General features: G+C 41.5%; 5 protein-coding genes and 1 long non-coding RNA gene across 13 annotated transcripts; 3 read left to right on the forward strand and 3 right to left on the reverse strand.

The window, feature by feature from the left end:
* Positions 1–1,801: 1,801 nt before the first annotated feature.
* ANKRD22 (ankyrin repeat domain 22) lies at positions 1,802–40,497 on the reverse strand. Of its 4 annotated transcripts, none has more exons than XM_067300035.1 (7): positions 40,285–40,497; positions 30,556–30,650; positions 6,642–6,833; positions 4,788–4,895; positions 4,394–4,471; positions 3,074–3,172; positions 1,802–2,279 (listed from the first exon to the last, which is right to left on the reverse strand). In XM_067300035.1, exons 2-7 carry the CDS (start codon positions 30,559–30,561, stop codon positions 2,202–2,204), a joined length of 561 nt encoding a protein of 186 aa, XP_067156136.1. In that variant the 5' UTR covers positions 30,562–30,650; positions 40,285–40,497; the 3' UTR covers positions 1,802–2,201. The 4 variants fall into 4 exon arrangements, with proteins under 4 accessions (XP_067156136.1, XP_067156135.1, XP_067156137.1 ...); XM_067300034.1 differs by having other exon boundaries at positions 40,230–40,497; XM_067300036.1 differs by lacking the exon at positions 40,285–40,497 and adding an exon at positions 37,317–37,396.
* LOC106487831 (lysosomal acid lipase/cholesteryl ester hydrolase-like) lies at positions 25,578–36,539 on the forward strand. Its single transcript, XM_067300037.1, has 9 exons — positions 25,578–25,715; positions 27,820–27,934; positions 28,802–29,000; positions 29,748–29,857; positions 31,379–31,515; positions 32,515–32,655; positions 33,643–33,714; positions 35,173–35,241; positions 36,306–36,539. Exons 1-9 carry the CDS (start codon positions 25,590–25,592, stop codon positions 36,537–36,539), a joined length of 1,203 nt encoding a protein of 400 aa, XP_067156138.1. The 5' UTR covers positions 25,578–25,589.
* A 416-nt stretch (positions 40,498–40,913) lies between the features above and the next one.
* On the forward strand, positions 40,914–64,173 carry STAMBPL1 (STAM binding protein like 1). Of its 3 annotated transcripts, none has more exons than XM_067300032.1 (11): positions 40,914–41,067; positions 51,895–52,103; positions 52,997–53,214; positions 54,645–54,720; positions 55,860–55,955; positions 57,325–57,679; positions 58,303–58,427; positions 59,114–59,251; positions 59,933–60,045; positions 62,108–62,207; positions 63,869–64,173. In XM_067300032.1, the coding sequence occupies exons 2-11, from the start codon at positions 52,020–52,022 to the stop codon at positions 63,923–63,925; spliced, it is 1,362 nt and encodes a 453-aa protein (XP_067156133.1). In that variant the 5' UTR covers positions 40,914–41,067; positions 51,895–52,019; the 3' UTR covers positions 63,926–64,173. The 3 variants fall into 3 exon arrangements, with proteins under 3 accessions (XP_067156133.1, XP_013802094.1, XP_013802092.1); XM_013946640.2 differs by lacking the exon at positions 40,914–41,067 and adding an exon at positions 49,152–49,287; XM_013946638.2 differs by lacking the exon at positions 40,914–41,067 and adding an exon at positions 49,399–49,952.
* A 948-nt stretch (positions 64,174–65,121) lies between these two features.
* On the reverse strand, positions 65,122–75,680 carry ACTA2 (actin alpha 2, smooth muscle). Its single transcript, XM_013946634.2, has 9 exons — positions 75,581–75,680; positions 72,834–72,989; positions 70,959–71,087; positions 69,271–69,381; positions 68,716–68,800; positions 68,466–68,627; positions 68,015–68,206; positions 66,882–67,063; positions 65,122–66,090 (listed from the first exon to the last, which is right to left on the reverse strand). Exons 2-9 carry the CDS (start codon positions 72,960–72,962, stop codon positions 65,947–65,949), a joined length of 1,134 nt encoding a protein of 377 aa, XP_013802088.1. The 5' UTR covers positions 72,963–72,989; positions 75,581–75,680; the 3' UTR covers positions 65,122–65,946.
* A 5,724-nt stretch (positions 75,681–81,404) lies between these two features.
* LOC106487838 (uncharacterized) lies at positions 81,405–91,416 on the reverse strand. 2 transcript variants are annotated; one of them, XR_010884650.1, is made up of 3 exons: positions 91,338–91,416; positions 82,751–83,105; positions 81,405–81,579 (listed from the first exon to the last, which is right to left on the reverse strand). It is a non-coding gene; the product is annotated as an uncharacterized lncRNA (long non-coding RNA). The 2 variants fall into 2 exon arrangements; XR_001293128.2 differs by lacking the exon at positions 91,338–91,416 and adding an exon at positions 85,561–85,624.
* A 223-nt stretch (positions 91,417–91,639) lies between these two features.
* Positions 91,640–106,152, forward strand: FAS (Fas cell surface death receptor). Of its 2 annotated transcripts, XM_067300038.1 has the most exons (10): positions 91,640–91,807; positions 99,310–99,475; positions 100,079–100,210; positions 100,388–100,534; positions 102,806–102,917; positions 103,285–103,349; positions 103,671–103,748; positions 103,896–103,969; positions 104,487–104,511; positions 105,353–106,152. In XM_067300038.1, the coding sequence occupies exons 1-10, from the start codon at positions 91,778–91,780 to the stop codon at positions 105,766–105,768; spliced, it is 1,245 nt and encodes a 414-aa protein (XP_067156139.1). In that variant the 5' UTR covers positions 91,640–91,777; the 3' UTR covers positions 105,769–106,152. The 2 variants fall into 2 exon arrangements, with proteins under 2 accessions (XP_067156139.1, XP_067156141.1); XM_067300040.1 differs by lacking the exon at positions 100,388–100,534 and having other exon boundaries at positions 91,643–91,807.
* Positions 106,153–143,882: the final 37,730 nt, after the last annotated feature.

Consider the following 143,882-nt stretch of genomic DNA (forward strand, 5'->3'; position numbering starts at 1 on the left):
CAGCACACACTTCAGGGATCACTTAATTTGGACAGTTTTTACCTCTACAAGACTGATTTTCCTAAGCCTAATCTCTGTTGTTCTCTTGTATATCTTATGTACCTCATAGAAGTATTATCCCCTGAAAACACAAAAATGGGATTTTCTCATTTCTCTACTGAAGTACTGATGACCTTTTTTTAAATTGAATCATTTATCAACTTGACAGAGAGCGCAGCCTATTTTTTTCTCTTCACATTTACCAACACTGTCAAGACAACCAAGAGACCTTTAGTCACAAGAATCTGAGTATACAATAGGTGGCTTCCAAAGACAAGGAATCCAACCTTAAAAAACAATGTCAACCTTCCTGTTGGACACATCCAAATATTCTCCTGTCTTTTACACCCAAACATCTACCAAAGGTTTTTTCATGCACTCTACACCCCCAGATAAAGAAACCACAGGTGTTTTGTGCTCATGACTTGGCAGCTGGGGAATGAGGAGATGCAGATCCATCAGGCAAGCTGCACTCCGAGCACCACAGCACCTACCTAAGGAAGTATTCTTGATACTGGCCGTGAAATTGTTGCAAGCTCCCCGAGATACTGGCTTTGACATTTACATAGTCCTGTTTTGACCATTCTTTCTTCAAGGAATTTCTGCAGCATGGGAAAGTAGTCAGTTATTTTCCCCTTTCAGGTCCCTAGCCCAAAGAGATAGCTTCTTCATTACCTATGTGAATGCCTCACATTACTCACCTACAAGGTGATCTGGTAGGTAAAAGAGTGCCTGTTCCCATGTTACACCCAAAGTGTTCATTATTACAGGTCCAGACAGGTTAGGTTTGTTATCTGGGGTTTTCTGGGTGGGGCCTCAAGCTCATATTAAGGAATCAAGACCCCTTCCAGTTGAAGTCAGTATCCAACACCATGGTGACACTCACAAAACGTATGTCTTACACAATATAGGAAATGTACTAACTTGTCCATGCACCTGGTCTAGCAGCCTTTTGCAGTGCTGATCATGACATCTAGCCTCTGAACCTATCTCAACTTAAACAAAATGGCCAAAACTGTCAACAAAAATAAAGATTCATTAGAGCAAGGAAGCGAGCTGAACAGAGATTTGAAAGCATCTGAAAGGAGAATCCCCTTTAATGTCACATTACTAAAATTAGAAGGTGCCAGGCCACCTTAATACATTGCCTACCACTGCAGGTTTTCTTCTTCCTTTATTCTATTCAAGGAAAGGCACCCGAAAAATTTTATTATTTTGGCATATGCACCACCTGCTGTATACACTGCTCTGAAAAGAATACTATAGTGTCCAGTCCCCTGGGGATGATGCATCTGGCTCCCATCAATAGCATTTCATACATTGATTTTTTTTCTCCTTTAGCATCTTATTTACATTGGAAAGCTATTCAAGAGACTGACTTCTCTTCTGAGCCAAAAACATGTTTCAATTATTATTTCTTAATGCACTAAAGGGACCTGGGAACTGGCTTTCTTTGTGATCTCCAACAACTCATTCAATCTCTTCTTACTGTTTCTTATATTTAAAAAAATAAAAAATAAAAAATCCTTCCCTGACTTCCCTGGCAGCAATGTAGTGAGGATTAGTTAAGGTGTGTGAAACTTGTAGCAGAAGGAGGAAGTGCTAAGAAGCCATAACTCCCACTGACAGAACTATTTTCACAGTCACTCCCACTGTAGGAGGAAAAATACTAAGAGGAAAGGTGCCAGACCCTGCATAAGTTGTTGTGGCACAGTGTTCAGTTGTCAAGTGTATCTCCTATAGAACAAGTAAAACACTCACTCTAAATGATATTTTATTTTTGCATTGGCTGCCAGTCATGATGTACAATTTGTTAGGTTTCCAGAAATAATACAGCTAGCTTTCAAAATCCACAGCCTGTGCAAGTCAAGCAATAAAACTGGGTGAGGAGATGGGAGGGGCAATATCTTGAATACTGTTGTAAACATTCAAGGCTTAGTAAAAGCAAATGAACTCCTTCCAGCCACATTGCCTTGGGAATACTTGACAGCTCTCCAACACACAAAACAGTCTTGGACTGCAGCAAAGAACGGATGGATTTGGACAAGGCCTCTGATAAATACCAGCCTCCAGCAGCTGTCCTGCTGCTGCTGTGCAAGACAGATTGCCAGATTGAGTAATTTTCTCATGTTCCAGAGCCCTTGATACCATCTCATCAAGCACTAGGAAGTTTTCTTTAGCATGCTTTCAATGTTGCTGAACTGTAATCTTCTTGCTATATCCAAGGGAGTCTCCCCCTCCTGAAAGAAACAGATGAAATATATTGCAACGTGACAGATATGGATCAAGTACAAAGAGCTTCCCTGAACTTGTCACCCAAATGCAAGACTCTCCTGCATGAGTTTTATTGTCACATTGTTGCTCTGAAACAAAGGTTTCAGAACGTGCTAGGTCTAATACTATTCTCACTGAAGTCAGCAGGCAGAGTCCTTTTGTCGCAGTAGCAACAGTAGTGACAGCCATTCCTCTGTTTCCTGGGGCTAATGTCCAAAGACAGTGCAGAGCTAAAAGCTGACTTCAAGAGCAACGTGAACAAAACATGACTCATCTCAATTGAGCAATGCAGATACTCCCGGGTCAATATTTCTTTGGACAGCATTTAACAGATGAGCTTTTCCAAGGACAGAAGCAGCTTGACTCAGCCCATTTCAGAGGACTAGTATCTAGTATCACCCCCCTGCTGCCAGCCTCTCAGGAAAAGCTGTAGAGAGAGCAGCTCTGAGTTAAGAGGCACTGTCAAGACAGCTAAGAGATCTGCCAATAAAGTGGACATCTAAAAGCCTTTACAGGTAGAAGTCCAGTAGTGAAGGACTCAGACTTTAAAGGTGCTGCTGCCAAGGAGGACAGTGGGGCTGCTGCTTTATACCCCATAGCAAACAAGTCTGCTGCCAGGAAGCAGTGGACCCTTGTGGGTTTTTTTGTTTGTTCATTTGTTTGTTTGTTTAAAAACAATGGGTCACACCAACTAAGGCCTGTAACATATTGGTTTACCATCTTCATAGTGGAAATACAGTTATCAACTTCACCTTCTTACCTGATTCTTAACAGAAGGGTCTGCATGAGCTTCAAGCAGTAGAGAAATGACTGCCTGGTTTTTCATTTCACAAGCATAGTGAAGGGCTGTGCTACCAGACTGAAGGGAAACAGAAGCAGATGGACTTTATTTCTATTACATCTTAAGCAGACCGTAGGCAAGTATGACTTTCTGTAGCCTAATCGGTCTCCCCCTGCAACAGCTAGATGCAAAAAAACAAACTCCTGTTCCAGTACACTGCACAAAGCAAAACAAATGCATTCTCACAAGAGCACCAGGAACAAAGAACCATTCCCACCCCAGGACACAGCTGCTAAAGAGGCCTGATCCCTTTAGCAGTAAGCCAATAGCTCTTTACTAATTTCAGGGGATTTCATAATTTTTATCTCAACAACTGCGCGTTACACAATACTGTTTGCTCACACTTAAGTGCTTTAGAATTTGGTTGCTGCTAGAATCAAGGTTTCTCCTTTTCTGCCTTAGGGGAAAGGAGTTCTCTATCACATCCAGGTATGCTAGTGGATACAGACACCATATGTGGCAGATCAGTGCACTCTGAAGACCAAGTGAAGACACAGTGTAACACTGGGCATGACCTTTGTCCACAAATCTGCTCCGGTCCAAGAATTCATAAATGGTGATAAATTCAGACATTTTTAGGAGCAGAACCTTTACAGAATCAGGTTTTTAATACATAAGTGTTTCAACTGAACTGGCTTGAATTATTTTAAGAGGACATTGGTCAGAAAGAAACTGACAAAGTTAATGTAGACCCAGAGAATCGCTTCCCTCCAGAGGAAGGCAGCTGGGAACAGTCCACCCAAATTTGTTAAGTTTGCAAATGTCTCACCTCAGTCACAAACACAGAGCTAGAAGGCGTTTCAACATACTATCCATCCTGCCTCCTTCCTCTGAAGGAAGATCTCACAGGTTGAAAAGGCCATCACAGCAATCAAAAAGTTGACAGTAAAATATAATATTCTAAGGTAAAAGTGCACATCCAGCACTGTCATGCTGGTTTTCACTTGCTGTGTTTGGAACTGTTGTTCAGACTCCAGAGCTAAGAAAAATGCTAAGCTTGAACAAAAAACTGCACTGAGCTATCAGGGGAGAACTGGTTCTGTGTATGTTGCAAAACTATATCCTAAATGTCAGGGGAAAACACCGAACCCTCCTGCTAGACAACCTGCTACATCAAAATCAATTCAGTGCCTGATACTACCCTGAAAGCAGGAATATATTGCTAGCAGATTGCAATGTCTGTTTTTAGTAATGCTGCATGCACAGGAGCCACATGTGCATTTGCACAAAACCACTTACGAAGTCTGCAGCATTAACATCAGCACCAGCTCTCAGCAACATCTTGATTAGGTTTTCATTCTGTTTAGTTTTTGAGACCTGTTTGGTGCAAGGGGAAGAGAATAATACAGTGAGCCAGTTAATTTGCATCCAGTACAAAGTAGATTTTTTTTTCCTTGATATTGTTTTTCCAAATGGAAGTGTCTGGCTTCTGCATCACCCAATTCTATCCCTCCACCAGTTACATTCAGAGCAAAATCTCTGCTTCTTCTGCTGTTCTCCATCAATCCTTGTTTTAAAAAGAATAATCTATCTACTCCAGGGGTTCCTGCCCTGAAATACTGCCATAAGACAGGTGATAAAGGACAAGTGAAAAGTATGGGGTGAGAGAGGTTCTGATTTCATTCAGACTCACCATGAGAAGATATCCAATGAGCATAACCGGCATGAGGATGATGATGAGCACGTAGTCAAGGAAATTAAACCGTTTTCTCACAGCATAATGCAGACAAGTGCGCTCCTTCTAAATACAGAAGGACTCTTTGATTAGTATCAGATTCAGTGAATTGATTATATTTGAATAGTATTGACAATACTAGATCCTTCTGTATTTCACAAGCTTTCTTTCAAGTTATCTGCTAGAAACATTCTCTGATCTGCAACAGAAACAGATACATCCATTTTGCTTCCTTCAAATAGAAGCATGTTTAACACACACAGGCTCATGGAAACTAGGCTCCACATGAAAGAAGTATGTGGGATCCAAAGGATTCCAAATGTATGTCTCCAAACTTGGACTTGGCTGCAGACAGAAAGAGAGCAGAGTGGCTATTACTCCTGCCCAGCAAGTTAAATCAGCAGGAAGAATCCCACAGGTACTCCTGTTATAGAAGTACTGGCTACTGAAGTAAAGATGTGAGTTTATGGCATCTTCTGTTAAATCTCCTGCAGGTGCTACTCACTGAAGTGTAACAAACCAGGTTACTGTGTTACACTATGGCCCAAAACAAACACAAAAGCCTTCCTGTGCAGTTCACAGCTCTGCACTCTCAGTCCTGCTACTGACCTCCATACCGCAGGACCAATTCCATCTGCAAAGGTGAAGAACAGACGAGTTTCAGATGACCAGGTAAAGTTGGAAGATGGTTGCCAATGCTAAGAATGATCTTACTGCACAACACAGAACCTTTTCTAAAGGAATTTGAGGTAGGAGGGAGAGTCTTTCTGCATTAAGAGCAGTCGGGATAGAATATGCCACTCATCTTACAAAAACATTTGTAGTTTATCTATGAAATAAACACACAGGAAACCAGAGCTACAAAATAGCACACAAGTGCATAGGAATATGCTGAACATTGCCTTGGAGTACAAGATGATACTTTAGAATAATAGCCAGAAAAAAAACAACACTGCCCATTTATCACCCATCACATTATTCCAACTCCTCCAAGCATAAGTTAGGAATGAAGCCAGAACATGAATCTTCATGCTACTTTTTATTTGCAACCTACGAGCAACCCTCCCACACAAACATGCTTCCTCATCACCTTAGGGAAAATAGCCAGTCACAGCTATTGTGGAAGGCAGGTAGGGTTTTTTTTTGGTTTTGTTTTAAATAGGTAACAGGGGAAAAAACAGACAGGAAACCAGCCCTGTTCCCCACCTCACCCCACTCCCCACATACACACACACACTATTATGTGCTCAGGTGACATCTGCTCCTGAAACAGGCTGAGCTACTGTTCTGTAACATGACAAAAGTGGGTCTGCAGAAGGAGTGGGGTTTTCATAGGGTCAGTCACTCCTCAGGGATACTTTCTTGAGAGAGGAACAAGCTCTCCTTCAGACCTTCCTCTTAACCAGGGTGAGGAAAAAGACTGCGGGAAAAGAAAGTCTTCAGAAGGAACAGATACAAGCTGGAGAGCAAGATGAATGCTGAGCACTCCATAGGTGAGTGGGCAGAACCTACAGGGGACTGGGGAAAGGCAAGAGCCTGGCTGGCATACAATATTACCTAAAATGGGAACACGAACACAGAGAGAAATTCAGGTTGGCAATGCTTATTACCTTGCATTCATTGGCAAGTTAGAAACACAAATGAGGAGATAAATGAAAACATAAAGGTTTACTGAGGTATGATTTGGGGGTTAGACTCATGCCTCAGTTGGAGGCAAAACTAAGGTTTGGCAGTGCTGCCAATGTCCCCATATGCACACTCCAAAAGTCGCAAAGAATAGTCACTGCAAAGGATAAATCTGTGGCCACTTACCTTGTTTCTGAGGTTGACATCAGCATTTCTTTGTAGAAGATAGCTAACTATTCTGTTGTTTCCCTGTTTGCATGCACAAATTAAGGGCGTGTCTCCACCAAAGCTGTCCTGGATGTTCAGATAGTTGCTGTTGTTCTCCAAAAGGAGCTGAACTTCTTTGAAATCATTATTATAAGCCGCCTGGCAAATGGGCTGAAGACAGAAGAAAATATTCAATCAAAACAATCACTACACTAGTAAGTCAGAATAGATGGTATAGACTTCTTAGTTGCACATCCCAAGAAACTGCCAAGCACTTCTGACAGAGGTTGTAATTCTAGGTGACTTCCAGAAGATGGTGGTAACAGACACTCCTGTAGCTGCCACACAGCATCTCTCAACATAGAGTGCAGAAATCTGACACTGCTTTTACACAGCAGAAATTAACTTTCTATTTGTTTTGGACAATGTTTCTACAATCCAAGAAATAAATCCGGCCATAATCAGCCATAAAAAAAAAAGAAAAGAAAAAGAAAATCAGCTCTTGATCTCATAGGAGTTGGTCACTACATTAAGCAGCAGGCACTGAGAACTGAGATCTTGATTGCTCAAAGGCATACAAGCCCACATTTATCTGAGTTTACAGCAAGCCTTCCCTATTGCTGAACAAGAAGCACCACTCCTCATCAGTTCTCAGAACAGAACTACATTTCAAGTGAAAATTGAGCTAGAAGTTAAAAACCAAAAAAAAATCCAGTATTTCTTTCCCAAGGAGCCTAGTGAGAATACTTATGCATAACAGGCACCATTTCTTACAAGGATAAATCAGAAAATGCTAATTTTGAATCCAAAAGTTAAGCTTCTTACCTAAAAAAATATTTGCATTTATGCTCACAGCTCAGACTCTGTTTGGCTTCTGCGACCAGCTTGCTGCTCGCGGATTTGCTCAGCATTTCCAGGCATCCCTGATCTAATCTGTAATTCCTTTTCTCTCCAGCAGCAGGAGCTCAGGCTAAGCAGAGGCTGAGAATGATATGGGCACTATCAGTTTCCAGCAGCCTAATGGATGCAGAAAACAATAGTGGAAGGAGTCAGGCAGGCCAATAGCATTTCAAGTTTTCCAATCAAAAACAAAAGAGGCTTTTTCTTTTCCTCCATCTTTGCTACTGAGGTTTTTCTTCACCATTTTCCAAGATAGCCATTTTCTTTAAATAACTGTATTACCTGCAGTTTTTTCCTTCCCCTCCTCCCTTTATCACATCCTCAATATGCTAAGTGAGCAAAATATAGCCTGGAACTCTGAGCCCTTTCCTTGCTCCCTCCTCCTTTTAGCTTTTTAATGAGACATTAATTTTTTTTTAATTTGCACCATAGGGAACTAACTTTGCATTTATAACAAAAGTTCGCGTCCAACATCTTTCATTGCTGTTTAGCCTTCTGGACAACTGCATGAGAAAAATGATTTTCCTTTCTAGAAAGTATTTATTTACACATTAGCCAGACCTTGCACCACTTTCTGCTTTATTATTTCAGGCAAAATCTACAAAGAATACATGTAACAATGTAAATTTGCATCGTCTGTCTGTATTCTTTTAAGACCCTACATATGTTCTTTGCTATTATACACTCCTCTAGAACCAGAGCTCTTTTAATGATTTTGAGAATGGTTCATACATAAACTCCTCTTGGTTTAAGCGACATGGGCACCTGTGCCACCTAAATGATTAGTTTACTCTAGAGCCTCTTTCACTCTGTCATTTTGGTGTCTAGTACTGTATCTTCATTTCCAGGAAAGAGAAGATCAAGTGGAATGTATTTGCTCTGCAGAATCTATTTGTGCCTCTGATTTCCCTATTATTCTTGCTCTTGCTTATTGGTTTGCTGTATTTAAAGATGCAGGAGGTTTGCTGTTTGACTGAACACCCGTTCAAATCCCAACAGTTTACCACACCACTTTACTCTTTTCCAGTCTGGTTCTTGCTAGTTCAGCAGCTTGTGTCACCAAATGATATGCTATTGTGCTTTTCTTACTGTACTGCCTCTGAGACTTTTACTTGCTCGGCCATTATGTCCAAGGCATCCCTGACTGATCCTCACATTGACCTGTACTATCTTTTTCCAAATCTTACATCATTGTTGTATCTAATTCTACAGTCATGAATAATGATAGAGCAATTACCATTCCATAACTCAGTGCACATTATTTGGGCCTGAAGACATGTGTAAAGGCAGGCACACAAGAGTCATGCATGCTCTTTTGTGCTCTGAAACTGGCCATTCTAAGAAAATATCCCAGGCACAAAGAATGCAAGGAAGCAGTTCTCACTCATTTGACCAGCTACTACACAGGTTAATTGAAGCTTCTTGCTACAGAGAACAATAAAGAAAATTCAAGAATAAGGTGTAACTTCAGTAGGGACCAAAAAACAAGCACATAACAAGCTCTTAGAAACCAGCTCCAGTTTTGCAGTGCTGCTGAATAAAGTGCTTCATGCATAAATAAGGATCTCTTCTGCAGTTTGCCTCAGCTTCTTGAGTACAAGCTACGGTGCATCCAAGTGAAAAGGGTAGAAGTAACTTCCCTTTAGGAGCTAGATTGCACAGAAGTGGCTCATCCCATGACCTGCTTTGCTTGCAATTTAAAAGCTGTCTAAAAGAAAAAGGCACAAGTATCAAGCTTAAAGATGAACTGCACAAAAAAATTATTTCACTACTGATTGGAAGAGACTGGATTTTTAGATGAAACAGGTGAGGGAAATTTTTAGCTACTACCACCAAGGTAAAGAGCAGTGCTGTTCATTCTCAACTTCAGTGACACTGCATTAGTGCAATGACTCAGAAGAGTCACACTGAGTCAAATGCAGCCTTTGAGTAGACCCAATAACTTAAGGAGAGCTAACATGGCTTTTTTTGCTTAAAGAGTATGTCAGGGACATGTTACATAACTCAGTAGTGGTGCTATTCTCTCAAAAGAGAACAAATTCTTTCTGGAGAAATTCTTTCTCTCATTTGGAATGTGGTGCTACAAAACATGCACTACCTGAAACTAGAGTTTGTAATCTGCACTGGCCTCTCACAGTTGTAGCTTATAGACCTGCTCCTCTTTCAACTTTTTTTCCCCTTATTGAAAAGGGAAAGTGGATGTTTTATACTTTGATTCTGTATTTTTCAAAGAAGATACAAAAGTATGCATACTTTCTCATTCTTTTTCAGTTGTTACTTGGAAAAAATAAAAATAAATCTGTGAATGCATGCTTTCCACGCACTCCCCCAGAACCTCCCCTCCACCTTCACTTTGTTTATCTTTGCAGCCCTGAAGAAAGAAGGGTCCTTAGTTATCTTCTTCTGAAAAATAAAACTATTTAAGCACCACTGCTTCCCCAGTTCTGGAAAACACTCATCTTAGTTTTTACACACACACACACACACACACACACACACACACACACACACCCCTTGTCTCTAAAGTGCTTGCAGGTTTCTAAGATTTCTCATCTGCAAATTTCACTTGTGCCTGAAATATTTTCACCGGCACTTTCATTCCAGTAAACACAAACACAACACAGAAATACTTTAGTGTCTACTCTGTCCCTTGCTCAACTTAGCAGAAACAAGGTTTGGGGGCTTCTCCCCCCATCAAGGGCCAATTATCCAGGAGGCAAACAGGAATTATCAATCTCCTCCAAATCAGGACCTCTTCTTACCAGCCACTTCTTGACTTCTTACTAATGTACTGATATAGAATGTAAGATCTATTTATATGATCTCCAAGTCTAGACTACAAGACAGTTTTCTTTGGCCTGCCTCTTTTACCCCAAAAAGCAAAATTTCTTGGACAATACAGGACTCGTATTAGCTGTAAGTTGATTTTCTTTCTTAAACCACACAAGATTCTTTTATCCTCTGCATCAGGGGCTCTCTCTACTCCCCTTCTGCATGACAGCATGCTTCCTCTTCCAAGAGGAATTTACCATTTTTGCAGATTACATGTCCCACTTTCCATCATTCTTCTCTTAGGAGAATCCTTTTAAGTTTTTTTTATTATTATTACAGTAAGGTGGGATTCTTTGTAAAATTGATTCTTTCACACATTAAGATGTTACATTCATCTAAAAAAAAAAAAAAACCCAACAAAAAAACCTCACAACCAAAAAAAAAAACCCTTTTCTTTTCTTTTCTCCTGGTTTCACAGGATTGTCTTGAGGCCTGCTTTCACTCTGCTGGTTTGCATTCTAGAAAAACATCTCTTTTAGCCAAAAGGACATATAATTAAGATGAAAACATCCATAGCTGAGACTTTCGATACATCTACCACACTGATGAACAGGACACCATGACTGGAGGAGCAAACATAGCAGCTGTGTCGTTAAGAAAGGGAACGAAACAATCCAAACAACTATAAGCATATTAGTCTGATCCCAATAATATTCAGGACTTCAGAGAAAACGTGCTAGGAAAGGATAATTTAAGAAATTAAAAATTACAAATAGGTGACGATCAGTCACCTGTGTAAAGCAGACATCAGAAACAGCAACCAGTAGCAGAGAATATATCCGGCAGTCTTTCTCACAGAAAGAGAAGAAAGCTGTCATGAAGGGTATTCAACTGGAATAGTGGATGCAGTTCTTGTTACCCATGTTCAGCAAAGATGAGCTCAGATTGTGGCAGTAGCACAAAAACTCTACACAAAAGAGGAGTGTAAAGAGCCCAGAGAAAGACTGATTTGCTTAGCTTGGCCTAGAAAAGAAAGAAAAAAGAGGGTTCCAAAATAAATTGAAGGGAAGTATTAGGGAAGAAGAAGAGCCTATTAACTTCAAGGAACAAAGTAAAAAAAGTTGATGCATCTGGCCAAGAATAAACTTAGCATGAAAATTAGAAAGAGATTTCTATTCATGTGCAGAATAAAGCTCCAAAAGAGGCCTCCAGTAGCAGCAGAATGGACACAAAACTTGACAGGTTTCAGGTTGGAACTTGAAAATTTGAAAGGATTTTTGTGATTGCAAAACTTCTGCCAGAAGCTGCTCTTCTATCTTTTACTTTCTGGGGTTGCCACTTTGGCAGATCTATTTAAATTAAGACTAATGGTGTTTAAGACTTTCTGGTTTAAACATATTCTCCAAATCTTGCTCAGAAGGTAATGAACAGTTTCTTACATATACACAGTAACACAGCAGTGCCAGTGGTATCTGGAATATAAGCTGTGAGGCCAATTATACTGCCTCCACCTAGAGTTCAGACAGTGTTTTCTAGAGACAAAGGATTCCAAACAAAACCCTAGAAAACACATTTCCTATATGCCAACTGAAAAGCATGGAGCCTAATAAAATCCGAAAGCCCTCCTTCAGTTTTCTACAGTGTTAGAAGGCTTCCTCAGCAGTGGTGTAACTTAACAACCAGATTCCAATTTATATTATTTTATTAGTTATCCATCATACATCACAGGGAAATAAACTTACCTCATATATACTTATGGTAACTAGGCTTTACATGCATGAGGAATGCAGGATCAGAAGAATCCAAAGTTCACACCTCAAAATTGGTCTCAGCTGCAGAGAGATGCAGGACTGACCACAAAGTGCAGAAATCTCACATTGCTGTTACCACTGCCTGGCAGCTTAGAAAAACAAGGAGAATCTGCACAGCTCTGCTTGTTACAGACGCACTGGCAACACAGGCCAATGCTCGTGTAACAAAACCCCTGAAGAAAGCGTCAGTGGGATTTGATCTCACAACCGCTGGAGATGTCAGCAGTCTCAGACACACAGACTGGAAAGTGGCTGCTCTCGCCTACACCACATTACTCGTGACCTCCCAGTGGCCTGACCACCCCAAAGAACTCAGAACAGACCTAGCCCTTCTCCTCAGCATAGCAGGGGAGATGTTGCATAGGCACATAAAACGATACCTGCAATACAAACGAGAGCTTTAGGTCTGAAGGGAGGGGAAGCTAAAGAAAGAATTCTAGCTCAGGCAAAGAGGAAGCAAGTGCCTCCTTGAACTGTCTAGCAGTAAAGCCCTCCACCTCTGCTCTCACACTTCTGCAGCACCACCTAACATTCAGGCAAGCTGCACGCTATGAACCTAACAGCATGACACTGCACAAAACATATGAAGGAAGGGATGGAAAACAAAAGATCACAACACCAAACTCCTTCCACCCTCACCAGCGGTGCCTTTTCCCTACCACAGAATCAGCGATAACCATGAACTAATCAAGGTTCTCAGGCCACACTGCTCTGCCAGGCTGAAGCAAGCAAAGGGCAGACCCTGGAGACTGGTTCTGGGAGATGAAAGAAGGGGAATCTAGGAGTTCCTCGAAACACAGTTGTGTGCATACATGTCTAAGAACGAGCTCACTCAGCTCAGCTCGGAAGCAGCCACCATGGGGCACTCAAGCACATCAACTTCAAACTATTCCAGAGAACCTTCCTGTCCGTTACAGGAAGAACTAGCCACAGACACAATGCCATGTAAGAGCCTATAAGGTCATCATGAAATTAGGGACTGAGGTTTAGATATGCTGATGACTAAGTGGTGCTCAACCAAGTCAGGTTTTAGAAGAAAAACTGAATATTGAATTTTAAAGCACAAGCTCTATGCTTTAGGATTTCTCTTTCTACAAATACTACTTCTACAAGCCCTTCAGGAGAGGATTTCATTGTTCAGTATCTTAGTTTTCAATAAAGGTGAGAAGTGGTCATAGGACAGGCAAGGATTTTCATGGCTAAAGTCACTCAGTACAAGATCACCAGATGAGGGGATACAAGTAGAAAAACACTAGCTCTCAGGAAGTATGACAATACTTCTACACAGTTGATTTTCTTTATGAACTATGGGCAATGTGATTCAAATCAAGATCTAGTAGTTTACTTGGATCCAGACGAATTGCTGCATCTGGATTTCTCTATCTGTTTTCAGAGTTTCTTGCATCTCCTTCTGCTTGGCTTGGTTGAGGTAGTGGTCAAGTACCAGAGATTCACTAAGTTCTACCCTACTTGAGATAAAAGTTCAAAGTATGACACTAGAGACAAAGCATTTAGCCCCCAGAGAAGAGACTGAGTTAAAGCTGGTCTTGGAACCATGACAGCCATTTCAGATACCTCTTCCTTTGAGAACTGCAAGGGACTGCTAAAGTTATGTAAGAGTTTTGCAGTTGTTTAGACAAAACAGAATCACTTCATAAAGCCCAGATATTCTGAACCACTCCGATCTCTTCCTATGCAGTAAAATTCATTCAGAGGCGTTCTACAAATTAGACAGGAAAGTCTAAATCATGTCTGGAAAGTTGAGAAATGCACCAGTATCCATACCATTCAGTAAACAGAACTCATCGCTTTGTCATTTATGATACTGTAGATTTCTATCACATATAAATGAACCCTACTCTACCCAGAAAATTACACCTCATTCAAAAACTACAGGAAGAGAACTAATGAATATGAGATTATTAACTAATAAGCATCACAGATATGGACAGCATTTAAACCTTCTCTAATTAAACACCTTCTTTAATTAAACTAAATGACACTAGTTGAATGTAGAATAACAACTCAGAGCAGTAGATCTGGGGAGAAGAAACAATTCTTTTTAGAATGAAATGCAGTCTAACCAGTCCATCAGCTTATGAATACAGAGATTCAAGCTCCCTATAATACTGAAAGAGGATAAGATACTTGATTTCATTGAATACTCTTTTAAAAATAGAAGGGTGGCTTTCAGTTTAGAAATGCAACCTTTTAAAAAACCAGCTACCGAATGCTATCTTTGGAAAGAGAAAAAGCAGTGCTATCCACTATATTCACAATCTAAAAGGTCTAAAATCCTAATTTGTTCTCAATTGTACTATTGGAAAGTTAATAAAATAATAAGTATGCCTTGGGTAGCATTTATGCTAAAATGCAGGGGCATGTTAAATGGACCAGCGTCTGCGGACAAACTCATAAAGACAAGAGGAAAAAAAAAAAATCATGTTCCTGAAACAAACATTGCAGGGGCACTTGTTTTCTTAGGCACTAGCTTTATTATCTGTATTCAATGTAAACCAGGGAGTTCGTTTGTAGTTCTTAATTACACATGCACAGAGCTCAGAACCACTCTGATCTCAACAGAGAACAACAGAAAATGCTTATCTAACACATACCTTTTTCTGTGAAGTCAAAATAATTACACCAGTTACCATCTTTTTTTTAAACTGCTACAAACAGTATTTTTGTCAATTTGTAATAGCCGAAGTACAGCATTTCTAGAGAAAAAGAATTTTCTAATTTTTATAAGCCTGTATATGGGAGGCTGGAAAGGGAATAAACCAAAGCAAGTGTATTTCCATATCTTTAATAGCTTCAGATACTATGCAGAAAATGGTCACATACCTCTGAATAGAGTATCCCCATGCCTATTCTTCGATGCTTGAGTTCCTTCTTGTTTATCAGCCCAACAAGTTAGCCTTACTTTGAAATGCTCTTGAGCTTGTTTAAATCTGGTTAATATTTAACTTCAAACATAAGTATCAACCTTTCTTAAGCTACATTTGCTTTAAGTGCTTTCTACTTGGTAGTATGAAAGAACTGTCTTCAGAAGCCCAACCCAGTGAGGTAAACTTGAGAGCAGCAGCTTACAGGAGACTGACAGAACAAGTTACAACAGACAGAAGCATTTTCCTTTGTCATTTTTGCAACAACCTCCGGTTGCCTAAAAGCAAAGTAGCCAAACAGCAAGAGCGAAACAAATTTCACAAGTGAAAAAAAAGGGGGGGGGGTATAAAGACTAAAATTGAAAATAAGCAACTAAGAATAATAGCTAGTTTGTCACCCAAGCTGTAAGAACAGAGTTTCATCTATGCCTGACTTAGATATACCCTAACTCCTCTGCAAGACACCTCAGACGCCTACAGGGAAAAGGAAAGGAATCAGATCCCACACCTTTAATGAGAGTTCTCAGTGTAATTAGCTTCAGTCTCTTATTAAATAGGCCGGCCCCTTTCATTATCTTTTGCTCACTCTCCTCTTCCTAGCCCTGCCCAAATAATGAACGTGATTCTCCTTAGCCTGCTAATTTTACACACTTGTCAACTACAGTGCAGCTTCCTTAGGAAGAGAACGATTCTTGATGACTCTGCTCCATTCAAGTGTTTATGTCTCTGAGGATAAGATGCTGTACCATGTTCAGTCAGTCCTTTTGTGTAGGACACGCATATTCCGAGGATCTGCGGACACTGCAAAATCTCTTTTCCATTTACAGATGAAACCCACTGACATCCCCTTTACGTCTAGCATCTTTTTAAACAAATATATGTAACTGCTCATCTCAAATCCAAGCCTTCCACCTTATATAACTTTTATTTCCCTGTAATTTGTATTTATTCTCGTGGGGGGGCGGGGGATGTGAAATTACTCACAACAGTTCTATCCTTCTCTGGTTAAAGTAGTATAGCTCACCTGACTCTAGTGCTGGGCTGCTGGCACCAGTTCTAACCCTTTCAACGGCTGTTTACCAGAAGATAAGTAGGTGGGCCTCTAACAGAAACCTACACTATACTTACCTGTGACAAACCTCACTAGGATCCTCACAACAGACCAATCCTTCAGCATGTGTTGAATATTTCATTGGCCTGAAGACAGGGAGGAGTGAATAACATCTTAAAGGTGAAAAGATACTCCTTGCTTGCATTTCTTCACACTTGGATGCTAAGAAACAGCTATCCTCCTATGCCCATTAGTAAATCCCTCAGCTATTCCTGGCTAGGTTGTTTGCTTGAATTTATAAACTATAACCCATTGAAAGAAGCCTCAAATTACTCATCTGTTCCCTATAATAACTTAGCAGGTTACTTAATCCTTTCCTAACACATATAGAAATGCATGCTAGCAAGGAAATGAATTAAAAAAAAAAAAAAAAACCTCAAAAAGCAAAAACTCTTCCACAGAGCACAGAGATGGCTTCAGGTATCACCTGTCCCAAGATACTCTGAATTAACATTTAATCTAGCATCACATCTCTGGCCTTCTTGAAAAATCACTTAACTGAAGTGACTATTGTGGTCAGAGATTTAGCTGGAGAAGAGATAAGCAACCCAGCTAAGATGAGATAAGACGATATGCAAATTTATGTAGTGACGGGTTCACTTCTGCTTCATATATTTCTTTAGGGTTCTTTATCCTGCTTATAGAATGAGGATTTAGATCTTTTTTGCTGAATTAGCCTTTTTTCTCCAAAAAGTGACAAAACTCGCTGCATGGGCAAACTGGAAGCCATTCAGTCTATGTGAGCCGTGTACTTCTTACTTCCTGCAAGAATTTAAGAATGCTTACAAAACTTCAGGTGAGCCAGAAATGAACTAAGAGTTACCACAGGGGTCTTCACCAGGATGAAAAAAAAAAAAGGCAACTTGCTTTTCAAAATAAATATCAATTACACTTTATAACAGCACCTTTAGAATATGGCAAAGAAGATAATTTGCCTCTTTAATTTCTAAGCAATATAGATGACACTGCTCTAAATGGCCTAACTTGGATACACTACTCTCAGGAAAGAAAACTATGCCCCGCTGGAGTAGTGTGTGTAGAATGCTTCTTTGAAACCAGTATTCCCAAGGAATGCAAACTCAGAATGATCAGTGTCTGGACAAGTACAAAATCCCCCACCCCTTATGCTTCCCCCTGGAAGACTGCTGGCTATCCAAACTACATCCTTGTAGACTGCAAGACTCCCTCACACCTCTGCTTCTTCTCTGAGATTAACTGAACACACCTGAACAGCACCACTGAGCACAAAGAAACTCTCCACCACAACACAGACTGGAGCCTCTATTTTATAACACTTTACACCAAACTCAGAGAGCCACAGGCGTCACACGAAAAATGCAAGCAAACAAGTTGAGTGCTGGAACAAAATATTATTTTGGTTGCTTGCCCAAATTAGACCCTCCTGTTCTTAAAGCCAGGAATGAGACTAGCCACCAGGACCAGGAGTAGTATTCCAGGACAGGGATGGCAAACAACCAGGAAGAGCCAGAAATACAAAAAAAGGAAGGAAAGGAAATGCCCTTACCATGCCCAGGATGACAGGACAAGCTAAATACAAGCATCTATGCATAAATGCACTAGATAGGGATACAAGAATAGGAAAAAACAAGAGTGATGGTGTTCCTTGTCCAAGAGAGAGTTTGACTGGTCTGACATGGTTCAGTTTTGACAAATCCATGCTGACTCCTATCACCTCACTATCCTGTAGCACTCACAAATCAATTGTTGTACATGAAGACCATTATTTAGGTCTAATGGGCTACATTCTCCTTGACCTTCCCTCTGTCACTTGGTAATGGCCAGCAAAGCTCCTTTCTCCTACCCTCAGATATTTCTTTCAGCTTTGTAAATTCTTAAGACAATCCCTCCAAGTTCACAGACTGTTTTCATGAGTTGCTGAAAAACTGTAGGATAGAGGTCAATTTACCTGAACCTATTTAAGGCACCTAGAGAGTCCTATTGCACTTTCTGTTCCTGCCTACTTGTTCCTAAATTCATTATTAAACTAAGCAGGTCCAAAGAATCTTTGGTAATGAAGAGCAAAGCTAAAACAGAGGGCACTGAGTTTCAGGCCACTGAGTGCACTCATGGGCCTTAACAGCCCTTACCAGACTCACCTGTGGCCCACACCCACACCCACAGTGATGTTTCCCTGCACAGAAGAGAAGCAAGATTCACCACAGCTCAAGAGAAGGAATAAAACAAGCTTCCCTAATAGATGTCTGGATACTAAAGACAGTAACGTCAAGGTATTAATATTTCAAGAAGATGGACTCACACTTCAGGACCTTCATCAAAAAACTTCAGTCAAAGGAACTTTCTAGTATGCAGAAAGGGCATACTAGAATGCACTAAGGCACTGAAGTCACACTAGCTTGGTCCCCTGTAACACTGCACCCCTGGACACCTGACGGATGAGCCAGGCCATCCACGCCTCCAACACTGTGGCCGCTGGAAGAAGACCTTATTATCCCCATCGTGCTGGGAGGTAAGCAGAAAGAAAGTAACACTTAGGCCTGCCAAGGGAGTTAGGCACACAAACGCTTCTGTGGACCTGACTTGTCTTGATTCCCAGCAGAGATCTGGGGCAGCAACCTGGGAAAACCCTAGGCTGCAACCCCCGACTCTGCTGCCTTGGGAGGAGAAGACAACCTTTGGGAAGGAGGATATGTGGACAGTCTCTGTTCCCTACCTAATACAACCAATCATAGTTATTTACCACCATCATCGCCATCATCATTCTGCTCTCATGTTTCCTGCCTCTCCCAGTCCTTCATCTGGCTCTTGCCTGTGCAGATCCCAGAGCGGAAACTGACTCCACACAGCAGGCAACATGGCAAGGTTATTCATGTTCACAGACTGAAACATTCTAAGTGGAGGCATCAGACTTACTGATCTCCCTGTCTCCTGACATGCTGATAAAGCCTCTGTCTAGAGCACCAGGCGCAGCCCACTCTTTTGCCTCACCACATATTAGTAGCCTTGTTCCAGCATCAGCTCTGCAACCCTGCAGACCTTTCCAGCAATATCGGCATCCTGGCAGATGCCTCGGGTGCAAACCAGGAGAGGCCAAAGAGAACTGCATCGGGGCTCAGCAGCACAGCATGCAACGCCTGCACTTTATTTCTCCCCCCCCCCCCCCCCCGTCTCCCCACCCACCCTGTGTCCCATCCAGACACCTCCCATGTACTAGTCAGGGGGGAAAGTCCCTTCCTCTCCAGTGAGCCTTCTTGTCACCTACCACAGTCACAGACTGACCACTGCACCTTCACTTAAACCTTCCTCTTCTATGGCCCCTTATCCACAGACACCTTCTTTAGCAGCAGTTTTCCTTAATTCATGTTTCTCCTTACTTAACTCCTTCCAAGATTTGGATGAGCTAGATAAGGTACACAGCCAGCAAATACTCAAGCATGTACAGACTTAATAGTGTTTGCCAAATTAACTAATAAGGAATTAGGTTGGAGAGAGCAATAAGGGCAAAACTGTGACTTTGAGGGAGCCTCAGGCTGCTCCAGGGGTGGTCTATCCCTCCCTTCCTCTTGCTGAAGACCACCTGTGTTTCCTCAGAGGGAATTAAAAATAGCTTGAAGTTGGGAGCCACCACATCATGAGATGTGTTGTGCACATGTGCTTGTCTATGGCTGAGGTTTACTGGGTTTCATGGAGAGGGTGAGAGGTTGCCTGGCTGATCCTAGGTGCAATGCTCTAGATGATCAGTAAATTCCCTTCATTTTCCACCTGATGCTACTATGGTTGCTCCTGGGGCACTTCTGTAACAGCACATGCTGTGGCTAAGCCACTGGCTCCAGCTGCTTGGCTGCTCTTGTGAACATCCCCAGTGCATGACCAAGCCACTGATCCATCTTCACCCTAGTTTTCATGTGTCATGCCTTGATCCCAAAAGGTTGTTGGCAATTACCACTATCTAGAGAAGATATCACCGGGGCAGAAAGCAAATGGAGAAGGTGAAAGGCAGAAATTGTTTTACCTGGACATACAGTAACCAAAGAGCCTTAGGCTCCTTAGGCTCTTTCTGCTCTCTTCTGTGCTACACACTTATCTCTGCATGTTGAAGGTGCACTGAGCAACACCGCAAACACCTCTCACATGCTGGTGTACCCTCTTTCCTGAAGAAAAGGATGACTTGGTATGGAATTTATTTACTACCCACCTGGCTCTAAATATGTGCTGGAGACATCAAGGGCAGAAAAACACGCTTTGTGCTGATAATGAAAATTGGTGAGACTGATATAAGGACTTGGATAGTTGGTAGTTTCCAGGAAATCCATTCGTTCAGACTCAGGATAGTTTTGAGAAAGTTCTTCCACAAAGGGGAGCTTTATCGTCACTGGAGGCAGTTGTAGGGCTAAAGCTGTTTACTGACTACATCTGCAGAGTTCAATGCATTTGATAACCTCCCCAATGCCTGTAAGCACTATAAAATAGGACACAGATGTGTGCCCCCTTCACAGTGTATGCTAACGAGAGAACACAGAAGGAAGTGCTGCTTAATGTCTTTCTCTTTTGTGCCACTCTTTTAGGATTCCTCATTCATAAAGGCTGATCCTGGCCTGCTCAAGATAATATTCCCTAGAATGAGTTCTCTGGCAGTTCTGCACGATTGGGAATACAGCAGTCCTGTACAAGTAAGTGGGCCTGTATATCTGCGCAGAGTTGCTGACATCCATAAGCATCTGCAGGATCAGTGTTATCTTATTGATATCTCTCCATTTAAAAGTAACCCAGCAGCATATTGACTGAGCAATGCCTCAGCAGACTGATGCAACTGATAAACAACTAGCTTCTTTCCCACACAACAGCAGATAACTATCTGGCAAATGTAGGCAGAAAATTTATGAGGACCACTGAAAGTGCTGAGGAATAGGAATATGCTTCAAAAACAAAAGGAACAGCATGCACAGTGCAGCTTCTAAAATGAATGCTACCTTTGAATTTTACAGGATTTGTTTGGTCTTTCCCTGATGAACGAGCATCTGAGAAAGCTAAGAATCCCCTCCTTTGCCAGGCATTGTAGAAACGTCTTCTTCAGTCTGAGCAGCTATAACATGAAAAACATTGACATAGTATGTGTAACTCTCATCAGTTCTACTGAGCATTTAAGCTTCTGCTCCCAAATTTTTTTCCTGGGAAACTCACTGAGGTGTGAACCCTGAAATCCAATTTGTCAGTGTCACATTGCAGGGAACAGTCCCCAGTAAGGGACTGTGATATCCTCGAGCTGTCCCACCACTATCAGGGAATCACTGCCTCACTCCTCACAAGAGGGGTTTACCAATCTTTTGCTCTTCTCTCCATTCCCAATAACCAACAATATCAGAAATGATATAACATTATATATCCCACATGCTGGAACTAGGTAAAATGTTGCAGATCATTCCAGACTGACAACTCTATAATACAAAAAAATGTAGTATGGTGTTAGCTGGGAACATAGCAGAGAAAAGCCTGCTGCATCTCACACTGAGCAGGGATATCAAGAGTTGCTGAGCTGTAGTGTTTTTCATTGAGAAATCACTTTTTTGGCCATCTCACAGAATATTCTCTACTTTGTAAATCAGAATTGTTACTGTGGTTACTCTCATGTTCTGCACTAATAAAGACTTGCTTCACTCCTTTGCCCCACACAAGACAGTAGATTAATAGAACCCACATGTCAGAGAACTTGCTGAACAAGTGTCACTTTCAGCTGGTGTTCTTCTAAATGCTTTCAGACTGCTCACCAGGCCATGCAGAAAAGTAAGTTCTTCAGAAGACATCCCCAACTTAATCGGCAGAAGGAACTGGTGCTCACAAAGGAGGATTCTACTTTGTGTCCTTAGGCAGCAAAGCTACAAACAGAATGAGTCCTTCTGGCTATGGTCACCTGGCTAATTTCAATGAGGACTGTGCCCCTGGGCTGATTACAACTAATTCAGCGATGGGACAGATGTCTCCAAAGATACTATGTTTTCATAGGGTTCATGAAAATGGCTTGGAAGAAGCAAGAAGCATCTTGTTAGTGTTCTCTCTGAGAGAAAGTTTACATGATGTTTTCAAACTTTATTCGATATTTGAGAATCCTGACAGGAGGCAGGCTAATCCAGAGCAAACTGGTTTTAGCGTGTCGTGCTGCAACTCGACAACAGATTTAGGAATGTGTGTGTAATGTTACATATACACCTTTTAAATTACTTGCATTTTTATTCTAATATTACAAAATGAATCATCTCAGAGCAATCTGCAAACATTACAGAAAAACAGTGACAGGTGTAGTCTGTTTGGCATCTTAGAGAAAATCTAACACACAAGTTTCCGTACAAACCACAGCAGCAGAAACCACTTCTTGGGGAGAATGTGTCAACAGAAGCTGGACTCGTCCTCCTCTTCATCCTAGAATAATATAGTGAAGCAGTCCCCAGGACAGGTGACAGCACAGATCAAGATCTGTCACAGCCTCAGGGGACTGGAACCCCCAGGTCCCTGCTAAATATCCTAACCACAGGTTGGCAGGCACTTCTTAATATCTCCTTTCAGAATGTCAGGGCAAGGTGCTGTTTATCACTTCTTAAGTACTGCCCAATCATCACATAAACAAGCCCTCCTATACAAGCAGACAACACACAACACCCTCTACCGCTGCTCTTAAGTGATTGCTTACTGTGTTTTGATTTCCTTTTATTGGCACAGTTTCTGCTAGCGATCAGTCAGCTAGCGAGGGCAGCCTAGGAACTGCCAGCAGGAGATACAAGTAAGGCAGTCAAAGCAGAGGTAAGTTTCTTTTATATATGTGTTCATGGTCTCTTCTCTCTTGCCTGTCTCCACAAAGATGCAGTCTTGATTTTGTGTAGTTGCTTGTGAAAGTAGACAGCTTGTTTCCTTTCTGATCGGTAAGCCTGTTGCTATGCAATGAAGTGCATGTTTGCTAAAGCTGATAAGAGGAAGAAGTCTTTGACCTGCACAAATGGGAAAAAGAAGTAACTGATGGTTCTTGTTCTACTTGTTTTTTTCTGAGGAGGTCCAGGTGGATGAGTGAATGTCTCAGTATTGTAAGGCTGTGCATAAATTGGCCATTTTGCTCTCACAGTTTCAAATGCATTTAAATTTTTTCTCATGAGTTAACCAGGAGATTCTGATATGTGCTAGTTACATTAACAGCCCTGGTGGTTTTGTGTCCCACAAATGTTATGACTCTCTAATGGGTACATTGATGAATTTCTAGAAGTTGTTTAAAGCTTATTTTCATTAAATTTCAGAAGTCTTCAGAACTGGCCTTTTGAATGTGAACTGTCTTCCTCTATTTTTTTTTTAGTACTTCTCTTAGTTCCTATTTATCATGGCAAATGCTTCCCTTTGACTTTGTTTCATTAGATAAAGAGTAGATGGCTCTTCAAGGCTCCTACAGTCAAATCTTTGCTTCTGAAATTAATGAGACAGTTCCTGCCAAGCTTTGGAGTTAATTGGCCCACTCTATCTGATTTAGAGAGCATTCATCTGGAAGTGCTTTAAGGCAAGCCAGCTACCACAAGTGATAAACACATTATAAAGAATAAAAGGTTACCCTAAAAAGGGCAACAGTTTAGCTTCCTCATTGCCTCATCTATTAATAGAAAAACAAACTGTGACTTAAGCTGAATTTAAGAGTTTTCTTCCCAAATGACATTCCACATGCAGAGACAGAGGACATGTTTACTCCTGTTAGAATAGCACAAAACTGCAGAAAGCAAGGAAGATTATCTACTATACAACTGTGCTACCAGAGCACGCAGGTGGAAGGATTTCTATTCTGTTGACAGAGAATAGGAAGTATTCACTTACAAAGGGAATGAACAGGAGTGATTTCGGATGCCAAGATTAAAGTTGTGAGTATTTCCCAGTTCTGGTTTAAACCACTGTCTAGTGATTCAAGATGTATGACTGATTTACCTGAAGATGAGAAGAACTGGGAACTCATTCCCTCATGAGAAAGTTCAGAGCTAACAAATCACTTGCTCATCTCCCTAGAACAACCCCCCCACCCCCCCAACTTTACACATCTTCCCCATGATGTGCCAGACTCCTTTTTATGTCTTGGCTGTTTCCTCTCTGCTGATTACAAAGGTAGCTATATCCAAAAACATCTGCCTTCCACCTGTTTTCCACTCAAGAGGGCACTACCCCCAGCGGACACTGCTTCCCCAACACACACTCCCTAGGAGCTCCTGGGAACCCCATTACCTTACAGGCTTGTGTCTCACTGTTGAGCTTGCTAGAAATTTACCAGTGACATCAAGAAGTTAATTACAGGATGGACAGAAAGGTGAACTAACATAAACACACCATGGTCATATAAACACGCCTTTTCCTTCTGAGGAAAACAAGCCTACAAGAGCAGTAATGTCCCCATGATGGTGAGGCAGTCTTACAAGCAGCCTTCGCGAGCTGAAACCTTACATCACGTTACGCATCCCTTTTGTCCCACAGATCCTGTTGATGCACATTTTTAGGTGGCCTGCCTGATCTTGAAGGTCCTTCTCCATCTGCAGAATGACTGTGACTTTTCTCCTCATAGCCCCCATTCTCTCCTCACTCGTGCAGACACAGTGTACAAGAACTGCTAGATGCAAAAGGGCTTTTCCAGTTACGCACGGGTCTGAGCTTCAGGATGAATCCTCTTTGTACAGTTCTTCACACTGGAAGGAAAAATCCTATCCCACCTACCTGTAGCTGTCTTGGAGGCAAGGAAGGTCGTCTTGCACTGAGTGTTGAACATGGCAACACTTCTCTTCCCCTCCAAACAGCTTTAGCTGGGAGCCCCACACCCAGCACCTCTCTACGACGCGCAACCTGCCCTTCCCTTTTCTAGGAAGCCTCTTGCACAAAATTTGCACGTTGACAAAAATGCCGGGGAGGCACACAGAGAGCAATGTTTCTGCTCTGATCCACTAGGTTCTAGGAAAGAAAAAAAAAGAAAAGAAAAAAGACTAAAGCCTTGAAGGAAATCTACCATAGGCAGAGTCATCGTAAGCTGGTGCTAGGCAGACGCTGCTCTGCAATTTCTGGTCAGAAAAGCTTCCCTGTGGCCAGCAGTCAGCCCAAGAAACCCAGGAAAGGGCACAGTCTTGCCTCCACCTGCCCACGACACAGATTTATAATGGGGAGAGCCATTTCTGAGACAGAGCAGATATAGTCCCGTGCCACAAACTGGCACTGATCTCACACAAGCACATTCCCCAAGCCCGTTCCACATCCTCCTGGAGCCCCTGACTCACTCACGACCCCCGTTACCTGGCCTGAGCTGCACACCATCCCTCCTCACACAGGTACTTGTTTCTGTCAGACCCTGGGGGAACACACCCTGGCTGGCCTTCAGGAGACTCCCCACTTAGTGCTCTTGCATTGCACAGAAAGACCCCTTTTCTAAAGCAAGGAAAACACACGTGCATGTGCTCTTTCACACAGCCCCAAGATGCGGTGCCTCCTTACGCTGCTGTGCTTCCAAGGAATTGCCTTTTCGGCAGGATTCCCCTACACTCTGAACTCAGAGGAAATCCAGAAAAGGAAGCTTCGCAACCCCGAATGCTTCATGAATGTTGTAAGTTGTGTTGCTGTCTCTGCCTTTCTTTTTAAAGCGTCGGTTGCACTAGCAGTACCCCTGTGCCATCACTAACAGTCTGCGTTAAGACACCGAAACCATTTCTAACTTTCCCCAACCTCCCTTTGCCAAAGCAACTGCATTAGAGTCATGACTGCAACAAGGGCCAGCTCTGAACGTGCAGGGGACAGATGTCACCCTTGCACATTGCACGAGGACAGGCACAAAGCACTGGAACAGAGAGGGCCTGCTGCTACTTTTCACTCAAAGGACAAACAATTCCCCAGGACCTGCTGAAGGGCTCTTGGGATCTGGGCTACTGAATTTTGACCCCCAGCAATGTCACTCAGTCCAGGACTGTGGCCAGAGCACATGCTACCCAGCCCAGGCCAGCCCAAACTGAACACCAGCCTTTCCCTGCCTACATTTCGGGTGAACCCCAACAGATACACGAGGAACAGAAGCCTGGGCTATGCTTGCAACCCCGAGTCTTCGTCGCACAGTCACCCTTCCCAACGCGCCTTCACATTGTCACGCCTGCTACTGCAGGAAGAGTGGGAGAGTGCGATCACGGCAAGAGGACAGAGTTCCTCCAGCAACGTGATAGGCAGCACCAGCCTAGGGGAAACCATGGCTTTTTACCTGAACAGTCTGAGCTGCCAGAGAGAACATCACCTTAGCCGTGGAGGCAGCAGCTGGTTTCTTGTCTAAAGAGAAGCTAACAACCTGTTTGCTCAATACAAGTGGCAAGGGACGCTGAACCCCTTCTTCTAACAGTAGATTCTCTCAACACAAAGTAACACAAGACCCCATGCTCTGACTTACCAAAGCTCTCCCCACGGCACAGGCAAAACTACATGTAGGTGGTCTCAGGAGTTCCTTCAACTAACTCGCCTCGCCTTGCCTATGTATGCCTTGCCTAATCATGCTTTGGTAAGAAAGCACTCCTTATGGATCAAGACCACATCGTTTGGCATTAATCCAACACAGATCCTGCCACATGTTTACTCTCCAGAAAGGCACAACTTGCATCAGCCTTGCACAACACAACAAACTATTGCACTTGCATTTGCTGAAGGAGATAAGACTGCCTCCTCTTAGGAGGCTGCACCTGTACTCAGTGAACCTCGACTTTTCTCATTCCTTTCCCAAGTCACCACACTTCCCAGCAAGCAATGGATCCATTCATTCCATTTTCAGAGGGGCAGTTCTGGTGAGAATGAGCCACGGTTTCAAGCTCTGTAATGCACTGAAGGCTGAGCCTAGTCTAGTGCTAGCTCCCTGCCTTCCTGCATATACACACCTGCTTCACACAGTACAGCTTAGGAAGAAGATGGTGCTGAAAGGCAATTCTGACATTTCTGCTCTGCGGCAGACACAATCAAGGAGTCAATGCAGCTGAGGACTGCACTCAGGCAAGCAGGTTAGTCACCCAGCGCAGTTCCTATTTGGCACATATGGAGTCCAACTACCAGCCAACTACCACCTAAACAGGTCTGGCTACCCAGCTACCCCCCAAAACAGAAGGCGGTCAACAAGACCTTTGATGAATCTTTCACAAGACCGGTAATGTTTAACTCTCAGCCACAGTCCCCATGGCCAGCAGCCTTGCACTACTGTCCCCAAACAGCCCACAGCCACACTGGCCAGCTTGTTGACCTTCCAAAATAGGACAATGCAGTTCTTGGTATTTCTATCTGAGAGACACAGCATTAAAGACCACGCACAAATCACATCACCCAAGCAAAGCTACCCTGCTCTCACTGCCTTTTGCATCCTCCAGCCTTCCCTTCATGGCTACGTTAGAGGACGCACCCGCTCTTCCCCAGGAGGGAGGGGCATGGGCAAAGCTGTGCTGTGCTGTGCTGTCCTGCAGGAATCTTTTTAGGGACCCTTCCCACCAGCACAAGGTGCAGCAGAAGACAGTAAGCTCCGTGGTATCACATTCGCCTTCCTGGCCCTTCCTCAGCTCCTCCATAGCCGAGTACCTTCTTGGCTAGCTTCGCATTCTGGCACAGAAGCAGCCTCCAAACAGACACCTCCTTCTCCACCCACCTCTACACTGTCAAAGTTTGTTAACAAGCTCTCCTTTGGCTTCCTACAGAGTGAAATTATCAGATACCACGGGTACCCCAGTGAGGAGTATGAAGTTACTACTGAGGACGGATACATGCTTCGTGTTTTCAGAATTCCTGGCGGGAGGAACAGTCAGAATACAGGTGTGTCAGTTACAGCACATAACGAAGGTCTGGGAGCCAGCTCTTACATGAGTCACCCATCTTTCACCTTTGCACATACAACAGCATGTTCCACATGCTTCAGCTGCAGCAAAAGCACCTAGTCAGGAATTTGGGCTGAATTCTGAATCCATCTCAAGTCTGCACCTTCAGCATCTCTGTTCAGATTTCAAATTCCTATGACTGTTTTTCACAATTCCATTTCTTTCCTTTCCGCTAAGGTATGATTGCTGGCAGTCTGGAAAACGTTCTTGTCATTAGCCTCCTAAATAATTCAGATTTAAAAAAAAATAATTTTTTTTTTGTTATGCTGAATGAGAGAGTTCTGGCAAAAAAGCTCTCTGATTTGACGTTAAAATAGAGATTCCTTGCCTTATGAGGGACAGAAAACATACCATCAAGGAATCTGAGTATTCTGAATCACCCCATTGGTGAGAAATCCTTGATATAATGAAAATTTGTACCTGGAATTCAAGGCTATAAATCCTGGATACTGATACTTTGTTTGCTGCTCTTCCTTTGTTGTCTTGATATGTTTGTTCTATCTTCAGTCTTTCACCTCTACTGATTGGTGGTAGAAACCAAGCAATTTGTAGGTTGGTTTCTCAGTGCAGAAGGATGTGGGGACTGGCCAGTTCAAAACATTCATTTGGTAGTACTCACATGAAACAATGAGACTGCTTGCATGGAACCCAATCTTTCAGGCATCTTAGCCCAAAAACCCATGGTCAACATCCATAGGCTTACTGAAGGAAAGGTTAAAAAATCCTCTCAAACCAAACTCTGCACCCCAGTTTTAACAAAAAATAACCTATTTCTACAGTATAAGAGCACCCTTCTCTTTTTCAGGGAAAAAGCCTGTAGTCTTTCTACAGCATGGTATTGCAGGAGATTCTATTCACTGGATTTCTAACCTGCCCAACAACAGCCTGGGATTCATCCTAGCAGATGCTGGCTATGACGTCTGGATTGGAAACAGCCGAGGGAACACCTGGTCTTTAAAACACAAAACCCTTAGGCCATGCCAGAAAGAGTTCTGGCAGTTCAGGTATTCTGTGGAGTTACTGACTTCTGTGGAATTACTGAAGAAAGCAACTTTCAGGGGACTAGCAAACTTGGGGAATTAATATTGGGGTGTAGAACCTTTCCCATTCAGGCTACAGGTTTTCATATTACCTGATTTCAAGTGGAACATACAACATTCAAAGGGACTAAAGCAAATCATCTCCCTGGATGCAGCCACTTATGGCCATATCATAAGGGTCAGAGGGAAGGGCTTGGCTGGGTTATCTGGACAGGCCCTTCTGGAGTCAGCACACACAGAAGCAAAGCTGGAAACACCCAAGTCATCCACCACCTTTGTCCATATGCAGTGCTGGATTCTTTGGGGGAAACACCTCCAAAATTGGGAGGCATCTGTAACCTTTAAGTCTCCCACTGAAAACCATGACCCCAGAGCAGACAGGAGAGCAGGCTGCTCAGCTCGGTCTCACAGATGAACTCAACTAAGAGAGAAATAACTAAACTGAGAAATAAATGACTAAATTCACTTCCCCAAGGGCCACAGCTAACAGACAAAACTGGTACTTCCTCAGCAGAGAGCCTCAGGAAGCCTGGTAGCACAGCTGCATGCCTCCATCCCTTTCCCCACTCACAACAAAGAATCCAGATGAAGTGTGTAATCTCATCTTTGAACGGGTTCTGCTCGGTGCTATAAAGAAAACCAGCATTCAAAAACTCATGCTGTGATAGCCAACCTTTCCATTTGTCAGCTTTTTGTGTTTCTCCCCTGTAGCTTTGACGAGATAAGTAAATACGATCTTCCAGCAGAGCTGTACTTCGCCATGAATAAAACTGGACAGAAGCAAGTATATTACGTTGGCCACTCAGAGGCTTCAACCGCAGGTAATGTTAGAACTGCCTGAGTACAAAACAATCAATGTCACAACCTGACTGGAATGTATCTCTCTCTGTTAGCTATCTTTCGCTCTCATAAAAGTTATTAAAGGGAGAAGTACTTTCTGACCTGACATTTGCAAAATACGGGAAACTTTTCTAAAACTGTTCTCTTTATCTGAAACACGGAAATAAATACAGGATCCAGAAATGCTTCTAACTTCTGTAAGTAAGGATTACTAACACACAAAAGCTATTATTTACCAGGTACCCTGTACTATAGTTTGCTAAGTATCCTTATTACAGTCTAGCCATTTACTGTTATTTAATCACAGTTTTGCAGCATTGGATATTTTTCTTAAAGTTTCAGCAACAGTAAGCTTTTATTAAACTCAGTTTTTAAGATGGATATATCTAATCCACATAGGTTAGATGTAAATACTAAAAACAACAGTCCATAAAACAGTTCAAAAACAGTCATAAATACTGTCAGAAAACAAAAAAAAAAACCTAATTGTTAATAAGTCTCATGAATTAATCTCAATTAAAGCATAACTTGTGAATGACTATAACTCACCACATTACTGTATAAAAAAAATTACCAGACAGTGGAAAAGAGAAAATAAAAATCAATACTAAAAACTTCCTTGCTATCAGCACCTATGTACCAGCATCAACTCACTTAATGGCTTTTGAATGCAACTTACTTCCATTCAGCATCAGTTGACAGTTCCTGATGTTTGTGGTTTACGCATAAGATCCTTGAATGGATACTGGGTTTTATCCAGTGGACCATGGTGTGCTAAAATCAGAAACAGAGAAGAAAATGGGAGGAAGTAACATGGGGCCATATGCTTAGACCATTATTTTCCTTTCCTCTCATAAGCATCTTCTGGCAAAACAAACAATTTAGGCAAAACCATCATCTTCTTTGTCTTTAAGTACCTATGTTTCAGGCAATTAGTTAAAATTGTCATCAAATCCATCAGTGGAGAAATTTGGATGTGTTCAGAAAACAGGATGAAACACATCCTTTCTGGTCTCTCTTCCCTTCCCCCAAATTCTTCCTTTATTTGTGTGTTCACTCACCCTTCCAAGTTTGCGCTTATTAACCTCTCAGCATTCAGATAATTATTGTACTACTGCATGCCAGCATGAACATATACGGTCTTTTAGAGACTACAAGCTGAAAAACTCTATTTCATTAGAGTTTGGGGAACTTTGGAGGGAATTTGAAGTAAGAAAATTTAATTAATATATCTTTTCCTGAAAAATGGCCTTAACACAAAATTGTCAGTTCTGAGAAAGTCAAAGTCTGGACATACTCTAATGAAGCTGTATCTTTAGAATGAACTCTACTTCCCAAGTGTCAAGCATCAAACACTTTCCTTAGGTAAATATGCAGCAGAAACAACAGACAATGAACTGCTAATCTAGTCTCACTTCTTATTTGCTGCCTACTGTTTTTTCAATTATTTTGTCTGTGGAAGATCTCTTCACTAACTCAGGTTCTCTCTTCTGTGTTTGCAGGCTTCATAGCATTTTCTACTTATCCTGAGTTGGCTCAAAGGGTCAAAGTGTTCTTTGCTTTGGGACCAGTAGCCACAATCACATATGCTTCCAGTCCTGCAGTAAGACTTACGCATCTTCCTCAACCACTTCTCAGGGTATGTTATTCTTCCTTCTAAAAGACCTAACTGTCTGTTTTGTCTCTACTGGGTTCACTCAACTTGAGCTGATTTTTAAGGAGGTGATGAGTTAAGACTGAGTTTAGTGTATCAGAGTGCTAACAGTGCTGGCAGACTTTAGATTCCACAGAGCTAAATTGCACGGGTTGACACAATCTCTCTTTTGGAATTTCTTTAAGATAATGGAAATACTTTTGCCATCATTTATTTACATCAGGTATTTCTGGAGGAAACTCACAAATAACTGGATAATTGAGTCTACATACTCTACTAAACCTAGCCTTAAGCACTAGTAGAAAACTGCAAATAAGACATTTAACATTCTAAATTCATTAGACAGATCATGTCATCCTTGCAGTTCCTTTATGCTTGTGAAATAATTACTCATTACTAAACAAAGAAACTCTTAAAGGGAGGTACCTTGTTCACACCAGTACTAACCAATTTAATACATTTTTCTGGGAATGGTAGAAATCCTGCATTCTGTACTTTTATGTCAAATTGCAGGAGTGTGTACTCTTTCTGCCCCCATATCCACTGTATCCCTGTATCTTTTTGTACCCACTATGTGGCTATAGAGTGTCTGACTCTACACCCTTCTCATTTGCCTGCTCCCTCTTTGCTTAGTCTCAATATTCAGAGTACAGCTTTGTGCACCCACCTGGAAGACTTATTAGGGCAAAGAGGGACTCCTTGCATTTTGCAGTCATGACTGCAGTCAACTGCCCTCTCTCACTGAGGTCACTGCAGTAGAAACAGAAGGATACCTTCCTCCAGGACTCATGTCCAATAATATATGGCAGGAAGAACACATGGTGTGCTCTTGGGAAGAATACACTTTAAAGGGTACTGGGAGGGCAAGTGGTTTCAGCAATCTGAGTTAAGAGACTAGGCTATTAGGGAAGAGGGAGTGACAGTTTCCTGCATGATATGCTCCTGTAACAAGAAAAAAAAAGTTTTGCACTTTTCCCTCCTCAGTTAATGTTTGGCCACAAAGGAGTCTTTCACCAGAATGAACTGCTGAAAAGGCCTCTGACATTGATCTGTAGATCTTGCGGAAAGGCCTGTGGAAGTATCCTCTCTTACATAGCGGGGGGCAGGACACAAAATCTGAACATGGTAAGCATGTCCAAGACCATCTTAATACAAATAAAGCTAAAGTAACTTTGACAGAAAATAATGTTTCTGCCCTACATCTATATACAGTTGCAGAGGCATACAGAAATGTGTTGGGGTTTTCAGATAATTCCAGCTAGGAATTCAGCTAATGATGAGATTAACCACATGACATATTCAAATCACACGAGGAAGAAACCTGAATTCAGTCTGGTTTCATCTTGCACTGATGACCCTTGGTGTCCTCTTTTCTGAGGGCTAAACCAAAGAATTGTTAGACAAATACCAAATCATTTTTAAAAGGACAAATAGATGATAGAGAAATATCTCTTTTCTTTTGTATAATTCATATTTTCCTTCCTAATAAGACACCCACATCCTCAGAATGTAAGAGATTGTTTCCTTCTCCTTCCAACATGTCAAAACTTTTCAAGTCAAAACCGAGTGACAAGAGCTATTCCTCCACACTTCTCTCAACAGCAAGATATCATCATTTTGCTCTGGCTGCTATCTTTTTTCCCTCCGTTGAGTTCTTCCACATCTCTGTTCTCTGCTGCCTTTTGCTCTCTCACACTCAGATTATATAACAAGTCTTCTCATAAAACCCTCTCAACACACATGGTCTCATTATACCCATCAGACAGTCTATTAACAATCCTCTTGTACTGATTAAGCACAGCACTGCTTAGAGGCACCAGACAAACTGTAAAAACTGGGAAAAGCCTTCCTACATATTCCCCAAATGCTGTTTTCCATATGAGTAAGCATTAATGTGGGAGAGACTCTTTCAAAAGCATAAAACACTACCTATTAATTCCTACTGTAAAATCACGTATTTGTGAATCTCTCCTCAGCTTACTGTTTGCTATTTCAAGAATATCCTGTTAAAGTGGGGTTTTTACACAGACGTACATTACTCAGGTCCTTCACAGTTTTATTCTGTCATAACATTGGATCCCTGCATTTGTAGCATTTCTGCTTTCTCTTCAGAGTCGAATAGATGCATACGCAGCACATTACCCAGCTGGAACATCGGTTCAGAACATCATTCATTGGCATCAGGTATAATTGCGCACTGACATATAAACTGACTCTGACTATTGCTTTCTACTCAGCTGGCAGCCTACAGGGAAGTCCAGAGGCGGTGGTTCTGGGAACCTGCCCAACACATCTTCTCACATACTGTCGTGAGCACCTGCCACAGAGGGAGTGCTGTTTACCTCTGGCCAGGGCAGGACTGAACTGAACCTTCAGTATCAGGCACTGAGATTTCCCTGTGGCACATCGGGCCTCTCCATAGCCTCTAGCGGCTTCCAGCCTTCATCTTTATTGCTGAAGACATTTGCCTTGAAAAGCTGCAAATGAACTCGAGTACAGTCTAGGCACTTGGCAGGCACTAGGAGGATAGCGGAAACTTGGGCAGCCAGGGGATAAGCCAGAACAGGGAAGTGATCCAGGTTAAAGCTTTCCCCCAGAGAACTAATTGCAGCCTGGATCAGCTCCCAGAGCCAGTTAAACACACAAATGCTTCCACTGGCATAATGAGAAAGTGGGGAACGCCTCTTCTGCTGTCACTTTACATCACTCTCAGACCTGAGCTTGTTCTGCCTATGCTCTGAAAAAGACCAGGGCAATAACTGGCCACTTCTGCCAACACTTAATATGGTCCTAAATTTAGGTGGGTGCCTGGGCACACCCCTGACAAAACTTCCCTGCACTCACACCCTCAGAACCCAAAGCCAGCAAACGGAGAAAAACTAGCAGATTTCTAACATATCCTCAATATTCAAAGCCTTGAAGTCAATCCACATAATCCAAGCCAGACACTGTAGGGATAACTCAGGAACAGTTCCATGATGTTCTCTTATCCTAAGTTATAGACAACTACCCACAAATCAAACTACTTATCAAGTTTGGATAAAAACAACAACAACAACAACAACAGCACTTACCTGTTCATCAGGACAGATTCCAATTTTTTTAGACAATACAGATTCAAGAAGACTACTGTTTAGTGACAGGTTAACCACACCCTACCTCCAACAGCCAAACTCCTGCAAGAATTATGGAATCTCTGGAAATGTTACCACTACTGTGAGCACACCAGACACAACTGACAGCCAAAAGACAAGATGTATGAAGACAGAACACACAGTACGCTAGACTAGTAATAGCCCCAACAGCTTCTAGACATCCAGGTCCTCTTTCCAACAGGAAACTTGTACCTAGCCACAGGTCAGGATGGCAAGCCCAAGTTTACTCAACTAAGTCAAATAACATTTTAATAACAAAATGTGCCAAGGGTGGTGTCTGAGGATCAGCAGGGAATGTTAGCAAGGGGAAAGGCAATAAAGCCATTCACCCTATGATCCGTACACATTACTTGTGGAAACCTCTGACCACAGTGAGGAAGAGGTAGGAGTCACTCACAGTCCAGTGTCTGGGCACAGTGGTCCCTGAACTTGGTTTCTCAGTCTCTTAACACTTTCATCGTATCTGTTTTTATTACAACATTAACAGCTACTACATGCAGATCGACTTCAAGCTTATGACTATGGCGCTAAGGAAAACATGAAGAAATACAACCAGGTAAGACAATATGGTTTTCTTGAGAACTCATCCTTGGGTTCTGGCTAAGAATAGAAACTAAGAATAGAAAACTTCAGATTTTAGGACCCGTGACCTCACCTGCTACTGAGAGGAGAAGAAAGTGGTCTGAGATAGATAATCTTTCACTTGAACCTAATACGCATGAGCATAAAAGCCTATTCATAGGCAAAGCATAGGGAGTTCCTAGTAGACAGCAAACAAAAGCTGATTTGGGTTGATTCTGTCTTCCTTACTGATGCGGGGATGTGTCCCATGACAGGTCAATTTACATGCCATTCCCAAAAGACAAGACCCACACTCAAGTCCTGGGACTGGATGAGGATGGAGCAATAACTCTTCCCCAAAAGTCCTCAAGGTCTGCCTTTCAGTTAAGGGAGGAAATGGATCTCTTACCTAAGCTATGATGAGCTCTCCAATCAGCTGACAATTGTTTGATTTTTAATCAGCACATTTGACTTACTTACAGCACCCTGTTCTGAATCAGGGCAGGTGGCTTTTCATGGGCAGAAAGGCTCCAAAGATATATCTGACAGTTTCACACATGCCCATGATCCCTGAAACCGTCTAATGTCAGATTATAAATGGCCAAAGTATTTCTTGCTTCTTGCTACTTAAGTCCCAAGCAGAACAGCTAAGCCCTTCAGTTTCACTCCATGCCCCCAGCAAAACCTGAAGAGCATCCCAGGCTAGGTGGGGATGGGACACATACGAACAACAGCTCTGCAGTCCTTGCTTGATGAACACAAATACTGCTCTCTCCATAGCCCCACCTCTCAAGGGCACGAGCAGGACTCATACTGCAGCACGACGTGTATCCATGCACTATGGAGAGGCCGAGGAATAGGACAGATCATTGTTCTTCACAGTAGACAAGGAATGGAGTAGGGGGAAATAAACGCTGGGAGGGCGGGCTTGGTCCTGACTGTTTTCCTGTAGTGAGGGAGGGAGGGAGGGAAGCAAAGAGATGCTTGCACAGAATCTTTTCTCTAAGAACAACTTCTGGCATGACAGCATCCACTTCAAGTCTCCTCCCTTCCTTCCAGTCTACTCCTCCTGTATACGAGATAGAGAAGATGAACACAGCAGTTGCTGTTTGGAGCGGTGGACGCGACAAGTTTGCAGATACAAAAGACACGGCAAAGCTACTTCCTCGGATCACTAAGCTCATTTACCATGAGGATTTTCCTGATTGGGGACACCTAGATTTCATCTGGGGCCTTGATGCAACTAAGAGAATGTATTTGAAAATCACTGAACTAATGAGAAAAAACCCTTAAAGCTTCACAGAAGGAACTCATCCATCCAGTAAAAGCCCTCAAAGACTTCTGTTTAGCAGTAAGGGTGATTCCTGGGGAAGGGGTAAACACACAGTTACACACAATGGATATTGGTATAGGGGGTTACAAACCAGTGTAGACTGGTTTGTATTTTCTTGCATTTCTAATAGTTTTAGGTTTTCCACAGTGCTACAGTATTTAGATGACTGGAGTCTTCCTGAGGAAGTTGAAGTCTATGGGGATGACTACTGAAAATACAAGCATGTTAGAAGGCACACTTCATGCATCACTTACTTTGGGATATATTAACTGCTATAACCGATTTTGCTATAACTGAACTTTCTCTTCCCTTGTATATCAATACCACATATTCTGTCTGAGAGAGAGGTGTTATCCCATGAAAATACACAATGGGATTTGCTCATTTCTCTGTTGAAGTACTACTGATCTTTGTTTAGATTAAATCATCCATCCTTCTGAGAGAGCGCTTGGCCTGTTTTTCTCTCCCCACATTTACCAACAGTGGCAAGACAGGCTCAAGAGACCTTCAGTCAGAAGATGACTCCAGCATGTAAGCAGACACTAGTTGGCTTCAATGCCTCAAATGCCAAGGAATATGACCTAATAAAACTTATGTCATAGAGGAATCACCAGATTGATGGACAGATGCAGATATTCTATTGCCCCTTATACCCACACAGCTACTAATGGTTTGTTTCTGCATTCTCACTTAAATCCCTTGACTAGAAAGATTACAAATATCTTCATACTTATAACCTGGCAACTGAGGATTGAGGAGATGCAGACCCATCAGGCAGCCAGTGCACCAAGCAATACATCCATCTCAACAAATATTCTTGGCACTGGCAGTTGTTGCAAGTTCTTCCAGCTTCTCAATTCACCACATTAGTGCATCCTCTCTGCTCACCAACAAGATGATCTGGGAGGTGAAAGATCACATTAAAGTACTTGTCATCACAGGCAAAGACAGGGTAGCTCAGGTACTGTGGGTACTTCTGGGTGGGAGTGTAAAGCTAGATACTTCAATCAAGACTCCTGTCAAATGGAACCCATTCAGTCATCATCTGGCAGAAGGATATCAATATCTAAGCAATATAGAAAGCATACGCTAAGAAGATCACAAACCTTGTCTAACAACCTGTGATATCAGTGGGATTTGATCTCACAACCGCTGGAGATGTCAGCAGTCTCAGACACACAGACTGGAAAGTGGCTGCTCTCGCCTACACCACATTACTCGTGACCTCCCAGTGGCCTGACCACCCCAAAGAACTCAGAACAGACCTAGCCCTTCTCCTCAGCATAGCAGGGGAGATGTTGCATAGGCACATAAAATGATACCTGCAATACAAACGAGAGCTTTAGGTCTGAAGGGAGGGGAAGCTAAAGAAAGAATTCTAGCTCAGGCAAAGAGGAAGCAAGTGCCTCCTTGAACTGTCTAGCAGTAAAGCCCTCCACCTCTGCTCTCACACTTCTGCAGCACCACCTAACATTCAGGCAAGCTGCACGCTATGAACCTAACAGCATGACACTGCACAAAACATATGAAGGAAGGGATGGAAAACAAAAGATCACAACACCAAACTCCTTCCACCCTCACCAGCGGTGCCTTTTCCCTACCACAGAATCAGCGATAACCATGAACTAATCAAGGTTCTCAGGCCACACTGCTCTGCCAGGCTGAAGCAAGCAAAGGGCAGACCCTGGAGACTGGTTCTGGGAGATGAAAGAAGGGGAATCTAGGAGTTCCTCGAAACACAGTTGTGTGCATACATGTCTAAGAATGAGCTCACTCAGCTCAGTTCGGAAGCAGCCACCATGGGGCACTCAAGCACATCAACTTCAAACTATTCCAGGGAATTCTGCTGTGCCTTGCAGGAAAAAAAAGCTGCAGACACAACATCCTGCAAGAGCCATAGAGAAGCATTCAGATCAGTGAACAATATCGCTCAGAAAAGAAAGAAGCATGCAGCATCTTCCATGCTGAACACCAAAAGATGCCATGATTACAGAGAATTGATATTTCAGGCTAATGTCACCTCTGACACAACTGAGATTTTCAAAGGGTTACCATATTCTCTCACACAAGACAAAACCTATTTCCAAATGCCCATCAGACAGGCTTCCTACTTACCAATACAGTTCCCTACAACCAAATGTCTTCTTATTAACATCCATCAGGAATGCAATCCTGGAATGAAAAGTGCCTGGACAAATACAGCATCCCCCACCCCTTATGCTTCCCCCTGGAAGACTGCTGGCTATCCGAACTACATCCTTGTAGCGCTGCAAGGCTCCCTCACACCTCTGCTTCTTCTCTGAGATTAACTGAACACACCTGAACAGCACCACTGAGCACAAAGAAACTCTCCACCACAAAATAGACGAGAGCCTTTATTTTCAAGAAGAACTCACACTTCAGGACCTTCATCAAAAAACTTCAGTCAAAGGAACTTTCTAGTATGCAGAAAGGGCATACTAGAATGCACTAAGGCACTGAAGTCACACTAGCTTGGTCCCCTGTAACACTGCACCCCTGGACACCTGACGGATGAGCCAGGCCATCCACGCCTCCAACACTGTGGCCGCTGGAAGAAGACCTTATTATCCCCATCGTGCTGGGAGGTAAGCAGAAAGAAAGTAACACTTAGGCCTGCCAAGGGAGTTAGGCACACAAACGCTTCTGTGGACCTGACTTGTCTTGATTCCCAGCAGAGATCTGGGGCAGCAACCTGGGAAAACCCTAGGCTGCAACCCCCGACTCTGCTGCCTTGGGAGGAGAAGACAACCTTTGGGAAGGAGGATATGTGGACAGTCTCTGTTCCCTACCTAATACAACCAATCATAGTTATTTACCACCATCATCGCCATCATCATTCTGCTCTCATGTTTCCTGCCTCTCCCAGTCCTTCATCTGGCTCTTGCCTGTGCAGATCCCAGAGCGGAAACTGACTCCACACAGCAGGCAACATGGCAAGGTTATTCATGTTCACAGACTGAAACATTCTAAGTGGAGGCATCAGACTTACTGATCTCCCTGTCTCCTGACATGCTGATAAAGCCTCTGTCTAGAGCACCAGGCGCAGCCCACTCTTTTGCCTCACCACATATTAGTAGCCTTGTTCCAGCATCAGCTCTGCAACCCTGCAGACCTTTCCAGCAATATCGGCATCCTGGCAGATGCCTCGGGTGCAAACCAGGAGAGGCCAAAGAGAACTGCATCGGGGCTCAGCAGCACAGCATGCAACGCCTGCACTTTATTTCTCCCCCCCCCCCAGTCTCCCCACCCACCCTGTGTCCCATCCAGACACCTCCCATGTACTAGTCAGGGGGGAAAGTCCCTTCCTCTCCAGTGAGCCTTCTTGTCACCTACCACAGTCACAGACTGACCACTGCACCTTCACTTAAACCTTCCTCTTCTATGGCCCCTTATCCACAGACACCTACTTTAGCAGCAGTTTTCCTTAATTCATGTTTCTCCTTACTTAACTCCCTCCAAGATTTAGATTAGCCAAGATAAAGTACGTATGCCCATTAATACTCAAGCACATGTGAACTTATTTAAATGATGACTGAACATGAGGAACTTAAAAATGCAGAAGAGGGAAACATGCAACATAAGAACTACTACAAATACTGGGCATGCTGCATTAATGCTGCCTTACAAACCTGCCTCGTGGGTCCAGAAACTGCACACAACGGACTTGTTTCCCCATGTCTCTACCTAATTTTGCAGGCCTGTGCCCTCGCTGCTCTCCTCCCACGCTTCTGCACGCTCAGGCAGGGAGCCGCTCGCTCTCGCTGGCGCCGTTCCGGCTCTCCCGCGTGGCAAAGCCACAGCACCCGGCAGCCCGCCTCTGAGCGCAGCCGCTGGGCGGTAACGGCCGGCGGCGGGCCACAGGCGCGCGGCGGCCGCGCCGCCCTCGGCCGTTGGGCAGTAACGGCCGCGGCGGGCCACAGGCGCGCGGCGGCCGCGGCCGTTGGGCAGCAGCGTTGGGGCGGCGGGCCGGGCCGGGCCGGGCCGCGCTCCCCGCGGGGCAGAGCTGGACGCGGCCATGCCGCCCAGGCTCCTCCCTCCGCACCGTGACCTGGGCCGGCTGCGGCAGAGCGCGCACTGCCGGGGGCTCCTCTCTGCGGCACCGGGCGCGGGCAGCAGCTGCCTCCCTGCCCCTTACGCCGCTTGCCCCTCCTCAGGCGGCCGCGAGGCGAGGGCAGCGGCGCCCTCCTCCGCGCCCGGCGGCGGAGCGAGGGGCAAGGCAGGGCGGCGGCGGCCCAGGCGGGCCCCGCGCTTGCCGCCTTCCCCCAGCGGCGCCCCAGCGGCGGGGGCGGGCGCCGGCGCCGCGTGCGTGTCAGGCGCTCCGCGCTTTGCCTCCCGCCGCGCCGCGCCGCGGCGGCCGCTCGCAGCCGCTTCCAGCAGGGGCCGCGGCGGCCGCTGGGCCGGTCACACGGATGCGAGACTCGGCACCCCGCGGCATCGCCCGCCGGCCGGGAGCAGCCCGGCTCCGCGGTAAGCAACCGTCGCCTTCCCCGGGTTTCCAGCGCGGGAGCGCTGCGGAGAGCGCCCGGGCGCCCCCCCGCCTCGCTGCTGGTATTTGGCGCATATGGTTTCTCAGGCGGGAGGGGGCGAGAGAAGTAGCGGGGTGCGAGGGGGGAGCCGCCCCTTCGGGGGGCTGGGATGTGGCGGGGGTCGTAGCCGGTGGCCTGGCTAGGCTGCTGCAGGCTGCGCGGCTCCTGGTGATCGGTGGCATCCCGGCCCTCTGCCCCCCTGATGCTCATATGGTCACTGCTGGGGCACTTCTGTAACGGCCCGTGCTGTGGCGAAGCCAGTGGCGCCAGCAGCTCGGCTGCTCTCGTGAACGTCCCCTGATCCATCGCCATCGAGTTGTCAAGTCATTCCTTGAACCCAAAAGGCCTGTTGGAAATCACCATCAGCAAGAGGAGGCCTAATATAGGCAAGGCGTAACTATTGAAAGCCTCAGGCAGGGTATGCTTTGGAGCAAGATTATCTCTTGGAGCAGAGCTGGATCCTAGACAGCATGGTGTCATTGACAGCTTCTGTCTTCTCATTTTGCAGGGAGGTGGGGGAGCAGTGAGCTTGTGTTTGTGTAAAGCTGCTGCTTACACTGAATCCATAAAAATAGGTGATTATAGTATGGTGATGAGCAGAGTTCAGAAAAGCTTTATCATATTTCAGAGAAACCTCAAAACCTATAACAGTACTCCATTTTTAATAATTATTCCTGTCTCTAGCCATATGCAAATGAAAGAATATCCTCAGGGCAGAAAGAGAAAGAAGAATATATAAAGAAGAAACAGAGCATCTGTAACTTTCATAAGCTATTTCTGCTCCCTTTGTGCCTCATACTCATCTCTGTAGGATCTAAGTTTCTCTCCAGACTGCACCGAGCAGTTAACTAATCTCTCGCACACATGGGTGCACTTTCCTTTTTAGAAGGGGGACAAAAAAAATCACCCTTTTGTTTTGGAATGTATTTAATATGCACATGGTTCTGAATATATGTTGAAGAAGTCATGGGCAGAAAAAGCACAACTTGTGCTGACAAAGAAAAGTGGTGAGATTATGAGGTCTGGGATGGTCTGTGGTTCCCAGGGAATTCATTCCTTAGGCTCAGACTGGCTTTCAGAAAGTTCTGTCTTCCACAGAAGTGGGTTTTATCCTCATTGTAGACTGAAGTGGTTGACTGTCTAAAGCTGTAGTCTGCCATATATTTGATAAATTCCCTTAGATCAACAGGTCCTAGAAAATGGAATACAGAGCTATAAATTCATGAGATATTCCTAGGAGAAAGCAGGACAGTTTAGTGGTTGTTGGTGTTGCTGAGGCAGTATTCTGTTATTCTGTAACAGCTGGATTTTCGCAAGTACTAAAGGCATTTTTATCTGGTAAATTGCATTTCTATAGTTCAACTGAAAGGTGCTAAAGGTATGAATAACTAAAGGTCACTGTTGACAAATCCAGAGTTTTGGGAACATTGCTTCCAAATGCTATATAATTCCGCAGGTGCAAATTTCATGGTTATGTTTTTATATAGTATTTTAAATAGCTGTAAGTACAAGGTTTTTATATTGCAATATTATGTTTAAAAATAGGGTTCAGTGTCTTGATCTGTCCTGCAAACGTGTATTACTGATATTGCTATGGGAGTATTGCGAAGGCATCTCTCATGTGGTTTTCTTTATGTGCAAGTATGTGTAAGATCAGGCCGTAAGGCATTTCCTGAAAGTTAATCACCAAGCTGAGAAAGTATATAGCTCAAGGTGAGAGGTGTCATGAAATCTTCAACTGCTGAAGGAGCGACAAGGTGACCTATGCATGAAGACACTGAGCAAATGCTTTGTAAAAATAAATGTTTGGTCTCTGTTTGCCTGGCATATATGCACGGAGGTTTTTTCTGTTCTTATCTGACTCCTGAGATTTCATTTTTGTATCGAAGGTTACATTTCCAGTTGGGCTTCTGACAAATTAGTTTGCTGCTTGTAATAAAAGTCTTTGTCTATATCTTTTTAACAAATATTTAACATTTAGATTGCCATGACAGAAAATGTATTTTCTGGTCATAGTTTCTATTATTAATGGAAGTATTGGTCCATTATATGAAAACACTTGTCTTGCCAATACAGTTCCTGAATGATCAAGCTTTATTTCCTGTTGCCTTCATGATTCACCACTTTTTTTGGCTTGATGATGTTTTAAAGTTACAGATTTTTTTCACATGTGTTAATTCTTGGCTTCTAGGAATTATTTTTTCCTTGGAGAAAATGAGAAGAGAATAATGGTGTGACACCTTGAATTTCTGACTTGACATTGAAGGTGTTGTTCAGATGCAGACAGGTACATTCTTTCAAGTCCAGCTGGCATATCTCAAAGTTACAAGTCACTGCACCGCACAGCTGAGATGCGGTAACTGCTTGTGTGATTATTCTATATTAAGCCAATAGGTTTTATTTAGCATTAAGACACCCAAGTGAAGCTAACTCGATAGTTAAGCTACTATGTAGTGGGTTAGCACTGTTGTTGCGTAGGCATCCCTCTTGTAAAAATTCAGCATTTTAAATTTTACATGGATGAGGATACATCACAGTGATGCCATGAGTCAGGCACCTGCACAGACGCAACCATTTACCTTAGTGCTTCCTCTTGGCAGCTCTAGCTGGCTCACAGTTCAGCACACAACATGCTGAATTGCATTACAGAGGCTCTAGCCTCTCTGTATAATCAATGTAGAAAGTATTCCTGTTTCAGGTCCTCTAAATCACTGTTGAAAGGCCTTCAGAAATGTCTAGCTCTCTCCATTGATGAGGAAACAGAAATTAAATATTGCAACTGGTAACTCACCCTATTAACAAGTGTCCTTATTATAATCTGAAAATGCTATAAAACTAAGTAGCAAATGTTGTCAGAAAAATCGTTACCATTTATAGAAAGAAGAGGAAGGCTCAAAAACCTTCCATCTCAGTGGGGCTTTGCCTCTGAGAGAAGTAGGACTACAGACAGGAAATCTGTGAAACCTGAGAATTTGCAAGGAATCATGCTTTGTTTCTTGGAAATCTATGAAGTGTTGCAGACCTCTGTGCTGATCTTAGCCTCCTACTTGTTTCCCTTAGCAACACTGCTTCTTGTCTCTGTAGTGGAAATTAGTTTTATCAGCTATGTTGTAATTTTGCCAGTATTGCAGGTATCATTTCTTTCAGTATTTTAACAGAATCATCAAAGAATGAATCATATTATAACAGCTGTTTCTTTTATTTCTGTCCACTTCTGGCTTGATGTGCCATGGTACAATGTAATTTTTTGGTGGGGGTTGTTGTGCATTTCTTAAAGGAAGGAAATGGTACTCTTTCTCAGACCCATGTCTAAAATATCCTTTTAATAGTTCATTGCTGTACTGTGTAACATAAGTCTATTTCAGTCACCGCCTAAGGATGCTGCTGTTCTTTAATCCAAGACATTCTAGCATTGGTGATTTTCTGTTATGTTAAAAATGCTTTTCTGCATCTCTGCTGAAACTGAATGGTGTGACCATAAAGGGGGACAGAGGGTTTGGGTTTTTGTTTGACACAAGAAGCCATGAAAGAAAGAATTGTCTCAGTTGCAAGTCAGCAGTTCACAGATGCATGTTTGAATATTGAATATTTCCAGTTTGTTTTTCAGGACAATTTCTTAGGACTGACTAATAGCCTTGTAGACAGAGTATATTAATAAATCTGTTAGTAAGCCACCATCTATGCTTACAGCTCAAATGCATAGGGTTATGTTGTAGTAACCCAGACATACTAGATCTTACTTCCAAACAGTCTGCAAGTGAAGATCGGAGTTCTCCTTTGTACTCTGAAGCTATGGGGAAAGCTTTTAGGTTCTACATTCACAGTGCATTTTCTTCCCTCTTTGTAGTGGTGAGGTTTTTCCTCTAAGCAGGAGTTCAGGTTCCTTATGAACTTATTGATATCCTGAATTCTAAACATATATCAGCAGGCACCGCCATCTTAGTTGCTAACCTTTAACAGTTAACATCAATGGGCTGGACCAGTGTTCTGTTTGTTGAACATGTAGATGCCACATGTTAAGGGAAGAACTGAAAGGATATGATCCTAAATCAAGATCATGCTGAACTAGAAGAGGATTGAGTAGTGGAGTAAACTATCAGTTATGTATTGTTTCTCAAGATAGCAAATGAGGTCTTCTTTTTGTGTGCTTCTTTTTGTGAAAGGGGAAATAATGAGACACATTTTACTTCCTGTGCATGAAGGTAAGAGAATTCATATATGGCTATGTGTTGAAAACTTTTTCTTCCCTACCAGGAGCATAAAACATAGAAGTGATGCTCTTGCACATGTCATATTGCATGTTATTTCCATGTTGTAGTTGTTTATCAGATTCTTAGGAGACCCAGTAACAATCTAATTTTATTGAAGTGCCTTATTAATGCAACAACATTTTTACCTTTTCCAAGAGGAAGACTGTCATTAGAAAACAGACAAAGTCGATGATACTATATCTAAGTAGTTACATTCAGTGACTGTGGTCATCCAGATAATTGCAGAATAACTTTAAAGGTCTTCAGAGAATTGTTCTAACTTTAACTGTAGGAAAACAGGTCCTTTTATCACCCATATTTTCTTTATGTGAAAATAAAGCTGAATTATGTGATGTAAGATAGAATACTGAGAGGTGTAACCACACAGAGAGTGGCACTAGATTTGTGTTTTGCAGATCTGTGCATGGAGGATCTCCTCTGCACATGATTTGGCACCCAAGGGGTGAAGATGCTGCTCTCTGTATGCTACTGACACAGCTTATAAAGAGACCTCAAGACTGTGCTGGTGAGGTGGTTGGGACTGTCCCTTCACAGTAGGCAAAAAGAGAGTATAGCCCTGACCAACGTCTGGGAAAGACGACTGTATAGCTCACCAACTGCTTCTGGGAGCTTTTGGAGCCTGGAAGGAGATCCTGGCAATGCAGTGCAGGGGGGCCAAGGGGCAGTGCTAGATTACGAACCAGTGCTGATACGGTTTTCTGGAGCCAAGCTACTACTATGAAGAGCAGCTTCTCCATTGGAAGATGCGGGACTTTCAGCAAGTGGTTCCTTCTGGAGCTTCTCTCTATTGAAAGCCCCTTCTGTTGTTTTTGGTTGTTCACTTTTTTTCTCTGCACAGGAGGGTGCTCTTGCCATGACATTCAGTGCTTTGTTGTTTTTTTTCCAGAAGCAACTACTTACTGTACTAGCTGAATCATTTGCTGTAATGGTGAACTGTTGTTTCAAAAAACGTGTTGACAGATGAACATGCTGCTGCTTTTTGGAGAGAACCAACAGAAGGCAGTTTGCTATTTAGGTTATTTTTAGAATATTTTGTACCAAATCCACGTACTTGTATAAATGATTATGTGCTGTACCAATATATGGCCTGGGCATTTCAAAAGGAGCTGAATGAGTTAGGTGCTTGTATTTGTAACCTGTCTTTCACCAAATTCACTTGAACATCCAGCTCAGAGTACAGAAGTTTAGGTATCTACACCATAGGTGACTAGTTGGTGTGAAACAGTCCTTTGTGATCTAGCAATCACTGGATGTGCCCTTTTACGAGTTTGTTGAAATAATTTAGTTTTGTTATGAGTAAGTAAAAGGTGGTTTTTATACTTGCTAATTTGATGATTTTAGTGAGGACTAACCTCATTATGGTTTTAGACACATCTTTATCCTGGTGATCTGTAGTTGTCACACTTCGTAGTATAGTGACACTGAGTGTTACTGTTTTAGCTTCTATTATTACACTGTTTAAGTAAGCTTTTTACCATAGGATGAATGCAGAGCAGTGATCCCAAGAGTAGTTCATAAAAACTGTGACATGTTTTAACTCTTACATTAGCAAATATGTTTAGATATACTCTAAGGATCCGGATCACAGTGAAATCCAGTGCATGATTTTGATGGGAACCACTTCTGGGCTTTACAATCCACCAAAATACCAAACAAAGGATGAGTATTTCTCCAATAATCTATTATTAAAAATGTGCAAGGGGTAGATCATTGCTAATGCTATTTTTAATGGAAGCTAAGTTTATACATCAAGAAAGTGCATTTGAAATTTTTACCGATGATCTCTTTAAGGCAGCTTTTTAATAAGACCAATACTCAAAATATTGACAAATGTTGCTGGCAGTATTGAAGTCAGAGTGTTATGATTTTAAAAGTCCTTTGGAATTTAGAAAGTATATTATAAAGGGGGAAGTGGAAACTAATGTATTAATTAATATTTATTTATGTTAAGCTGCTACCTGTTTAAATGTAAAAAACTCATTTAAAATTTAAAATCCTCTTCTGAAGAACTGCAGAAGGCAGCCTCAAGCTGAATTTTAGTCCTTGTGTTTCTTCATTCAGCTAGTTTCTCGGGAGTGCTGGTACTCTGAACTGCCTTGTCTTCAGTAGAAAGTTTGAGCAGCGCCAGTCCAGCTGGGCTGCTGGCAGTCACTGGTGTGCCTCATCTGGCAGAACACATCCCTCCTTGGCTTCGTTGTCTTTGCTGGAGCACCATGGTCTCAGGTAATCAGGTTGTACCAGCAAAGGACAGCACAGTAAATACGTATTTCAGAGCATGTCACAGAAATGCGTGTAGACTGATCCAAGCTCATTCTGTCCAGTCTCTGAGCTGGCTCCACACAAGGTATTGCAAATGCAAACTATGTAACTTGATTAGTTCAGTACTGCGCTTGAGCTAATAAGCCTCACTACGCAGCCACGTGCACCACCTTATTCTATTGCAGAGCACAGTTACATAGCTTGCAAGCTTAGCTCGTTCATACCCATCTGGCTCTGAGCACTAGCAAAGGAGCTCGTTTGTCCACATCCATCTATGCCAACAACTGTTAGAAACATGCCAGTGTGTGGTGTACTGTGAGGGCACCGGAGAGTTTGTGATGTATTGTCAAGCACTACTAGACTTTTCAAAAAACCCTGAGAGTTTGTGTTTGCATTCTCCAGGTCTTCTCATACCATCTCTATCTCATCAGCCTACTCTGCTTGCATATAACTTATGCTTAAATTGCTATTTCATCAGCTATCTCATTAAATTATTATTATTTTATTGTTATTTATTATTATTATTAAATTGCTATCTCATCAGCCTACTCTGCTTGCATATAACTTACGCTTAAATTGCTACCTATGCTTTTCACTCCTTCCCTGGTACTTGGTATCATGCTAGTTAGCCTGAATAAAAAGAATGACTTTTAATGCCATTTAAACCACTGCCCCCCTTGCTGAGACCTTTTCTGTTAATACAGCTGGATTTTACAAGGGATTAATATATAGTATAATGTGCTGTGACATGTAGGAAAACAAGTATTTTTTAAGGAGGAAATGGGATATGGTGAAAAGTGAGTGTAGCTACCAATGAAATCAGGAAAAATTGCTTAACTGTTGAATAGATGTTAAATTCTTGTATTTTGATAATGACACTCAGCAAATTAATTATTAGAGAAAGTTTGATTTGCATGCTAAATATACAGACTCAAACATTACCTTAGTCAATCTAAGTTGGTTGGAGTGCTTGAAAGTGGACAGCAGAAAAATGCATGTTCACTCCTAGAATTTAGAGCACTTTACATTCTACTCTGATTAACTAAAACAGGTCCAAGCTCGTGTAATTACTTATTCCCTGTGCTTGGGGTTGGAATATAGTTCACTGTATTAGCATAACTATTTTGTATGTTTGAATATACTTAGTTTCAGTTACACAGAAAGGTTTGATATTTGCATTTCTCTTTGCTCTTATAGAGTAAAATATGAATTTATTTCAATAAGACAAGAAGTCATTCATCAGGACTGGGCAATTTTTCTTCGGCACTGTACAAGTTCTTAGGGTGTGTTTTCAAAGCCAGTTCACACCAATCTGAAACAGCACCGCCTCTGAAAAGCGCAATGTGCTTATCACTAGGTGTATGTTTCTGCCCCCCCCCCCCGCATTGTGAAATCGAGAAATTACAAAAGCAAGTAATTAATTAAAATAAGTCTATTCAATTTTAATTTGGATCAGATCTGACTTGTCTTGAAGTCACTGTAGCCAACAAAGTGGAAGTGCAAAAATATGTTGAGGGCAAGAGGAGCCCCTGGCAGTATCATGGTCTTGGACTAGCTGAAGGCAAGTGTGAAACTGCGCAAACCGAGGCATACCAGAGAACTGACAAGCCATGTTTGTGGTGGTGTTTTTGGTAAAGCTTAATCTTCTGCATTTTAATGATTTGTAATTCTGGCCAGTATGTCTACATGTTAAGGATAATACATAGCAGTGCAGTCATAAAACAGCACATGTTCTTTTTAATTTTTTTTTAATTATGCTGCCTTCTGTAACAGCTAATATGTTTGAGACTTGTTTGATATTTTTGTAAATGTAATGCAAAGTTGTCCTAGTATTTCTAGTATTCCTTCTCTATTTACAATGTCCATTTGTGAATGTGCTTCTCAAACTAAGTTAAAAAGTAAGTTTCCTTTTTTATTTGTAGTGATTCTTCTGCTGACCTCTTTCACTTGTGCTCAGTGGCTTGCAGAGCTGCAGAGCGTCTTTATTCTTTCACAGCGCCGACACAATTTTGAGGAAGTCTGAGTTTCTGCTAATACCAGATGGCTCCTCTTTAATACACCTGGTGCTCTAATTGATCTTCTTCTTTATTAATGCTTCTTTAGGTTAAAGATCACTTAATCACTCTTATCTTTTTAATCTTCATATTCTTAGAGGCAACCAAGATGAGAAATGTCTGCAAGTAAAGGGTTCCATGATGTCTCCCTGTGCCAGTTCAAAAGAGATTTTTGCTGGGGGATACCGTAGGCTTCTTTAACTACGACCTCTTTGGGAATACTGGCATGAAACACAATACCGGTGGCTTTTGTGTTTCCCACTTGCTGCATTAACATTTTTCTATTTGCCTGTCAGCTAGGCTGAAAAGTCTTAGAGCTGTGATAGCAGTTGAAACTACCATACAGTCAGTACCCTATGACATGCATATGGAAAGGTGTCAAGAGCATTATCGTAGACATTCATTTCCTCACTAGACTTTGAAGGAATTCTGTAAGGGAGAAAGTGCATGAAATATAACTTTCTCTTTCAAAAGAATCGAAATAGGGAATCGAGTAGAAATACATTTCTGCACCCCTTGCTTTTGAACAATATTTTCTAGAATAACTTGAATATTTTGCAATTTAGAAACTACTTGTCAGAGTTTTACTTTATACCATAAGCAGCCTCCCAATCAAACTAGCCACAAGGCAGTATGGCTCTTGAGGTAGGCTAAAGCAAAAATACTTGGTTACTGTGGTCCCATGAGGCCTTTCTGCAAACCATGAATAGGCAATGAATAGGACTCTCCTGCCAGGCTGACAATTTGCACCAGAGCTCTATTTATATAAAATTAAATTGTTTAGAGAACTGTTTTCATCAGTGCTACCGCCGCAGATAATGTTGATGTCATGGGCATACAAGCTAAGCTTCATTTTTTTTATTTCCAAAAGAGTGTTACAAATTGTGCAAGCATTTTGCATACCTTAACTTGAAAATATAAACCATGAAATTGAATTCACAGACCTGTGGCATAGCTGATGATGAAAATAAAAATCTTGAAAATGGAAAACATGGGTGTAAAGTCAAGCATGAATATGTTCATTTAGATTGATAGGTCACATATATTTTATCAAAGCAGGGTAAGACTGATTTAATAAAATGGAATGAGTATACCAGTATGGGCTTTTACAAGTAAAAGAGGAGGAATCTGAATATTATAATGGAAGCATATTACTTATATGAATTTAATGTCTCCTACAAAAACTTGAGCTAATGGTGAAAATTAAAGGCTGATATAATAAATATTGTTAGTTTTGGGAAAAATGAGGAAGACTCAAATACAGGAATTAACTTTTGAGAAATATAGCCAGTTAAAAACACACAGTTCCTTAGGACTGTTTTCCTCTAACCCAGAGTCCTCTGGCTTCTAGAGAGAGATGCACTGAGAAAACATCTTTGCTGAACCTTCTCTGGGTGCAGGATTTCTGCTCTGCACCCACTTTTTGTTTTTTGCAGTACATAAAGTGGCTTTGACACTCAGCATCAAATCTGTTTAGACTGAGAGCACAGAAGTGAAAAACCACATTAGTAGCTTCATTTTCATATTTCCAGCATAATTTAAATAATTCATTTCCTTTTCAAATTTTTTCTTGTGATGACCACAAACATGTCTGTCTATTTATTTTTACTTGTTCAGAGCTGTGCAGGGAGCAATTACTATCAGTTGACTCATCGTATTTCATTATATTTTGCATGTTGTTGAAACCAGTCAGTTGGGCAGGTGGAACAAATGGTGTTTGAAACATTTCCTGTACTTTATGTTACTGCTATTAGTTCATATGCTAAGCTGGGTTTTATTTTTAATTATAAGTTTAGCAGGAAAACAGATGCCAGATTCACACTGTTTATATTTGTCAAAACATATGTTGAAGGTATCAGATTTGTGATTAGTTTCTTTGAACTTTTAATTTTTACTTAATGCTTGAAAGTATTTTTTGAAGTTGCTGTGAAAATTTGTAAAAATAATGTATTTTGTTCAAATCCACTGTAATAATGTTAGAACAAATCAACTAGTCAACAAGTGTCCTGAAAACCCCTCATAGATTCCTGTTTTAAATTACAGATACTGGCTAGGTTCTAGATTATTAAAAAATATATAAGTACTGTATACTGAAGTAATGAGTGAGAGGGGCACAGCATGCAAACCTATGTAGCATATGAATGTATTTCTCATCTGAGTGACTTCTTGTCCTGTTTCATCCAGCACATGACCACAATCAATATATCTGTACTGAAGTTTCCCTTGGACTAATAGACTCTGAGACAGCTTGCTGCAAATACTGAGCACTGGATTGATACTCTTCGGTCCATCTTGTCTTTTGTAGTCAGATGGAGAGTTTGGAAAAAAAGTGTGATTTTCTTGATTTGCAGACAGAGGGCAACATGGAGCAGCCATTCACTGTTAGTTCATTGGTATGTATTGCAAAGAAATGCTGATGGCTCAGCCCCCTCTTTCAAATAAGCAACAATTTAAGAAAACTGTTTAGCAGTGTTGTCTATCAACTGCAGGGCTTTTTCCCTGAATTCTGCCAGTTCCTCACACGTTCCGCCTGATGATTCCTTCGTAATTTAAATATTTTATTTCTATAAATGTGGTTTATGGGGTTTTAGCTTGTTCCAGTGATCAGGTTTTTAAGAAACTGAAGTGAACATTTTGAATAGAAAGAGTAAAACTTTTCAACAAAGTAAGAGGAAGCAATTTGCAGTAGCCACTTATTAAGCCACTTAGAAGGTAATGATTATAATAAGCAGCTATGCTGCTTCTTAGTAGAATTAGTTCCAGCTTCTTAATCTTCAGCTGCCTCTTTTAAATCTATAAAATGAACATCTGAAGTGAACTGTTGACCTGACTAGGGAAACTTATTCCTCTTTGTCAGTTGATCTATATGCAGCAGAGTAAGCACATCATATAATAGGAGTTTGAGTATACAGGCCCTCCACCAAAATGTTTCAGTATCTTAAAACAGACCTTACAAAATTTCATGTTTGGGGGACTCTAAAGATGACACACTCTGTGTTGCCTTTGATCATTTCTACAGAGGTTAACTTAATTTTATCTTTTTTTTTCCTCAGGGTTTCTTGTAGTTTGAGGATTTGGGGAGGGGGATAGGATCATTTTTATTTGTTACACAATTGAAGAAACGTGTTAGAATGTTTTAACTGTTGCTAGCAGTGAGGAAGGGGTTAGCTGTTTCAAAAAGAAAGCTGAAGGTTTTCCTTGAGTTTCTTGGATGAGATGACTTGCTGAAGGTCTAATGAAGGCATAATGTCTTGTTCTCTTTTCTAATCTCTCTTCTCTTTTTCAGAAAAAGCTAGTAGCTATTCCAGACCATACAGACATCTCTGTGACCCCAGAGGAGAGAGTACGTGCCTTAAGCAAACTTGGCAGCAATATCACAATCAATGAAGATATCACTCCACGCCGTTACTTTAGATCTGGAGTAGAGATGGAGCGAATGGCATCCATATATCTGGAGGAAGGAAACCTGGAAAATGCTTTTGTCTTTTATAATAAGTTCATAACGTAAGAAACAGTTTGTTGTCATTACAGCTTTTGATTCTGAGTAGACTGAAGGTGTCACACTGAAAACAGGGCATCCCTTTAAATTAGGAGAAAAATGTTTATAATTGTTTTCTTACTGAGTAGCTTTGTTCTTTTGAGATCTTTACTCTAACCACAGTCTTTGTTATAATTTCTTCTCAACTATTAGTATGGTAGTCATATCTGTCTATTAACTGCCAGGCATGAATTAACCTAATATACTGACCTTTCAGTTTACTGAACCAGGCTGTACTATGAGCACTGTTGGCTGCAGGTTATTCTGTTTGTATCAGCCTGTTTGTAAAACACAGTGCATGGTTTAAAAAGCAATTTTTACAGAACAATTCTGAGACTTTAACAGGTGAACACTATGAGCTTCTGCAGATCTCTAAGATTGTAGTATCACATAGCACTTAGATAACATGAAAGGGCTTTTTACCTGTCTTTTTACTCTCCGTCCCATAAGGATTAAGCATAATTTTTTGTTTTGGAGAGGAATAAATGCAAAATCCACAATACACGTTCATTATATGATTATTCTCCCACCCCCCAAAAAATCCAGACAATTTTCATTACAACTCTCAAAATAGCCATCTGAAAAATATATACATGGCAGATTTAAGTGTTTTAACTAGCCCAATTTGCTGTAGAACTGAATGGTTTGTTTCACTACTTCTGAAAGGTTTTTTATATACTTGTAAAAAAATGTTTTTAATAGGAAACCTCCTTCCCTCCCCTTACTTCCCTCATGATCTGAAAACTAAAACTGAATCTTGCTTATTCAACTTCATTTTAAATGCATATATCTTTGTAAAAAGAATCTGGAGGTGAACATTGCACAAAATGCTGAAAGACCAGGAAGAATGGTAGAGCTGCGTATCCCAGCAATTTTTTGCAGCTGAGAGTGTTTCCATAATTTATATGGCTAGATGGGTTAATACTACAGTTAGCTGTGCAGGTTGGTCTGGTAAAAATAACTGCTTTAATGACGTGGAAGTGCTGCATGCTAGACTTCCCATCTAAGATTCTGCATTTTACCTAAGGACAGCAGAAATAATAAGATTTTTTTAACACTGGCTAGGTTGGAGAGTGCTTTAGAGGGCTATTTTCAGGTGCTGAGTGCTGGTTGTTCCTTTCTTAACCCAACCCATAACCCAAATGGAAAAAAACAAAATATATTCAGACATATGAAAATGACCTCCTGTCATTACACCACGTGTCCAATACCAGTCCGTACAAGAACTTAAGTGATGATAGTTTAAACTAATGAATATGTATACACCTGCTCGACTCATCTGGGATGCAATGTTTAACATTTGTAACATGTGAAACTTATTTCCTTGCCAACATAAAAGCTATAATGAATCTTCCTCAGACTACTAAGGCAAACACGTGCATATTTAATTTTCTAGCTTGTTTGTAGAAAAGCTGCCCAGTCACCGAGACTATCACCAATGTGCAGTACCGGAAAAACAAGATATTATTAAGGTAGGGTTATTGTTTCCTGGCCTTTAAGAAACTTTCCTAGCATTCGTTTTCTCCCAGTGCAAGCAGAAGCCCAAGGTAGCCACCACAGCTTGAAGTTCTGATAACTTTCTCTATTTCTCATTCATGTTTTATTTCAGTTTAGTCACTTGATCATTACTGGAAATTAAATTATCATTCTAAAGGGTGAGCAAAAACTATCTCTGAATTAAGTCTGCAGATTGTTGGAAACCCAAGTATATCTATTTCTAAAAATATATGTGTTTAAAATACACTAACTTAACAGTAGAGTTTGATTCTGGTCCCAGTTACATGAACAGCTAATGGTCCAACCTCTGACTGTTGCAAACAGACATAAAGAGAGATGTATGGAATTACTGGTGTCTGTACATTATTTGCTTACCCTGCTAAATAATCAAACTATATTTAAAGTTTAATAATGTCATCTGCAAGGACAAAAGGCTTCATGCCAAATTTTATTTGAGTTTGGACCACAATCTAGGAAAACATCCCTATTGAGAAAGGGCATCTAACATATGCTCCCCTCCAATAAAAGTCAGTAGGATTAAGCGCATGTTCACATTCTCACCCTAACCAACAGCCTCTAAATTATTTTGCAGTTGCCTTTGCATCAGTAGAAAACATTGATGGGCATTTTTTTTGTTTAAGTTAAGAATCTTCCTGAGAGGTCCCAGGAAGCTACCCTTGTGGATATCTCTGCAAATAGCTCTCCCCATACCCTACCAGGGAATGGGCATATGCAGCTGTATTTCTCTCCAGGGAGTCCTAGAGAGAAGTGTGGCAATCCTACCTGAAATAATGAAAGCTGGAGTTAGCTTTAGGTATAAAATACAGCAAAATCAAAAATGTTATAACAAATGGTTAGAAAAATGGACCATCTTCCCTTAACAAGCAGTCATACCTTTCACTGATGTAAATTAATATAGCTTCATTGAAACCAGCATACTATATAAGTTCATGCCAGCTGATGATGTAGTGTTTATTTCTTCCATTCTTTACTGGGAGAAGAGTAGCTGGGTTTTTTTATTTTGAATTTTTTGAAATCTGTATTACAGCTGAATTTGTTTACCAGGTGGTTCTTTTGAAAAGTAAATTTTATCTATCTTTTTTTCCCCCCAAAGAAATTGAAAGAAGTTGCATTTCCAAGGACAGATGAATTGAAGAGGGATCTTTTAAAAAAATATAACTTAGAATATCAAGAATATATGCAAAACAAAGTAAGTTTTATATGGATATTGAATCATTGTATGAATATTTCTTCCATCATATAAAACTTCTTTAAAATTTTAAGCAGGAAAATGATAGTTCTAGAAGCAGCTAATCATTTAAAGAACTACTTTAGAATGATTTTTCTTTTCTCAGAATTTAATCTGTTTATCATCTGAAAATAAGTAATGCAAGTTGTGCTTGGAAGCACATGTTCTGTGATGATATTAACATAATAGAAACCTACAAATATCTGAATAGATCTTTGGTTCACTCTGGTTTTGTTTTTATAAAGCAGAAGCTGTTCAGACACTTACATGAGTGTGTGCAAAAGGCCCATTGACTCCTAACACGTTTGATTTTAATTGATCCTCTTGGAGTCTTTAGGCAACTGTTAAGAGCTGTGTCTTTTGTAATAAAGTCACTGAAAACAGGATCTGTAATTTTAAAAACTTGTCTTGGAAAGAGTGTCTAAGAAAAAGTGTCTTTTCTATCCTCCCCTTGAAATGGACCTAGGGAAGTATGCAACAAAAATCTGTATCCTGTCACTGATTGGTTTGAGGCTTCCTTTTCTGCTATAAATTGTTCATGATATTTAAAAAACTACTCTGTTTTTTTTTTCATTTTCTTTCTGATGATGTTTGATGCAGTCCTTTTAACAGGGAGCAAGAAGGACTGTTGAAACCTGAGGCTTCCCTGCAGTCTGTGGAACAGCAGTTTGTTTGGGGGCAGGCAACACAGACCAGAGCAGAGAAGGCACCTAATGTGTGGGAGGCTGGGGGGGCTACGTGCACAAAGCCAGGTTAAGCCTCTTTCAGTACAGGGAGCAACACAAGGAAAGTTAAACTGTCCTAAAGGAAGAAAGGTGGCAGGAGAAAGTCAACCAACCAACCAACCAAAACAGCAGCAACAGGTAGCAAAACCAAGCAGCACATAACAAAACGGGTTATGAAATCTATCCAGAAAACCAATATGCTCATGGATCTCTTGTTACATTGAAAATTGTAAGGACTTACTTACACTTCTGTCTCATCTCTTTACCACTACTATTCTGAAAACACTTTTTTTTGTAACACTTTATTATAAAAGATAAATGAGTCAAGTGCTATCACTACTGAAGTAAAAACACAAAGCATCACGGGTATGCGTACTGAAAGCTTTGTGTTAGGAATTCCATACCTACAGTATTTCCTTCCATGTCAGACTACTTTTGTGGATATAGCCGTGTTTGGCAGTTCAGCTCACAGGTCCAAAAGCTTTTAAAGTTTAATAACAGGATTTGGTGGTCTTATTAGCAATTAGATTGCTTGCTTTCCCCTTTTTTTTGTACTTTTTTCTTGTTGCTGTTCTGAGAATCTAATTAATTTGCATATGTTTCAGAACAAATGTAAAGCTGAATTTCTGAAGAAATTAGAGCAGCAAAGACTAATAGAGGCAGAGAAGAAACGAATTGCACATATGCGGCAACAACAGCTTGAATCAGAACAGTTTCAGTTCTTTGAGGATCAACTTAAGAAGCAAGAACTAGCTCGAGATCAGAAGATTAAAGAGAACATGGTTATGTCTGAACAGATAGATGGAAGTATGCTATCTTGTATTTCTGCACCTGAGAACAGTTCTTTATCTAACACATTGCTTGAGAAAAAAGAGAAGAGTGACACATCAGGCTGTACTGGACATTCACCTCCAGTAAACCGGGCCCTAAAGCCAGCAGCTGCTTTAAGTGCTGTTCAGAGTAAGTGCATAGATCTGTTATTTTTTATCTGCTTCTTTGCTGCTTATAGCAGCCCACACATTGCATACACGTATGTACATATGTGAGGGTGTCCATAGTGAAATAAGAATGAACAGGTTAATGTACGCACAACAGTTCCATATAGTTTCCTCATTTTAGGTGAGCAGATTAATTGTAGAGTTTCACATTTCCAGTTGAATGCCAATAGATGGATCTGGAGATTAAGCCTCACTCTTCCTATGGAGTCTGAATCAGACTTCCTATGGAAGCCTGAATCTTACCATGAACTTCAAGGGAACAGAAGCAGAATCTGCAGGGGTTCATTTGGAGAGCTCTTTCGGAAAACCTTGGCCTGGAAAATGGTGTCAGTTCACTGTCACCTCAAAGGCAAGCTAGCTAGTGACTTTCATAGGCTGGTGACCCCCATTTAACACAGAGTGCTTACACTCTGAAAAATTATTTTTAGCCTCATTAGAAATTTGTGATGGGATAATTCTCTCCTTTTTAATAATTGCATGTAACTGTGTACATTTGAGAAATTCACTGTGTAAATTACAAATCTTTTTTTCTCTCTCTCCCTTTTTTTTTGTGTGTGTGTGTGTGTGTGTGTGTGTGTGTGTTAGCTCAATTGGCTGAAGCACTCAGAGGTGTAATTTTACCCAGGGATCTCTGTCACAAATTTCTGCTGCTAGCAGAGACAAATACAGTAAGAGGAATAGAGACATGTGGAATTCTCTGTGGAAAACTGGTACAGTTCAACCTTCACATTTTTATGGGGAAGACATTTTTAAGAGCAGTATATTTTCTGGTAATGCACTGATTTTACAGCAAAAGCAGAGCTAAACTATGAGTGTTTAATATAATTAACTTCATTACATTCACTTCAGATATAGAACTGGCCTGCTGCTTGCCTACTGGGGTCATCGAATTCATAACAACAAAAACAACAACAACAAAAAGGAGAAGAAAATCCTGCTGTCAAGCTGTAACATTGATTTACAGGCTTTTTTTTCCTTTGACCTAGATAATGGTTAGTGTCTTTTCAGAACAGGGAAAGATGTTGTGCTGATGCCAGCATACAAAGAATTTTAAAGATAATACCCAAGTGCAGTTGGGTCATATAAAGGCAAAGAATAGCCAGAGTAGTAATGTTCCAAGTTTCACAGAAATAATTATAGTATTCTCAAACATCTGTGTTTTAAATTTTTAAAGTACATGTTTTTAACAGTAGTCTCTGCAAACATTTCAAATACAACAACCTTCTGTTGTTAACTAATACTGCCCGATACATTTTCACAATAAAACACTAAGGTGTACATTCAGGTGTCATAAGTGAATATAGCTGAGGCTGACATGTTTCAGATTCCCATTCAGCATTTATTTGTTAGTTTATTTGTTCCACCCTAAGTCATCATCTCAATGTTTATTTTACAGACACATAATCAATTTACTATTACCCATGTAATAGTGCCAAAGCAGTCGGCAGGACCAGACTACTGCGACATGGAGAATGTGGAAGAATTATTTGGTGTCCAGGATCAGTACGATCTCCTTACTTTGGGGTGGATCCATGTACGTATGCCTTGTAGGTTCTGGCTTTTCTGTTTTGGCTCTGCATGCTCTATGAAACCAACGCTGGTTTGCTGGTTAGCAAACTAAAGGAATAACTTGTATGATCCAAATGAATTTGCTCACAATTCTAATCATTGTGCTGTAACTAGGCATTAATGATGTTCTTCACAGATAATAAGTATTTCTTAATCAGTGAAGATGTGAGGCATCTGGTTGACACAATGGGCCTGGTGTTGCTAGTACAACTTCTGTTTATGTCCATTTAAGGGTATTTTTATTACTTTCTAATGTCATTTATTTTCTTCTATGTTCAAAATTTAATTTGGGGGAGGTATTGTGTTGTATAAACTTTATGTTAATTACATGGAATGTGATTTCACTCTTAGAGATTTTGGCCAATCAGTTCATTTCCCTCTGTCCTGTGCTGCTTCATTCCACTTTCTTTTTCCCCATGATCAGAAAATTGCTTGTACATCTGATTGTGAATGTGCCTCCATGAACCTCATATTGAAAAGCTACCCTGACAATGTAGAATCTGGGATAACAGCAAGTTAAGAACTCAGTCTGGGGGAATTACTGATACTTTCAGTTGTTACAAATTATTGTTTCTTCTGGAATGTATGTTGACCGTGATTTGTTAGAAATATTTCATGATGTAGAGATTTCCCTTTCTTTTTGTAGACGCATCCAACACAAACTGCATTCTTATCCAGTGTTGATCTTCATACTCATTGTTCTTATCAGCTAATGTTACCAGAGGCCATTGCAATTGTTTGTTCACCAAAACATAATGAGTGAGTTCTGATTTTTCTAAGTAATGTTTAGATATTTTTCTCTGCTCCTTATCTTAAAACTTGATCAAATACAAACTGGGATGAAGGATAGGAATGGGTCTATTGTGAGTTTGTTTTCTTTACGTTGTTTAGACTTAAATTTCAGTGAGTCTGTATGCACAGTATCATTTCTGGCGTCTCTCTCCTCCTCCCCTCCCAGCCCCAGGTTTTAAATTGTATGTGTTTTTATACTATGCTCAATCCAGTAGTAATGATAGAGGATGCTTTCCTGTAGGCCTTATTGTCAATGGCCTGCCAGAGACCTATCTTTATTCTCTCTGATGAAGGAAGTGGAAGGGTTTAGAGGTATTTGTCTAGGATAATATGAAAATTGCAAATGGGTAGTGAAGGGACAAAGCTTACACTTAAGGTCCTATTTTTATATTTCATAAAATACAAGCAGTAAGTGTCTGTTTAAAACCTGGAACTGCACAACAATTACTGTGAAGGTGTATAGCCTTTGCTGTGCTTAGCATTTCAAACCCCTAGGGTCATTATTTAGTACTGTGCATTTCTTCAGCCTTTCTTATTGACCATCTGCTCCTATAGATGACTCCCATGGCTCCAGTTCTAACTTCTTCTATGGGTCATTCAGGTAGCAGAGCTGTAAATACAGCTTGAGTGGCTGGTGCACAAATGCTAGGGTGTATAACCCTGAGCAGCAATGTCCACCTACATTTTAAAAACTCTAGAAGTCTTGTAAACGTCTCAATAGCTTCTGCTGATATCCTCTAACCAGCTGTAACCTATTACTCCTGTCTAACATTTATTAATCATGTTTTGCTCTGTAGTTATTAGGTATTAACTTTTTTTTTTTGCAAAAATAAGCATAATTTAATGTGACCAAGGTAAATGAAATAGATGTGTGATCAACATTAGTATCATTTTAGAAGCAGACTTGCTTAGAAGTTGCATTTACCCAGACAAAAGCAACAGGGCACATCCATTTCTTGGAAATATAAGAAAACTGTCAGGCTGCTTCTGTTCATTCAGAAATGTTCTGATGAACAGAAATCTGCAGCAATGCAGCAGCAGTATTGCTAATGGGACTACAGAGTCTGATCAGATTGTGCTGCCAGCAGTGACTGTGCTACAAATTACCAACTGTGGAGTCTATTTGTTGCACAACAGAGGCGCAACACATTTGTTGGCAGGATGGAGGTGGAACTCTGTTCCTCCACCTGTAGTATGTGCAGCAATACTGTGTGCCAAAGCAGCCTTCACAGACGGCTGAAGAGCTCCTTGCTTCTGTTATAGCTGGCCTCAGCAAGATCCCAAGCATATGTAAATACGAAAGAACATAACATAAGCTTCATGCTCTGTCTTCTCGGTTTCCTACCCCACTTCACCTGAGCAATGACGTTGATTTCATGGAGAATCTTTATCTGAGTATAGACTAAATGTCTACAGCCCGGCCCTTCAGTAGTATTTCTGATAGTCTGTTTCCTACCTCATGTTAATCACAGTGAGTCAATGTTCTTTACAAAAGAAGAGAGGTTTTTTTAACTTCTTATTAAATACTCCAAGTGTTAATGATGCATATGCAGCAGTGTATTTTCTTCTGCTTTGAGTTATTTTATTATCTAGGTTCAGTACCTAAAAAGTTGTGGAGAAGTGTATTCTCAAGTAGTCATTTATACAGCTAAGCTTAAAGACTGTTCTCTTTAAGTTGTCCCTGTATAGAGTTCAGTGAGGGAAATGCAATCCAGAACAGCTAAGTTCCTGCTCTGAATCTGTTCCTGTATGAACTGGCCTCTTCCCTTAGTGGGGCTGCCCTGCCTAACAGGAATAGCACCAGTACTATGTTCTCACTCCCCTTTCCCCTCGCCACCCCTCCTTTTACAGGACTAAAACTCGACTTGATTTCAAATATCGTAAGAATCTGACCCAGCCTTATCTCCTGTGAATCAAAGGTTATTGAGTATCATCTTGTCCTTCTGTTGAGCCAAGCAATTTGTATGTGAAACACTGGACTTCTGTTACAAGGGCAGTGCTTAACAGTAGTTTCATCTTTTACTTCCAGCACTGGTATCTTCAGACTTACTAACACTGGCATGCTTGAAGTTTCTGCTTGTAAAAAGAAGGGATTCCATCCACATACAAAGGAGCCTAGGTTATTTAATGTAAGTATATAATCCAACATGTTTTTTACTATTCAAATTCTTGCCCATGGCTCTGCTTCAAACAGAAATTATACCTGCTTCAGACTAGGTTTCTTTATACTTTTTGCCCATCTTAGAATAATGTAATTCATTACCTTTTCTTCACTGAAAGGTAGACCTATCAATCAGACGTCTACTTAAAAGTCAATAGCTGCCATGAAATTACTTAAATTAGTAACTGCCTCTGGTTAGGCACCATCTGAATGGCTGTTTTATCAGTCACCACTTCTGCTTGCTTCCAACAGAAGCAAAAGCCATAGATTCAAACAGGAGTTGTTCTTGAGCTCTTCAGTTTTTAAACAAAGAATTCAGTTTATCTCCCCAGCTGTGGTGTCCCAACAGAACAGGCCAGATGCTGCAAAGTGCAGTTATGAATAGATTAAGCCCCATTTCCTTCATTACCTGTAATTTTCCCCCAGCTTCTCGGAAGCTTTTCTCAAGAACTACAAAATTCTTTGGTGTTTTAAGAGCCTAGTATGCTATTTGTATGGCTGAACAATAGTCATTCATAATTATTTTATATGTCATTGTTTTCTGAAAGAGAACAATCTTTTTACCTTTGAATAATTAAGATTTTTTTAAATGGGGCTCAGTTCACATACAGACCAGCTTATACCTACAGCTCAAAATCAAATAATCAAATGCAGAGAAATAATACTGAAAGAAGATATTAGAAATTACTTCTCCGTGGTGCAACTCTCAGAATGTCACTATTAATCCTCAAAAAGGAGGAGAGTTTAGGGGGTTTTGTTTGTTCTGTTCTTTTATCATTGACTCAATGGATACGGAGAAGGTAGTTCAGGTCTGAAAAATTTTAAGGCTTTTGTTCCAGGTTAGCTCTTCTCAGTGGCCCTTTACCAACTGGAGTTCAGAAGTGAAGTCACTGGCCACTTGAACTCATTTACAAACATTATGTATACTGCTGGTATAGCATACCAAACACAAATTTCCTTTCAAGTGCAGTCCCCAAAACACATTGATCTTCCAACAAGAACAGTAAGATCATAGCCTTATTTCCTGGAGGAAAAATATCAGGTGTGATAATACAAGAAAATTCCTGAAAACTGACCAGCAGAACAACCCTAATTTGCATCCATCTGATTTACAGTAAAAGTTCTTTTCCACAGACCCAACACATGCATTTAGGACTAGTTAAGTGTCTTCAGACACAGTCACGACTAAGTAATAACTTAAAAATTCATCATTTGAGCAGAAACATCTGAAGCTACTGCAGGAAGTGAACAGACTTCAAGCTTGGCTTGCTGCTGTCATCCATGCACCTGTTCTGCTGCAGCACACAACCCTTTCTCCCTCCATTTCAAGTATACCATGCCGTGATTTATAAAGAACAACACAGAACTATAATCTGTTTTACAGGCCAAGCACTAAGCAATAGCCTTTTTAGAAATCTATGATTGCATGTTGTAGTCCTGGCCCTGTTTAGCAATCTACACCTGTGAAGATACGTTTGCCTATTAACAGGCACAGTGATAGGTACAATCAAAGTTGGATATATAGGCATAATATTAAGTAGGCTCAGAAAATTAGAAGGAAACAGTTGCCCACATATGCTCTTTTATTCAAACTGATTTCTGTGAGTAATGGGTTGACTTTTTCTACAGCCATGTACCCACGTGGTCGGGAAAGACATAAAGATAATTGTGCTGGATCTGAGGTGATACAGATGGACAATAGCGATGCTACTAAGCAAATGGACAAAATAGAAAAATGGCTTCCAGTTTTCCTACGTTTTCAGAAATGACTTTTATATTTATACCTTTTAGATTGAATGGTTTGATATTTATTGGTCTTGACCATTTTGGAGTTACTTTGTTGCTCTGTCAAGATGGAGTTCAGTGAAATTAATCCTGAAACTGTAAATGTATCTCAATAATACAACACAACAATAAAATGAACTTCAAACAACTGTAATGCTGTTGAAGTAATGCTTCTTTTGTCACTGTTCGCATTAATTGTCTTCTGAGAATTACAGGTTTTTAACAGCATTTGGTTTTTCCTGACTTCCAGCTATATACATCTCTTTAACTGCTTCAGTGGATTCACATTATATGTAGTAGCAGCAAATAAGTCAGCTTGGGTGATTTGTCCTCCTCCTCCCCCCACCCCCCGTTCCATCTTTGTATAGTTCTGGTTTCTACTATGTCATTAAACAGAAATCACTTAGGAAAACACAAGTCCTTTACCTGAGAGCTGACCCCCCGTCACATCCTGGAATAACAGAGATGCATCAGGCTCCCTTGGAGGAATGTGTCTTCTGCAGCAACCCTCTAGCAGAAACTCCTGCTTGAAATCAAGTTCTGGTCCTGAAAGGGACTCCCCAGATCTATCTAGAGTTAGATTAAAAGATCTCTCTAGAGTTAGAAGAAGGAAGGATACAAAGTAATTTTCTCTTACGAGAGTTTATTCAGAATCTGCCCTGAGAACCTAAATGACCTGTACTTGAAAGAATAAGGTTAGTATGAAGTTTGGAACATATACTAACCCTCAGAAGTTGGACAAGATCTGGAACCTAGCAGTTAGGCAGACATGGTAAATAAGAGGTGCTGTTGCAAAGACCTTACATTCTGAAAGATAAGGAGGAACAGGCAAGTGAGGTAAACTGTTGGGTTTGAGGAAAGGAAACAGGGTACCAAAAATAAATAGCAGCCTGGATCCTGAATTCTAATAAATATAGATTACAGCAATTTCCTTAGAACTGACTTTTTCCAGGCCTCTCTCAGTGAATTCTTTATTTATATATACTTTTAAGACAGTAATACTGGCTTCAGCTTCTATACATGTATTTCTAGTTTAGCATCAGTTTCAATGTGTTTAAGACAATAACTGGAATCAGAAAAATCACAGAAAAAGAAAATAGTCTAAAATCATTTTATCTGCTTTGTTTACATTACCCCCAAAAAACAGTTCAAAAGAGAAAATATATTAAGCCAGCTTAATTATGCTTTAGGCCTTGCCAGGAATCACAACATAAAAATAATAGGTCTGCACTCACCCTGAGGGCATATAATAACAAAGTCATGTGTTCAGTCTAATGGCAGAGCTTGGTCATGCCCCCAAGGAGCAGGTTTAGTTTCTTTAAAGAGGAAGTACTGAATTGCTGTAGTATGTATCATACACCTCTGGGCCACACTTACACTAAAATAATTGGCATTTCCAGCGTGACAGCTGTGAATTAAGAAATGATGTAGATAGATAATTATTTCTGGATAGACCAGGTGCAAAGCAGGGTACATTGGCTCATCTTGATATCAGTCAGCTGTTCTGTGCCTTTGATGCTGCCCAGAACTTTGGAAGAATCAAGACTGGGTCTGCTTTCAGACAAGAATGTTTACTGAAGCTAGACACTGGCAATGTGCAGCCTGATAGCTGAGTGCTTTCTAACATTCATGACATTGAACAAAATGTACCACTTTTTCTATTAAGCCCAGCATAGTGTAGTAACAAATTCATGCCACGAGATGGAGCTTTAAACCAGTTGTAATGGTGTCTCCACAAATGCATGTCTCTTTCATAAAATAGGAGCAGCAATTTTGTAGCATATTTAAAATTTATTCCAAAAAAATACATAGTATCCAATTAACCAGAGTCATTATGATGAAGGATTTATGGAATGAAGTTATAAGAATGTATTTTCCTGAATACATTCACAGTAATACACTAAAGAGACATATAAAGCAATTTAAAAGCATTTGCGGTGAACAATGGATGGGCCTGCTTCATCATATTCCTGTTTGCTGATCCACATCTGCTGGAAAGTGGACAGGGAGGCAAGAATAGAACCTCCAATCCAGACGGAGTACTTACGTTCAGGAGGAGCAATAATCTGTTTAAGAAACAAAGGAATCAAATACAACCTTCCACTGTGAATAAAATACATTTGTTAAACAAAATTACTAAAGCAGTTATATTTGATGTTAATGAAAACACTGTATCTATATGCTAGTGTCATCCCTTCTATTACAGTTAGCCATTGCTGCAACCAATAAGGTTAGAAAGTTTATATTTAAGTCTGGGACTTAAATTCTCAATTTCTGACTGACTCAGCCTACCCAGCAAGAGTAGTGCATTTGCATATTCATGACTGGAAATTAGAAAAGGGAAGATTACTAGTTTGGAAACATGTAATGATAGCCAGGAGATCTTGAAAAAATAAGTGGCCTATGGAATGCTCTTGTTGGTACAGCCAATAAAATATTTGCAAAGCAAGGAAGGGGAGTTTGAGGCAGCAGAAAGAAGACCAGCTTGTCAGAGGCTTGCTCTTTTCTGATCCTGTAGACCAAGGAGAAAACCAGCATCTCCTCCCTCTCATCTCCATACTTCAGCCTAAAAGGGCTGAAGAAGCTAACTGAAGCCCCAGAGGAAAATTTATGCTTCTATTCCACAATATCCTTAGTCCTTGCTAGGGCAGTTTTGCAGGATTCAGCATGAATAAGAAAATGAGAGAAGCCTGTCTTTTACTAGCAACAAAGTTACTCAGGGTGATTAGTTGCAAGAACATATACTGACCATTAAAAATACCTACAAAGCAATTTGATAAGTGTTGCCATTTTTCATTAGATTTTTGACAACTTTGTACATGCCAACTCAAATAGTCTACAAATAATTGCACTGTACCTTGATCTTCATAGTGCTGGGAGCAAGAGCAGTTATTTCCTTCTGCATCCGGTCAGCAATGCCTGGGTACATTGTAGTGCCTCCAGACAGCACATTGTTGGCATAAAGATCCTTTCTGATATCTATGTCGCACTTCATGATGCTGTTGTAAGTAGTTTCATGAATGCCAGCAGACTCCATGCCTGGGGAAGTTAGAGCAGAACACTTAGGAAGCAACTCCATACAGTGACTTAAAATTGTTAACATAGAACCACCAACATGAAGTAAAGTGTCCCTCTGGGAGATGGGATGTCAGTCTTCAGTTGCTGTGGAAATCTGGAAAGTCATTCTGCAACTGCCTAAGTTATTTACTTAGGAGTTCCCTGGGGTACAGTCCTCCTCCACTCCTTACTTAAACATAACTCCTCCATAAAAAGAAAGCTGGGGTGGTGGAATAGTAGAGTTTCCAGTAAGCTCTTACAGACACCTCAAATGGCCTAAGAATTCCTTATATGGTTCTGGAATCATTTGTTTATTTATTTTTTTTTAATTGAGCCAGCTCAGAGACAGAACAGTCAATATGTCCTAATACCTCTAAGTATGCAACTACTTTATCTATTTCTGAGCTGAAATTCTGCCCATTGGCAGAACCTACACTGGATTCCTATGTGACCTCATTGCAAGCCTGCCTTCAACACTGTTGATTAGCATGGCATTAAGTTGGCTTTGCTCTGCAAATGTGAAGCACCATGGATTCAGGATTCCGAGCAGTCTTTTGGAAGAATAAAAGTAGTGTTCCCCTGCCCCCTGCAAGCACATTCAAACTACAATCCTCACACTGTTTAGAAAAGTGGCTCCGCAGCCGTACTTCTCACGGTAGCCAACTACACAACATACAAAATGGCGTGGGCCCAAAGCCAGAAGCAAGGAATAAACATTCAGGGTTTATTTTGGGAAAGTATTTTGCCTCACTGTTTGACATGAAGTTCCTCCCACTATATTAATAGTGCTGTTTTAAAATATTATTTTGTAATGGGCCCTAGGACATACTCATGTATAAGTCTAAGTGAGCTAGCAATAGGAAGGAATCAAAAGGAACAAGGGATTTGACAATTATGGGCAGTTTACCAAGGCAGAATAATCATTCAACCTACCAATAAAAGATGGCTGGAAGAGGGTCTCTGGGCAGCGGAAGCGTTCGTTTCCAATAGTGATCACCTGACCATCAGGAAGCTCGTAGCTTTTTTCCAGAGAGGAGGACGAGGCAGCAGTGGCCATCTCATTTTCAAAGTCCAGAGCCACATAACACAGCTTCTCCTTGATGTCACGGACAATTTCACGCTCCGCTGTTGAGAGGATTCAGTCTTTAAAATGGCATTCAGGGAGGACCCAGACATTTTGATACAGGTTGTTCCCTTTCATTCTCCCGCACTCTCCCCATTTTTTAAAGAAATTCTCTGCCAGACTTGCAGGGCAATTACAACTTTCCTGTTGGATTCCTTTGTGTTTCTAAGCAGCTACAGAACCACCACTATTCCTTCTAAGGCCATTAGAAACCTTACACATTAAAATAACTCTTCTCCTCAGTTTGCACTATGTCCTTACCAGTGGTCACAAAGGAATAGCCACGTTCTGTCAGGATTTTCATGAGGTAGTCTGTCAGGTCACGGCCAGCCAGATCCAGACGCATGATGGCATGTGGCAAGGCGTAGCCTTCATAAATTGGCACATTGTGGGTGACACCATCCCCAGAGTCAAGCACAATCCCTTTGAGAAGATAACACAAATTGTTCATTCTCAGATGCACAGGAACACACTTAGCTATTTAGGGTGCCTCTGCTGCCCAGAAGCCTACCTGTGGTACGTCCAGAAGCGTAGAGAGACAGAACAGCTTGAATAGCTACATACATGGCCGGTACATTGAAAGTCTCAAACATGATCTGAAATGCAGTTAAAATAGTTACCTTAACAATAGGGTTTGTAGTTTAGTTGAAGCAATATACTGAAAGAGAGGGAAAAGACAAGATTTTTATATTTCTTGATGGCCAGTAGTGGCAAGGAAGGAAAAACACATCTAAATCTAAAAATACTTGTTCTTTAAGGCATCTCTCTGTATCTGGCCCGGAACTATGATTTATGAGACACATGCACACATTAAAGATAATTTTGTAATAGGCCTGGGCCTTAAAAAAGATCAAGATAACAGCTTGGACAGACCTAAGTTCTCACATTCAAAACTGATTCAAAAAGAGCATGCAAATCTGACAGATGGTCACTATGCACTATTCCACCTTCCATAACTCAGTGATGTAGACAATTGGACAGTCAAGCTGGCATGACTAACTGTAATGATCAAGTTCACATCCTGCTGAATTCACAAAATTGGAATTATTCCATAGTATGAGCTTACCTGGGTCATTTTCTCTCGATTGGCTTTGGGATTCAGTGGTGCTTCTGTCAGCAGAGTCGGGTGTTCTTCAGGTGCAACACGGAGCTCATTATAGAAAGAGTGATGCCAGATCTGAGCACAATGGGAAAAGCCAAAGGAAAGAAACACCATCACCAACAGCTCAAAATCACTTCCAGTCAGCTACTGTGCTCCAGCACTCTGCCTACTAGAGAGAGGTTACTGATGTTTCACATGCAGTTGGTCTTATTGCCTTCATAGACATTACCAAAGTGACTGGAAAAAGAAAATCACTATCCTCAGGTTTTACTGCTAGTAATATATTACTTTTAAAAAGACACACAGGTTAATGAAAATAAATATGCTATTCTTACAGTAGAAGAGACAGAGCAGGACAGATTTGATTGCAGCAAGGTTATTTCACTCTACATTGCTCTTCAAACATAATACGAAAATGTGGATCCTGGTTCTGTTTGGATTCTTTTGCTCCATCCTGGCCTTCTGCTGATTTACATAAATCAAGGGAACTGTCTTATTTCAGGTCAAAAAAGGAAAATCCATGAGCCAATAGCATTAGGACCCAGGTGTACAAACACATTTTTTTTTCCATCTTTTAAACAAACTCTCAAGAAGCAATACCAATACTGATTGGAAGTGAAATACTTTCCCAGCACCTCTTAAAAGATGTTTATTCCAGAACAGACAAAGACCCCCGCAGTGGAGTTCAATAGATAATGGGTCTCTTGAAGACAGTTTCTTCTTTTGGTTTGTAGAGGTCAGCCCAAGAATTCATAATAAAAAAATGAAAGCAAATGTTTTGCAGGGCTAATAGTCAACATGTATTTATCACCTCCTCGTGACTAACTCATATTCTTATCAGCCATAAAATCTGAGGCCAAGTGGGCTGCAATGAGGAAGCTAACACACCAGTAAGAAGTCAACCATAACAGAGTTTCTAAATACCAAAACAGGTTTGTTAAGCTTGTTTTCAAGCTGGTGGTGATTACAGAGTAGTTTGTTGGTTAAGTCTCTGAAAGATTTTGCTATCTTCCCCAATAAAGCCTATGATGCTATGAGAATCAGTAAGTCCTGTGTGGCTCCACACTCTTCTGCAATGTGTTGTGCTGTCCTGACCACTCTGAATAGCTCTAGCTCCACAGCACAACATTAAGTAGAGATACCACCTTATTTATTTCAACAGTGCAGCCTATCACAAGACACATGGCTCTGAATGCCTTTCATCCAAATACTCTCTCTGAAATGGATTCATTTCATCTCAGTATTGCTAATCTGTCAAACATTAAAATGTACATCTGTAAGCAGTGCCTTTCATATCAAAATTACATACATGCTTCAGAGTTTTGCAAGAACAGAGATACCTTTTTCAATTCCATTTCCTCACTAACAAATTGAGGATATTGATATTTTTTGCTTTACAATAGTTAGCAAAGATGTGTAGCTAAGACTGGAGGAGGAAAACTCCTAACAACTATTTTGATGTATTCCTAGTGATACTTCAGCTTTAGACGCACATTAACCTTTGCTAGTCTGGCTTCAGTTGCTAACAAGCTTCTGACTAAACTATACTTGATAGTGTGACACTTCGATCTACAATTTACTGGGTAATCTGTCAACATTAGGTTCAAGTAGGCCTACCAGTGATACACATCATTTTTTCAATGCTGAAATACCTTCTCCATGTCATCCCAGTTTGTAATGATGCCGTGTTCTATGGGGTATTTCAAGGTCAAGATTCCTCTCTTGCTTTGAGCCTCATCGCCTACATAGCTGTCTTTTTGACCCATGCCAACCATCACACCCTATAAAATGACAGAAAAGGAGTTAGTCTCTCAAGGAGAAGTGTAACAAAGTAGTTAGAACAAATTATTTAGAACATTAGCTGTCAGATAACCCCAGTTGCCAATGACAGTAGTTACAAAATACTTTATGAAAGCTAATGACTGCAGAATTACTCATTGTTCTTCAATTTCCAAAATTAAATTTTTAGTTAACTTAAACCTCTGAAGTTCATGTTTGTACTACATTTTAAGTAAGCAGCACAAGTACAATGTTAAATTCATCAAGATAATGTAGAACAATAGGGTTGACTTAATGAACGTTATTATTTAGGGATGAACTGTCTGCTAAAGTATCATAAAGTGGAGTTAAAGTGGAAAGCAAAGTTGTGCCATCTAACAGTCAAGAGTGAGCAATATACACTTTACATTTCCCAAAGCTCAAATTTCAGTGTTTTTTAATCTTGTTTTATTTTTGAACACTAAAATATTGCCCTTGGAAATACAGGCAATTTAAATCTACTGGTATAGGCTTCATTTTAGGTATTTTCATGGATCCTGTAGTGGTCCATGGACCAGAAGTCAAAAACTGCTTTGGATATGCTGTAGTCTCTTACTACATTGAGGTTAGAAATACTGGAAAAAATAAATGTACACTAGGATGCTTTGACTGCATTATGCTCTTATCAGAATTTAGTGATTATATGCTCCAAACCTTGTCTTCTCTAAACTGTCCTGTCTTGGAAACAGGCAACCTGGATTTGCAATTTATGATGGGATGATCTTTTCATCAGGAGACTAATGCCATCTGTGATTTGTGGTCAGGAAAGAGAGGTTCTAGAAATCTGCAGTATTTTTTTCCCCACCATGACTGTGTGGCTTATTTTTGAACAATTAATACCATTCACACTGTCTATAGAAAATGGTATTTGATTATATTTTTAAATTATGGTAATGCCCAGAGGCCTCAGTTAGACCTCCAGGTCCTATGCTGAAAGATACATTTCTCCTGCCCTGAAGAGCTTAAAATGTACTTCCTATGTATATAAGTGCCACCCATATTAAAACCAGTTTACCTGTTTTCATTTTACCAGGTCCTTGGATGGCATAGAAGCAGTTAGGTGGATCTTAAAACCCAGCAGCCAGTTTCATTTTTTGTGGCCTAGCCAAACTGCTTTTGTTCATGCTAATGATGATCTGGCTCAAAATTCTCCATATTTAACGTCTCAGTATTTTTTAAACTGATAAAACAGACTGGAATGCATCACAGGCTCAACTGCAAACCTTGAAGCTATAGAAACTCAACCCTAGACAGGTACTCATTTGTGATACAGCTAAATGAATCAAGTCAGGAAGGTTAACAGGAAGCTGATGGAAAAAATCTCCTTCCTTCCGTATTCTCTCCACATCATTTATCACCAACTTTTACAGCAGTCAAAATTTCCAGACAGTTCTCTGTAGGGTTTGTTTGTTTTTGAAATTTGCTTTACTCAACAAATTCTCCAGGTGACCTAAAATTAAGGGCAGGGAGAAGAGGATATAGAAGGAAGTGAAAAATTTTAGGATTCTGCTGTCAAGGAAAGAGATGTGGCTGGATGCAAGTAGGTGCACTGCTAGACTCCTTTTGCCTGGAGACGCTGTGTTACACAGACTGCTCAGGGCTGGGCTAGCCCCAGACACAGGAGAGGGTGGATCTGGGATGGAGACCTGGGCACAGGGCAGCAAGGCCTTCTAGAAACCCAATAGGGAATAGCCAAACCAGCTCATTACCTGGTGCCTGGGACGACCCACAATGGAAGGGAAAACCGCTCTTGGAGCATCATCCCCAGCGAAGCCGGCTTTACAAAGCCCTGACCCGTTGTCACAAACAAGGGCAGTGCTGTCCTCTTCCTCACACATCTTCTATGTCAATGTCCTCAGGCTCTCCTGAGAGAAAACAGCCCTATGAAACAGCAGGAAAAGAATAATAAAAAAAACACACTCAGGTACCACTCCTGAAGGCAGAGACTACTGTATGAAAGGGACCAGCAGGGACCAGAAAGGGACCTGGTTTGGTAAGAACAAGGCCAGGAGGGCACAGGAGGGAAGAAACTTCCTTTTGAAAGCGCAAGAGTTTTTGACCACGTTGGCAGGAGGGCTGTATGCACAAGAGCTTATTCAAGGGGACTCCAAAGGAGGCTTCCAGTCTCGCTGCATGGACAGACAGACCATTAGCAAATGTTATCTAAATAGCAAATGTTTATCTAAATTTGGTCAAAAAATCCACTGCTGGGGCAGGGGAAATAAATAAAAGAATGCTGGACTGACAGCTGCAAAAAAAAAGATCCCTTTACATCAGATTCAGCACAACACTCCCCACTTTTCTATCATCCTGGCAGAATTCTGGCCCATGTGGAAAGCCTTTAAAGGTAAGAGCACTTCACCTTCGCCATTCAGTCTTGGGCTTCTGCAAGACAAACTACATTAAATATTAGTCAGGTACCAGCGGTATTTTAACGATACAGATATTAACCCACTGTGTCAAGATGGCCAATTACATTTACATTTCCCCTTTTAAAAGAGAAGAAATGTTCCTAATAAAAAAAATTAAAAAAAAGCAAGCTTTTTCCAACCTTCCTCTAGCCATTCAGAAAAAAGATTCTGCCTTTAGAATCAAGTTGGGGAAGTATGTGTTTTAAAAACAGGCCATAGCATATGCTCCATCAACATTTCAAAACAGCTAATAAACTGCATTTGTAAAACGGCAAAGCAATTTATGTTGGCTCTCTGACTCAGTAGAACAGAAACTGTTTTCCCCCTCAGGCAACAGAAGATAGCATGTGTAATAAAAATGCTTCGAAGGGTTTGTATTAAAGTCAGTTATAGAAACAATCACTGAATACCAAGACTTGAGAACTATTTGCCCACAGTTTATACTGTGGTAGGGGAATCCCTTGACTAGTTCTGAGCCTAGGCTTGCAGGCAGAGTTCAGCAAATTGCAATGTGTTAACAGCTAAAGGAGACAGCTGTGATCCACAGATCCAGCTGACTCCACACACAGTCACTGAAATCATCTGCCACAGGAATGCTGGAAGTGCAGAATGAAGAGGGGGACAGGCCAGGTTTAGCCTCTACAACAGATGGAAGAAACATGGACAGTTCTCCCAAATCCTCCTTTTGAGATACTCTGTCACCCCACAGCCAGGCAGTCCAGGGACATGGCTGCAGCACAGCTTCTGCAGGCTGCATGGGCATAGCTTATGGCAGGCACGGATAGGGAAATCCTGACCTGATGTGCTCCAGGTATTTTATTGTTTTTACTAGGAATGGAGACTAGGATGCAGTTTTTCCATTTATTAAACTCTTGAGAAAACAGGTTCTTTATGTTCAAACATTTACTCAATGGAGTACAATTGTTATCTAACATGAATGAACAGACTGGTTTAGACAAACCATTTCCTAATTAGGAAATAGGCTTTTCAACCATCTGTTTTTGGAACAGAGTTCAAGGTCAGGGGGTTTGCTCAAACCAATGCAGCTAATGCAATGCCAAAAATCACTTGGGGGAGGGAAGAGGAGGGGGCAGGAAAGGCTACATTTCTGAGCTTAGTGAACTCTAAATGAAAACCATATTTAGTAATAAAGCACAAAAAGTTGAAGAAATCAAAGCTGAATGATTTCAGACAGGGTGCTCTCCTGCCAACCAGTGAGTTACAGCTCAGGATTGCCATAGCATGCAACAGTAACATCCTACAGCAGCAAGTATCACTCAGCACTGGGGAATAAAGGTAATTTTTTCTCTCAAATAATTAATACAGTATTTAGCCTCTTACTTCTACCTGTTTTCTATCTAAAGACAGCCAGTCGCCTCACCAAACTCCACAGCAACCTGTTGAAAGAACTCCAGCCCCACGAGAAATACTGTGTGTAACCTGTCCCTTAAAGAAATGTTTGGCATTTTGCAGGACAGTGGTTTCATGCACATAGAGACAAGGACAAATACACAGGCATCCTCATTGTATCATATTAGATACTGCTATTTTGCACGCTTCCCAGCTCTTTTACAGTCACATTCCCCCAAAATACTTTCTTAAAACATGCCACCTTACACTGAGTTAATAGCATTGAAGCAAACCTGCTAAAAAACCCTACTACACAGCAGGCAAATCCACCCCATGCAGAATCTCATTCTGTCCAAAACTAATACCCCAGGGTCACACAGGTTAATTTGAACATGAACGCAACCATAATTCCAGTGGTGGCATTACACAGTCTTTATCTTTACACTATTGCTTGAGTGTCGGTGGAATAGGCAAAATCATGAGGTAGAACTTTATTTCCCTTTCAAAAGGGCTATGAAAATAAAGACAATGCAGCATAGATATTACAAGCAATTCAAAATCAATTCATCTCTCATAAGAAACGCATAAGCAGAGTACAGCACAACAGTACATCCTCCTGAACAGCTTCCATTTGACCGTATTTAATAAAAGTCCTCCAGAAATCTGTCAGTTGCTGTTGGTTCAATCCCACTTACCCTGACAGTGCTTGGCTGGGGGTAGCTGCTCTGGGATGGTGCACTGTGTATCTGAAAGCTCTGAGGTTATATAGCCCCTTCAGTTCTTCTCCTCCCACCAGCCTCCCAAACAAGGAGCAGAGACAGACAGAGACAGAGCTGAAGTCTCTAACAAAACCATATAGGGACCTTATTACAAAAACCTCTAATCTGGGTGGCCACAGGCCCTGGGTCTCTTCCACTGCATTCCAGTGCAGAGCTCATGAAACAGGAGGAGACTTTCAGCTGTGTAAGATAAACACTTTAAAACTTCAGGAGAGCTGCTAAAATGCACTGAGACAGAATGTGCCCATGATAGCCACCCTCAGGCCAAAATAGCATGTGTTCAAACAAAAGAGGTCTAGGCCTCCATAGTAACAACCAAGAGATAGAGTGAAAATTTGGAATAGCAGTCATTTATAATAGGGAAGGTTTTTTTAACAAAACACTTGGCTTTCATTAAAGATTGCGACAAAGACAATGAAAATATTTCTGCTAAGCTAAACTGCTGCTGAATTTTGCTACAAATTCTCTTTAAAAGCTTGATATTTTGGTTTGTATGCTAAATATTGCCCACAGGCTTAGGCATAACAGAGAGTACGTGCTCATGAGTAGGGGTAGAGTGAAGTCTTGGCAGGCTGAGAAAATGTTTTTTTAAAAGATTGTTATAATCCCCTTTGGGTTATGGTGGGTTAGAATCAATCTTCCTTCTCTGTCAAGTTTGTTTCCAAATGCTAGTAACTGTGGGCCAACTTCATCCTAGTGTAACTCCACTGATGCCACAAATTTGGATGGCTCTAAATTGACATCTCAAACACATTCATGATAAAGTTGCTGAATTTTATAACCATCAGCTAGCTTTGCAGCTGAACGTATTTTTAGCAGATAAAGCAAGGGTTCTCACTGTACAAGTTATTTTCAGAGCAGGACTGGATTTTTACAGCTGTAGCCAGCTGTTCTCCAGACAGACAGGCTCTAGTGGAGAAGCCTTTTCATGGTCAACAACGTATTATCATTAGGTTTGTACTAAAGATCAAAAATCAGCATTTCTAAACTGCATTACTAAACCATTTTCAATTCAAAATTGCTCTACACACAGAAGCTAAGACAGACGTATGGTAAGAATCCAGACGGGCTCCTTGCTTTATGAGTCTTGTTACAATGGGGGAGGGAGGGGTTCATGTGGTTGCTGCCTAACTGAGTAGTCTTAATGCAAGAAAACCTCCCATTCAACCGCAACAGGAGTTTTTCTAGTGTATAGACTTGAGGCTTAGACCACTAGCAGAGATACCAGAATTATGGATTGAAGACCAAAAGGAATTTAACTTTTAAGGAAAGGAACTTTTAAGGAATGCATTTGCCTTTGAGGGTCAGAAACAGAAGCTTACAAGTGTTAGAAGATGAGCCATGCAAAAGCGATTTATTATTTCACTTCCAGCATCTGGGCAAAAGATAAGAGATATTTTAAAAGGAAAAAAAGGGGGGGGGGGAGGAAAAAAAAGAGGTAAGCAACCTACAATAGAGGATATTTACAGATCCTTCCTTACATAACTCCAACTGTCTCTTAAAGGACAGCAAAAACCAAATACTTTGTCTTCAAACAACACTCAAGAACATAGCTGACAATACCTTTACATACCTTGCATAGAACTGTATTAGATCAGGGAACTCAGATCAAGGAGAAGGAAAATTTCACACAGCAGAACCCTCCACTGCAATATTATCTGTCTGATTTTGATACAAACATCAATCTTATACCCCCTAGATGGGAGCAGGTTTTTAGAAGTGTAATCTACTACTTCTCCTTGGAAATTCCAAGATCAAGACACAGATACAAAAGAATCCAAAGTCCTCACCTCAATGAAAAGAGGTTCACTCACCTAAAAAAGTTTACTGACAATGATGCACTTGTGGATACAGTATATATGGGATTTCAGAGCCAAGTAAACAACCCTTCAGCCGGACTGGCAAACAATTCATGTTGCACCTTAGCAGAGCTAGAAATAAAGACAACACTTTTCTACAGAAGAGCTCTCCAAATATTACAGCAGGCAACGGCCATGCAGATATCACAGAAAGTTTCATCTCTCTGTTAAGCTTCATCATAGTTGCTGTAAAGTTAGCCTGCTGGGTACCACAACTAACGGTGGTGGTGATGATGGCAGTGGCGATGACAGCAGTGGCAGCAGCTTGGCTGCTACAAGGACTGGTCATTCGGGTGGGGATTCCACATCACTTTGAAATATCTTGCTTATTATGGGCACCAAACGTTTGGGAACCCTGGCTCTCAAGGTGCTTATGAAAAAGACAGCTGACACAAAGACTCATTCAGAGGAGGCAGTTGTTAGTAAGACAGTACGAAAAGAACACCAGTTGTTGGATATCTGCTAGAGACAGAGCTATTCACACGAAAGGGAGAAGTAAGCCCAGAGCCTGCGTAGTAATGAATACAGAGGAACAGCACTGCAAAAGTCTAAAGACGCTGCACAATCGAGCCTCCAGCATACAATGGAGAGGCAGCGCTCAGCACGCAGCTTGTCTCTGGGGTATGACGCTATGGAAGGTCCTGGGCAGGAAGGAAGGAAGGCAAACAGGTGAACTATGCAAGGAAATTAGGTCAGTCCAGCATGAGGGACATTAGAGAATATAAGATTTTTTTTTTTCTTTTTAGTGATGCCATGCTCAAGTTATGATCACACAGATATCATTAAAGACACATGGGGAAAAAAAAAGGATATTACTAGTTTACACCTTTTTTCTCAACAACATAGGTAATTGCTGGGGCGGGAGGGAAGGGGAGGAATTTACTTATTTATTTGGCATGAGATGGGAATAAGAGCCTAAACAGAATGGAGCAGAATGAAACTTCCCAGAACCGAACCTAAATGCTGGGGATCAAATTTGTAAACTTGCCTCCATGGCTATAGGCACATATCAGCTTAGCCCATACCTCTTATGGGTTTTGGAAGCAAAAGAACACGATACCACTCCTAAAAGTAGCTTAGCTCCCCATCTGGAGGCCACTTCCATCACCACTTTTTGCTGCCCATCTTCCAGTACTTAGCCTGCTCATTACTATTGAAACTGCCACAGCATGATTTGCCCTGTATGTTTATACTCCAAGGTTTTAGTTCTTTCATTGTGTCTGTAGCCTAAAACTGTATGTTTTGTACTTGGTTTCCCAACAGATCTTTTCTGTTTATCCATGCTAGACCCTTCTGCAGCCTCCAACACAGGAGCATGCCTGCAGTATGATCAGAGAAAGGAAAATAACTGGAAAAAGTCATTTTGCCTTTTTCTTTCACACCCTTTTCCGTGCTCTCTTTAGAGTGATACCAGCCAAGCTCCCACACACATCAGGAGCTTCCCCATTGACTTCAAGTATCTTTCAAGACATTGATGCAACCAGTTACCAGTTTCATATATAAAGTTCATGGTTTTTTTCAGGAACCTGTGCAGATTGTGGTATGGACAGAAAATGTGCTCAGGACTTCATGTCAGCAGGAGCTATATAGCCACTACGCCTAGGATATGGGTTGCAGCTGTCCTGAAGAATGCAGGCTCAGAGGCCACGCATTAGTTAGTCAATGCCATACTTTTTTGGTAAAGGAGGGCAGAAGCTGCAGTCTTATCCCCACTGTTAGAGAAAACCGGGAATAAAGTAACCCCTTTACTCATAACATTACAAGCCATTACTTTATAAGGGAAAGCAACTTCTCAGATGTGTGTAGAGACCTTCCTGCTTAGATCTAATTGGCTGTTTAGGAATGAGGCTCTGCTAAATATGTCTCTGGCTCCTTTTTATTTGGGGATTCCTTTCATCTTCATAGCATTAACAGAATCTCTAAATGTTTTGGTTTGTCTGGCTTCAGGCCCTCTCCTCTATCTCATTGATAGGCTTTACACTTCTTTTCCCCCTTCTCAGGAAGGCAGGAAGGAATAAGCTTTAGCAAGCAGGAAAGTCCTTCTAATAACCTGATTCATTGCAGCTGTCACATCATATGCATCTGTAAAGCATCAGATCAGCTATAAGCGGTCAGATACATTGACTAGCTTTCTCTGTGATTGCCAGGCTCTTACACCGGCCTCTCCCTAACATCCAAGGCAAAATGGCTCTAATCAGTCTCAAGACTACCACTCAGATATGGCAGTTCTTTTCAACTTATAAAGTTTTGAAAACAGTTTTGCCAGTGCTGTTCAAGAGCTAAAGGATATGGAGTTCTCCTGACATGCCTCTTGGGTGGGGTAACAAAGCATGTTATTTCACAACCTCCCTTCATCTTCTTGACAGGATATCTTTCGCTATGATAATGTTAAGTAAAGCTGCTCCTAATTCAAAATCAAAGGAACATATGCAAAACTAAAAATGAGTTAATAGTTCCCTTCCCATACTTCTTATATAAATAAATGGAACACAAGAATGAGCCCTGCTGGGTCAGGCTGATCTCCAGCTAGTCTAGTATACTGTCTCTGAGATTTCCTGAGAGCAGATGCTTAGGAAAGAAAGGGGACGTCTACAGTCATAATTTTCTCCATATATCCTCCCAGCTTCCTTATGTGCAGCATAAGGATTTCCTGAGACAGGAGATTGTACCTATATCTTCATGTGTAATAGATGTTAACAGATTTTTCTTCCATAAATCTAATGTAAACACATAGTTTTGTCCTCCTTGATTTTCTGTGAAAATAAGCTATACATTTAATCTGCAAGGCACCATCCATAGCTCAGACTCTAATTGGCATGGATATGCCTCAGCGTTAGAAAGAAGACATCAAATGTATCTCAAGGATTTCCAAAGGAACACAGTCTTTACACCTGGAGCTGCAAATCCACCAGAAATCCCAGATAAGTACTCAGGCTGCTAGCCAAGGCTGAGCTCTGCCCTACTATGGGTAAACTCTTAGCAGTGCCTCAGTACCTAGTTTACAGTTTATGCAGACATACCTGCTCTAAATGACACCGTAGACAAGGCTTCATGACAATGTTACACTATCATGTCTCTTTCTCCCTCTCATTACACCCATAGCCTAAAACTGTATGTTTTGTATTTGGTTTCCCCTGAGATCTTGCCTCTTTGCCCAAGCTAGATCCTTCTGCAGTCTCCAGCATCAGCAATACGCATTGGTGCATCTCCTAGGAGCTCAGAGGGAACAGATCAGAACTGCTCTGGTAACATGCTATCTAAATTTGTCCAAATAATAAATGAGAATTTCCCACCATATTATTATGAAAAACAAGCACTGTACTTCTAAGGAACTACGACCTAAAAGGTCTGTGCAATGGGGCAAGCAAACAGGAAAGAACAGAAGTGCCTCTTCCTCTCTTCCCCTCACAACAACTTTTGAGCTCCCTGACCAATGTTGCACCAGACTGAGAGCAATAGGGACACCAAGTTCCCACCACACATTTGGAAACAGGTGACTGGGTAGAAACAAGCCCTACTATTATCCCACCAAAGGAAAGGTTTAAGGGTGAGCTTGCACATTATGAGAAACCAGATAGTACGCATCAGCGAAATACGCTAGAAGCAGGTTTCCTAAGACTCTTACTCACACATTAAAACTGTGAACTATTATTATGACTAGTTATATCACAAGCTTTACAAGTTTAAGTGCCTATATTAGTCATTAGGCTGCCCCTCCAGTGAACAACAAGGAAAAGCATGTCTAAGGGGGAATTTCTTTCACTACTGCATTTAATAATTTTCTGTAATGTCAGAATTTCACTCCTGTTTTTCTGACCAACACACAGCTTCGTTGCATATGTGCTCTGGATGACAAAAAACTATGGAGAGTTTCTCTCACCATAAACTTTAACAAGCAGGTAGGTACTTCAATAGATGGCCCAGCCATGGTTTCCAGCCTCCTTCTCTTGGTGCCTGGGCTTGGAGCACTCAGAACAGTTAGGTGTTGCTGCTGGGCAGGATGAGGAGACATCTTACTGCAACTTCCTTGTCCTCTGTATCAGTCACTCTGCAGAACTAATAAACAAAAAGCTCCTGAGACCACAGTTTTACTCTTTTTCTAAACTTATGTGAGAAGCACTGCATGACAATGAAGGACTGAGTGGTACATGGCAATAAACTGAAGAATGTAAAAAAACAAAACAAAAGAAAATCTACAACCTGTAAGACTAGAGTAAACACATACTTTTAAAAATATCTTAGGATGAAAGGAAATATACTTTTGGAATTGGAACGCTATTATATGGAAATACATGCTGTTATCTGGAATTATCAAAAATAATGCAGCAAACGCAAACATATTTAATACATGAGTATTTTCTGTACTGGGAAAAGGCCGATGTCATTTCCATGGACTGTGAAATGGTTTCAACTGTATTGCAGGAGGATGCTAAAAGAGCAGGAAGTAAAATTAGACATGATGAGGGCAGCAGGTTTGCCATTTGGGTAGCCTGCATCCATGCAGGGATTCCACGGGAGCTGGCCAAAAGGTCACCAGTACAATTAACACTTATTTTCAGTAATTCTTAGAAGTGTTTAAGGGGGGTTCAGAAAACAGAAAGAAAGCTAGATTAACAAAAATTTTAAGCAGGTAACTGCAAAACATTAAAAAAGTTACTTCTTGTCCAACTTTTTTTAAAGAAATATTACCAACTTAGTTGTGAAAGGCTCCTCCTAAAGCATTTTACTTTCTAAAACGTGAAGTAATTAAAAATTAGACCAATACAGAATTGACATATGTTGAGCAGCATGAGAACTGTCTGGCTGAAGTCTCACACACGACAGCACCACAGGGAAATCACTGCTGAGTGGGTGTGATTCCCTACTCGTCTTAGGCTATGCTGTTTAACACCTTTAACAGTGATCTGAACAAAAACATAGCGATTACAGATAAGCTTCACAGATGAAACAAAGAATATGTATCTTTTTATAACTTGCTACAATCTACATTATAGATCTAGAACATGTTCTTCCTTTGCAAACTGTGAGTCACTGTTCAATATAAAATGGAGCCCTTGCCAGCAGAATGCTGTTTGTAACGTGAAGCCCTGAGAGAAATCTTTGTCCCTCTGATCTGTGCAAAGGGATCCTACCCCCATCCAATCCATAGCACTTTTGCTCAACATCATTTTGATTGATGAAAACAAGGTGCAGACAAATACACCTGGCTAAGTGACGACTAACTCACCACAGGTTGCAGTAAGGACAGGACGTGACCAGTGCTGTCTCTTGTGTGTGCAGTGTCAGTCTGCCATCATCACACCTTCCTGCTTGCATCGCCGCTGCCTGGGCCTGGAAGATCCTCCTGCTTTCTACCGCAGTGGTACAGAAGGCTGACAGCTGATGATGGATGGTCACTTACCCAGGAGACACTTACCACACTGTTATTATTCATGCTCCAGCACATCTAGTTCATTCACCTCTCCACAAACAATGCTCAAGTCTCACAAGATTGACATGGGCAGGTTTTTTGTCTTCACTTTGCAGATGCATCTTAGTTATGTAAGTCAGGCTCTTATTCCTCTTTCTTACAGTTATGAGAACTATGGAAAAGCACAAGATAACACACAATTTTTGTTTAATAATCTTGTTGGTTTTCTGAAAATATGCCAGCATTTTCCAGCCAAATGCTCTTTTTCCTCTTCCACAAAATGGGTTTTACATGCTCACCTTTAATTATTTGCTCAAATTCCCTATCAGACCAAAGAGTAATATTTTGCCCTGCTTTCCTTTTAAGACTGTAGGAAAGACTTAGACACACATTTCTGAAACAAATACAACCATCCTTCAGAGCTAAGGGAAATCCCAGAATTTGCCAAAGCTTTCCTCCGTTTTGTGGCCAACTGTTGCTCCACTGGAATCAATGGCAAATCTCTGTCCCCCATGAACAGTGGCAGGGGATGACTCAGGTCAAATCTGCCTGCAGCCCAGCTAGAGTCTTCACTGACTTTGATTGGTTTGTGATCCATTTCTTAACAAGGCTAAGATGACAGATACTGTTCTGTATTGCACATAAACATACAGTGTCCATATAGAGACTGGTAGAGGTACAGCTCTCGCCGCACACAGCTCGCCATTCCATAGATGAAGTTAACATCTGCCTGCTTTCACAGAGATTTTCAGGACTTCAGTAGTATCCCAAGCACATACGGGTGTGTATGTGTATGTATCATAAAGCCTGCTGGCTCATGTTCTGTTCTTCCGGCAAGTCAGTAACAACACTAAATAAAATACAAGGCTCTGTATATCTCAGTCTTAGAATTACAGTTTCTACCATTTGTCACTCCTGTAGGTACTTCCAAGGTTTCTCTTTCAGTTCCTCACCAATAACTTCTTGAATATACTTAATAACTCCTTTCACTGCTGCAAAACACTGTTGCCCAAACATCTTGAAAATGCCTGGATAGTTTCCACATCAGGATACCAGAACTGTACACATCTCTTTCATCTTCCTAATTGCAGCCTGTTACTTATTGCATTACATTTAGCTGTCTCTGAGACTTCACTTACAAGGTCAAATGCTCAGACCTCTTCAACATAATATAAAACTTTCTTCCACACTCTGATCAGTCTGTGTTACACAGCATAAACATGTTGTTTAATAAAAAGAGAATATTATGCAATTAGCAGGTCTTCAGTATAAACACATTTTCCTTGCTGAATGGCATTTAAATAAAGCAGTGTTGGTATAGTATTGGCACCATTAAAATCTCAGTGCCACTTAAACTGCTAACAGCCTGGTCCTCTCTGAAATACGGGTGGGAGGTCAGGGGGAGAGAACTGCACTTGGGAAAAGGACTAACATTTGTTTTCTTTTTCTCAGCTTACATAATACAAGCTGCTGTTTCCATCACAGCTAAACTTTCCGTCTTAGCTTGATTTTAATAATTTATAGCTACTGTTGTGCAGACTAATTTTTTTGGCAGATCCCGTTTTTCAGGTAGGCCCCCGAACAAGAAACAACATGTGGAGTTCTGTACCAGGTCATTCAGGAATTGTGAAACAATAGCCGGGAGAGAAAGGAACAAGGTCCACGCAGCGACGGCCCTCACTACAGCCCGGCTGGGATGTTCCAAGCACCAGTGTACGGGACGGGCTGCGCAGGCTTGGTGCCCTTTGCTAGGCTGAGGGAGAAGGAGCTGGCAGCCAGCCCTGCCTCCCAGAGGAGGGAAGTCCCCAGTTACTGATATAAAATACCTTTACATCCGCTTTGTGCACGTGCAGTGAAATCTTAGCTTCCCTCAAGTCAACGGCAAAATTACCATTGACCTCAAGGGTAAAGTTCTGGCTCACTGAAGTGATTCAAATGAGAGCCGAGAATCTGGTCCCAGACCTCTACTTCAAAAAGGTAAGACAATTTCAGTATACTAACTGTTATAGTGAAGGGATATGAGACCCCCTTCATTTCTCACGCAGAACTGAGGAACTGTTGTCCTCTTGACAGGCTACATCAGTCTGCAGGGCTTCTGAGCACCCTTGGGTAGGGGAGTACAGGGAGAAATGCATGGGAAAGATGTGACTGTTAAAGATTGGTGCCAGACTCTCTCCTGCCCACCTCAGGGACCAAGAAACATAAATGCTGTTTATTCTTCTATGGTTCCCTGTCCTGTCTCCAGCTTCTGCATGAGACACAGGCTGAGCTGGCTGAGAGAAGGAGAGAGGCAGCTACCACGTGGGGTGGAAAGGATGCCTCTTCTGAAATACTTGGCTTCAAACAAGTATTTGAAAAATGATTCAGCTGAAAAATATCACCAGCATCTTATCTGGGAACTTAACAGACCACTTCATCAAAAGCAAACATTAATGTATCCCATTTTGTTATGACCACCCCTAGAGACACACAGTTTTCCAAGCCCACCATTTAATTGCTGATGAGAACCAATGACAGAAAACAATCAGCTGCTTTGTGATAGAAATATAAATTAGTCTGTATTACATACTCCTTTCATTTGCTTTATATTCATAAAAGCTTGACTATGTAGAGAAGATATGACTCACTTATGAAGCTGCATGATCTACTCAGGCCTCATGTCCGTTTGTGCAGATGTGTGGCAGAAGTGGGTGAGTAGGTGAAGGCAAGTAATGGCAAGTAACAGTGACAGCCCCACCACCCTCAAGGAGACTTCCATATCCTGCCCCTACCACAACAACCCTCTCTAGCAGAATTTTGTTCTTCATATCTACCCGAAGCACAAACCCCAGTTAAAAGCACGCATCACTGCCTGGGAGACACACATTCAGAGTGAGACCATTGCATCTGGTTGTCTCTCTGAAGAAGAGTGTTTGATGTGTCGGAGGATGCTGAATTGCGTCTGAGAGGTTAGTAGCAGGGATAAAACTTTCCACATTGCTGTTCCTCCCCCCAAAGAATTTCAAAGGTTAAGTGGTATCAGAAAAACAAGAGAGTTTGGAGTCTCAGCCACAAGGCGTTGTTTTATCTAAATGTGCTAATCTCACTTGTTAGATAATATCCTAAATACAGTAGCATGACAGAACAAAGCAAAGAGTGGTAGAACTAAATACCAAAAGACATAGTATTTAATACAGTTGCATAAATTCTGACCAACTGCAGTGAGCTAAGAGATCTTTCAAAATGCTTCCTTTAGGTTCTCCTCTCTGCCTTACCTTTAATAAAATTTGTCCTAGTAAACTTTAAAAATACTATGTGAACTTTTTTACTTGAAGGGTGGCAGTTTCTGTGTAACTTAGTCTACATCTGAAATAAAGCCATCTGGTGTGCCTCTTACCGCCATCTTCAGATCAAAGGTTAAAAACAAAACCAAAGACCTCATTTAAATAACATTTACCTTTCAACCCCAGACATTTCTCTACAGATCCTTCCTCCCTTATCCTCACTGCTAGATTCAGCCTTGGATTTAACTCACAGTTGCAGGAAACTAGTACAATGCACAGACTAAACCAGCCAGGCTCTGTCCAGGCAGTGCCTGAGGGAACAGGGTTAAACCATTCCTCTCTCACCTCTGGATAATCTAGTCTCCCAAGCACATTATCTCAAGAGCTTTTGCAGTTCATCTGATAGTAGCATTTGCTTTACACCAAGTTTTGCAACCACAGAGCATAATCTTAGTATTACTAATACCATCCTCACAGAATGACTAAGAGCAGCTAAACTGAAAAAAGAAAGGGAGTACCACGGGCCAGCCATTGAAGCTAAGATGTCTGCTGCAAATGCTGGGAGACAGAGCTCAGCATCTGCAAAACATTTCAAAGAGGTGCATTTACAACATATCAAGTCACAAAGTCAAATTTTTAAGTGAGCTAGGCAGATGTACAAAATGTTTGCTGAATAACGCAACATTCAGGATCTCAGCACTCACGGGTAGAGTACACACACACACAGAGGACTGGGACAGGACAGTCCCATGGCTAAAACAAAGTCAAATAATCAACCCTAAGATAGAAACACATCTACATTTATGGTAAGGTTATAGTGATTGGCTGTGAGAGTCACCAGGCATCCAGCCAATTTGCTTTTCCAGTCTAAGGAAATGCTCGGTCTGTTTGAAAAATGATTTTTTTTTTTCCTGCTGTGAAAAATGCATTGACGTCATCAAACTGGGTCTGTTGAACAAAAGCATGGATCCAGGGTTGTGTCAAGAAGTTGACTCGCAAGAGAAAGGACATGTGTCTACTTTAGCTTTCCTCTAGAGTAACAGGGACTATTCCCAGTGCTCCTTCCTTCACCTTCTGTAGAGGTGAACTGTTGGAGAGGACAAGCAACCAAGAGACTTGCTGTGAGTTTCTGTTTCCATCCTGTTTTGTTGCATCGACCCCATGTGCACACAGGCTCCAGAGAAAGGGATGCTCCTGAGATGTTCCAACCCAGAGATCTTTTGTTAAATTCAGCAGCAAACCTGGATCTCACCTAGGTTCAGATGTCCTCCGCATCCTCCATCCCAGCAACCCTACTACTGTTACTAACGCTTCTACCATCCAGTATCACCTAGGAGTCTTTTTTCTATTTGTGACACTAGCATCTACAGTTCCACAGCCTGATCATCATATTACTATTATTTCTAATAGGAACATGCTGCATGCCAGAATCCCTGATCTGACTTGATGTAGCACCACATGGTAATCTTACAAAAAAATCACAGGGACAAGTAGCATTTCTAAACCTCTCGGATCACACACTGCTTTCCCACTTGCATGCTGTCATATCAGCTTGTTTTCCACCCCCGGAACAGGGTGTTTGAGCCAATACAATATTTTGTCACCACACCATCTGACCAAGATGCTTTTGCTACATCATTAGCCCAAGTGATTACAAATAGTATCTTAGAAAGGGAAACTGGTAATGTCAAATTGTCAGAAGCAGGCCTTATCATACTGCAACAAAACAGCCAATAATACTGTGGTTACAGATCATTGCTGGTCCACAAGACCACAGATCATGGGGTATGGCTGGTGGGTGGAAGAAGGTCACCATTATAATGTCTCAGTGGAGAGGTGGGATACAAAAGGGCAAAGCATTCCACAATAAAATTGCACTCAGCAAGAACTGATGATTTCAGGACTGATGCTACTCAGAACATTTAGCAATAGGATTATCCAATGTTTATGATAAGAATCACAAAACCAAAAGGCTTTTGAAGCAAGGAAAAAGGAGATGCAGGTAGAGCTGCAGAGTAATGGATTCCTCAATCTCCAATCAAAAGACAAAATTAGGTTGTTCTGAACATATATGGGAGAGGGGGGAGACAAAACAGAAAAGCAAAATGCAACAAAATGCAGACAAAAAGTGAAACAAAATGACTTTATTTTGGGCCAGATTATTAATCTTTGTGGCCTTTTTTTCCTCTCCCCTTTAAAGTTCAGATTATTTGCAAAATAAGAACCATATATCAAAATGTTTTGGTTTTACTATCTCCAAAAACATATATTATGTATTATCTCCTCTTTTCCTCCCTTTTTAACCAAATCTATTTGTTCAAAAACCTTGTTCCCCTAAGCTGCATTTTAAGGCAAATTTATCATCTGCTGAAAGATGGGAAAAGTCGGCATACACAAGACAAGAAAACACAAAGCTAACATGAAGACAGTTGTAGCAAGGAGCTCATGTTTCTTCTTAATTTCAACAGCTAATATCTCCTACAACTATTATATTAAGGTACCAAAGTTAACATGTAAATCTTTTGCACAACAATAACTTTCTAATATGTCTTATCAGTCAAAGGACCATTTAAGTTTGATAGAAATACTTAGTTTAAATTAAATTAAATTACATTAATCTAGATTGCCCAATCATAGTACAAAAGAGTTGGTAAATAATTACCCACATGCAAAAACACATGAAAAACTTTTTTTTATCAATATATTTTAATTAAAACAAATCTGTAACAGTATTAAAAAAAAAGGTAGTAGAAAACAAGCCAGATGATCTGCTTTTTCTTTCCTATTATTTTCCCTCTGGAATATAAACATGGATTCAACATTTTGAAATCAGACCCATGCAATGCACAGGTCTCAGGGACCTTCAGTGTAGTCACCTTTTTGATCATGCCTTATTTCACCTTGTCAAAGCTCTCTTCACCTGGAGAGACCAATTAAGTTAACCTCCTCAAAGATTAGCAATTCATTTGGTTGTAATGCCTTGATAAAGTCAGTTTTCTTAAGTGCAAGTTGGCTTCTTGAGAGGGAAGAAACCAAAAGATTTGGCATTGGCAAGATTAAGGCATGAATATGAATTCCAACTCAGTGATTCTCAGAGGCAGAAAACTGCAGTCACATGTCTCAAAAATTATTCCTTTGGCATTTTTGCAACTATCTATAACAAAATTTGCTATGACCAGTGCACACATGTGGACATGGAATAAAAAAAATCCACAGAAATCAAAACAGCATGGTTAGCAGCTCAGCAACTTCACTTTAGTAAAAGCGGAACACCTAAGAAACTAAAAAGGCAGGCTGCTATGCGTTAACTGTACCTGGAGTTTGATCTCTTCCACAGTTTGATCCCTCTTTGCATATTAGGAAAGATGCAAGGACATCTGCTGGTAAGAAAAATAATGTAACAACCTGTACTCTTGCTTAGAACTCCCCAAACAGATCTGAATCAAGCCTTAGACAGAAGCTGAGTAAAGAAAACAAAGCTGTCACTTTTCAGCAGCCCAAAAACTGCTGCAATGCAAAGAACAGTGCAAAAATGAAAGCACTGGCTTTACAGTGCTCTCAGATACGAATTCAAGATAATCAAACAACTAAATAAACCTCCAAACTCCAAAGACATTGTTGCCTCTTGGTTTGCATCCATTACGTAAGAAAACAAATAGCTACAGTTGCTACCTACATGATGTCTGAATACTAAGTCACATGCACACACTATTGTTTTGACAAGTATCTGATTGCTTCTCAAAGGCATCTCAAAACTACCTTCCAAGCCAAAAACACTCCACCGCAAAGCACACACTGCAGTTTAAGTCCCAGCGAGGGAGAAGAGTGTAAACCACATGCACCTAATAGACACAGCTACATTACTGTAGGAGACCCGATGATGAGGGCAAGATGAACAGCCAGGTGTTGCTAAATGCTAAGCAATGCCTGCTGAGGGCCCAGGCACGTTGGGTTTTGTTTTTACGACAAACCACAATCCCCTGAGCGACGAATTTGGAAGAAAACTCTGCTGAGCTTTCTGCCAGAGAACCCATCAGGGTCAGGATCAGGACAGTGCTGCTTGCAGTCTCTACTCCACCATTACTCCACCATTGCAAATTTCTGCTAAAAATAATAGCCCAGAACGTGGATTTGGGTTTGCCCAGTAGGACTTAACTAAGGCATACAACACAGGCAGTGCACCCAACACAGGTGTTTCTTGTCCATCATAGTCCATACTGCCACTGGGGAAGAAAGAAGTTTGTTGTTAAAGGGTACTCTGAAGACAGCACCTCTAAAAATCCATCAACAACACACTTTCTTTGAGCCGGAAGTGATTAAAAAGTCTGAAATTTTTAAAACAGCAGCTATTCTTTGATGTTATTATGAACCCAGCTTATCTGCAAGTATGGCAGTTACAAGCCCTGCTACCAGAAAATCTGAAGGGGTGAGTCATAGGCCACTGAAAAATGGGGTTTAAAATGAAAATGCCAGCTCAATTATGGCCACAACCCTACCAATGCAACAGCATCATGTTGAAACCTAAAAGACCAACACACAAATTGATCAATGATACTCTCGTGTCGCTCCCACTGCTGTGAGGGCCAGACCACCTCCACTTCAAACTGCAGAAAGATTGCAGGGCAAACACAGTGATGGCCTGGAAAGGGCTGCGAAACCCAAGGCACAGGCTCGAGCGGTCCCTTCAGAAGGGCTGCAAGGGGCAGCATGCCCTAAAGCAGGGAATTTAGCCTATTCCGAATGAGGGCTCCTTTCCTACGGATTCAGGGCCCCCCGCCCGAGCTCCCGCGTGCGGACATCGCCGAGGGGGAGCCTCTGCTCTCGGCGGCAGGCGACCGCTCCATCAGCGCCCGCAGCGCACTTCATGCCTCCTGCCCCGTCCCCCGTCTCCCGGCGTGCTGCCCCGCGACCGGCCTCCAGCACGCCCGCCCGCCCCCCCGGCGCCCCAGCACCCCAGCACCCCGGCCCGGGGAGACCCCGCGCCCGCCGCCCCAGCACGGCCCCGGCCGCCGCCCCGCGGAGGGCAGCGCGGAGCCCCGCGCTCAGCCCGGCCGCCACGTTTCGGCCGCTGCCCCGCCTCTGCCGCCGCCCCGGGCCGGTTCCCGACGCCGCGGCCGCGGGCTGCCCCGGGACCCGCCTACCTGCGGGGAGCGGAGCGGAGCGGAGCGGGGCCGGGCCGGGCCGCCCGGGCTGGGCCGCCCCGCTGCCGCCCCCTCCGGCCTCCGCGCTGGGCTGGGCCGGGCCGGGCCGGGCAGGGCCGCCCCGCTGCCGCCCCCTCCGGCCTCCGCGCTGGGCTGGGCCGGGCCGGGCCGGGCAGGGCCGCCCCGCTGCCGCCCCCTCCGGCCTCCGCGCTGGGCTGGGCCGGGCCGGGCCGGGCAGGGCCGCCCCGCTGCCGCCCCCTCCGGCCTCCGCGCTGGTCTGGGCCGGGCCGGGCCGGGGCGGGGCGGGCCCGCGCCCGCGCCGTGTTTACCAACACGGGAGGAGCGGGGAGCGGGCAGGGCTGAGGCAGGAGCCGCACGGCTGCCGGCGGCCGCACCGCTTTCGCTTTGCCGGCGGGCGCGGGACGGCGCTGCGGCGCGGCATGGCCACGAGACTCCTTCCCCGGCTCTTCGTAAGTCTCTGCCCTGCCCGGGGCCGCGGGAGAGCGGGCGGGCTGCGGGGAGGCGGCGGGGAGCGGAGCCCCGCGGCGCAGCGCCGCCCGCCTGCCCCGGCGCGGGGCCCGCAGCGGCTCCGCTTCGAGCCGGTGCAGCCCCCGCGCAGCGCCGCGCCGCGAAGGGGCGTTCAGAGCCGCTGCCGCATTGCTACTTGTCGCCGGGAACGGGCGGCGACAAAAAACTTTTTCCGGGAATTCAAATAATTCCTTAACGTGCTGCTGCTGCTGTTGTTGTTGTTGTTGTTGTTGTTGTTCTGGGAAGGAGCGGCTGCGAGTTGAGGCGCTACCGGGCGCTTGTTGTTTTACAGCACGCCGCTTCCACGGGCGGCAGGTGGAGGGTCGTGGGCACCGTGGGGAAGGTGGGTGGTGGCGTTGGGTGGCTGGTGGGGACAAGTGGCCATGGGCCGTGGTGGGGGGAAAGGCCTGGGGGCCCCAGGACGGCTGGCCGTGGCGCGCAGCAGTCTAGGCCCGCAGTCTGGCGTCCCGGCATAGGCTACGGCGTTGAGTCTGAGGCTGGGTGCCTGCCCGGGCAAGGACTGCGCTCGTGAAAGCTGCCCTGCACAGCACCGCATGGTTTCACAGTAAGGTGATCTGTTAAATCAATGCGACAGAGAATAGCAGTAATTGAGGGGCTCTGAACCACAACCAACAGTGACCCCGGAAAAAAACACAGATGCAGTTTGGTGACACGAACTGCAGCATTTTCTGGGAATGGAGCAGAGTTTTCTTGCATTAGTCGTGCCCCATGCAGAGTATGAGTCTCTACAGCTTAAGAGTTTGTGTCATGTGTGAAGTTCACTATTATTAGTAAAGCGACCTTTGCTACCCTTCATTTTGAAGGGCTGCTGTTAACAAGGAGGATAAGCGAGTGTTTTGGTGGCTGCAGCACTGGGTCTCCACTGACGCAGATACGTTAGCCCCAACAGCTTTAGTGGCAGCTCGCACCTTGGCAGGTGCCCTGGGGCAGCCCTGCTCCAGGGGCTGGGAGCTGGTAGCAGGGACCGGGCACGTGGCAGCAAGCCCTGCTCCCTAGCACAGCCAGGCCCACCTGGACGCATCCGTGCAGGGTAAATTGCTTCCCCAGCCACGGTTCTCATCCGTGGCAAGCAGACATCACTGGAATTCACGCTCAAAATCTCTCCACCCTGTGGCTATGGTTGCTAGTGGGTATAGTTTGTTTTGAATTTTGGCAGGCCAAAATCTGGTGTTAAGGTAGAAACTATTCAAAGTCTGATCTCGCTTATTACACAACAGGTAGTAAACTATTTTATAAAAAGGGATTTAGAAGGTTACATCCATACCCCTACACGAAGCATCAAACATTTAAATACAAAGGAGGATTTTCAACTGCCGATAGAAGTAGATAATATCTGTTTCTATACAGGGAGAAAAGTCAACGGCACACAACTGGCTGAAATGTCAGTCTAAGTCTGTATCTTAGATCCATTCAGAAGATAAATTCAGATAAACAATACCTCTCCTCCTCATACTGCTCCCAGAGTATAGAAATCATTCCTAGTCTTGTTTTTCATGGAGCTGTCAAATTCCAGCCCCCCTTAAAAAGCACTTCCACACACTTTCTATTAAAACAAATTCTGGGTGTTTATAAGTGTATTGCTCCACTACTTATAAATCAGTAAACTGGAGCAGCATTTGACTTATTAATTGGATTAAACCAGAATATGGAAGTAGTTTGTTGAGTTACACTTCAATTTTGCAAGCAACTTTGTGTTGCACTAAAGCAGGAGCAGTTGCAGGGATATAATGCAAAATAGCAATGGCCTACATAATTAGAAAACTTCTAACTTTACCCTGTAAAACAAGCCACAAAACCGCATACCATTCAGAGACACACTGTAGAATAATAGGCCGTCTTAAGAGAAAGAGAAATGTTATCTAGATATTTTGTAATAATCTGATATGATTGCTACTGAGTAGGCGGTATAAGATGTGCTTTTGTAAACAGAATATCCTACATTACTGTGCTGACCCTCCTTTCTCATTTCCCACAGGACTAATGCACATATTTAAATATATACAAAGAAATAGCAACAAAGTCACAGCATGACCCAAGAGTCAAGTGAAAAGTATCATAAGGACCCCAATTCCGGAAATGTTTGTCTGCTCATGTTTCTGTAGTTAACTGTCTTTATCTTTGAGGCAACTCACTGAACAACGAGAATATCAAAAAGCAAACCGTATTGTGTTACACAAGGAGAAGGGAGAAAAATTACTAAATTGCTACCCTCTCCAGCTTTTCTTATTCATTCTTAGGCACAACATAGTCAAAGTGAGATGGGAGCTGTTAATACCACTGCATATCTCCTAAATGTAGCACTGTTTTAGGTGCGTATTAGTACAGGTCTTCTAAAAAACAAAACAAAAACAACATAACCAACCATTATTCCCCCCCCCCCACACAAAATATTGCACTGTGATTTGCATGTGAGACAACCCAGATGAGAAATAGTAATGGCTTGAATCTGGACAATGACTATTTTAATATGCTGGACTGTAACTAAGGCTCCTTATTCTCACAGGCACTCAATAGATGCATCTTACTTGAAATCTCAGAAGCTCAGCGTACTTCTAATTGTGGGGAAATATGAACTCCTATCCCCAGACTTCAGAAAGCTGAACATGATTCTTTGTCCTGCTTCTCATAAAACATTTTAGAACATGGGGAAATACTATTTTTAGTGGTTATTTTGGTGCTACCAACTTCCACCTTGGTGGGAAGAAAAGGAGATGGGGAGAAAAAAGTGATACAGGAGAAATTACTTATTATAGTAAAGGAAGTGGAGTAGAGAATCCTCTTAACAAACAGTGTAAAATTAGTACTCTTTGAAGAAGCCATCCTGAAAGGGGTAACACAACTGTGTATTAAAACGGAGCTAATGTTAGTAATCATTTGTCAAAGAAATACCAGATGCAAATCAAAATTAGATCATAAATGAAACTTTTTCTTAGCTCCCACTAGGTAACAAAGCAAGAAAAATCCCCCCGCCTTATTTTTTTAAACACTAAAAGCCCCTGATGACCTCATGCATGTTGTCCCATGTAACAAATGTGGAGAGGGAAAAAAAAAAACCCCACCAAGCTCTGAAGGCATCAACATTAAGCATTTGAAATAGCATAAGGGGCTTACTAAAAAAAAAAATTATTATAAAAGTGACAGGAGAAGCAGAGACTTATTTTTCACTCAGAGGGTGAAAAAAGTGTTGTAAAGCTTTAAAAAGGCCTGAACGCAAATAAGGCGTGTACGCACTTCAAAAGCCTAGATCAGATCCCCATAAGGTTGATCTGCTGAAACTTTTCACTTGAAGGAAATTTACCCATTATGAAGAACACTCAAATAGGGCAACAATCTGAGGCCTGAGAATCCACAAATCATATAAGTTTTCAGAGAAACTAGAGTTCCTGTCACTCTGCCCTAGGAATACAGATGAAAGCAGGTTTTCAGAGCTTCCTTAGCTGATGCCTGTTGCTGAATGCACTTTGGAAGACTCTGTAGGAAAGAAGGGGAGAGGGAGAAGTCAGAACGATCTCTGAAATGCCTGAGCAATGCAAAAGGTGCCAAACCAGAAAATCTGTGCCCATGTGATTGGTTTTATGGATTCTGATAAGGTTAGCTATCGCTGATTGATTTTACTTCTACTGACTGCTCAGTTTAATCTTAATCTTTAGTTTAGATATGACAACTATTTTTAGATTAGGATAAGAAAGTTAAAAGAGAGCCTCTGTGAGTCATTTTAGACTGGAAAACATACAGCCTCTTCTGTTTGAATGTACACATCATAAAAAAGCACCTGTCAACCCTGCCTTTCTGAAAGCCCCTAACATTCTTCCTCTCCGTTATTATCAATCGTTGCTCAGAGAGAACAAGAAGAGGAATTAAGGTGCGCTCAGGAAACTAAAGGCCTGATGATGTGTTGCTTTTAAGAGGGGACAAATCCAGGAGGTAAAAAAAAAAAAAAAAAAAGTTTGAAAAATTAGGATGTTGCTTTGAAAGCTAAGTTCTCCAATGGTTCCTGATTTGTAAGGCACTGTATGCAGTCCCTGCGAGCAGAAGCTATGTAGGTGTCTTCTTCTCAGAAGACGAATTCTGAGAAGTGTTCCACACTTCTTGTAAGTGTATCAGGAAGTTCATCTTCGTGAATGACAGTGAAAAGCTTCCATCAGAAAACTGTATATTTCTGTCCTTCTCTAGCCCACCGCTATAAAAACATAAGTAAGAGGCATGGACGTTTGTTTGCTTGAGGGAAGACTAGGTCTGTGCATGCAGTATGATTGCAGTAGTTCAGTAAACCAAAGCAGTTTTACTGATGTTGGTCATTTAGAAAGATGTTTCCCTCAGTGCATTTTCTGTTCTGCGCTTCTCCGATGTCGCTCAGCGCCTATGCCATGCCCAGGTACTATTTATAGGTGCATTAGGGGGGGTTGGAGCTGTGGCTATCTACCCTCTCCCTTTCTTTACACTGTTGTTTCCCAGGTTCTTTTCTTCCCTCCCCTCACCCCCAAAACGACAACTGCCAAGTTGACTCTATCAATCTAAACCAGGAGAGACGGGCTCGCGCGGGCACGCGGGTGGACGATGGCTCCCTGAGGGCACGGGCCAGGACCAGGCACTGGTATCAGGGCGCGTGAGGAGGCATAAGCGTCGCCGAGATGCTGGTCGGCTTTTCAGGGTCTTGGACCGTGCGTTTAAGCACGCTGCCGAGCGAAGGAAGGGGACTGTGCTGGCATCGGGAGTCGCCACCTCGCTGCTCCTCCCCAGGTCGCTCGATCTGAGGGGGAGAGAAGGCGCTCGTTTCCCTGCGGGCCGCCTCGCCGTACCGCCTCGCCGTACCGCCTCGCGGGCTGCCTCGCCGTACCGCCTCGCGGGCGCCTGCAGGCCGTGTGTCTGGCCGCGCAGCCTGCGCGAAGGGTGGAAGCCCTTCTGGCTCCCTCGTGCTTTCCGGCGCAGGCAGATGCCCGCGGCGCCTGCCTCGGACCGGCCCGTTTCCGGACCCTTCCGCCGTGGCGGGCGGCCTCGCCGCTGCCGCCTCCGCAGCCGGCGCTCGGCCCCGGGGCCGAGGCAAAACGGCAGAGCCGCCACGGAGGGAGCCGACGACGCGGCAGCGGGGCGGCAGGGCCGGCGATGGCGGTGAGCGGCCCCCATGGGCTCGGCGAGGGCGAGGAGGCCGCCAGGAAGCCGCGCAGTGGGGTGGCGAGCACCATCGCTTCCTGTGAGAAAGCAGGGCACTGTACACTGCATGGATAAACGCCTACTGTTTAATACATTATTTTACATCAGACTCTTTAATCCCAGTTTTTAATCAGTAATCCCAGTCAGAAGAAAAAAAAAATCATGTCAGTTTGAGGTAGTGATTCGACAACTTCTGTTAAGGTCTACGTTAACTTAATCTTTTAACATCGTCACAGATAGGTACACAGAAGCGCATCCTCAAAGCTTTGGCAGCAAAGAAAGTCGAAGTACTGGACGGGGGAAGCGACGGGCTGAGCACCTGGGCTCAATATGCTCAAGTGCTAACCAGGTTTTTTGGCGGCTGAACCTTTTCTCCAGATGCAAAGCATGGCCGCCCTGGCTTCAGTCTAGTAACTAATATTGTTTAAATTTTAAAACAGATGGGTGATAAGGAACAAAAATATTTTTTGTCCTCCTGACTCTGAATAGACCAGAGGAGGATGAAAAGAAGTGACTACATGTAGGAGTCACCAGACAGTAGGCATATTGATTACTTCAATTCATTAGTCACAGATAACACTTCCTTCACTTGAGATGCCAGTTTGAGACTTAAACCCATCTTTCAATAAATAGTTAAGCTAATTAAAGAGTCTTTCTGCAACTAACTGAAGTTGAGATTGGCATCAAGCAATTTCACACAAACTCAGGAAGATGAAATGAATCAGCTAGGCAGGAAAAAAAATGTAAAATAATAAAAATAGCCAATATTCAGATTATTAAGAGTTGCTTAAATATGTATATAGCATATCCTTTGCTCTTAGCATTAACAGATATGGTACAAATTTGCATTAAGCTGCAATTGCTGAATGATAACCAACCATTCAGAATTAACCTCTCTTAAATATCCATGACAAGATTAAAAATCAGTTATTTAGATAAAGACTTTTTGCATGCTGATTTAAAATAAGAGTGGATCTGTGCCTGGCAGGACTCCTATGTTCCATCAACTGTGCTATTGGGATGAGATTTCTGCAGTTTCTTTGTCTTGCACCTTATTCTCTGGTAATCTGCTTTTGGAAAAAGATAACTTTCCATCCTTCTTCACAACCTACCTATTCTTTCACGTTCACAAGGACAATGTCATTGGTCCATTTCTTCCCACACATCATTTTTCTACTTCCCTGGTATCCCTCATAGTCTGTGTCTTTGGGTCTTTTGTGAAATACAAAATGTAATATTTTTTGATTAAAGAACAAGGAATGTAGAGTTCAGCTTAGATTTTAGACTGCAAACTCTTCAAGACAAGGACTGTCTTCATTTTCTTCCATTGTAGCTCCATGCAAATAATAAGTATTACACAAGTAAAATAGAGTCAAAATACACAAATCACTTTGAACTATCAGCAAAACGGGGTTAAGTAAAGGCAGGCTGTTTTTTAGCTCTCCTGCATAATAATATTTCAAGAAGAGGACCTAGTTCTTTAGCCAAAAGGTTGTCAGTTCATTACATAGCTCTGTTATAGAGACAGGAGACATGTCATACTTAGTGCATGCCAAGTATGTACAGATTTCCCCAGAAACCATTGTAAAGAATAAAGCAAATTATACCTATCCTGCTCTTTTTCCCATTTTACTTCCAAAACAGAAAGAAAGAATGGTTTGGGCTCTGTTTGTTCCACTGTGCTTTCTTATTATCATGAAAAGGGACAGGACAGTGGTGGCTGGTAAAGTTACTACTGACCAGTAGCAGAGAAGAAAAAGAAACAAGGACCATGCAATTTAACTTGAGGAAAAATCCTCCCAAAATAGAGCAGGAGGGGTGGAAATTAATTTGGAAGGAGAGCAACACTTCTTCCAGGGCTATGTAGGCATCGTCTTCTAAGGAAAAAAAATAATTGAATTGAAAAGAAAGTTCTAAGAAAGTGCAGATTTAGGTAAAGTAATCTGAGGTAGAGAAAGCAGTTCAAGAAACAATGGGAGTTCCTTTAGCTTGTATATGAGGTCATCTGTTAAAACTCAGATGTACAGGCCTGTTCTCAAGTATTAATTTCCAAATAATCAATACCTACAACAGTAGGGTTGATAGCATTAAATCTAATAAGTATTCTCATTATCCATTAACTCTTCTGACACAGTGAACAATTTCAGTAAGGCAGTGAATATGGACATCTTGAGCAGTGGAATAATGGTACTGGTGTAGCTCTGTGCTAGTAGTAGAATAAACCTACAATCTTTGACAATTTCTTCCATAATTCGCTGTTCTTCTCTTCTAGGTGGTTGGCTTAATTATTGAATCACAGTGCAAAAATGATACTGAAGCTCCAATACACACAGCATATAATAAATTTATTGCAAGGAGGATCATTGCTAGAAGGGAAATTGAGTGTGCCCCAGCTGAGTACAATTTAGGTGGTACATGTTGCAAGAAATGTGAACGTGGTGAGTATCATGATAAGACTGTATTGAAAAGTGATTAAGAGTGGAAACCACAACATGCACAATTACTTTCTGCTGGGATAACTAAATGGTGTGTTTTGTTTCTTGGATACAGTGCTTCATTCTAGCTCTACCCTTCTGCATTACAGGACCTCAGACACTTCCAAAGTATTTCTTGAGCTCAGTACACCAATAACTTTTCATAGATTTCATACAGATAGTTCATATATAACATGCTCGTCACAAAAGAGCTAACAGTTACATACGCAGTTTTGAAAGAGGTTAGGAATATGCTAATATGGGCTTTTGCCTACAAGATTCTCCATATGTACATGGGTTTTCACATTTTTCATGTAAAGTTTTGTTTGATGTCCTAAATTGTCCTTCAGTCCTAAATTGGAGGAAGAGGGAGGGATATCAGATTTTATGTATGCTACATTGCTGAAAAGCACATATTTATGCATAAAGAGTATGAATTCTGCCAATATTTGTAAATCAAAAGGTATTACATACTAAATAGAAAGTCTGAAGTAGGTCTTAGAGCTGATGGCTTCTGGCCAAAGGTTTTTACAAATCTTATTCTTGTTTCTCTCTCTCTCTCTACAGGCTCTGTTAAAAATATTCCATGCCCAACAAACATTACAAAACACTGTGATAAATGCAAAGAAGAGGAGTACATCGATCATACCAACGATTTGGACAAGTGTCTGAGATGCAGTTCTTGTGACAACGTGTTTGGTACGTCTGTAGAAACAGCAACTCAAGCAGTGACCCTTGTTTGATATAGGATTAGATTGAAAAGTCTTGGAAAACCCTGAATAAAGGGTAATATGCAGATTAAGATGTCTTAGGAATAGGACAAAGAGGAATTTATGACAAAGTCATCCTTTTATCCACCAATTCCTTTTTGTTGAGCACAAAGTAGGAGGAAGAACAAGCTATGTTGGTCCTTTATTTCCCCTTACACCTGCCTTTGCTCAGCCTGGGAGCATTTGGAGAGTAACGTCGCACCTCTTCTATGTTTGCCTCTGCAGTACCTTTCCTTACTTCCCAAAGAGACAGGTAACCCACTTGTACTGGGATGTTCTGGTGTTCCTAGTAGACCTTATAGCACTTAATGTTTCTGCACAGGCCTCAGCCTTGAGTTATGATATAGTCCTATTAGATTATCTTAAAAATACTGTGATATTTTATGGGTTATAATAAAAAGCAACCTGCAGATCATGCTTTTATATGGCATATATTAGCACATTTGTAGGCAGGATGAAAAGTAGTACATCTTTCAGTAGACCAGCTGTAACACAGTTAGGAAAAACTGACAGGCTTCTGCACCTTGTTTTCTTCATCAGGCCTGAGGATGTTCATAGCTCCTAAATTTGCAGCGGGCTTATGTTCCCAAAAGCCTCCATTTTCCTTTACCTTCCCACCTAGTACATTAGTTGGTCTAACAAAAGATAATACTTCTCCAAAAATTTTGTCTCTTAGTAGCTAGTTTTCAAAGTTATGCTAGAGATGTGAACTAGGATATATGAAACAGCTTTGTTTTCCAAAAGACACTCAGTGTTGAGCATAGGCTTTTCTCCTTGTAAAGCAGGTCCTACACCATCTGGTCAGAGGCAAGGTAGGAAAGTGCACTCTTGTTCTCTATTTAAAAGAAGAGAGGTGCTGGGAGAAATAGAGAAGGAATAACTCCCTGTGACTACTTATTTTGTAGTCTTTTATGTAATTAATAACATTATCTAAAATTACTGGAGCTCATATCATGATGTTTATCATACATTCAAGATGCTACATGGGGTATAGGACCAAATTATGAGATGATAAGACATGCCCTACTGGGTCAAACCAATGGTCTGCCTACCCCAATGTTCTGCATTCAGCAGTGGAGGTAACAGATGCTATTTATAGAGAGCACACAAACCTGACTGCCTTCTTTGGTCTGATCCCTGCATATGCTCCCAGCATCCACAGTTGTGGTTAGGGTTGTTAGAAGGTACATCCCTATCTAGCCCTTTTAGTATCCGTTTACGAGCCTGTTGTACGTGAACCTGCTGGGGGACATTAAGTTCCAGGAATTCACTACCCATTACATAAATACCCATCGTAGATTTTTTTTTTTTAATCTGTTAAACTAATCTCCTACTAGTTCTGCCAAGTGGCCTCTAGTTGCAGTATAGCTACATTTAGGGAATGACAGTTCTGCATTCATTGTATTCAAAATTCATTTTGGTGAGCAGAGAGATGACTCTTATCTCCAGTGTGGTTGTATTCTGACCACCTGTTGGAATACTGATTTCTAATGTTTTCCGCTTCCTGTAACACCATGTGCATTAGCTCTCATTAGCTACTATAATAAGCATTTTTAGATCAGTAATGAAGATGAGTACAGCAGAACAATTTAGTATTTTGTATACTGCCACAAAGGAAGCTATTTAGTTAAACTGGACGGGAAAGAAAGGGAGATGGGATGACTACTCAAAGTATCCCACGGACAATAATGGGGTTGAAGAGAAGTCAGATAATTGATAATATTAGGTAGGAGGGAAATTACCACTGGAGTTCCATAAGAATCATTTTTAGGATCATTCTTGTTTGATATTTTCATGAATGGCTTCAGCACTTGTTTTACAGTAGTGCTTCGTCAAATTATGAGAGATAACATGGTTTTCTGTTACAGCAGGGGACTGAATGTGATAACTCAAATTTCCTTCTATTCCTGTATTCCTATGAAAATAGTTTTTATATTAGATAGATCTACTTATAGTAATTTTTTTATGAAGAAAGATTTTTTTTCATAGATGGAATGGAGATCACTTTATATACATTGAGGATACGAGAAAATTAATTTCCTTGTTTTGATATTTAAGCAGAGGAACATGTTAGCTAGAAAGACTCACTGTTGGAAGTCACAGGAAGAGATAAAACAGATCATCTATCTGGGATAGTAAAGAACTTGACTCTGCCATAAAGCAGGGTGATGGGTTCCATGATCTTCTGAGGTCCCTTCTGGCTTTACATGTCTGAATGGGAAAAAGAAGCTGACAACGTTTGGCAGTGCTATAAATGAGTCCCCTTCTAGCAAGTACTTTATTGTATGATCAGTTTTCTGAGCTTTTGGCCAGCAGAGGTCTCATTGCCATCTTCCTCCTTCCAGTACTCCCACAGCAAGGTTCCTTATAAAAGCTACGTTGTAGCTGCAATTAAGCCTTGCCAGTGCCAGCAGTGGTAGAGCTAAAAGCACTAGAGTATGAGTACAACAGCTTGCAAGCAGAGGACTGAGGTAGCTGTAAGGCCTACTTTTTCAAACTAACAAACTTTAAGAACTCATTTTAGGTTTGGAGACTGCAAAGAAATGTACCCCAGAACAGAACACAGAATGCACTTGTGCAAAGAACTATTTTTGCAATTCTTCTGCGTCATGCGCACACTGTGAGCCATGTACCATGTAAGTTTATGCCTCCATTGATTCATGTTAAATATCCAATTGTGAATCACCTTTTTCCAGACAATTTCAAGATGGAGTCTATGATAATATCTAACCTGGGGGAAAAGACACTAGTTTTCCTTTGCTTAACTCTGTTAACTTAACTTGCATGCAGACTTTCCAAAGGCACATGAAAAAAACTTGTATAAATCCACCAACTCTGCATATACCTTTAAAAGAAAATCTAATGAAGTGGCTAAGTTGTAATATATCTTGATATATCAAACACCTGATAAAAACTGTTAGAAGATTTTTGATTTGTTCTCTTGAAAGAGTTTCTAAACAGATAAACAAATCTCATAATAATATTTGTTTGTGTTTTCTGCAGATGTGAAAGTGGCCTAGTTGAAAAACAATGTACTTCAGCTTCAGACACTGTATGCAAAATGAAAGGTACCATTTTAAAACCTAGCATGGTACACAGTGACCCAGCATGATTCCTGACAGCTGGGGCATCATATATACCAGGTCCTGTACTGACCTGTAGAGCATGGTTGCTCTTTTCCCTTGATCAATGTGGAAATTTTGGGGTCATCATTCCTTTTTAGGGGTGACTCGTACTAGATAAGCCTTTAACAAAGAAGTAGTCTCTGCCATTAGCAGAGAACAGAAAGATCCCTATAATCTGACACAATTTTGTTTAAATTTTACAGTGTGTTGCAGTATTGCATTTCTTGACTTAGCTTTCATGTACTGTTTCCAATGTTCCAATAGGAAATGGAAGCCTATTGTGGATCACTGGAGTTGTTTTGGGATTTGTGCTGTTAGTACTATCTGGAGGAATATTCTGGTGTAAGTCATTCCCTATTCCTTGTTCCTATCATACTCTGAATAGGCTATTCAGCTGCTTTCTCAGATGTAATTTATTATTCTTGGAGTGCAGAGGAGAAATACATTCTGTGTTGGATTTTAAAATTGTTCTGTGTTGTACTGTTTCAGATAAGAGAAAATATAAAGATCCTACTAGCAAGCAGTCCCTGGGTGAAGCAGTCCCCAAACCAGGAGTTCATTCTGTAAGTACTGTTGCTTACGTTAGATAAAACTCAGCTTGGTGCCTGAACTATTGTCCCATTTAAATTACACTGGGGCTTCCCAAGCATGTGGATGCCTGTCTTCTATTACATGAATGCAGTAGATTTCACCAAGGGGATTCCTTTGGTAGAAGTAAGAGGAAAGAAAGAGTAACCACCTCAAATTATTTCTTCACATTACCTAACAATTTGTTGATGTGCTTCCTGAGTTACATGAACAAGATCAAAATTTTATAAATTATCTTGCCTCCACTGACCCTGGGTACCTGTCCTCGTGCATACTTTTAGGCCAAAGCAATTGTGAGATGATTCCCCTAGCTAAGTCAAATAAAAAGAGGTCCGTCCAATCTGATTTCCTGGCTAGGAAAGAAGGAAATCATGGGGAAAGCTAAAATAAAATTGGAGAGGCAAATGTCATGAAATCTGTTTATCCTATTATGCGAGGTTGGTATCTTACAAAACTGGTTTCAGTTAATTTCTCCCCTGCTTCTCTTTTCAGGAGATGGTACCTCTCATATTTGCAGGTAAGAAGCAAATAATTTCTCAGAATTCAGTGTAAGAAAAAAATATAGACATGGAAATCTTACACTATTTTTGTGTGTAGTATTTTTGTGTAGACTTTGCCATTTCCTAGAGTTGTCACTCTGGTACAACACAGGAGGCTTATTAAAGAAATGCCAGCTCCTACTGTGCTTATTAAGGCATTTAGTGGTTTCATGTTAATGAGAGTTTTAACTCAGAAGGAATTTCACATTCTCTGTTCTGTAGGAAACAATTACTAACTGACAACAGGCGAACTTCTGTTCTGTGTGCAGTACAAACACTAGGAGGTAGAAAGCTGTATTTCTATGATTATGGCTAATTACAATAATGGAGTAGTCCCACATGCCAGCAATGGGATAGCAGAAACGCAAACCCTATGTTCAAGGCTAAAACCATGGTGTTAACAAACAGTAGGGAGAGAATATGAGCTCTAAGGCTACATCACAACAAGAGACCTGTCTGGTTCCAAGACCTTTACCAATACTGTATTGGGCGAAACAGGTACATGAAGCATGATCAGACTTTGATCATAGATAAGACAAAATAGGTTACAGAGAGAACAAAGGTTCTATCTGAAGTGATAAAAAGCAATATGGATGCAGCTCTGAATATTTGTTTTACTTAGCATTTGGTAACAGCATGTAAAAGCAGACCTGTTCCTAATGTGAAACCTGATATAAGTTGTAAAAATTGCACATAAAACATACTGAGTCATGAATACATGAAACTTCATCTGTATTGGATAGGAGAAGGACCAACTTTCCGCATAGGTGATAAAAAGCAGTAAGTGCCAAGAGTTTTCATTTCCTATTATGCTTCTAGATATTGACCTGAGCACCCATATTCCTGGTATTGTGGGGGAGATGACACTCCAAGATGTCAAGACATTTGTTCGTAATCACCGAGTACCAGAACCTGTCATAGATCAAATTCTTCGGGATAATTTTAGTGATACATCTGAACAGAAGATTAAGCTGTTTCAAGCCTGGTATCAAAGACATGGGATAAAAGGAGCCTATGGAACCCTAATCAACAGCCTGAGAGAGCTTAAAATATGCACTGCAGCTGATAAAATTGAGGAAAAACTGAAGGCAGCTGTTCCCAGCAGTCAGGAAGGTGGACAATCTTACAATGATAATATTGAGCAAAGCACAACCTGCACTCAGGAAGGTGGAAACTCTTATCTTGATAATGCTGAGCTAAGTAAAACCTACTCTGACAGTTTGGAAGAGACATAGCATAGCATCATTTGAAAATTATTTCTAATTAACTTTGTATTTTTGTAATAATACAAACCATGAAGTTTTTAATTGTCACTTTCTTTGGCAGCTCAGTAAGATCCAAGGAGGTTATAATGTGAACAAGGAATAATTATGATTTTGAGAGGCATCTTTCCTTTAAAAAAAAAGTTATAATTACTTATTTAGGTTGTTAAGAACTGGGAGGAAAAGTTCTAGAGCTCATTTACTAAAAATTACAATATAAGAGTTCAGCTATTGGACTCGGTACCAAAAGAAAGAAGTTGATCATTACTTGAAGAAAAGGTATAGTTCAAATGTATGGTCCTGCATACTGTATCACTGTAATGTTTTGCTTATATTAAAATTGCAGGATGCAGCTTTTCCCTCTTGTTGAATTTTTCAAGGAGAAAGCTCTGGTTTTAAGAGTCAATGAAACGTACCAAAAAAAAGCTTGAACAAAAAAATTTATTCTTTTATGTACTATGCCCCTCATTATTTCTGAATATAGGTATTAATCTATAATTAAATTCTGTTCTTTTGTAAGCAGGACTTCTCACTTGTATAAAAGTACTTTTGAGTGTGTGTGTGTGTGTAGGTATGTAATATGTTTGTGTGTGTGCATGTGTGTATACAAGCTTTGTGTATGTGTGTACATATATATGTGTATGTATATATGCACAAGTTTTTCTGTGCAGAAGCCCCAGGGTTAAGTAAAAGGTATTATTTCCCTTGTTTTCTGCAATGATTGCAAGGCTTTTCTAATGTTAAAACTCTTCAGAGAAGCAGGAGCTGGAGTGACACAGAACCGTGGTTTTGGGAGGTCAACCTGCACAAGCTGTGGAGTCTCCAAACTTAAGTGTGCAACACTAGCTTTCCTAATGCAAGAAATGATAATAAGGAAAATGCAATAATAAAATCATAGTGAATGACTCTTCTCTTTCCTTCCTACAATGCACCTATAGATGTCATTTTTAGGTTTTATTTTACTCATGTCAGTAAATCACAAAATGGGGATCATTCTCCTGAAAAATATTTCTCCCTCTTTCATCACAGATCCCAGAGGGCTCCTAAAGCCAAATAATCAGTAGTGCTGCTCTGCAGCCTACCTGCTCTGTAATAATTGAGGGACCATACAAGACTGTTCTGAAAGAGGGGGAGTTTCCCACACATTAAATATTTCTTGCCCTAGGCTGAGCTCTTTTGCACTCCTGTCTTTCACAGTTCAGAGACAGAATTAGATGCATGCCTACTACGCTGCTTCACATCATTTGTCTGCTGGTTTAACATTCTGACCTACAGAAGAAGCAAACCTTAAAAAGAAAGACAACCTACCTATTACGCATCTGTCCAGGAAAGCCTTCCTACCCTTCCTGTCTCCCAGTGAAGCCTTCCCTGCTCAAACACTAATTCACATGCAGTCTCACAAAGCGTTTTAATCAAGAAGAAACCTTTCTATCTTTTAATTTCATTTTTCAGGTCACATAGGAAGTTAGATGACTTTTCTCTTTTGCTCTACTATCTGTTCCCTCAAGGGAATCTCCAGTTAGTTAGTGTCAAGGAGCAGCTGATAGGTGGTCATACCCAGTGCCTTTGCTGAGGAGACCTGCCTGAGGTTGTTCCCTGCTGAGACATGCATGCATGCACCCCCGGTTGAGCGAGGCCTGTCTGGTGTTTTGTGTCCTGACTGCTGCCATCTGCTCCTGCAGGTGTAGAAAGGGCAGGGCAGATGTGCCAGCAGGAAGCCAGGTGCTGGGAATCCACCCCAAGGCAACGCTGGGCCCCCCAGGCCTGCAGTGGGGACTGCTCCTAAAGGTCATGCTACTACTGGCAGTAAAATGCCTGTGAGGGCAGTGTGTAGCCTTTGAAGAGAGTTAGAAATGCAGCCATGGTTCTGTTAGTTGCATTCAGCATAAGCCTGAAATGAAAGACAGGACTTAGGGAAGCTTCAAAAACTCTCAGTCTTTCAAAGACTTACCTGTGGAGCTTCCAAGGGCTACAGAGTCAATTTTGTTGCCAAGCCAAGGCCTGGCTTAGATTGTACAGCCCTTCCTCAGTTCTCAAATGCTACATAGATGCTAAGCACTTGAAAATACCTCCCAACCCACTTTGGAACTTCTTGCATCAAACCTCTGCATTTTCTTAAGTGATTCACAGGTCTAATATGTCAGCATGCCACTACTATACTGCCAAAATCCCCACACATTGCTGCTTTTCAAAGGAAAACTTTCAAGCACCTATAGCTAGATGGTTTAACATCCATGCACCAGGCTTGTGCAACCTATGGACTGGCTAACCACAGAGCCTGATGAAGGGATGCCACTGTGTAAGTGAGTGAGTTGTTGTGCCTATGCTATCTGTACAGATCTCACACATGCTGGGCCATCGCGTTGCTCATTGCCATGTTTTGGCGAGGCTCCACTCACACACACAGGAATAAAATATCTTCCTGGGAGTTTCCCCTCAGAAGAGTAGCATAACACTGGTGTATGTTGTGCCATATTTATTTCCTAGGTTGCATTTATAAAGAAGCACAGTCAAGACAGAAAGAAGGAAAGCTCCATGCTCTCACAAGCCCTGGAAGACAGACTGCTCCTTGTACCGTGTCCCACCCAGGAAGGCATAAATGAAGCTTAAAAGTATGTTGGCATTTGCATGATTTGAACTTTGGCTTTCCTTGGCTCCCATCTTTACCTCTCAGAGTAAGGCATTTGGCATCTGGCCACCAGAAACTAGGGTTGTCCACCTCTCAGGGCTTCAGTGAGTCAGTTAGTATAACTGATCTGAACAAGACAGATCATAAAAAGGAGACACCAAATCTCTTAAATTTGTGGTAATTAAATAGAATGTGAAATTTTTGTTTCATCACACTGGAATTTCCCAACCTCAGCACAATGAGGATGGTTTAAAAAAAAAAAAAAAAGTCCCTGAGCAATGAGTCATAGTCTCCTTAGGCGACATCTGCAAGGCTGAACCCAGATTGCCATGAAATCTGGTGGTTAGCATTAAACATCCTAAGTTTTTACTTACGTAGAACAGTGTGCACCAAGTGGATTGATTATATTGTACAGTTGGCTTTTCAAAGCAGTGCATATGCCTCTATGTATCTACAGTGCAGTCAGCAGTGCAACGTAGAGCTATCTGACCAAGCTTAAACTAGCTGGACTGGAGACCAAAAGCAATTTAGTTCTGATGACCAACGTTGACACATCCTGCTTTCCATCACTTCCCATTTCTGGCCTCATTTGCACACTAGTGCTTCACAGGAAAGTAATGCCAAGCAGGTTATATTAACACTGTTTCACCCTTTGTTCTGTTTCCCAGGAGGAAAGTCTGCACTGAGCCTCATGCTGATAAGCAAGACTACTGCCAGTACCTTAGCCACTCACTTAAACCTAATTCTGGTATCTTTCTTTATTTCATGCTCTGCCCTTTGCACACTTGCAACAACTAGCCTCTTTCTCCCCAAAGGCAAAGCTGTGTCATGAACAGGCAGCCATGTAAAATGACTTTTCTCTAGTTTAGGTGGTCGGGGGAGAGGCGGGGGAGAGGGGAAACATCAGAAATTATACTGAAAAATGAAACCTTCCCACTGTACAGAAACCCAGCAACAAAAAAGAAAGTGGAAACTGAAACAGAAACTGGTTCAGGGAATGACTTGACACATTTCAAAAAGCAGAATGGGAAAGCTCCATCTTCAGGAAAAGAAAACCTTGCAAAACACTTGCCTTCTTTTTGTTACAAAAAAAAATAAAAAATTGTTATTTAAAAATAACAACAGAAGAACAGGAACACAGAAATATCAGGCTAGAAGGACAATCTCAGTTCTTTCCCCTGCAATTGAAAGTGACCACAGGAGAAATGGTCTGTTCAGAAATTCCACATAGCATTTTGCTGCACATATCCCATATCCTCACTGTAAACTAAAATATTTCCTGTTGCCCTGTAAGTAAACCTAAGACCTTCAAGAGCGGCAAAACTAGATCACTATTACAGAGTGGCACCCGAAGAAAGCATGAGATGTTAAAGACAGTTCCAGTATACGGTACTCCTACAATATGGAATAGTTATTTTTAAAGTTAATTTCATATTCATACTGAAAGCTGCCAGCTCTTGAAAAGACACCACTGAAAAATGAAGTGCTGAGTACAAAGAGTCCAAAAAGTTTCTTTACAGATAGCATGATAAGCATGAAGTAAGTGTGAAAGAGCTGTAGACTTATTTCCTGTACAGAAAAGAGAGAAGGAACACAATACAAATTCATGAAAATAAAAGGGTATTGGGAAAACCCTTAGAGTTGGACAGATTTCTTGTTTGGAGGGAGTGATACAACCTCAAATTCTGCTCTTACTGTTTGTCAATACTTTGATTTTGTACTTGAAAGAGACGCTTACATTCCTCCTATCCCACTGCTAGCAAGAAGGAAAATGCCCACCATGTGTCTAGCCTCTAGTACGAAGCTGTGGCTGAGAATTATGAGGGATGTGGGAACAATCACAAAACTTAATGTACAGTCAGTATTTTCTGGATAGCTTTTCAGTGGTTTTAGTTCATGTTCCTTTCCAAATTGGAAGCAAGGCTTTTAAGGCAGACAGAGTGCTAGAGGGTCTTTTCCCATAGCTTTAAATGGGGGTTTCTAACTCCCCCAACAAACCAGCAACTGTGACAGAGTACTATTATTTTCATCACAGGCAATCCAGCTGGGAATCAGCAAAAAATGTCTGTGATCACAGGCATTTTGAAAAGAGGGTCCCGAACAAATACAGGGGAGGTGATAGTGACAGAAAGCAAGAGTAGGCGAGAGCCTAAGGGACAGCCCTCAGCCTCCTGCATACCCAGGGAACACAGCACAGGGAGGTCACCGTTTCCCCCTCCTCTGCTGCTTTTTGCAATGGTTCCCCTGTGCATGGTTCTCAGCAGGGGAGGGTAGACATATCCATACATGCATAGCTGGGATATAAATGAGAAAGGACAAGAAAGAAGGATTTTTTGATTTCGCTACTGAAAAGTACCCAGTTTCATTTCTTGCATATTTATCCTACAGTCACTAATGGGATTGATACATTTATCAGATTATCTGCATCTGAAGTCTTGCATCCTATTTTTTTCGGTCTTTCCCTGGTTCTTTCTGCACACGATAGGAACATCCCTCTCCAGATATAACTCTGGGATAGCCGAAGCTGTGGGGAACATCTTATGCTGTCCCCAGTGATTCATAGTCACCCTGCTACCACGGGCCAGCCACCATCCCTGCGGCTGCTCTTTGTGCCCTGATACCTCCGCTCTGCTGGGTGGGGAGCACAGTTGTCACTGTGGCTTGTGGGGAAGGATGGCTGTGATCTGAGCTGATCTCAAAGGGTCTTGAAGCTTGAGGTCTGTCTCTGAGACATGAGAACAACATCTGTGCCTGTACTTTTCTGAGGGGAGACTAAGTTTACACCAGACAGTGTCCTCTCATTTGTACAATAATGGATAGTTGTCACCAGATAACTCAGTATTTTTGAATGTCTTGATCGAATCTCTTTAAAATGAAATTCTTTTAAACTTGAAATTTTTTTTAAAATGGAACTTGAAATCACATTAAAAAGGCAGTTTCCTGGTTTCTTTTCATTCGTTTGTTGTGGAGAGGGGAGGGTAAGAAAGAGCTACAGAACGCCTCCTTGTTCGCAGAAACCACAGGGCGGCTCTGCAGGCTGCTGCTCGCCGGCGCGCAGCAGATGGCAGCCTGCGTCCGCGCGGTCCCACGAGCGCCCCCCTCCCGGGCGCGGCCGCACGCGTCCCCGGACCGGTCTGACGAGGACGGACAGCCTACAGGAGCGCTCCCTCCCGCCTCCTCGCCTCCTCTTCCTCCTCTCCTCCGCCAGCACAGAGCTGGCATGCTCTCTGTTGGAAGAGTTTTTCTCTCAGGGAAGTGACATTTTATAAATGAGCTCAAACAGAAGTAAAGAGGTGCCTGGCTGCTGCAAGGGCACAAAGCTTCGCCCCGGCAGAAGGGGTCTGCTGTCAGGCTGAGGCTGGCTTGCCAGCCTGGCTCCCGCCTCGGGGCTCGCCCTGGTGCAAGGGGGTCACCTCCAGGCTCACCAGCAGCCCCTGTCCTTTCGTTAGGAAGGAAAATCAAACTCCAGTTTTACATATGATTCCTAGAGTTATATTCCACTAGATTTGCTGTATCAGCCTACCAAAAGCAGGACCTAAAATGACATCTGTAATGTCATAAAATGACAAGTAACAGCTTTCATAATGCTCTTCTGATTTGAGGATGAGCACAGACTGATTCCCTTCAATTAGCCCTAGGATCAAGCAGCTCAAGAAAAAGTCCCACGCTGCAGTGCCAAGCTCTGCAGCCACACAGCCAATGATTTGGCATCACTGGTTTTCAGTTTAACAGCACATGGAAAAGTTTCTGTCATAACAAAACACTCAGGCTGCAAACTGAACCCTCCAAAATCTGGATTTGGCATTGTTACTGAAGTACGTGCAACATTACCTGTGCCAGCATCAATATGCATTGCAATAAAGTCTTAACAAATGTTCACATATAAAATAAAACAGTTGCTACTTAGACATTCACTTGGTCATTACTTATGTGACTGCCAAGGTACCAAACAAAAATAGGCATTAGCAGCGGCTGAAAAAGTCCAGGAAAAACTGGGCAGCTGTTTGAAATCTGGCCCTCCTAAGGGCAATCTTCGTGTTACTAGAATAAAGTAAAAAAGCAACTGCGGAAGATGGGGGAGGAGAAAGGGTGGGCGGTGACAATTTAGAGGCCTTCTGAAGAAACTGGCTTATGAATAATAAATTGCTACATGCCAGTGTAAACAGTCTTGTCTTGTCTTCTTTCTCTTCCAGGTTTATAAACCAGCCTATCATTCTAAATAACTACATATTAAATGTAGTGTTGACTTCTGTTCTAGCTATAGAAATGTTGGAAACAACAACCTCAGGAAGCTTGTTGCCAAGATTTTTTTTTTTTACTATTATAAAGTCCATGGCTGTTGTTTCAATCAGAAAACTGGAACAATCATGAGTGCTTGAAAATATACAATCTCCTAACATGAGACATCAGTGTTTACAAAGTACTCCATGTATTATGTTTTTTGTTGGCTCTATTTATGTATCCTTAGCAAGCAGCAAATCAGCAACGAGCTGCACAAAGTACACAGCTCCCTTACTGAGGTATCTTAACTGGAAAAGAGAGCTTTATTCAAGTCTCCCTACAACATGCAAAAGCCTTTCCCTGACATCAGGGGGGTTAGCATGAGGAACTTCGAAAGAGCACCCTATAAAGATGTTGTAAGTAATGAGTAATGCTACTCTGTATATTTTAAATTGTAAAATATTACAGGGGCAGGTACTCTTAAGCACTCTCTTAGGAAGCACTTAAGTATTTTCTTAAATGATTTATTGAACAGTTACGCTAACAGGTGCTGCCAAGTCTTCCTGTGCAGTGGCTCTACTACAAGGCAGAAGTTATACTTGGGGCTCAATGTCTATGGACTGCAGGACAGTATTACCTTTACCTGATGGCCTTAGGGAATACACACTGTAGGGCAGAGCTGAGGAGATGCATAGAAATTTTGTGGGGCTATTTACCTTCTCATTGTTGCCTACCTTTACAATTGTAATGGTCTGTTAACCTGCTGTCAGTGCAACTTCTTAGGCTCTGCTTTTATTTGTAAATTAAAAGGGACAGGAGCAAACTTGTTAATTGGACTTTTGGAGCTGGACACAACACAAGGGCTTAGTTCTCTGTAAGGGCCAGAGTGGAAAAGTCTTTCAGAAACCAGCTTCCTCCTCCCTCCCCCAACAGCATCCCAAAATACATCACTATAAAAATGTACAGACTGTGCAGGAAATGCAGTTTTCAACATCCCCTAACTCCTCCAAGTCCAAACCAACTACCAATACAATGTGCAAAAGCCTTTCTCAAAAAGAAACACTGTTTTCCTATGTTCTTTTCTCAGCCATGGACCTATTCTAAAGAAAGATAGTTATATGTTCATTTGTTTAATAAGTAGAGGAAATGGTTCTTCCAAATGTGACTGAAAATATTGTTGCTCAAATTAAATCAATACATTCTGTTTGGACAGCAACCAAGCCCAGAAAATTTCAACAGAGAAAAGAAAGTTTTGGAAGGTCAGAACAGGAATTCATGGGAAATGCTGCTCTACTTGAATTCAAATTTGCAATTGGGATCAAAAGAGCAAGCTAGCTATCACTGGAAAGCAAAAAGAAAGCTTTTTCTTTTCTAGGCAGTATTCCACCTGAGGATCGAATTGTTCATTAGCTTGTACTCACTAGACAGGATTAGAAACAACTTCCACTTAACAAATCTGGGCAGATTTACTGACAACCTTAGTATACATAAGGCTACAGCAGGAATCCATGACAGAGCCAAAAAGCAAAATGAGACTTTTTAAATCTAAAAATGCTAAAACAGCCTTCCTGGGTCTAACGGCATAACTTAAAAACGGATGATGCCTATCTCTGTGGTCTTGCCACATTATCAAATCCAGAAATGCAAGTCAGATATTCTTTCTCCTTCTTCTACTGTAACCCCATATTTATTGGCCCAGTAGCTTTGAACACTCACGTGAAATGTGGCAGAACTTGGCTGGAATCCCCTTCTCCGGTTTGGAGCAGAAAATTGCACATAAGTCTTCCACATCCCAGAAGCATGTCTTAACTCTGGGCTATTTAAGGACATCTCTTTCCTGATCACTCTTGTCGAAGCTGTTCCATTATGTGTAATTACATATTTGCTGGTGTGTGAGTTTGAAATTGATTCTCTCCGTTACAGGAAATGCCTAAACTACTGGTTTTTTTTATATTACTTATCTAGTGGACCACACGTCATAGGTAAAGCAGCCAAAGAATTGTCCAGTTTGTGAAGCCAGCTAAAGCATGCAGGCTCAGCAGCTCAGCAGTGTGAGAACTTGCTTTTACACACTGGCATCTACTGCTGATATTAAGTACCTAAAATCTTCTGTGTGACTATCTTTAATTAATTTGGGTAAGGCTACAGGACGTAGCAAGAGCAAACAACTTGCTGGAAAGGCAGTATTACACTATTAAGTTTTCCACTTTGTCAAACTACACTGTCCTTTGGGGTTTTTTGTTTGGTTTTGCTCTTTTTCCTAATAAAGCATCTGGGACTTTCTTCTTTGAGAATACAATACTGTTTATGATATCAAACAGGAAATTAAGTCTTCTAGCTAAAGGTGAAATCCAAGAATTTTGCCTGCTGAACAATGAACTTTACGGATAGTTCCTGTTTAGAAAGAAAGAGCTGGAAATTCCAACCACTTTAAAACAGACCCACACAGTCCCTCTGCTTTAAAAGCTACTTATTACTTTCCTAGACTCCTAAAGCAGGAAGGGACTTTGAAAAGTCATTTATTCCAGTCCTTTGCCCTGAAGCAGAATTAACGAAGATGATTCTGTTCCATCTTCAGAGATGGAGACTCCAAAACTGATACTGATGTTTCATAGTCCTTACTTTTAAAAAGTTTGTCTATCTAATTGAATCCTTGGTGTACTTTCAGCCCTTTTACATCTTGTCATACCCACTATGACATGAAGAGCAGATTGTTCCCTTTCTTTTTACAACAGCCTTTAACATATAAGAACATTGTTATCATGCTTCCCACCTCATCATTTCTGCATCTTTAGGATACACAGCACCAGTTTGTTCAGCTTTTCATCAAAGGGCACATCTTCAGCACTTCTTGTAATTTTTTTTTCTACTCCTCTGGATGTTCAAATTATCATGATTAAACATGCTAATTCAGTTACCTTTGAATTACATTATCTTTGAAACGTACTAATTAATCCACAAAGTAGGAGTGTATTTTTAGATGCAGACACTTCTATGTATTTTCTGTGTACTTTTCAGTCCAGAATAAAACAAGTAGGGGCTTCTGACTCTCTCTCATGTATGTTTAGGGGCATAGATACCTTTGAAAGTCTAGCCTAGGACTCTTTTTAAAAATGTTTTGCTCAGAAAATTTCAAGTTATTAGTTAGGATCCAATGCTAAATCTTCTGGACATAGAGAACATGACTTACATCAATAATTAGGTGAAGATGAGCAAGAACTCTCATATGTTTTCAGCATTAGGGTATTCGCAAGTAACTGGGGAAAAAGAAACAGTATAGCACGGCTGTATAAATTGTCTACTTATTCTAATAACTGCGACTTACTTCCATACTCTATTTTAACTCTATACTGTACTTTGCAAAAATGTTGATGTATTCTTAATGGCTGACCTCACTCCCTGTGTCATTTTAGATGCTGGAGTCAGTCAGGTTTTGTGAATCTATTTGAAATATAGGGATTTTATCACATTTCCATGGGGCCTTCTATAACTATAATTCTGAAGAAGATTTATTTGTTACCACCTTAGCAAAGGAAGCAGAATTTATGTAATTAGTTCTTTAGTTCCACAAATAGTTGGCAGAAAAATAATATAATGGCTGAAATGAATTTCCTCGACCCCTAGCCAGGCATCTTTTGTAAGTGTGAAGGTATTTTACACATGACCAAGTTCACTGTCACAACTAGATCTTAGCCTATTTTGGCACAGTTTCATGTATCTCTAAATATCACTCTGCAGGGAGCCCCCCTTGGAGTTGGGCTCTGTACAAAACTGTTGGGTATTAAAATGCCTTGGATTTCCTTTCTAGGGAAAACTCTGCATTCACGAAGATGGGGTCTTTATTCAGCTAGTTTAGATATATGATCTAAAAGAGCTCTGTGCATATGTTTCCTTTATTCTGCCGTCATGCTAAAGATCTTTTGAGGAATTCTCTCTTTCCTGCCTTATCCTTATTGTAACAATGCCACAAATATTCAGTTTATTTATTTAAATGGAAGTCCTTCTCTGTTACTGTTTCAGGTCCTGAATGCATTTCTTAACTCTAACCGAATTATTAAATCCCTGGAAATGTTAGGAGTTATGATTTCAACATTACAAGAACAATATATTAACATTTTGTGTTAACCAGAGTCCTTTGACCTCAGCTACGACAGCTTTGCTGCTTTACCCATTTTCTTGGTATTTAGTTACAAAATACAGCCAGACCATTACCAGAAGAAGTATTCTAACTGTGACTTGTATAAAACCAGTTCTTTCCCGGAATAAGTCTTTAAAAAATAATTTTAACATAATTCTTTTGATCTTTTTGACTTCAGCACTTTCTGAATCATTTGAATGAATTTCTCCATCACTATAATCAACAACTCCTCCACTGTTGGGACACTGCAGGCAGCCAAGATGTCCACCAACTCTTCTAAGATATAACACCTGATGTGCCCTACCTCAGCTGCCTTCCCCCTAGGGTAGTACTTGAACAGCCCACACACCATACCCTGCTATGCATCATTATTCTGCTGGCAACAGACACAGTCTCAGAAGTTACTGCCACCTTCCTCTCTTCTCAGCTATTCATTCCATTCCTCTGCCCGTTTACTAAGCAAGCCTGGATATGTGGAAGTACTAACAAGGTGACACAATGAGTAAACAAAGAACAATGCAGTTCAGGTAAGACAAGGTATGAGGAGCTCATACATGGCAGCGATATGAAACTTATGATTATGTGGATAATAAATGAGAAAGAAAATAAATGAAATAAAAAATCTTAGATTTAAAATTAAAGTTTTCCCTTGAAGATCAGTAACAGATGGCCAATCTCTTAGGAAATAGATTCCTTCCCTAAACACACAAATTCAGGTACTGTCTTCAAAGCATGTTTCAAAATATGTACTCAGTACTAGTAGAAACCCTTTTAAAATACCTTATCATTAAAATAAATTCTTAATCTAAATGAAGTAATTAGATATCAATAATACTAAACATCTTAATCTAAACAAGATAAGTAAGTACTTCTATCACTAACTCAAGGGCATCACTTTGTAAATAAAGCAAGCAAAAAGATCTAGTGCATGTCTGAGCTCGAGCTGACCTGAGCAAAGTCCCACTCATTCCTTATAATTATATCTTTTCCCTTTTGAAGTTTTCCACACATCTTCTTCCATATTAGCATGATTAAGCCAAACTTTGACATAAACTGTCTACAATTTTTCTCAAGGTTTTTCTTATGCTGTGATGTATATTATACCTTAAACTTTTTTGAATGCTGTCTTATATTATTTAATACATTGAAGCCAATTACATGAGTTAAAGGCAAGTCTACAAGGACAGTCTCTTTAGTATATATGCCCTCTGGAATAGCAAAGTCCAGCCAGGTCTAACTAAGCAGCTTACGTGTGGAGATGACATAACGTAAATTATATGCATGTAAAAATACAGAGACTTTAGTACAGCATTAATATTTATAGAAACACCATGAAAACATCCTGGCCACTTTCTAAATGGGTAACCAGAGCCATTTGCCACTGTGCGATAGTCTAGATGAACAAAACAATGAAGAAGGCTAATGAGAAAGAAGCATCATGTTCCCTAAATCTCACATGTCCATGCATCCTGCATGTCTGCTATTACTGGTGGGACTCCTGTCACATCAGGGGTTTGACAAGATTGTTGGCACATTGATCATATCACTAAGATCCTACAGATGTAATTTTTCCTTGATCTCACCATCTCTGCCCTGAAGAAGACTATCATCAGCTATCAGATGACACTGATGGACCGGTTTGTTTCTGGTATATCTTTGGGCTCAAAACAGCCTTTGGAGGATGACCCTAGACAAGGATCTAGTCTGCTAGAGAAGAATCACTTATCTGAGTCATTTGGTTCTACATTCCTAGAGACTCTAATTGTCTTACCAGCTTGGAGAGGAGCTTTGTGATCCAAACTGAGCACTTGCTCTTTTGACACCTTTCGCTACGCTGGCAGCCAGCCACACTATATTTGCATGAAATGAGAAGAAAAAAAAACAGAAATATGAAAAATATATAACAGAAAGCCCACTTAAATGTAAATGAAGGAAATAGGATGTGCCACAACAACAGAAAAATGTAAGGAAGATGACAGTGCTAGAGGATTGCCAGCATACAGCTAAAACACTTCCAGGATCTGGCACATGAGTCTGCATATCTGTTATTTCTAGTTATGCTAGACTACAGAAAGCAAGGAGCACATCCAGAATGAAGCCAACAAACATGACAGGGCATCATGAATGTAAACACTTCCACTAATACAACAATGCCAGTCTAATACATGCTCGCCTCACCTTTGGATTAGCAGCACTGGTGACAGCAGCTTAGAGAGACAGCAGGCTTCTTTCTGGGTGTCCAAGGTTACATTATCATAGAGCAGGTATAGGACAGATTAGCTTAAGACTAAAATAGCAATTTGATGTCTCGTGGGAAAGTCTCCCATATATCTACATGGCCACCTTCCCTAAGGTGAGTATGAAGATTGCCTTGAGCATCCTGGTGTCTGGTGCCTTTCAGCTAACTGAGAGATTTCAGGACCTTAAAGCCCTGTTCATCAGTGCACTGGAAGAGTACACAGAGCACTACGTTCACTGTAACTGCAGACACCATCAGGCTTAGTCTATAATAAGGCAGATTTTTCAGCAACCTAAATGTGTTGGCACTACATGCACAAGTCCGATTACACTTTAGTGTGTCCTAGAGAGGCTCAGTACCTATGTGGAGTGCCTAGAGGGTGAACATGAATAGTTACTTTGCCAGGAGGAGTTAAAGATGAGCAGGTCATCTGGATGGTGAAGCAGGTCCAGGATCAGAGCTTGAAAGCACTGAGATGCGGGAGCAGATTGCAGATATCGCAGGAAGCAGTGTGCTAGTATCTGATCCACAGGAATATGGAGGTTATATGAGAAGAAAAGCTTATGTAAGTAGGTAAAGTTAAAAAAAAAATTACTGCAAATGAGAGGAAGACAGTAAGGGAGGCTACCGAAACACAAAACAAAACATGTCTTAGGACCGCTTGTGTGTTTGGTTGTCAAGTCATTTTTCTGCTTTAGCTTGACCTATGTCAGGATAAGGTGTTTCCCTTACCATTGGTGTAGGTGGCTAGGATCAGGAGAGGGCTTGCAGAAAGCAAGGATCTGGCAGGTCCATGGGCATCACACTGTGCCTGTAAAAGGCACAGAGGCAAGAACATGGCAAACCATGTAGGTTTCAAGTAGGGGTCAGACGGTTTGGTGCTGCAGGCTGAATTTGACTAAAGTGACTAATGCACGTACTACCAGTGGCAATAGGTGGTGTAGCAGGTTAGACTTATTGTCCCTGGTGGGGCTTTTATAGAGATTAAAAGATCCGCTGCCTGACAGATGTTGTCCTTTCTTTCCGAGAGAACTGATCCTATCGCTTTGGAGGGGGTTGTGTTATATGGCACAGGAAAGGACTGCAAAGCTCCAAAGTCTTTTTTGCAGAAGGGAAATTTCATAATTTTAATTACAGAACAGGAGTGCCTACAGAGTCATAGGAAAGGAAGGGGAAGAGTGTGAATGAGCTGACTTATCCCTGCCTTGTGAACATCTCAGCAGGGGCCCTGGCTGTCTGGAGTGCCTCCCATTCTATCAGTAGAGAAATTAGATATTTGCCCTGGGGTGGATATCTAGCAGCAAAATCCATCTAATGTTGGATATCTAGCTATAGTCAAATGAAGTGCATCTTCCTTGTTTACAACAGGCACTAGAGGAAGCCCAAACTTATTAAAGGGACCAATCCCTTGGAAATTAACAGATTGAATTTTCCTCACATTTAGATGGCTGGCATAACTCCTTCATTTCAGTAGAATTACTTTTAATTTCCACCACCAGTGTAAGTGAGGCTAGAATCCTAACAGGATTTTCTCTCCTCACCACAGAACTCCAAATCAGATCTTCGAGACAGCTGACAGCACCTAATGGCTGCCAGCCACATTATGCAATGGTTGCAGGAACTTTCAGTTCCGTCTGTGAGCAAGAATAAAAATACAGAACTGAAGAAGAATCTGGTCTTGAGATGTGTAGGAAAAAGTCAAAAAAAGGGCTATGGGGTGTTACATCATGGTAAATCATAGGAAGAGAACTTCCTACTGCCTAATATGGAAGGGAAAGGAAGAAGAAATATAATACACAAAAGTTTGATACTTAATGAGATGTTGACCTTAAATAACTCCAGGACTTAAATTTAAAAAGAAAGGTATATTTGGGTTTTGCTTTTAACTGGACAAATTTCAATATTCAGTTTTCACATTTTTTTAAGTTTTCAAAAAAAATAGTTAAACCCGCTCTAAGTTTATGTAATTAACAGAATGAAGATTTTACTGTCTTTCAGAAAGCTAGACTCTGTTTAAACAGCTGTAGCTGTTGCACTTAAAGTGGAAGATAAAAGTTTTGCATGATAAACAATTTGACAGTAACTCCATATGGGATATAGCTGCAAGAATTTGGTTTTCCTCCTTCACTGTAAAATGATGGTGTCAAAAATAATAGCAAAACTGCATATGTGGCCACATATCTTTCTCCCTACCCTCCACCTTCCCATTCTTAAATCTCAGCCTATCACTTTTCTCGGGATGCATTTAAATCTCTGTCATGGCCTCTGGCATCCCCAGTGTTGAGGACAGAAATACAGCAGCACATTTGAGCTTTTTTCTCTATGTTACTTGGGGGTCATCAATTCAATTCAGCCCTAAAGTCCACAAAGTCATATGCCAGCCTTGGGCCTTTTTTCTAAGGTGTAGCTAACTAGTCCTCAGTTTTCTTGCCATTCCCCTCTTGGAGGAGAGGAAGTGATGGCCCTTTACGTCATCACATAGCACAGCAGTGCCCAGCCAGCTCTCCTAGCCCCCTCCAGCAAACACCACATCCAGTGAACCATGCAGCTCTCCTTTGTCACACGAGTGCATCAGCTGCACTTGAACAGCACAGCCTATCTCCACAAGAGCAGCACATTCAGAGCTGTTGTGGAAAGCTGGATTTATTGTGTGTGCACGCGCGTGTGCGCGCACACACACACAGAGTGTGCAATGAACACACAGTCAGCCTGATGCTCCCTGAAAGCACTGACGTTACTGCTCAGGTGCTGCACAGCGCAGCCACGCAGAGAAGTATGTGCATGCTCAGGAACAGGCTGCCACTGCCAGAATAATTGGTACCGGCTGTTCCCAGACACCTTTTTCAGGAGTAATTTGAGAGCACACAGTGACTGAGCCAAAGACTAGATGAATTGTTCTGGCAACAGAAATAGCTTGCACCTGGCCACCTGGAGCTCCTCAGCCCTTTCTATCTGATACGTGCACGTCTTCCTCTCTCGGAAACCACCATGTGCACTTCAGGGTGACAGGCAAGGAGACTCCCAGCTTTGTTCACGTAACTTGCTGAGATTCACCCAGGGGCGAATAGGAAGAAGGATGTTGCCCAGCCTTGAAGGCTGCTGCTTTTCATCTAGCAGTGGTTCGTCCTTGCCAGGAATCCTGTTCTGCACAGAAACATTCCACTGATCCTTCAGGACTGTCCCTAGAAAGAAGAGGAATTTTCTCAGCCTCTCCTTGAGGTTCTTTGCCTTCTCTCCTCTGTCACAGAATATGCTTCTACCAAGCCCACAGCTTTTCCCTCCTAATTAGCAGCAGGGTTCAGAAGTCCTGCCTTCTAGGATATGCTGCATGTAGCACTTGGATTCCCTGTGCTGTGTTCAGCCTTACCAAGGAAAATATCCCAAGCTCCAAGCACCTTCACAGAGCATTTCTGGATGTTTGTTTTGCTGCTGGGACAGCCTAATATACCTCTTTGCTCTCTCCCCCTGAGGGACAGAGCAGTGACACACTGTGCCTAGCAAATTCATGATAGAAGTCACCAATGTGTCTCCCAAAAAACATTCCACAAAAGGAGCTTATTCACAGCACTGTTGTCTGTAGGGATTTTGCTGGAGAAGAAACAAGAGACAGTTTCCAGTGTCTTAACTATTTTGTTTCCTGCCTTCTCAGTAAGGCAGTCTTAAGAGGCCAGCACTCAGTGGAAACCACAAGGCCTGCACCAGTGAGGTGAAAGAAGTGCATGAGAGGATATGTCTGCGGACTTGCTGAAGTGGACGGAGTCAGCTGAAACATAGTGACAGAGGAAGCACTCTGGAAAGAGATGGGGACAAAATGTGTTGAGCAAACAGCAAAAGAAGTTTGCTAGTGAAGCAACCAGCAAAGAAGTTAGCTAAGTTAGCTAAATGGCCAATTTCTATGGGGGTAGCAAACAGAGATGTAGAAACAGCTAGGTCACTGTAAAAAGGATGATCAGCTATACCACTTGTCTGGGACCATTTTAGAAGAGGTAGACTGCCCTGCTGTCCTGACAAAAATCTCTGGGATGCTGTGTGTTCTGGTTTTGCCAGCAAGATGCAAAATTTCCATGCGTTAAGCAGCAGCACCAGACATTTTTACTTTGTTCCCATCATTATGTCAAGACAGGAGGAGATACAGATCTCAGCACAAGCTCCTTCACTGTCCATCTGGCCCAATATAGCAGCACATCTCCCTCTTCCTTAAAAAGATGCAAGAAAGATGTTCTCCCTCTGCCCCTTAAAAAGCAAACACCCAGTCACCCTAACCAGAACTAGCTAACTCCTCCATCTTCCCACTCCACCACTTCTCATTTCCTCTCCTGAAGAACAGTTTTTTTAATCATCTCCATGCTCCACAGTACTGGTGGTACAAGCATTTCCGCCCCCCCAGATATTCCACTTGATGTGGCTGAAAAGGAAAGAGAAGTAAGATTTTGCTAATGGAATCAGTGTGCTAAAAGTCTCGTGTACTGTCTCTTTCTCTGAACTTGGTATGACATATTGGCCACAGTTCCAGGATCGTTTATATGGAAGTGATTAGATTTTGTCTTGTTGATTTTTTGTGATATGCTCGCTTTGTTTGTCTGCTTTCTCTGCTGTATATTCTCATTTTAAGCAAAAGTTTTACTGCTGTAGTACACAGATCTCTTCCTGACCACTACAAAACCATGCACAGGCTATGTCCCCTTATCTCCCTAGTCTGAGCTGCCTTAAAGCCAGGTGCAAATATGAATATTAAGGCATAGCACCATAGTGCCATCTCAGCTTTACAGGAAGCTTTGAGGGGGCTTTTTTGTTTGTTTTTTGTTTTTTACTGACCTTGCATAAGGCTGTTCAAAATCAGGGAACTGTGGCTTTACTTCCTCCCACCACGCACCAAGCAACACTTCTTTCATCAGTGTGTGCCAGCTGCCTGCCTCAGAGCGCCACGCACCCGCAGACGAGCCGCTGGCAGGGCAGCTGCTGGTAAGCTCTGCATGGGGCTGCTCTCTGTGAAGACACCTGGTACCAGCCTGGCACTGGGGCATCTGCATGACTCCGGTCTGGTGCCTTTGCAGGGTGGCTGCCAACAAAATCACACAACACAGACATCATCTCTGCTGAGTTCCTCTAGATTTTCCTGCGCTTCAGGCTGCAACTGTCCTCCCACAAGAAACTGGAATAACAATACCTGTCTGAGGAGTCTGAGATAGATCCTTGAAACAGAAAAGCAGCTGCGTGTTTTTAAGCACAGATTTTCCCCTCACTGACTCTAAAGGGGCTGTGGTTGCTAAGGGGCAGTGGACCTACATCTGTAGAATGTGGAAGAATAAAACTGTTTAGACATTACTGGGAAAAAAAATCATACTTAGTGATTACAAAAGTAACTCTGTGTCCACATCTTACTCTCATTTACAATTTCAGCTCACAGTAAAATCACTAGGACCTTCCCAGTAATTGAGAGCAGAAGTAAGCCCAAAACCAATTCAAAGTTTTCAAAATTCAAAAGAATCTAAATTCCCAGATGGTTAAATGAAAGATGCTCCATTAAATTCAATTCATGCACACTGACACATGAGAAAACTTGCTGCCCATATTGTTTAAACCTATAGCCTGGCACCTAATTAAATCATAATAATCCAAATGTAATCTTTTTGTCCAGCCACTGCTGAGAATACTGTAGCTCCTGATTCCATGCGGAATGGATCAAAGCCAGTGATCCTTAGAAAAGTTGCAATGAGCAATCATTGGGCCTTCACATTTCAGAAATGTTTTCATATCTCAGAGTCTCTTCAGAAAAAATTTTGGTGGTACAATACTGTTACGATTTTTCTTTGTTGATTAATGTAGCAATTCATCTTATACACTGTTTTTTGTCTCACATAAAACTCATATGGAGTAAGAAAAGTCCCTGAGTGAAAACAAAAAGCAAACAATCCTTGTTACAAAGTTAGTATCATCTGAAATTTTGCCTCTGCTTACTGTTAATAGGGAAACTATTAGAACATTTGGTCAAAGGTCAGGAAACAGCAGGGGCTACTTAGGGAACTTTGCCATAGTGAATTAATAGATTCAAATGGAAATATTATTGGAAAACATGTTTTCTATCTCAAATAAAATCACCTTATCAGGAAGTCTCACCAGAAACAAAAGGATTCTAAACCCTGGAACAGCCAGACAAGTCTGATCTTGTATACACTGAATTCAGTGGGAGTTATTCCAGTAGGTTCCCTGGAAATAGAAACAGATCATATCTACTCTGACAAATTTTTAGCAAAAAAACCTCCCGTTTTAGTGAAGAATCACTGTTTTAATAGAATACCATAAATTTTACTGATTTTCACAAAACAGAAGCCTGTAGAAGAGAATTTTTCATCTTCCCTCCCTTGCCAAAAGGCTAAAAAAATTCCAGTTTTGCACAGGTGAGGGTTCCCTCAGCGCTGGCACCTTGGAGCATAGCCATAGGGTAGGAAAGTACATGTGCACAGCAGACAATACAGTGAAATGCCTGGGTTTTATTCTGAAGCATAAATCAGAACCATGACTTACATAAATTCCTAATTCTATTGGCTCGTGTCCAAGTTTTCACCAGCTCCCAGAACAACATGAACAGGGCTTACATAGCCTACAGCTCACTCAGCCTGAAGTTTTCTATTGCAAAGCTGAGACGCACCACCCAGAATATTACCTCTAGACCTCCCTGAAGCTATTGTGCAGCCAGGATCCTTTAAGAGTCTGAAAAAACTAGCACAGGTAACTGTGTCAGTATTTGGCCTTGATTGCATTCTTTGTTCAAAATTTTTCTCAGCAAGTTGATCTAGACATACCATTCAAATTCTGAATTCTTTTTCTGATTTTTTTTCTTTTTTTTTTTTGCAAAGATCCCCTTAATGCTGCCTAACTTAGCTGGCAATAACATCCATAGTATTAAGTACAGGGAGATGCAGCTGCCTATTTGCCAAATGAAAATTCATTGGGCACTAGCTATTGTTCTGACCCCAAACAGTGAAGCTCTTCCTCAGTTTCTATTCAGCCTTTTCAAAGGGAACGCGCTTGTGGTCTTGACGGGTGCTCTACGTGCTATTCCTGGTCCATGGAGATCTCCATGGATTAGCTGTGCACAGAAATGCACACTTATAAGACAGGCAGCTACTGAGCTTATGGCAGAGAAGCAAACACACCAAGAAAGACTGCTTCCAAAAACTCTGTAGAACAGGAAATAATTTATACATATTGCATTGTCTCATCAGTTAACCACCATCAGGGAATGTTTAACCAGTGCTTCACTTTAGTAATCTCACGCACACACAATAAGCAACACATAAGATAGAAGCTGTTTACAAAGAAGAGCCAGCAGAGCCCATTCCGATCCAACATTATCCCCAGGACTAGGCTAGAGTTATATAAAAGGACTAAGATTGACTTCTTCCACTGTGCCCAAATTAAATCTAGCCAAATACCAGCAATAGGCTCTTTAATCTCAAAGGAAAACATCAACAGATTAAAGAGAAAACAGACGTTTAGAGTGACCATGCTTACATTGCCCAAAAAAGGGATCAATCCTGTGGCTGCATTCCCAAGCCAAGGCTTGTGGTGATGGAGAAATTCTGTGGAGTGACCTTTAGCTTCTTCATTCCCTGGGAAGCGAGACAGGGAAAAGCCAGCAGACTCTTCTTCAGGACACGCCAACATTCCCTCCTCTTTATAACACCAAAGATTTGAGGCATAAAGAGTGCCTGTTCTCCTGCATAGGCAAACTCCTCAGTATTTACAGGCCTCTCAAGAAGCAGAGAGCTGGAAGACATTGTACCACTGGTATGGCTGGAGCAGCCACTCCTGCAATCCATAGCTGCAAACTACACTTTTCCTGGGCATTTATAACATGGGCTTCTTAGCTCTTGCCACAGTTAACCACCCCATGAACACTGCTTCTACAATTCAGTGGAGAGAGCTATCCAAAGCAGGCTTTGCAAGGTCTAGAGAATTCCCCTGCATCGCTTCCTCCGCTCCACTCTACCCCCCTTTCCTCCCATTATAAGGCAATAAAACTGCAGTTCTGTCACTTTTAACACAAAGGTTCATGTGATCACTCTGCCTGTGTGTGTGTTTATCCGTCATTTGGTTGCCTCCTTTTCCCAATAGCTTTACACCCACTGACCAATTTCAAACAAATCTAACAATTGGCTGGCAGTCTTAAAAACAGCAGGTTCTCCAGGTTGCACAAAAACAGACAAGGGGAAGGGAGATTTTATAGCAAAGAAAGAGCTGGAGTGTGAGCTCCACATTATTAGATATTGGAAAATCCAGGCACAAGTCATGACTCCACAGGAGCCCAGGGTGCCATTAACTCCGCTGCTGGCAGAACACTTGGAATCATGCCTTCAGGAGCATTTGGTTATTCATCTGGGGAAAGTGGGTATGTCATCAGAACAGGAAGCCAAAATAAAGTATTAATTGCACTGTATCCTCACAGCTGGGGAAACTTGTTATCTTTCAGACTGCTATCCCACCATCAGATTTACTCAAAATTGGACAAAATGTGAAAAGGGAAAAGGAGGTCACTGGACAACTGCATTACTCACTAACATAATTCTTTTTAGACATGGATTACCATAATATAACAAAAGTAATTGGTAAAGGAGGAAGCTAGTCCTGGAACTGTTTACACATGAACCAGCTTCCATAAACATAAACCTTTCTCAGAATCTGAATATAATTAAGATCATGAAGTTGTCAGAGCCGTACAAGTATCTCATGTGAAAGGTTATTCAAGATTTCAGTGCTTTAAATATTACAGCATTAGGGAAAAGTCACACATTATATAAGAAATGTTTGACTGCACTCTGTAGAAAACATCTTTCCATTTCTGAAGCTCCTGGTTTCTTCTACATTTTGTGATCTAGCATTCAGTAACTAATCAAACATATAATTGACTCTTTTGTGCCTGCAAGGAAGCCTGTATGAAGGAAAAAAGGTATTATTATGCTTTAGTAAAAGCAGAGAAGCAGTGTGGTCATCAACCACACCACTGCCTCATGGTTATTTCAACATCTGTGGAAAGATTCATATTACAGTTTCGTAACACAAGTCTCTGGTAGCATTAGCACCATAAAGTAGTCCTGCTCGGGCCTGTCAGCCACTTACTCCTGCTCCTGGCACACTGCCCCTAACGCCATGCCAGATCATATCAAGGAACTGATTTGCCTTTAAAAACAGAAACTAAAGATAACAGAATCACAGAATCGCTGAGGTTGGAAGGGACCTCTGGAGATCATCTAGTCCAACCCCCCTGCTCAAGCAGGGTCACCTAGAGCACGTTGCACAGGATCACGTCCAGGTGGGTTTTGAATATCTCCAGAGAAGGAGACTCCACCACCTCTCTGGGCAACCTGTTCCAGTGCTCTGTCACCCTCACAGCAAAGAAGTTTTTCCTCATGTTCAGATGGAAGCGTCTGTGTTTCAGTTTGTGCCCGTTGCCTCGCATCCTGTCGCTGGGCACCACTGAAAAGAGTCTGGTCCCATCCTCTTGACACCCTCCCTTCAGATACTTGTACACATTAATAAGATCTCCTCTCAGTCTTCTCTTCTCCAGGCTAAACAGGCCCAGCTCTCTCAGCCTTTCCTCATAAGAGAGATGCTCCAGTCCCCTAATCATCTTTGTGGCCCTTCGCTGGACTTGCTCCAGTAGTGCCACATCCCTCTTGTACTGGGGAGCCCAGAACTGGACCCAGTACTCCAGATGTGGCCTCACCAGGGCTGAGTAGAGGGGGAGGATCACCTCCCTCGACCTGCTGGCAAATCACAGCAAATCAATTTCCTGATCTAACTCACAGGATAGCTGGGCAAACACTTGTACCCGTGCTCCTGAAAGAGCAGGAACAAGCTAAAGGTGCCTGGGGAGCAGCATGTGTGAAGTCTGGCTTTGGAGCAGGAATGTCGCAGCTGATACTGCCTTTTAAGACTTTATTCTGTACAGTCACAGCCTCAGACTCTGGTTTGAATATATGCAAAAGCCAGTCGCAGGCTTTCTGTTCCCTTTGACTGGGAATGCTACGGGCTGATGAAATAAACTGTTGATCATTTCTAGAAACATTCTGACAGTTCCAAAACATGTTGCTGGTTCACAGATGTGTCCCCAGAATTTATGGGAGAGAATGCTCTTAGGTCTCCCAGGGCTACTCTACATGTATTTTTATCAATCTATTCTTTCCCTCTCCTGCTCCCTTATGTCTCTGCTCTTCTTTAAACGTGGCCCTGTATTGATGCCCTATATTTTCCATTTCTCCTTTTCCCCAATTTCTAATCATTTACACCCAGATCTTGACCTCAGATTTCTTCTTAGTTGTGACCTTATGAGGTCTTTGCCTCAGGCCCTTTCCAGCCCTTGCTTTTGCATCCAACAGATAGTGTGACAGCATAACGTTGATGCCACGCCCGAACCTCTCCCTCTGCAGTTTGGAGGCCTGCCCTTCTCTTGGCTCTCATCCCACACCATGAGATCCACACTGGAACCAAGCACAGCCAACAGAGTGGTTAGTCCTGGAGGAAGGTGACTTTGTGTAGCCATATGGCGTTTGCTATGGATACAGTGTCGCATTGGTGGCTTGTCATGTGCGCCAAAGGGTGCTGGAAGAGAGCAGAGCCCAAGCCAGGGCTCGGGGTACAAGACAACAGGGGATTCCCGGGACCATCACACATGGGGGAAGGCACCTTGCCCGTAATCCAGGGCACTTAACCATGTCCCCAGTGGGACCGCAGGTCATGATGAGGTGCCACAGAGTTCACCGGAGACCTCCTAGGGCTTTTCTCCCTCTGTGATAGTTTGACTTCCTTGCAGGAGGAGGAAGAATTTATGGGGGAGAATTGTGAGGGAGGGAGACAGAAAACCCTCAGCAAGAAAGACTGGGCTACTGGTAGTCACAATCTCTTCAGCTCCCCAATAACTCCAGGAGGTAGTGAGGACTTCAGGACACAGTAAGCTGCTACCTGCTCAGATAAGGAGCTTGTCCTTTTCACCTCTTTTTTCACTTACTTATGTTTCTTATTTTCTGGCCTCACAGCTGGAAAAAGCTCACACTGACAGTGACACTGGTCCCCTCCCTCAGCCTGGCCTAAGCCTCTTTGCCTCTGCACCTGCTCAGCCTCTGGAGCAGTGCCACAGTCTCCGTGACAACTCCCAGCCTGACCTTGCAACACTTTCTGGTCCCAGATTTCATTTCTGCCCCAACCCTGGAGCAGGTCCCAGAGCCATGCTTATCACCACACCTTTCCAGAAGCCTTCTTCATTCCCCCACATACACCTTTGACTGCATGCCACTGGCTTCCATTGCCAGTTGAATTATCTTTTTTAGGAACAGATGCAGAGACAAAATGAGCACAGCTCCAGTGATAGCTTACTGAGCAGTACATTATGACAAGTATATACCAGGATAGCAGGCTTCTTCGTTAAGCTTCTGTGCAACCCCTTCTCTGTCCAAAGGGCCAGGACCCATCTGCCCTTGGCCTGGGTAAGTCCTGACATGGATGGGTGTAATATTATGTAGCCTGCAAAAAGATACTTGTGGAACCTTTTTTCTCTGTAGCATCTCACTCCCCTGCTCCTTGGATCCCATCATCAGCCCACCCTGCTCACACAAGGTGTCCAGATCAAGGACCACAATACCACTAAATCTACAATGAAAATAAGCATGTTTCAAAAAAGCAGCATACACTTTTCCGTAAACATACTCTGCACAGGATCAGCCCTGATCAGGATCATTCTGTAAGTACCTACCACCTCAGAAGCTGGCCCAAGAAAAGAACTGCAGCTCTTACAGTGAATTATTAGAGGGAACAGCTGACAGGGAAAAACAAATGATAGGTTTTATTTTCTCAGGAGTACTGACATCCTCAGCCAAAGCTGGACAGCCACTACTAGCTAATCTATGGCCACAGAACACAGGCACAGACCTCTCCTACTATGCTGGCAGAAGCTTGGCCAAACCAAGACCCATGCTGCAGCTGCTGTTGTTGCATTCCTTGGTAGTTCTCGGGTAGGAGGCTGAAGTGGAACATTACTTGCACAATGCCAGGATGCAAATAATGACTAGCTCTGACACTGCTTAGAAAAGCTACTTCCTGAGATAGTAACTGATTTGAGAAACAGAAGGCTGAACCACCAAGGAAGCTGCCCCAAAATCCCCACAAGGGAACAGACTGTACACCAGGAAACCTGTGATACAATACACCCATAATTCTTGCCAGCACAAAACCATCATTGCCATATAATATTGCTTACTGTGCCAAGGGAAATCAGATTCAACCATAACCACACCTTAAAATGTCTCAAAAATTTTTAAGTAGGTGATCCCACAGTGCACAGATGCGTTATAATTGCTTGTCAGAGGGCCTCCTCACTGATTTCTGGACACGATACGCAGATCCTGCTGCATCCTTTTCCAGCCCTCCTTCCTCAACCTTGGCAAGCCAATCAACTATTCAGCAAGTCCCCTGCCCTCTTCAGGGTGTGACTTGCAGATCAGGTCTTGGGTATTTTATGCTGATTCAGCCTGCATTAACAGGCAGAAATTTCAGAAGGAAATTCTGTAAATTTGCCAGCAATGCTGCCACAGACATCAGATTAGTCACTGACCTTCAACTCTGACACCTTTGTCCTCCACACATACCTCTCGAAGCCATGGAGCCTCATAAACAGGTGGTTCCCCAAAATTCTTCCTTTAAAACATGCTGTAACACATTCTGAAGGTATTTCTTTACATAACTTCACATCATATTTTACACAGATCAGTGGAAAACACCCTGGCTCTCTCAGGATGCACTGAGACTCTTCAGAGACATTAGAGTTAAAATAATAAAAAAGAAAGGCACATTTTCTCTTTTTCCCACCAACCACAACCTTAAAGTCTCTTCATCCCACTCCTGGGTCTTTCCCCCCACTCCATCTGGTCTGACTCTTGACTCCTCAGCATTCAAATCAATTGGCTTCTTCCTCCTTGCTGCTGAGATAAGAGCTCAAGCGTAGGGGACCCAGTTCTCAGTTCCTTTGCCTTTGATGAGTCAGAAAGGACCGAGCATGCTCAGTGAGGAGAGACCTCCATAAATTTTTGCTCTTCTATTTTAAGAAGCCAGTGCTGAGTATACTGTAAAGTTTCAAAGTGGCCCAAATTTGAGAATTTTTTTGTTAGAAAAGCAACGTCCTCATTACACAATGAAAGGCCAGCCTCTGCCAATTTTTGAAGCCATGGTTTGATGCAAAGGCATAACAGACCATCTGAAAGAAGATATCATCAGAATATTTTTTAGCATTGAAAACAAGCTTATTCTCAACCCCTAATGTAAACCTATTCCTATCATTTGTCTATTAGGGGACTAAATCAACTTTTTTATCTAATTCTTAGTTTTATCTTCCTAATCTTAAGGCATATTTCATGATTGACATCACTGAAGTATTTGGAGCAGACTCTGCTCAACGCCTTTCAGGAAGAACTGGCTAAGGATTTTTCACTTTTGAAGGTTTATACTAAAAGTGAATCTGTCCATTTTGCAGTGTTGCATAGTTTGGCTTGAGATCATGTGTTCCATGTAAGGCTGTGTGTAAAGAGCACACGTTCTTAGATGTCTTTTCAGACCAGGCTCTTAAAGGCCTATCATGTGTTTGCATGGAATGTGTATGTTCTATGTGTATGTTCTTGATGATATACAGTTGCTTTGGTGTGTGGTCTGCAGAGGAGAACTGCTGAAGTTTGGTCTCAGTATAATCCGCGAAAGTTTCAAGTCATGCAGCAACTACGACAGTAAATAGTCAACTACACAGTCATTTTTAACACCAAAATGTAGATCCCCTAATATCATTTCTTAAAAGAAATCTGAAGAAACTTCCAGCTTTCAGCAGAGACAGTTTACTGTATTTAAATAAGAAGAAGGTCAGACAGACTACACTTGACACTGCTGGGAACAGACAGATGTTTTTGAGAAAAAACAAAAAAGGCCACAAAAAAAAGCAGCTAAAAAAAGATTCCCGTTTGTCTACTATCTTGTTAATAAAATGAGCTTTCAGAAACACTCACAAAGGAGAATAAGGAATTTCCCTAGATTTTAGGGAATGTTATCCATCTATCTCCCTGTTCATATTTAAAAATCAGATGAACATTATGTAAGAGAAGGAAGACCGTGTGTATACATATATATTATACATACATACATATATATATCTCACCAGCCTGCACTGCAGTTACAGCAATTGAGTAAGAGACCATAAACAAAAAGAAACAGCATAGGAGACCTGGAAAACCCAGCCAGTAGAGAAAGCAACCTAAATTCACAAGAAAACACTGTTTTAACTTTTCCATGTTTTATCAAATCTATTTCCCTAGACCACATCACCACTCAGATAACATATCTGGGCTCTCTTCCAGGCCAGTTGCGCTTTCCTTATTTGAAATAAAACTAATACTTTCCTGGTTTCTTAGGAGTTCTATTTATACCATATTTAACATATGTTTTCCTTTAATAAAGGGGCAAAACTATAGAATGAGCAGTTCACAAGGAATAAAAGTGAAAGTGTCCAGATGGTAAAGAGGCAGGGGGTAGGAACTGCGAGTTCATGCAGGAGGTTAGCAGTGAGCTGACTGTTGACAGAGCAGGAAGATACTCCACATAATGTACCCCAAATCAATGCATCCCCAATCTTGCACCCCAAACAGCCATGATCGTCTGGTCTTTCCCAGGATTATACAGAACTGAGCTAGAAAAGAACCTGAGCAGATACTTGTTAACACTGTCTGGTTTTAGGCAGAATCACTAGTGCCTATGGATCCTAATGGATGTCTCTCTAAACTGCTCTTTCTGACAGTGATGACTGAAAACTCTCCTGAGAATTCTCTTTGAACATTTCATGATCCTTACCCTCTTTAAGTGTTTTCCTAATGTCTAGCAAAGTCTTCCTTATTGCAGCTGAAACTCATTATTTCTCATCCTATCTACTGGAGATATGGAGGGGGGAAAAAAAAAAGTTATTTCCCTCATCTTGGAGCAGCCTTTTATATATTTGAAGAGCAGTATGTCTCTCCTTAGTCTTCCAGTTTTTTCCATCTTTCCTCATAGGTCTTGTATTCCAGAACCCTGATCACTGTTACTGCTCTCCACTGTTTCATCTCCAACTAGTCCACATCCTTCTTAAAAGCAGACCGCCCAAAACTAGACACAGTGTTGCAGCTGAATTTTTGCCAATGTCTAGTGGGGGGTTACTTCATATATCTTGCAAGCTAAACTCTTCGTTTATATAACCCAGGATTTGTCATTTCACAGCAGCAGCACTGTTGACTCATTTTCATGTTTTTACCCACGCAGTCCTTCTTCTGTCACTTAACCACTTGCTCTCCATCAAAACCTAAGACTGACTGTTCTTTATATATGATTTGATTTAAATCACATCACATTTTTACCATTGTCAGATAATTTTGACCATTTCTTCCATTTGTCAAGATCATTTTGAGTTCTACTGTCCTTCAACTTACTGGAAATATTATTGGACACAAGACATTCTCCTGAAGCACCAGATTCTTCCGCTTAACCCATCCTACAGTAGTTTAATTTGCACCATTTCCCTAATGTGCTTAAGTGAACAGCACCAAAAGCCTCACTAAAATCAAAACATCTGAAACCTACTCCTTCCTCCATACTCACAGGGCCAGTTGCACAAAGTCTTAGAAGGGAAATAGACTAATCTGCTTAGAAATAGTTTCATAGTTTATTATGACTCAAAGCTAAGCTGATGAGTCTTCAGCTCTTTTTTTCTACTTTCCTTCTCACTGGGACAGAGAAAATAAAAAAGAGGGTCTGAGCATTGTATACAAGGGTGAAAAGACCAGTATTTATCTCAGGTCAGAAGAATTTTGCAGAGCAAGCCTCTGAAGTCAGCAGTAGAGAAGGAGATATCAGAAAAAAGCGATTACAGAATTAAACATAATATTATGATCAGCTATTTGCAAAAATGCAGCAGCTATAGGAAGCTGGTAGATTTCAAAGGTAAGAAGTAAATGGCAAATGCTCAGAAGAAAATAGTAGAAAGACACATTAAAAGTATATGAAAATTCTTAGTGCAATGCCGAAAAACGCTTCTAAATTGTAGCCTAGAAGCGAGTTTAATAATTGGAAGAAAAGAAAAACTCTGTTTTATTTTGTTTACTTATCCCTGGGAAGAAAAAATAAAATCATGTTTCCAAATCTGCTTTGAATTCCAAAGCCTGAGGATTTGTGGATACTCAGAAAAAAAGGGGAGCAAATGTGTTTTTCTTAAGTGAGAAAATTATTGTCTTTACTCTGTTCTGAAACCAGTAAGTGATTTTAATGGGCTGAAAAAGATCTATCTCTACAATTACAGGTAGAAGTGCTTCAGTCCTTACAGTTAAGTATGCTAAAGCCAGTCCTTTTCATACAGACAACCCTCCTATAGCTTCCTACTATTATGACAATGAAATATTTCCATTTCCATCCATCAGATATCATGAAATCATTGAAAGAAGTTAATCAGTTAAAAGATAACAGTATGGCTGCATTAGAACCGCAGAATCACTTAGGTTGTAGGGGACCTCTTGAGGTCATCTACTCCAACCCCCTGCTCAAAGCAGGGCCAGCTTCAAAGTCAGATCAAGTTGCTCAGGGCCTTGACCAGTCAAGTTCTGAAAATCTCCAATTTATATTATTATTCCAGTAGTCATCCACTATGGGAAGCCCTTCTTGAGGAATACTGTTGCAATTTGTCAGGTCAGTTGGCTTTACCATGCATACTGCATGTGGTACAAGCCTTGCTCCTCTCACACAGGATGCAGCCAAACTCAATTACTGCAGCATCAGCACACTATTTATTACATATTTTGTTGTTTATTCCAATAGGTCCTCCTAAAAGAAGTGCTGCCACCATACATCAAGGAGGGTCTGGGTAAATATTAGATCAGGAATTGACATGACCTGAAATGCTTAAATAGCAACCAATTAATTCAAGGAGTTGCTTCTCCACACATATCTTGGTGCTTGTAAAATCATCTATAAAATCCTTCCAAACAGTATTAGAACTACAGATTCCACACATTTTTATGGTTTTATTTAGTGAAGTAAGAAACCATTTTAGGACTAATACAGAATAAGGAAGGCAGGATTTGGCATCAGCAAGCCATTCAAAAAGTTTCTCAGTTTTAAATAAAGAACAAGGAGAATTTCTCTGCCAAATATCTGTGCTGCACGGAGCTATGCAACGTGCACCCAGGGGGCAAGGATAAATTCTGGAGCACCTTACTGTTGGAATGGAAAGTATGAATGTTTCTGAATGCTGACAGAAGCATATGTAGGAGTGTAAAACAATTACATGTCACCTAGTGAAAGTCCACAGGCCTACTTCAGTTTCAATCACCTGATGTCAGCTAGTAGAAACAAGTCTAATATAGGCAGGTCTTCCGGTAACATTCACCCGCTGCTAGAGGCAAGCGTGGGTAGACAACTAATATCATTATCAACATTTCCATCCTCCCATTCATCTTCAAGAAATGGGAATCCCTTGTAAATTGAAAGCAATCGTCCCACATTCTTGCCCATGCATTAAGTTATGGAGGGAACCAGTACACTCAGAGATCTTGGATTTCATTTATTCAGATTATCTCTTCTCTCTTGATCCCTATGCAGCAGAGAGAACCTGACATGGGAGGAAATTTAGAATGTTGATGTATATGTTTCTTGAAAAATATTATGAATTGAAACACCCTTCAGCTAATCCTACCACCATTTTCAGCCAAACTATTTTATCCACTTCAGATCTACAGCAAAAAGAAACCCTTCAAAACCATAAAACAGAAAGAAAATTGCAGAACTAGTTTACACATTCAAAAATCATGATTTTAGTTTAGGCTTCTTTGAAAAACAATCCTAGTCTTAATATATATTATCTCTGTTGCATTATGATGCCATTTTACATATTTAAAATATGTACAACATATTTTGTTGTACATATATGAATAGTCTGGCACAAAGTAAATAATCTGATTGATGTGTTTCCTGGGGAAAAAAAAAGAAGAGCTACAGTATGATCCAGCTAATCCAATCCCCTTTTGCAGCCAAGCTACTTTTTCCCTTTATATTCTAAATCAATTTGTTCTCAGCACTGAATATCTCTGCCATTACTGAAGCCAAAAGTATATGTATGCAGTGCAGTGAAGCATCCAACCAAGCTTACCAAGACCCAACTTTCTCCAAAGAGTAAAACAAACAGGCTGATGCTGCTTTCAACAAACTACATCCACTTTGTGCTCTTGCTGTTCCCAGGGCCCCAGTTAGATGAACATAGATTCTAACTGCAGAACTGCGTTCTCTACCTCTTGCCAGTCCTTACTGGCCGGCAAAACATCCCTTCTTTCCACATCTGTAACATCATCCTCACCAATGTTGCAATCATGCTACTCTTGAATTTATACTTGCAGAGAGCCAGACTCTACTGAGGCTCCGAGCCTTATGGCTTCCTCCCTACCATAAGGCGCGGGGAAGAATGTGGGAGGATTGCTTTCAATTTAAAAAGGATTCCCTTTTCCTTAAAGCTGAATGGGAGAATGGTAGTCTTCCGATGCTGGTGTTTTCATTTCCATCAAACATCAAAGAAAGATTCTCTTCCTGAAATAGCAACACTGGCATTTTCTCTAATATTGAAGCTTTATTTCAAAATGATAGGTGATTTCTCCACCCGCATTCCAAGAAAAGCCAGATTCTGGCTCACACCTTTTCTGTGAACGCTGCAGACATTGCTGCACAGAGACACAAGAACTACCAAGGCCTAGCTCAATGTCGCAGTCATGCTTATGTTGGGGGTTGACTCTACGGCAATTCAATTTTCCCCAAAAGAATTAGTATAATTACATTGGGTGCTCTTGTTCAGCCCCCATTTATCCTATCTACCCTTACAAGTGATGTTATGTGATTGACACCAGACAAACAAGAGGGTCTAGGGTCATTTCTAAAAATGCCCCAACATTGCCTGCCAAAGGGATGCATGATTTGCAACATGAACATGAGTTTAGCGTAAACTGCCTAAAGGAACAATGTGGATATGAAGCAACAGCCTCAAGATCACCCAGAATTTCTGGCTGCTCTGGCCCTGGCCAGCTCTGGTGGAATGCAGACACAGGCAGGGCAGTAAATCTTTGACCGCCAGGTTGAAGGGAGATGCCCACAGGGACCACCTAAGCAACAGAGAAATCCTGTTTGGCTGAATCAAACCACTCTGAAGGGAAGGGTAGAAGAGGATATAAAGTAATTTAAGCAAAAAGCCATATAGTGTTAGTGTCTTGGATAAAACTTTAAGGATTAGATGCATTTCAGCTGGAGGAGTTGGGAGGAGGGGAATAAAGAGAGACCTAGGGATTAATCCAAGATAAAAAAGATGACACCTGAGAAGTGGTTTCAGCTCCTGAGAGCAGGCGTGAAAAGCATGGACACTGAATACCCCAACTGAGGAAATGTTAGATTGCTAACACTTCAAGTAAGGAAACGTTTCATTAATAACCTTATTAGAATAAACATTTATGCCAACTACAAAAGATAACCCTCCTGTGTCCTTTAGCTCTCACCAAAACAGAAACCTTAAATAGTTCATAGGCATGAACACTGAAAGAAACAACTTAATGACTCACCATACATTTTGAGATTTCAAATAGAAGGGCATGTCCCCAGAGGAAACATCTGGAAAGATCAAGGACTTTTTACCTTGTTTGGTTCTGAAAAGCATAGCCTTTCAAGCCTAGCTTCTTCCCGTAAGTAGACAAAAGTCTTCTTAGCAGAAGACTAACTTTCCCCAAAAGTATTGGCTTAATTATATTTGGTGAAGGAAATAAGTATGCATATTACAGTGTGTGAGCAACACGGAGACTCTATCAGAGGTAAACATATGCCAGGAAAACTTCTTTATTACTTTCTTCATTATCAGAATTTCTTAATCTTAAAAAAAAGGGTATTGTTTTTTGTACAGTGAAAATTGAAACCAAATTAATTTCATCTTCTGATACTGAAGACTTACTTGCCAAATTATTCTGACTCAGCTCAGACTTGGTAACATTTAGTTAGTGGTGGAACAAACAGCTGGGAGCATGCTGCATCTTTGAAGACAGCAAATGAAGCAAATGTTGTAAACAAATTTCTCTGACTTCAGAGTGTTCACTGTTCAAGTGAAATTTAACTCAGCACTGACTTACAGCTGTCCCTAAATGCTGTTTATACTAGGCTGACCACTCTGCAAGTATTTTCTCTGTGATTATATCCCACATATTTTGCTAATATTTTTCACAAAAAAGATCCCTAACAATTTGGTTGCCTCTGCTGACCTGGAGCACCAAGAGATATCCACCGCTGTCAGAAGGGAACTGGCTGGCACAACAGGAAGGCACACTCACTACCTCTCTGGTCATATTATTGAGTATCACTATGGAAAAAGGCTTATTCTTGTTTTTAAAGTGCTCAATAATGGCACCATGGATTTTCAGTACAATGCAGGGAATACCTGGCAATTCTGAACTGGATCCAAGAGCCACTTTCTGATAACTCCCTACATACTGCTCCTCTGGAATCAAATAGGATAGTTCAGCGGGTTTCAGCCTTTAACATCTCTTTTTGTCTTTTACACACCCATAACACATAAAAATTCCAATTGCTGGACTCAATTTTTCACTTTCCTACACCAAAATCAGGGAACACACTGCCCAGCTCTCAAATCGCTCTTGGCGAAGATTTTTCAAAGGGTCTCTCTGCTGGGCCCTTTTGCAGCTTCAGGTGTAAGGAAGGAGGGCAAGAAGGAAACAAGGTAAGATGAGCAGCTGCAGAAGTAAAAAATCTGCTCTGCACCATTCTGTGACTCTTGAGCATTCAAGAAAACTCAGATTCACTGCAAACTGATACTGATGCAAACCAGTTACTCTCTTAAAATACCTCCCTGGCTCCTCCTCCTCACTTCTGAGTTCACCCTGTAACTTGTTTTGAGAGAGTGTAATTGCTCAAAAGAGCTCTTTAAAATGAAACTGGTCATCTCTACTGTGTACAGTGGAAAGGCAAACATCCAAATAAGTAGGACAAAGCTGGGAAAGAAGCAATTGTTCTAATGAAGTTAAGACTATAGGTTATTGAACTGTATAATGAAAGAGCAACATTTCTGAAAAAGCAGCTTTGAAATACACAGCTGAAGTTCATTTGTGGAGTTAGCTACAACTTCCCCATGCACTTGCTGTGCTCTGGCAAAAACTGCATCATAGAAGTTTGAACTTATATGGTAATTCAATAAGTTAAAAGTTTAGTCACAACACAGGTCATTGCTTCATGCAGCACTTACTCAAAAATATTAAGTTCATTTATAATTAAAACATTTTATAATTAAATAAAGACATCCAATCTGTCAGTAAACATTGCCTTTCTAGGCAAATTCAGTAAAGCTTAGCTTTTCCTATATTTACGTAATGGTCTGTTCACTTAGCGTTACTGTTGTTACTGGCTTGCCTGAAACTATTAATAGTATAAATCACCCCCTACTTAAAAATAATGCTATTGGCCCTGAATACACTTATGGTTCTTGCCATGACACTATCACCAAGGAGCCACGCTCAACCCACAGAAAACGAACTTCCAAAATGGGTCTGCAAGGACTACAACAAAATTAATACAAGGCTTTGCATCACCAAATATAATTAAATAACATTGTAGGCAGCTTTGTAATCAAATAACATAATAGGCTGGCATTACATATGTCAGAGAAAGTGGCATGCTGCATCTATGTTTTGTCAAGAGGGCAACAAATAGGAGTAAGGATCTAATAAATACACTTTAAACAACGTGCCATAAGCTGAAACTATAGCTTTTGTACATAATGTTCTACATGTCAGTGGCCCTGGAATTTCCTTAAGAAACAGAATAGGGAAATAAAACTCTGACAAAACATGCTTTTGTAATCATATTTAGAATGCCCCTTGGAAGGCATATAAAGGCATCAGCTGTGTCATCTGCAGCTGTAAGACTCTTAAATGGAATCCTGTTAAGGCCAAAAGCTTTTGACATCACTGAATTGGACAAAATGGGACAGGCTAACAATTTTATTCTTAAATGTGTGATATTGGTACTTACGCTTTTTTAGTTTGCCTCAAGACTTATCCTTGCCCATTCTGAGGGCTGCTGATGCCATCTGCAGAGTCCTTATGTCTATCAGGTAATTTTCTTTAAAGGTAGAGGAGATTCTACGGGAAGCAAAAACACATGAGTAATATTTTAACTAAGATTAAGCACAGGAAAAAAAGGTCTTCAGGAAGTTAGTGCTAATAAAAGTAGGTACTTATAGAAGGGACACATTCATCACTAGGACATCCGCTATGGCATAACTAAGGAACAGTTTACAGTCCAGGATGATTTTCTAATAAGCTATTCTCACAGACAATTATTTTGAATTAAATTGTTCCTCCAGAAGCAAGGGGGGGGGGGAAAAAAAAACTTGCTGCCCTCATTACACCTTTTCCTTTCAAATGAACATATTAACAAGCATTGTTCTCGCTTCATTTCTTAAAAACACTCAACTTGAATAGCATTTTGAATAGCTCCCAAAGTAGAAAAGATCATTTTATGGAAATAGCGTGCTTAGAACATCTGTTATATTTCTCTCAAAGCCAAGAGTAAAAATCCAAAAGAGCAAAGACAGAAACCAATCTGTATGACACAGGGCCAAATGCAGTCATAATATAAATCAATACTATTGCCCTGTCTTTTATCTCCAGCCTAACATATCTCTAAACCTAGCTCATGTGGGCTACTTCAACATGTTCATGAAAAAGAGAAAGATTACTATGTCATTGTACTGCATATTTTTCCCACCAGTTGTAAAAGTAACTCTCACACTCCAACCCAACCCAGTTTCCATTGCACGTTTGGCCCAAACCTAAGGCCAGGGCCTAGGTCCTCAATGTTATTTGGTCCATTACTGTTATGTCCAATTGATGAAAGAGTCAGCCTCTGAATCCTAGCTGAAAGGCAACAAATACCACATCCACTAAAAGGCCACAGCAAAACCAGTTCCTCGCTGCAGAAATGCTTCTCCATTATCTTAGGGGGAAGTGACACAGGGGAGCTTAAAGCATGCTTGGCTTAAACTAATGTGCTTGCTCCTACATGGGAAAACAGAAGAGCACTTAAATAGTCGGATGACAGTGTTGGATATTAATTGCCATAGTTTCCATTGTTCACTAGCCACACTGTATTGGAGGGAGCTTAAAATACCCTGAAACCACTGCCTGTCCTCTCTCACGTTGCTCCCAGTTGGTTTCCAGCATGGAATGAGGAGGCCAAAGGAGGTACCAGAAGAAGGATCATAAAGATTAATTATTTGAATGATCCACAATGCAGTTCACAAGCTCTGGTCTGACAGAAGGTCTCACTAGTGCTAAAAGCATGTCCAACACTTGACTTACACAAGTTTTTTCTGTAGAATAATTGTTGTATATTCTACGAGAAATGGAGCTAAAAGACAAGCTCCCATTAAAGTCGACGAGAATTTTAACACATGATTCCAACTGGAACAGACCATTGCCCAGAGGGTTCTTTGAAAGTGGCCTTCTCAAGACCATTTTAAGGCACTTCATGTGGCATATATAATGATTAACTAAATTTCAGAAGTCTCGAAAAATGCTTTGAACTGTTTGCCAGGGCTAACTGTGGCCTTTCTACAAGGGCAGAGAACTTAATTCCCTTACAACACCCTCAGAAGAACTTTGAGAGCCTGAGCACTTAGCTGTCTTCCAGAGAACATCCTTGCTTCTTGCAGGCAACTGAAACATTTCCAACCTACTCACACCCCTTGCTGTTTGTGTATTCCTTGGAATTAGACCTCTTCACAAATATCTGCTTCATTCAAAAACACTGTCTTCCTTGAAGGAAATGTTTGTGTATTACTAACAGCACAAGTTTTGACATAGTAAATGCAATAATTTCCAACTAATTCTTGCAAGCAAGTCAGAAAGATGCATAGTTAAAAGGTCACATTCCTAGAAAGGACATGCTCAGGCATAAATTGTACAGATGTCACTGAAGGAATGAATAGGCCAGGTTTCAGGCAGCACACAATGAAGTCTGCATTCTGCCCTTCTTCCGGAAAGCACATATTCAATCTCAAATAGATCGAAAGGAGCCAGTTCCTCTTCAGCTTATTACTGACATTCTAAACAGTCAGAGAATGACTTGATGGAGCGTTTCAGATCTTTAACAAGAAAGAAATGAAGTACTTTACATATAGTGCGTATCAAGCAATCTAGCTGACATATACACATAATTGGACATTCATCATTTGGCTGAACACAGCTCTGAAGATATGTTCTCAAAACACTGTTCACTCTCAAAACACTCTCAAAAAACTTTTGTAGGGTTTCTTCCTGCTTTGCTGTCTCTGCACCTCCCTGAACACATTTTGTGCTAACTCTGTCTCTGTTGGTGGAAGAGGCCCATTCAAGACACTTAAGTAAGGGACTGAAAGTGTCAGGGTTAAAAAGACTGTATAGATATAGATATCTGTTCTGGGTTTCTCTGTCTGAATTAGAGCTGGTTTCAACGAGGCCAGGAATGCATGAGGTCAGCTTTATTTGGAACTTGTCAGCAGTCCAGATCTGAAGCATGAATCAAAGCTAGAGCTGACTGTCCCCTTTCCTCCAAAGCTAGAATGTCTCCTGTCCCTCAATCATTTTCTTTTGGCCTAGACAAAGACCCTGAAAGGTGATAAACTTTTTCCTTATGAATCTCAAGAAAAGAAGAAGATTCATATTAACATCATCCTGTGCCCTTTGAAATATTTCAGTGTTTAGTAAAATGGATAGATTCAAGGAAAAGTGTCC

Source organism: Apteryx mantelli, chromosome 7 (genome assembly GCF_036417845.1).
Source record: "Apteryx mantelli isolate bAptMan1 chromosome 7, bAptMan1.hap1, whole genome shotgun sequence".
Lineage (NCBI taxonomy): Eukaryota > Metazoa > Chordata > Aves > Apterygiformes > Apterygidae > Apteryx > Apteryx mantelli.

Coding starts and splice junctions, on each gene's coding strand:
- LOC106487831 (XM_067300037.1), top strand. CDS start 25,590: ATGCGGTGCCTCCTTACGCTGCTGTGCTTCCAAGGAATTGCCTTTTCG. Junction 31,516..32,514: donor TTCCTCAACCACTTCTCAGG/GTATGTTATTCT, acceptor TTCCCTCCTCAG/TTAATGTTTGGCCACAAAGG. Junction 35,242..36,305: donor ACATGAAGAAATACAACCAG/GTAAGACAATAT, acceptor CCTTCCTTCCAG/TCTACTCCTCCTGTATACGA.
- FAS (XM_067300038.1), top strand. CDS start 91,778: ATGGCCACGAGACTCCTTCCCCGGCTCTTC. Junction 91,808..99,309: donor GACTCCTTCCCCGGCTCTTC/GTAAGTCTCTGC, acceptor CTTCTCTTCTAG/GTGGTTGGCTTAATTATTGA. Junction 99,476..100,078: donor TTGCAAGAAATGTGAACGTG/GTGAGTATCATG, acceptor CTCTCTCTACAG/GCTCTGTTAAAAATATTCCA.
- STAMBPL1 (XM_067300032.1), top strand. CDS start 52,020: ATGGAGAGTTTGGAAAAAAAGTGTGATTTTCTTGATTTGCAGACAGAG. Junction 53,215..54,644: donor TTTTATAATAAGTTCATAAC/GTAAGAAACAGT, acceptor TTAATTTTCTAG/CTTGTTTGTAGAAAAGCTGC. Junction 55,956..57,324: donor AAGAATATATGCAAAACAAA/GTAAGTTTTATA, acceptor CATATGTTTCAG/AACAAATGTAAAGCTGAATT.
- ACTA2 (XM_013946634.2), bottom strand. CDS start 72,962: ATGTGTGAGGAAGAGGACAGCACTGCCCTTGTTTGTGACAACGGGTCA. Junction 71,088..72,833: donor TGGGTCGTCCCAGGCACCAG/GTAATGAGCTGG, acceptor GTCATTTTATAG/GGTGTGATGGTTGGCATGGG. Junction 68,628..68,715: donor CGCTTCTGGACGTACCACAG/GTAGGCTTCTGG, acceptor ATCTTCTCAAAG/GGATTGTGCTTGACTCTGGG.
- ANKRD22 (XM_067300033.1), bottom strand. CDS start 15,010: ATGGGGATACTCTATTCAGAG. Junction 6,834..14,989: donor TGGGGATACTCTATTCAGAG/GTATGTGACCAT, acceptor TTCTGTCTTCAG/CCCATTTGCCAGGCGGCTTA. Junction 4,896..6,641: donor ATGTCAACCTCAGAAACAAG/GTAAGTGGCCAC, acceptor TTCTGTATTTAG/AAGGAGCGCACTTGTCTGCA.